The sequence below is a fragment of the Neoarius graeffei genome, chromosome 20 (genome assembly GCF_027579695.1).
Source record: "Neoarius graeffei isolate fNeoGra1 chromosome 20, fNeoGra1.pri, whole genome shotgun sequence".
In the NCBI taxonomy this organism is placed as follows: domain Eukaryota; kingdom Metazoa; phylum Chordata; class Actinopteri; order Siluriformes; family Ariidae; genus Neoarius; species Neoarius graeffei.
The window spans coordinates 66,055,071-66,164,983 of record NC_083588.1 but is presented as its reverse complement, the minus strand read 5'-3'; the positions used below and the strand labels follow the sequence as shown (position 1 = coordinate 66,164,983).

At 44.1% G+C, this 109,913-nt stretch overlaps 2 protein-coding genes across 4 annotated transcripts; both read left to right on the top strand.

Moving 5' to 3' along the window:
- Positions 1 to 15,959: 15,959 nt before the first annotated feature.
- On the top strand, positions 15,960 to 89,512 carry smg1 (SMG1 nonsense mediated mRNA decay associated PI3K related kinase). Of its 3 annotated transcripts, none has more exons than XM_060902292.1 (62): positions 15,960 to 16,210; positions 18,385 to 18,539; positions 20,640 to 20,792; positions 21,667 to 21,803; positions 21,930 to 21,988; positions 22,974 to 23,187; positions 29,025 to 29,150; positions 29,228 to 29,300; positions 29,387 to 29,484; positions 29,622 to 29,795; positions 38,390 to 38,611; positions 38,719 to 38,820; positions 38,912 to 39,181; positions 39,407 to 39,537; positions 39,741 to 39,902; positions 39,986 to 40,104; positions 42,036 to 42,123; positions 42,214 to 42,315; positions 42,566 to 42,709; positions 44,712 to 44,911; positions 45,325 to 45,521; positions 48,429 to 48,590; positions 48,676 to 48,830; positions 49,064 to 49,209; positions 49,722 to 49,923; positions 50,006 to 50,115; positions 54,285 to 54,429; positions 55,646 to 55,805; positions 55,884 to 56,004; positions 56,102 to 56,347; positions 56,712 to 56,978; positions 57,411 to 57,555; positions 57,663 to 57,801; positions 58,567 to 58,788; positions 58,870 to 59,050; positions 59,804 to 59,965; positions 61,937 to 62,157; positions 62,288 to 62,442; positions 62,819 to 63,041; positions 63,168 to 63,414; positions 63,516 to 63,745; positions 64,209 to 64,457; positions 64,647 to 64,785; positions 64,868 to 64,977; positions 65,078 to 65,296; positions 66,717 to 66,910; positions 67,208 to 67,380; positions 67,514 to 67,793; positions 72,988 to 73,260; positions 73,517 to 73,751; positions 73,872 to 74,098; positions 83,234 to 83,390; positions 83,491 to 83,680; positions 83,809 to 84,281; positions 84,553 to 84,690; positions 84,789 to 85,121; positions 85,252 to 85,479; positions 85,691 to 85,902; positions 86,363 to 86,463; positions 86,664 to 86,840; positions 87,968 to 88,074; positions 88,177 to 89,512. In XM_060902292.1, the coding sequence occupies exons 1-62, from the start codon at positions 16,134 to 16,136 to the stop codon at positions 88,252 to 88,254; spliced, it is 10,935 nt and encodes a 3,644-aa protein (XP_060758275.1). In that variant the 5' UTR covers positions 15,960 to 16,133; the 3' UTR covers positions 88,255 to 89,512. The 3 variants fall into 3 exon arrangements, with proteins under 3 accessions (XP_060758275.1, XP_060758274.1, XP_060758273.1); XM_060902291.1 differs by having other exon boundaries at positions 18,382 to 18,539; positions 42,569 to 42,709; XM_060902290.1 differs by having other exon boundaries at positions 18,382 to 18,539.
- Positions 89,513 to 92,262: 2,750 nt separating this feature from the next.
- On the top strand, positions 92,263 to 102,860 carry arl6ip1 (ADP-ribosylation factor-like 6 interacting protein 1). The gene is made up of 6 exons (XM_060902289.1): positions 92,263 to 92,401; positions 93,986 to 94,119; positions 94,863 to 94,982; positions 98,799 to 98,916; positions 99,609 to 99,693; positions 102,133 to 102,860. The coding sequence occupies exons 1-6, from the start codon at positions 92,366 to 92,368 to the stop codon at positions 102,249 to 102,251; spliced, it is 612 nt and encodes a 203-aa protein (XP_060758272.1). The 5' UTR covers positions 92,263 to 92,365; the 3' UTR covers positions 102,252 to 102,860.
- The last annotated feature ends 7,053 nt before the right edge of the window (positions 102,861 to 109,913 follow it).

Sequence of the window (109,913 nt, the reverse complement as noted above, 5' to 3'; positions counted from 1 at the left end):
AGAGAGAAACGAAAGATAAGATGAGGGAGAGAGAGACAGAGAGAGAGAGATAATAATAATAATAATAATAATACATCTGTTTTGTATAGCGCTTTTCATGGTACTCAAAGACGCTTTACAGGAAGTTCAAACATACACACACATACACACACACACACACAGATACAGACAACAAATAAATAGTAGACAAAGAAAGAAAAATAAATAAATAAAAAATATAATAAAAAATAAATAACTAAAAATAAAAAGTCCACCAAGTAGGGGTCAGGATGTAATTCCCATGGTGTAGCAGCCACAGTCCCACCAAAAGGCACACGAGACAAGTCCCACATCTCCAGCACCGCCGCCGTGATGCCGTCAGCAACATTGCTCGAACACCACGCCATGGATCCACACAGCGAGCAGAGAAGCTCCGCCACGCAGAGCGCTGGTGTGTCCCAAACCGCCTGCATAGCTGCCACGACACCACCGAGCAACATCGCTCGGAACATCACACCAAGCGTTAAAGCGCAGAGTGCTTGACAACCATAAAGTAAAATGAGCAACGAGCTCACTGCAGTCCATAGCTGGGAGCGCAGGCATGACCCACGGCGAACCAAGGCCTGGAGGGAACCAACGCTCAAAACTAGGTCCGGAGCTACACCACAACCGGTGGAGAAAACACTCAAACAAACATCAAACTACACAAACACACAGAAAAAAAATAGAAAAAGAAATAAAATAAAACAACAAAAAAACCCAAAAAAGCTCCGGTGAGAAGCGGCAGCCAGAACGCGCACGACGTACTCTCAACCAGAAATGGATGAGAGAGATGAGACAGAGAGATTAATATTTTCTGACATTACAAAAAATTTGGGGTTATTTCATGTTGACTGAACGCAAATACATTTTTGTAAAAAAACAAACAAAAAAAGATTGCACAGTTTTGACACTTGGGTCCTCAGTCAGTGACTCATGACTTTTGTTCTTCATTTATTGATCTGATATCTGATCTCGTCTGACTGAAACTCCACCGAATACAAACACGTCCTGTTTTTGTATCCAGACAGAAAAACAACAGATTCCTGCTTATTAAAGATATTCATTCATTTATAAATTTCTCCATCTTCAGGAAGTTTAACCACAGGAAACTCTGGGTGCGATGTGGGAGCTCCGCTTGGCTGGAAACGCCTTCCAAAAACATGAATGTTAACATTAGGATTACGGAGCTTAATGAAGGTTTGGGCGTGTGTTTACAGAAAGGAGTTTAGTAACACTGAGTCCCAGGAGCCTCATAACACCAGTAAAAAAAAAAAAAAACAAAGCAAAAAAACCCCAAAGAGGCAAATTATAGACTTTTTCACTGATCAGCTCCACTGGGGGTAAAAGGGGGCTGTGGCAGGCTGGGTGTGGTTCAGTGGGAGGGTGTAACTTTGGTGATGAGGGGTTAGATGTAATGTTGGAGTTTCTTCCAATACCCTGTTTGTTTTCTCTTCCTCTATTTCATCCAGTCCCCCATCCTATCTACCTCCAGGATTAGCAACATCTGTTCCTCCTGAGTCCAAAAATATCCAATATCCAATCCCACTCTGAGCTCTTTTTGTTAGATCATCTTTCGGAGACAGTCGAGGTTACTAAGTCACAAGCTCAGTGTTCCGATGAGTTTTCTTTCTGACTTGATCACACTGATCTCATTCAGCACAGAAATGGAGACTTGCTTCTGGTGTGGTCATGTGAAGCCAGATAGCAGGTTGAAGATTAAAGAAAAGTGGTTCAGGAAGAATTGGGCAAAATTCTGGATTCAGGAACGAAACAGGTGGCCGGAACAGCGTCATCGTACTTGTATCTAAACCTGATAGAGATATATGTTTCTGCATGGATTACTGCAGGTTGAATGCTGTTTTTGGAGGGGTTTTTTTTTTATGTGTGTGTGTGTGTGTGTGTGTGTGTGTGTGTGTGTGTGTGTGTGTGTGTGTGTGTCCAAAGCCACATATTTATAAGCTCCTGGATAAGCTGGGTGTTGCCTGCTTATATTCAGCACTAGATTTAACCAAGGAGTCTTGGCAGATTCCCCTGAACCAAAGTCCAAATTTGCGCCAATTTGCATTCAGGCTTTTCAGAGCACTGCACACACGTCATCATTTCAAGGTTCAGGTTCTGTGCAGATGATATAACCATTTAAAGTAATAACTGGCTGCAGTATATGGAGCTTGGAGCTTGTATAAGCCATCTTGAAGTCCTTGAAGTTAGTGTGTGTGTGTGTGTGTGTGTGTGTGTGTGGGTGGGTGGGTGGGTGTGTGGGTGGGTGTAGACCTTAGATGAACTGGCACCCAATAGAGTCTGTATTCCTGCCTCACACTCAGTGTTCCTGGGACAGAGTCCAGATCCACTGTGATCCTGACCAGGATAAAGTGCTTACTGAAGAGAAATTATAAGACCAGCAGTATCTGCAACCGGGTCCATTTGAAATGCTTTGTACTCCAAAGCTCCAAAAGTCTTAGGAAAGATGGCAATGAGTTGTTCCTCCTCCAGTCCTCCATCCCACATGCCATTGTGCTGCTGTCAGTTTTATCTGGAGCCATGCAGAGTCCCAAAGCTATTAAAGGCTATGGATCTGTCCTTATCTCTCTGAGGAGCCATGAGTGACACAGTGAGAGACAGGACGCTCAGATATGAGTCACTCTGCAGCCACTTACAGCCTGGTTCTGTTCTCAGACAGGCCTGATGCTGCTGCTGCTGCTCTCTAAAATAAACCCCACAATAATTACATTCCAGGAGGCCACACTGCCTGAGAGTGGTCAGGAGGATGCTGAGAGGATATAGGTGACCATCAGGAGATGCCAAAGCGTTCTGCACACACTGTCACTGTTTTAAATGATGTATAATTATTGGTAAATTAGTAAATTATAGCAACATTTAAGCAAGAGTCTAAATAAATAACTAAATTAGAGTTAACTAGTATCTAGTGTTAGCTATTATCTAGCATTATCTAGTGGTATAGACTCCAGATCCACTGTGACACTGACCAGGATAGTTTGCTCGTACTGTATCTAGTGTTTGGTAGAATCTAGATTTAGCTGGTACCTTGAGTTAGCTAGTATCTGGAGTTAGCTGGTATTTAGAGTTAGTTAGTATCTAGTACTAACTAGTCTTCTTCTTCTAGCCGCTCCTGTTAGGAGTCGCCACAGCAGATCTGTTCTGCATATTTGATTTGGCATAAGTTTTACACCGGATGCCCTTCCTGATGCAACCTTCCCCAGTCTATCCGGGCTTGGGACTGGCACTAAGTATGCACTGGCCTGTGCAACTCCAGTAGCTGGGTATTTTACTGAACCGCATGTCTTTGGACTGTGTGGGAAACCTGAGCACCCTGAGGAAACCCACACAGGCACGGGGAGAACATGCAAACTCCACACAGAAAGGCCCCTATTGCCTGTGAGATTTGAATCCGGAACCTTCTTGCTGTGAGGCGACAGTGATAGCCACTACACCACCGTAATGCCCATCTACCATTAACTAGTATCTCGAGTTAATTAATACCTAGTCTTATATGTAGTGTTATCTAGCATCTAGAGTTGGCTAGTATGTTGATATAGCTAGTATCCGGAATTAGTTAGTATCTAGTGTTTACTAATATCTAGAGTTAATTAATATCTAGTCTTATATCTAGTGTTATCTAGTCTCTGGAGTTAGCTGGTACCTTGAGTTAGCTAGTATATAGAGATAGCTAATATCTTGTTTTAGCTGGTATTAGAGTTAGTAACTGGAGTTAGTTAGGATCTTGTCTTAACTAGCATCTAGAGTTAGCTAGTAGCTGGAATTAGTTAATATCTAGAGTTAGCTGGTATCTGGAATAAGTTAGTATCTAGTGTTAACTAGTTTCTAGAGTTCGCTGGTATTTAGTGTTAGCTGGTGTTGAATATCTTTTTCATTGAATATCTTTTATTGTGTCATAAACTTTTCCCTCATCCAAGATAATGAAGTGAATTCTCATCTCATCTCGTTATCTGTAGCCGCTTTATCCTGTTCTACAGGGTCGCAGGCGAGCTGGAGCCTATCCCAGCTGACTACGGGCGAAAGGCAGGGTACACCCTGGACAAGTCACCAGGTCATCACAGGGCTGACACATAGACACAGACAACCATTCACACTCACATTCACACCTACGGTCAATTTAGAGTCACCAGTTAACCTAACCTGCATGTCTTTGGACTGTGGGGGAAACCGGAGCACCCGGAGGAAACCCACGCGGACACGGGGAGAACATGCAAACTCCGCACAGAAAGGCCCTCGCCGGCCATGGGGCTCGAACCCGGACCTTCTTGCTGTGAGGCGACAGCGCTAACCACTACACCACTGTGCCGCCCATGAAGTGAATTATTGCACATAAAATAATATAATTTGATGAGGGATGAATCAGAGTGTTCAGAAGCAGCCCTGAATAAATTCTCCCATTTGCAATGGCTTCTAGAAAGAGTAGTAATTATATATTCATTAAAGCAAACACACAAAATGGACCAGATGTGTTATTTTGCTCCTGGAATAGACCCAATCCTCTGCAGACTTTTTTATGTCTGATGTGCGCATGTGTTTTTACTGCCATAAACCTTCAGACTTTTAATTCCTGCTCTTTTACACAAACATCACACGTTGGGGTGAAACTCGGGTCATGTGGAATATTTTAGGATTTTTTCTGTCAGTATCTTTCTCTTGTAAATTACTGAAATTATTGTATTTTATTAATTATGTACTTTTACACATTATACATTATACTTTTACACATTAATAATTTTTATATCTATACACTATGAATGGGGGAGCATAAGTAACACCCCCCACCACTCACCATCCCCCCAGCCCCAGGAGAAAGACTTTGACACTTCAATAGTCATCTGCTTTAAATCTTATAAATGACCGTAAATCACACCGTGTTCTGGGTGTAGTTTGAGGCAGATTCATCTCATCTCATTATCTCAAGCCGCTTTATCCTTCTACAGGGTCGCAGGCGAGCTGGAGCCTATCCCAGCTGACTATGGGCGAAAGGCAGGGTACACCCTGGACAAGTCGCCAGGTCATCACAGGGCTGACACATAGACACAGACAACCATTCACACTCACATTCACACCTACGCTCAATTTAGAGTCACCAGTTAACCTAACCTGCATGTCTTTGGACTGTGGGGGAAACCGGAGCACCCGGAGGAAACCCACGCGGACACGGGGAGAACATGCAAACTCCGCACAGAAAGGCCCTCGCCGGCCATGGGGCTCGAACCCGGACCTTCTTGCTGTGAGGCGACAGCGCTAACCACTACACCACTGTGCCGCCCATGAAGTGAATTATTGCACATAAAATAATATAATTTGATGAGGGATGAATCAGAGTGTTCAGAAGCAGCCCTGAATAAATTCTCCCATTTGCAATGGCTTCTAGAAAGAGTAGTAATTATATATTCATTAAAGCAAACACACAAAATGGACCAGATGTGTTATTTTGCTCCTGGAATAGACCCAATCCTCTGCAGACTTTTTTATGTCTGATGTGCGCATGTGTTTTTACTGCCATAAACCTTCAGACTTTTAATTCCTGCTCTTTTACACAAACATCACACGTTGGGGTGAAACTCGGGTCATGTGGAATATTTTAGGATTTTTTCTGTCAGTATCTTTCTCTTGTAAATTACTGAAATTATTGTATTTTATTAATTATGTACTTTTACACATTATACATTACACTTTTACACATTAATAATTTTTATATCTATACACTATGAATGGGGGAGCATAAGTAACACCCCCCACCACTCACCATCCCCCCAGCCCCAGGAGAAAGACTTTGACACTTCAATAGTCATCTGCTTTAAATCTTATAAATGACCGTAAATCACACCGTGTTCTGGGTGTAGTTTGAGGCAGATTTATTGATTTATTGTTTTTGGGCGAGACAGACTTCTGCTACTTCAGTTTAATTAAATTAGTGCAAAAGTAAAGAAGTGAACATCTGAAATCAAACATGTTCTCGGGTAACAGATGGACACTGTGGACGTTTTTATCTGTTCCTTTAAAACTGTATCCAAGTTGAGAAAAATGAACTCGTGACATGTGACTTGGTTTGCTGTAAATAATCTTGAGGCAGTTATTGATTGGGAAAAGCTCTCTGAGAGCCGACATGCCACAGCGGTCATGTTTGAGATGTTTAAGTGTGCCTCTGTAGAGAAAAAACATCACCATGATCATTTACAGCTCCATTGGTTCTGCATGATTCTGAATTCCGAGTTAGCGCTGACCTCCCAGGTGTATCATACACAGTGATGCGTGTAAGTTCCAGCTCTTATGTGCTGTGACACTTGATTGATCCAGGAAGTGGATGTAGCACCGAGGCGTTCCTGAAGCTCATCGAAGAGCTGCACATTGGGTCAATGAGGAGGAACTTTCCAGAACTTCGAGAGACTGATTCCAGCTAAACTGGGCTTGATGAAGGTCCAGCTGTACCATGATGTACCAGTGATACTCAGTATAACCCCACCTCATCGGCTTAGAGGGATTTAAACTCACAACCCTCTGGGGTTTTTTTAAACAAATTTGACAGAAAAACTAAATTTTTGTCTTTCTGATCTTGGGTGATGCTCATAGTGAAGGTTTCTGCAAAGAGATGTATAGAAGGAGTCTCCAATGTCAGTGTTTTGTAACTATAAATGGATAAAAAATACACATTGTTGTTTAATGAATGACTCATCATAATAGACAGTTGCTGTGGTGTAAGAGGAATAAAAAACTCAGGGATGTGCTGCTGTTGGTGGTAACAGTATCTCAGCTTCTTCTCACCAACTTGTGGTTGATTATTTTACTATAACAGCACCACACAATGTTTATTACATCAATGAAAGTGTAAAGATCACAAACAGAGTTGACATTTCTGGTGAGGTTTGGTTGTTGCAGGTATAATTAAACGGAACATTCACTTTTCCACCAGGAAGCTCGCTCCTCTCGGTCACATTCACTGCTCTTCATCGCGCACACTGTTTACAGTGTAGATAGATAGATAGATAGATAGATAGATAGATAGATAGATAGATAGATACATACATACATACATACATACATACATACATACATACATACATACATACATACATACATACATACATAGGTAATCCCAGAGGGAAATTCAAGGTATCCAGTAACATTTCCACATTGCACAAGATCAATACAAAAACTAAATAGCGTTATATGTATAAAAAACTAAAATACAAAAAACAAAATACCAAAAGAAATAAAACATTACCAATAAGAGCAAGTAATAGAATATACAGCTCTCAGTGCGGGAGGTAGTGAGGTCGTGCAGTTGGCAGTAACCAGTCACAGTGCAAATACTTTGTGGCCAGTTTCATACATGTGCAGTGTGTTTAGTGGTATATGGGAGATAAAACGTATCGTATATTACATGACAGGCATAGTTAAAGTATATATCAGTACATATAGTATATGTTATAGTGTAATACTATACGATATATAATATTAAGTTAGTATATCAATATTAAGTTTCAGTATGTATAATATATAAGTAGGTACATAACATTATATAATAATAAAGTATATAATAAGGTAAAGTACAACATACCAGCTTATCTACAAATATCTGTTTCATAATAATAATAATAAACTTTATTTGCCAGGTATGTGAACACACACAAGGAATTTGACTCCGGTTTCACTTAGCTCTCTTTGTGCAAACAAATAAAAAGTGTAGAAAAAAAACCAAAAAGCTATGTACATGTAGAAGGGTAAATACATGTATAGACAGCATAGTGCAAGGATGACTTAGTAAATATAAATATGCATATACAGTGCGCACAGAATGACGGTATGAGTGTGCAGATATTTCACAGTTGATGTTGCTGATATTTGAGTCCGGTTTTAGCTGTTCATCACAGAGACCGCCTGAGGGGAAAAACTGTTCTTGTGTCTGGTTGTTTTTGCGTACAGTGATCTGTAGCGTCTCCCAGAGGGGAGAAGTTTAAACAGTTTGTGACCAGGGTGTGATGGGTCTGCAGAGATGTTACCTGCCCATTTCCTGACTCTGGACAAGTACAGGTCTTGGATGGAGGGCAGACTGACACCAATAATTTTCTCTGCAGACCTTATTGTCCGTTGCAGTCTGTTCTTGTCCTGTTTGGTGACCGATCCAAACCAAACAGTGATGGAAGAGCAGAGAACAGACTGAATGATGGCAGAGTAGAATTGTGTCAGCAGCTCCTTAGACAGGTTGAGCTTCCTGAGCTGGCACAGAAAGTACAACCTCTGCTGGGCCTTTTTGATGATGGTGACTGTGTTGGTCTCCCACTTCAGGTCCCGGGAGATTGTGGAACCCAGAAACCTGAAGGTTTCAACAGCAGTAACAGTGTTGTTGGTGATGGTGATGGGCAGCAGGGTGGGGGGGCTCCTCCTAAAGTCCACTGTCATCTCCACAGTTTTGAGCGTGTTCAGCTCCAGATTGTTCTGACCGCACCACCAGACCAGCCGTTCAACCTCCCGTCTGTATGCAGACTCGTCACCGTCTCGGATGAGACCGATGATGGTGGTGATGATGATGATGATGATGATGATGGTGGTGATTTATATCTGTATATACCCATCTATGCATATAATGTACATCTATGTAAGCAGCAGAGAAGTGCAATGGACATGAAAAGAGCAGTGTAACTAGTCCTGACTACAGCAGAGTCACAGAGTCTTATTTTTGCTGAGCTGGGAGGAGTTGAACAGTCTAATGGCCCGAGGGACAAAAGACTTTCTGAATCCGTCCGTGGTGCAGGCCAGGGACAACAGTCTGCCACTGAACGAGCTCCTCTGCCTGATGATGGCACCGTGCAGAGGGTGGTGAACGTTGTCCATGATTGAGAGCAGTTTGCTCAGGGCCCTTCGCTCTGCCACTGATGTAAGGGACTCCAACTCAGTTCCCAGCACAGAGCCAGCTTTCCTCACCAGCCTGTCAAGCCGTCCAGCATCTCTCTTCTTAATGCTGCCTCCCCAACACACTACAGCACAGAAGAGGATGCTGGCTACCACAGACTGGTAGAACATCAGCAGCAGGCCGATCCTGAAGGACCCAAGCCTCCTCAGGCAGTAGAGTCTGCTCCGACTCTTCCTGTAGAGGGTGTCAGTGTTCACTGTCCAGTCCAGCTTGTCATCCAGATGTACACCCAGGTATTTGTAGGTCCTGACCATCTCCACATCGACCCCCTCAATAGAGATCGGCTGCAGAGTCGGCCTGGACCTTCTAAAGTCCACAAGCATTTCTTTTGTTTTGCCAGTATTCAGCTGCAGGTGGTTGGATTTACACCACAACACAAAGTCCTGTATCAGGCTCCTGTACTCCTCCTCCTGTCTATCATGAACACATCCCACAATCGCAGTATCATCTGAGAACTTCTGCATGTGGCAAGACTCCGAGTTGTATTTGAAGTCTGATGTGTAGAGAGTGAACAGAACTGGAGAGAGCACAGTCCCCTGTGGTGCTCCTGTGCTGCTTATCACCGTGTCAGAAATGCCATCCCTGATCCTGACATGTTGTGGTGTCCCAGTGAGGTAGTCTGTGATCCAGGAGACCAGATGTGTGTCCACCTCCATCTCCTGCAGCTTATCTCTCAGTAGAAGGGGATGGATGGTGTTAAAGGCACTGAAGAAGTAAAAAAACATGATCCTCACTGCGCCGCTCCCCTTGTCCAGATGAGAGTGAGTCCTGTGCAGAAGATAGAGGATGGCGTCATCCACTCCCACCTTCTCCCAGTATGCGAACTGCAGTGGGTCCTCAGCATGGTGGGCCTGGGGTCTGAGGAAGTTCAGCAGCAGTCGCTCCATGGTCTTCATCACGTGTGATGTCAAGGCGACCGGCCTATAGTCATTCAGTTCCTTTGGATGTGTTTTCTTAGGAACTGGAATGAGGCATGACGTCTTCCACGTGACAGGAACTCTCCAGAGGCAAAGGCTCAGGTTAAAGACGTGTTGGAGGGGCTCCCCCAGTTGGGCAGCGCAGGCCTTCAGCATCCTGGGACATACTTTGTCTGGGCCTGCTGCCTTCCTGGGTGGAGTCTCCTCAGCTATCTCCTGACTTGGTCTGCAGTGAAGATGGGGGGACTAGGGGAGTGGATATGGATGTGTAGTGTTGTTGCCTAGCAACAGGATGTGGAAATCAGACAAATAGCAGAATAAAGGATGCTGAGGAGATCACCATGCGGGATGCGTCCTGTTTGTCAGTGAAGAGATGGCTGTGAATTGGACCTGCAGAGCTCACCTCGTGCCCCGAGGAGAAGAAACTGACAGGAAGTGAAGATCTTCTCCTGGTCCGTGTGCAGACTGGGGTTTAGTGCATGCTACCATCTTGTGGCAGCAGATAGCCAACAGAATTGTGAACAGTGAGCTTGGAGAGATTAATATCAGTGTAAATGTGTAAATAAATAAATAAGATACTGTAGATCTCAGACACAAACTCAATCATTATCATTTATATTCAATATATGATGAGTGAGGGATTAAATATGCTGTAGCTTCATGAAGTTTCGGAGAGAAACTCTGCAGAAATTGTCCATTTGCTTCATAAAATCAGTTGCTAAATTATTGGCACCCTTTTGTAGACAATCATTACTTGATTTAATTATTAAAGTTTAGAATTCTCTCATTTTGAGTTGGACCTGAAGCCAATTAACCACAATGATGATGATGGTGATGCTGATGATAATGATGGTGGTGAAGATGATGGTGATGATGATGATGATGATGGTGGTGATGATGATAATGATGATGGTGATGATGGTGGTGATGATGATAATGATGATGGTGATGATGGTGGTGATGCTGATGATAATGATGGTGGTGAAGATGATGGTGATGATGAAGATGATGGTGGTGATGATGATAATGATGGTGGTGAAGATGATGGTGATGATGATGATGATGATGGTGGTGATGATGGTGGTGATGATGATAATGATGATGGTGATGATGGTGGTGATGCTGATGATAATGATGGTGGTGAAGATGATGATGATGATGATGAAGATGATGGTGGTGATGATGGTGGTGATGATGATGATGATAATGATGGTGGTGAAGATGATGGTGATGATGATGATGATGGTGGTGATGATGGTGGTGATGATGATGATGATGATGATGATGATGATGATGATGATGATGATGATAATGGTGATGATGAAGATGGTGGTGATGATGATGATGGTGGTGATGATGATGATGGTGATGATGATGATGATGGTGGTTATTGTGTGTAAGTTTTGTGTAAGTGTTTTTATTCTTTTCTTCTTTTAGAAAACCTCAAACTAAAAACATGAAACCAACAAAATCCACAAAGAACGATGATTTCATTCTGATCTCTGATGCCATGTCCTTGAAACTTTACTCTGCTGGAACAGACAGATCGGCCTTCGGCATTTCTAGCATGGAATGAGAAGGACATAAAGTGAAATCTGACAAACTACAAGAGGAAAGGAAAAAAATATACATTTTGATAAATTATTTCAAACTGGCTGAACATTATTCATTTTGGGATTTGATCTCATTATAATACAGGATCGAATAAAGACCTTCAGTTTGAGATGCAGAATATTTTTCACCTGAAAAATGTCACTCACAGCCCTCAAACCTTCAGGATATAGATCACAGAGATGAACCAGACCAGGACGGGATGGATGATATGTTGGAAATTTAGCTTAACATTTCCATTAAATTTAATATTTAAAAATATTTTTTGAATTAAAGTGCTTAGTGTTTTCTTTTATTTGGTTTCATTTCCTCCTTCTTGTTCTTCTTCCTCAGGGATCTTGTGCAAGAACTTGAAGGCACTCATCTCTGGACCTGAAGAAGTGAAAGAAAATAAATAAAAAATTATATGTATATTGGAAGACTGAATGAATGAATCAATGAAAAGAAAAAATAAAATAATTGATATTTTGTTGTTTGTACCCAAACAAGTGTTTCTACACTTCAAAAACACTTTAAAAAGTTTTTAGACATTTTCGCTATTATCTGTACTAACACACATTTCCATGTTTTCTCTTAAATTTATTCATTCAGTAACCTTTAAATCTCATCTCATTATCTGTAGCCGCTTTATCCTGTTCTACAGGGTTGCAGGCGAGCTGGAGCCTATCCCAGCTGACTACGGGCGAAAGGCGGGGTTCACCCTGGACAAGTCGCCAGGTCATCACAGGGCTGACACATAGACACAGACAACCATTCACACTCACATTCACACCTACGCTCAATTTAGAGTCACCAGTTAACCTAACCTGCATGTCTTTGGACTGTGGGGGAAACCGGAGCACCCGGAGGAAACCCACGCGGACACGGGGAGAACATGCAAACTCCGCACAGAAAGGCCCTCGCCGGCCATGGGGCTCGAACCCGGACCTTCTTGCTGAACCAGAGCAGGACCAGCGCTAACCACTACACCACCGTGCCGCCGCACAATAATCTTCTACTGCTTCTTATTATTATTACAAGCTATTCAACTAGGAAAGTTGAAAAAATAGTCAGTGTTAAACTGTAAGATAATACAATTGTCAATTAATTGTTAATTAAAAAATAACATTTTGTTTAAGTAACACAAAGTCAGAGATCAGGAAATTCCCCGGATGTAACCCTCCTCGTCTCCCTGGCAGTTGACACAATTCCAGTTGGTAATTTTGAAAACCAACACAGACAACAAAGCAGGTAAAGAGGCAACTCAGACTGAGACTTTTATTATAACTGATTATTAGCTGAAAACAAATTATAAAAATAAACAGAGTTCCGTTCTGTAAAAATCCTACAGTCCCCGGCCACTTTATTATGAACACCCACCCACCTGCAGCTGCTGTCTGCGGTTCACTAATCAGCCTTGATGCATCAAATCCCACAGATACAAATCAAGAGCTTCAGTTAATGTTCACAATGTTCAGACATCAGAACGGGAAAAACTGTGATCTCACAGTGTGACTTTCTCTCACTGTGGTATGGGTGTTGGTTTGATCCAGATGGACTGGTTTGAGTATTTCAGAAGCTGCTGATCTCCTGGGGTTTTCACACACAACAGTCTCTAGAGCAGGGGTCGGCAACCTTTTTGCCATGTAGTGCCAATTAGAAATTTTCTTGTTAGTTAGTGTGCCATTCAAATAGGTGTTGTTAACTATGTGTAATTAGACACCACACATTTTAGACGGATATGGATATTTAATGCATTGAGCAAATGTAAAACACCATTGCACTTGTTTTATGCCATTAACCTCACACACAAGGTTTAAGAACACCCCCCCCCCCCCCCCCCCCCCCACACACACACACACACACACACTGGATAACAACATTGCAAGCAGCTTATACAAATTCACAAAGTAACATCCAAAATCTTTCAGTAGGTAACAGGCCCAAGTTATTCACAATAAAGACGTAGCAGCCTAATGGAAATGGAACTGATGAATAATAAAACTGCAGAAAAAAAATTAAATAATGAGTGTCAGAGAACATTGACAAGTCGCCTACGTAAAGTGGCTTAACAATAAACTGCAAATTTGAAGTAGCCTTGTTACAAAATAAATGCTTTGCCTATCAGTCAGTGTGATCCCTGGCCCTGCTTCCCCTTACTTAGCTCTGAGATGTGGAGATGGTGATTGGTCACTTTGAGTTGGACGCATGCTTCCGAATGGCCCGTTGTCAGACGACTTCAGGAGGGGCAAAGTACATTCTTCATGTGCGAAAATATCTGTTCACACAGATATGTTGATCCGAACACTGACAATAAAGCCAGTGCGATATTGCGAAGTTGAACTTTTCGGGTAAAGATGCCCAGCAGGGTTCATTGGCTTTAAACAGCAGAGCTCCTCTCTCACAGTCACACCACAATATCTTGCCATCACTGCCAAACGTGCCACATCATTCACATCTACACTTTCGTCAAGCGCAATGCTAAACACCGCTGCATCTTTTATGCCAGTTGTTTGCTGCACCCTTACGTTTTCTGCCATTTCACCAATTCGTCGCTCAACAGTTCTGGCTGATACGGGCATGTCTTTTATTCTTGATTTTATTGTCTCTTTATTTGGCAGCCCCTCAAAAAGACTATCTGAGCCGGAGAGAAAGGCCTCCTTAATGCATTCACCGTCTGTGAATGGCTTTCCATGTTTAGCTGTGCAGTTATATAGCTAGCTTCAGTGGCATTGTTTTTAGCTGAGGTAAAGACTGTTAAAGTGCGGGCTTGCTTCCCATATCCGCACACTGCGCGTGAGAGTGATTCGTCCCTATCTGCCTGATCTTTGAAAGTCTTTTCGTGCTTTGCCTCAAAATGACGTTTAACACTGGATGTTCGACACACAACACTTTCAAAACACAACGTGCACACAGCACAGTCCCTCTGAGAAATGAACCCATATTCTTTGGTCCAGGGCCGTGCAAAGACCTTTGGAGGGGCAGGGGTTCAACATTCAAAAAAGGGCACTTGGAACAAATTTTTCACACAAGTTAACTTTATTCAAAACTAAATTTCAATTGCAACTGAACATTCTGTGTGTCTTGATAGAATATGTTGTGGACGTCGTCATTCAGCCTTAAGTTTTCGAAGCTGCTAGAATATGTTATTAACGCCGTCGTCCAAACTAAAGTTTCCGAATCTGCCACGTTAATGAAATGGATGGAGCAAACGGTTTAAATATAGCCTCGGCGGCTTCATTAAATGATAAACAACCCTACGCATTTACTGTTGTGTTCTAAGCTGCACAATATTGCATGTTCAGATAAGAAATGAAAGGAGACTTTCAGTGTGACCTCACCATGCCGTTCCTCGCACTGTCTCCCACTGCCAACCGCCTGCATGCGCTTTCTGCACGGAGGCTCACTGAATGGATGACGTCACGGATTGATGACCGCATTTACATAGAAAAACGTTATTTTATAAATCTATAATTTCATATATTATTGTCAAATTGTAGAGAATATTGATGTTGGAGCTAACTTATCTTTTACAAATATTAAAAAAACAACAACAAAACAGTCCCTATGAAAAGGGAACTTTGGACAGCAAACAGAAAAGGGGCAGGGGCTAGAGCACCTGTAGCACCAGTTCATTGCACGTGGGTGCTTTGGTCCACGAGGAGAGGAAAGCCTGAACTGTCGGCTTCTTTGCCATCTTAGCGCAACTGCTGCATCAAGTGGGCCCATCTCGTGAGAAATATGGGGAGGGGCAAGTGTTGCCAGATTGGGTGGTTTTAAGTGCATTTTGGCGAGTTTTGAACATATTTTGAGCTGGAAAACGTCAGCAGTATCTGGCAACACTGGGAGGGGGGCACTATATTGTTGTGTAGTCATGCTAAAAGAGCAGGCTCGCCATGCAACAGCCAATGACAGTTCAAGATGACGTTTGAACATTTTTAATGTGTTGAATAATTAGGTTTGTGTATCATCGTCAGTGTGCCACTGGAAATTCCTCGGCGTGCCAGTTGTGGTACATGTGCCTAGGGTTGCCGACCCCTGCTCTAGAGTTTACACAGAATGGTGTGGAAAATGCTGAGTGAGTGAGCGACAGTTCTGTGGGTGGAAACAAACACCTTGTTGATAAGACAGGGTCAGAGGGAAATGGACAGTGGTGGGTTTCCCAAAAGCATCTTAACTAGGAGAGAGAGCATTCACTGTGTTGCTCGCTCTACCATTTATCTTTGTGCTGCGATGCTTTTAGGAAACTCAGGCCAGATTGGTTTGTGCTGCCAGGAAAGACATAGTAACTCATATAATCACTCTTTACAACCGTGGTGAGCAGAAAAGCATCTCAGCATGCAACAGCAGAAAGAAGAACACACTGGGTTCCACTCCTGCAGCCAAGAACAGGGATCTCTACATGCAGTAGTTTGTGATAAACAGTGAAGAGGTGCACTGACTCGTTCTGACCGCTGGGTGTCACTGCTGCGACGCGGTAAAGCGCTCGCACATGAGCGCAGAAATAGGGGCGGGTCAGGCCGCATTGCTCTCACTTTTCAAAGACGGCGCTGTTTTTGTTTTTTCGCGTTTTAACAGTTTATGACTCGGTATAGATTAAACACTCGAGGTTCGGTCAGATTCTGTGGACGTTTCCCCGTGTTGAAGCGGGTCATGCAGTCCTGGCGAAGGTAATGAGCCGCAAAGCCCTCGGGTCTCGGCTTAGCAGCGCCCATAAACTGCACCGGAACTGGAATGACTGGCAGCCCAGGTTGGTGTCGCTCTGTCAGGGGGGCTCTTTCTATGAAAGCGCGGGGATTGAGCGAGGCCTACTTTTTTAATTTTAGAATTGACAGGAGTGGTTTTTTTTCTTTCTCTTCGGTGAAGTCGATATACTGTCTTACTTTTAATACGAGCTGTTTAAAGTGATCTGAGCGCGCGCGCGCATGTGGTTAAAACGATTGATAATTGTTTCAGTCGCTAAAACATTATCGCGGTATGCAGCGATAGATTTCCCCCTCACAAGGTTAGCTGGTTAGCTTGTCAGCTAGCACCGAGCAAACGATTCAGCAGATGTCATTATCGACATAAATAATATTCATGATATTGTTAACAAGCTGTCCAGAATAATTACTTTTTAATTAACCTTAGAATCTGGATGTACAATAACCCATTATAACCAGAGGAACTGTTTCCTTCCGCGGTTGTGTATAAACCTGATCTGTGGGTGGAGTCCCAAACTGATCTACACTTCCCTACACAAGTGCACTACCTGGGGATTAACAGAAACGGCTCGTGCACTCGATCTAGCGCACTACGCATGTAAAAGTCGAAGTGTTTGAGATTCAGCCGATGTCTGTGTCAATTTTAATGAGACACGGAACGGTTATGTTTAATAAAAGTTGAGTGACATACACACTTATGAGGTAAATTTAGTCAATAAATAGCGAGTTATTAATGTTTAAACTGGTGGCTTAGTGAAATTTGTAAAAAGATTTTAAAAAGTGACTCCGTTTGATGTTTGCTAGCTGGCTAAGGTAATGCTAACGCGTCAGACGGCACCGCGTATTGACGGGTGAAATTAGCTTTTAGCCTGTTAGCTGAGCTAGAATGGATTCTCACCTGCTCAGACACTAAAATGAGTTTAATTAATTGTAAATTTCTACAAATATAGCCTTTGAAGCTGATTTACTTGGTTTCGTGGGGTTTTTTTTTAATTAACATTAAATAAAATATTAGACGCGTTAGTTATGCTAGGTATTTGGGTCGCGCGTGCGAGCTCGGTTAGCTTCAGCTAGCTGTTAGTGTTAGCTGCTGTTAAACTGTGTAGATAACCAGAAATCTAATAAATTAACCGTAATTACTCCTGAGTAAATAATGAATTACATTCAGCTTAAATGTTTCTTTTAAAGTTGGTTTCGAGCGTTAGTAAGTTCGCGCTATAAACACAGTGAGTATGCTAGTTCACTGTTCTTTATGCTAGTAATGTTAGCTAGCTGATTTATTTATGTTCAGATAAGGAGATAAATGAGTGGGTTTGGTTTTTAGAAACAAGGTTTAAGCTGCGAAGATGAGCAGTGTTTTAAAAATAATGTAACGCGGTTAAAATGTAAAGTTTCCTGTCATTAGTTTGAGGTAAGGTTTGATCAGCTCACTGTTTAATTGAGGAGGCTGTTAATGAAGTGAGTGAGGAGGAGGATGAGGAACAGCAGGTGAGGATGGAGGTGAGGAGGAGGATGAGGAACAGGAGGAGGTGAGGATGAGGAGCAGGTGAGGAGTTGAGTTCATTCCGCTGTTCAGGACTCGCTTCAGTTTCGTTTCAGGAGCAGAGATTCAGGGAAAGTCCTGAGTGCAAAAGTTTTCACCCCCTTACAGAACTTTTTCCGAATTTCCCCCCTGTCATTTTTATCTTGTCTTTCTTTTGGTTATTTTATTCACTCTTTATTGCTTTCTTTTATTTAGCTATATGTTCTTTTGTCTTTGAGTAAAATTTCCTTTTGTTCATTCTGTGAGGGTGTTTTTTTGGTCCAGTTTTTTCTACTTTTCAGTAATCTGTTCTATTTTACTTTTTCTCTCAGCTTCAGGTCTCTGTTCTTTTCATCATTTCAGAATTACAGCTTCTCTTCTGGCCGTTAAAGTTCTGATGCTAGAAATACTTCTATTAATGTTTACAGAAAACTCTTCACTGTCTGTTTACGTCCCTGTGAATGAGCTGTTGCTACAGCAGCGATGTGATTTGTAGCGGAGCTGCTGGTATAGAATATTTAATCATCGACACCTAACCGGAACGCAGGACTGAGCAATGAACTGTTAAGCTGCTTGCTGATTGGTTGAAACAATGCAGGACCGGGGTTTTACTGTTCTCGCACGTTACTGAAGTGTGTGTGGTGAGGTGTACTTAAAAGCGCTCCTTGACCCCGGCTGTGCTCGGGTGTGTTTCAGAAGCATCAGCACGTCAGCCAGCCAGGAAGGTGTAAAGTGCAGTGTCTCCAGAGACCACGGTTCAGCAGCTGTTTACGATCCTGCGCACTCCGAGCAGCCGGGAACTCCGCCGCTGCACCATGACTCCTACACCGTTCACAGCTCGCTGGAAGGAGGAGGTGGGTGTGTTTTGTGTATACACACACGTGTGCACGCCTCACTCTCACTCCAACTTGGAGTCAATCAGCTCAAAACGCCTAAGCTGTGAATCTCATCTCTAGCCGCTTTATCCTGTTCTACAGGGTCGCAGGCGAGCTGGAGCCTATCCCAGCTGACTACGGGTGAAAGGCGGGGTTCACCCTGGACAAGTCGCCAGGTCATCACAGGGCTGACACATAGACACAGACAACCATTCACACTCACATTCACACCTACGCTCAATTTAGAGTCACCAGTTAACCTAACCTGCATGTCTTTGGACTGTGGGGGAAACCGGAGCACCCGGAGGAAACCCACGCGGACACGGGGAGAACATGCAAACTCCGCACAGAAAGGCCCTCGCCGGCCCCGGGGCTCAAACCCAGACCTTCTTGCTGTGAGGCGACAGTGCTAACCACTACACCACCGTGCCGCCCAGCTGTGAATCTGTGGATGTTTAAACTAAGGACACAGAGATTTGGGAATTCCAGAACATTCCTGATATCTGATTTTTAATCAGTAACTTATTCATTCAGGGTTTTATGGTGAAAAAAAATCTAAATTAGTTTTAATTCAAGGTTCTCTATTCTCCAAACACCATTAAATACATCATTGAGTAAATCAGTCTCTTAAATAAATCCACCAGTAAAACATTTATATTTGTGTATATATGTTTTTAAATGTTTAATATTTAGCAATAAGTAAATAGGCTAATAATTCAAAAAGCGTTTAAACCGGCTGAAGACTCAATTTTCAGTAAATTGAGTAATTTGATAAGTGTTTTAATAAATTTAATCTGTCCAGACCTTTTATTTAAATGTTTATTGGAGGGCTATAGTGTTTTTAATTCGCCAAAAAAATCTTGCAAAAATAGTTTACTACATGAATTAATGTAATAATTTGTATTTATTGAATGATGCATTTTAAAATTGGTTTTCAGTAAAAATGTTTTATATATTAAAATGGTTTTTCATGAACCATGTTATTTCAACAACGTAATCTTAAATAATCATCTAAAATGATTATAATTGGTCAGTTTTGTTGAGGTTTCATCACTTTTAAACCTTTTGAGACCTTTAAATTTTTCTTATTTCCTTCTGTAGTTCGATTAAACAGGTTCACAATTTTAATGTTATGAAATGAAGACTGTGTGACTGTGCACAGGCGATATTCTGTACGTGTAAATTATTTTCCAGGAGCTCAACTGTGGGTTTTTTTTTTTTCTTCCCCCCATCTGGATCGGCCGTGTTCATGTCCTTCTCTGAGAAAATCAGACCTGCAGGTTTTCTCTGATCTTGGTGCTCATCTGATGTGATTTCATACGCAGGTGTCTCCTAATGATGGGGAGGGGTAAAAAGATATGACTGCTGCAACTTGCCGTATTTAGTCTCTTAGCACAAGCATCAGTGTTGTATCTGATATATTAAACACTTCTTGAATCTTAAAATGGAGAGATGGATGCTTTAGATTAGGCTCTCAGGTGTATACCTGGTCTGGGAGGTAAAACGTCGACTCCATGCTTAAAATAAAATCAAAAAGAAAAGTGAGATCCTGCAGGTGGATTAAAGGAGACATTCTAACAACTGCAGCTACACGTATTAAACATGACAATATTCACACACACCATTATCAGCTTTTACTTTTCTATAAATAACTAGTTCTATCACCAATACGTATGTAAATTTCTAATGACACGCATGACAGCCAACAAACATCCGGGTTTGTAGACAATACAAGCAGCTGAAACCTCGATCCTCAGTGCTGTCCGGATGTGAGAGTTTAACATGTGTGAGGAGACATGGGATTTTTTTATTTTTTTTTAAACTACAGATGTCTTGCTGATGAACTAATCCAGTCCAAACAGGGCTTGTGAGGCTGTAGGTTTTCTGGTTCTGACGCTGATGTACTGTAGCATTATGGTAAGATCTGATTTAGAGTCCGGTGGTTTTTCAGCATGACTGTGTATCCTGTAAGGACAGATCGTGGTAGAAAATGAAACTGAAATTATCAGTGTTTGGAAAGCACCAACATGACTCAAGTTTGTATAGGAGGATTTGATTGTGTGTTTAAATAAATTGCAGGTGCGTATGATGTTGATGGAGGCCACGGTGAAAATACATTTGGTTGGAAGTCGCTGGGGCAAGAGTTGAGGATCAATGATGTGACGGCGGATTTACCCAGTTTTCAGCATGGACACCGTGCTTTAGCTGCAAAGGACATGAGGAAATCACAGGGTGGGTGTGAACACACACACGTGTGGTATGACCTACAGGACAATAGAAACGCACTGTACACAAGACTATAAATAAATGCGTCCAGTGTGCCAAGTTAACACGAATGTCACACACAGGACTGAAATCAGCGATCTCCTGCGTACAGATCTGTGATCCTTCTGTTATCTAAATGGAACAGAATTATAAAATTTTATGAGTACATTTAAAATAGTTTGTGGTATGAATGGAGAATGTGTTTAAATTATACAATAAAACACAACAGGATAGAGCTGTCATGTATAAAATAGGACATTTTATGTTTCTAATTTTAAGGAATTTATTACAAAGTTAGTAAAAATAATAGTCAACAGCAGTGAACTTCTGTAGTGTCCACTGCACTTCAACTTAACTGTGCCTGAGGTAAGGTTAGTGTTTTGCTGATTTTACAAGATTGGATTTTAAAATTTCAGTGATTCCTGCCCATGTTCATGAAGCTCTGCCTCCATCATCGACAGTGGCCTGTAGAGTCTCTGTAAAAATGGCTGACAGGAAGTGCATCCAAACAGCGAATCAGTTTATAGACTTTTGCTCAGGTCGTGGTGTAATCCATTGTTCATGTCCTACATGTTTTCCAGGTCATTTGTACAAGTAAGGAATTAAAGACTATTTACACCTTTTAATTGTTAATTAACCGAGTTATCAAAGTTGAAGAAATTTGAAACTGGGATGAATATTGGAGAAAAGGAACATTGTGGGTTTGTAATGTTACATTAATAAATTAACCGCAGACAACCCAGATAATGTGTACAGAGAGGGTGACAATCCAAGACCTCTTCATTACCTCGTGCTCCGCCATGTAGATCGCTGATGTAACACTGCAAACGTCTCCCCCCAGACCGACCGCAGGCTCATTCTGATGAGTCTCGGCTCGCCAATCTTCTGCGGAGGGTGTCGCGAGAGGACGACCGGGACCGCAGGCTGGCTACCTTGAAACAAATGAGGGACCTTATCGTGCACTCAGAAAACAAGGTGGTAAGTTTTGGCACCCAGCACAAATCTGTCCCCACGAGTGAAATGGTGTTTACTGATTGATCAGTTGAAGAGTTTTGACTCTTCAAAACTCTAATGTTTTTCTTTCTGATCATTTGTTTGTTACAGGTCCTGGTTAAACAGCTGGATACTATTTTGAGCACCCTGAATGACCTTTTGAATGAAAGGTGTGTGTCCGGGGGCGGGGGTTGAGTTCCTCCTTCGGAAGAATATTGAGCAGTTTTTTTTTTTTTTTTTTTAAATATGAAATGTTAATCTGAATCTGTGTGTGTTGTGTTGGTTCACAGTGATGGCTGTGTGTGTTTTGGATTAGTAAACTACTACCTAACGGGACAGCTCAAGCTGAGGGTGCCAATACTTTAATCCTGTGCTGAATACATCATGGAAAACCTTTTGTGAATCTCTGATGCAACATTTTTGTGCCTACAGTGGTGCTGTACCCTATGTAGGGTGTTTTTGTAGTGAAGAGGAAGCTATCTGAGATTTATTTAAACGCTTGGGTGTAAATATTGTTGGTCCTCCTGCTTTTCATAAATTTTATAGGAAACTAAATATCAGATACAAAAGAATTATTGTTAAATAAAATTTAAATTGGAGCATTAAAATTTAAAACCTCACCCTTTTTAGCGTCCATGTTCTGCTCGGTCTGTTTCAGTCCAAGGTTTGCAGAATTGTGAATATTCAAATTTATGTAAATGCACCCCTCAATCAGCTGTCTGGTTCCTACCATAAAGCCTTTTAAAGATAACTTCAAACAAATATCAGATTGTATATTTATTTATTTTAAATGAGCTAATTATTTTAAGTACTTGATTTAGGGCTGAGCGATATGACCACAATCGTGATTTTTCAGATTAGTTTCTACAACTTATTTGTAATCAGTTTGGTAATACTGGAATGTTTGCGAAAATAATGAATTTTTTTTTTTTTTTTAATTCAAGTTAGTTTTTAAATGGAACTCAGAGGGGGGGAAATGTTAATTTTAACAAAATTCTAACATCTAATCCATAATCTCAGTGTGTTTTGATGTGATTTATTGCAATATTGATTGTCATGTCGCTTGGCTCCTATTCGAGTTCAGGATTGTTTGAAATCGTCTTTGCCTATCCGGTTTTAGTTAAATTTTTTTTTTTGTACCCCGTGTCCTTACAGCAGTAAACTCCTCCATGAGCTGCGACAGGAAGCGGCCTGCTGCCTGGGTTTGCTCTGTGCTGCCCTCAGCTACGAAGCAGAGAAAATCTTTAAGTGGATGTTTGTGAAGTTCAGCAGCTGCAGTAAGGACGAGGTGAAGCTGCTCTACCTGGTGGCCGTGTACAAGGCTCTGGAGACGGCAGGGGAGAAGAAGGCGTTCTCGCCCGTCATGCAGGTACGGTGCAGCACAGAGATGCGTCGATAACCGTTACTCACTCACCAGTGTCCTGGTGATACCGAGCGACAGAAGTTTGGTCTGTTTCCTCGTGTGAACAAACAGATGACGGTGATGTTTAATGATGGGCTGTTGATGTTCAGAGAGCATGTATACAGTGTCTTCCTACAGTGCAAGTGATAAAACGTCTTAAACTTACTAACGGCATACAGGAAAAGACAAGGTGAGACAAAATGTCTCCAGATGATGCCCAGAGTATGAAAATGGCAGCTCAGTTTGTTCTTTAGTCATCGGATATCCATGAGTTGTAGACGGGTAATGATTTGGTCCGATTCACGATATTGGGTTCGTTATTTAATTTTCCCCTGATTAGTTTTGGGGAAAAAAATGAAGTGGAAAATTTTATCACCGAAAAAGGTAGCCTTTATTTTTCTATTTATCAACTTGTGTTCCTTTTGTTAAATTAAAAACCTTTTTTCTTAACCAATAGTTTATCCACATTTGGAAAGGTTGGAGTAAAATATAAATATTAACTATTCCCTTAAAAAAAAAGTGTTCTGCTTCTGTTTGCGTCTTTTTTTTTTTTTTTATCAGTCTGTAAAGTGCGCTCAGATTTTTGTTTGTACAGTCAATCACACAACAGCTCTTTCAGATTCTATGGCCGCGTGTGGGTTTTTCCTTTGTGTTCATAGCATTCGAGCCGTGTTACTTCTGTCTACAGTGAAGTCACGTGCATTACCACTTGTATGTTATTGTGCCACCTGCTGTCTAAATGCAATTACAGCTTGGGGGGGGGGGGGGGGGGGACTAATTACACAGCCTGATGAGTCATTTTTTATGATGGATTTAAATTGTCAAATTGATATCGTGCTTCATCGTTGCATTATACATCATTGTGTCTTGGTAATTGACACGAGTTCAAGACCTTAGTTACAGCTGTATAGAAGCACTTCTATGAACTTTTAGCTAATTAACTACTTTTTTTTTTTTTAAACTTAAACCAATGTTATAAACATAATATAATATCCTTAGTGCATGATCATGTGAGTGCATACACATGAAATCTAACAGCCTCTGTTTAAATCAGCAAAATAAACAGGCCTGAATGTATGGATGAGTCCAACATAAAAAATTATATAGAGTGATTCCACGCTTATGGGTACTGAAATGGGGACATGAACTTATTTTTAAAAATTCACCTAAAACCATTTCTTTTTTTACCATCAGGTCACAAAACATGTAATCTTTAATGAATGATATGTTAAAAGATAACTTTAATTTTCTGAGATGTAATAAAAACATATTTATATGCCAAAGTCAAGCCTCTGAGTTCCAAAATGATGTCTGTTACATTACTTCTGTTACGATTGTCCATCTCGCGTCTGTTACAAATTAATTACAATCTAGCTCTATACCATGTTAATCTTATTGAAAGAATGTGTATGTTTATTCTACTACACATGTTTATTAATTATATTTGCTAAAACATCACCTTCCTATGTTTCAAAAAGTAATTCTACATTGTTAAAATTGAGAATATATATGTCCACAACACTTCTGTTACGTTCTGACTTTGGCATATAAATGTTTTTATTACATCTCAGAAAATTAAAGTTATCTTTTTTTTTTTTTTTTTTTTTTTTAAAAGATATTTTTTTGGGCCTTTTGCACCTCCATTGGATAGGACAGCGCAGAGACAGGAAACGAGCGGGAGAGAGAGAGACGGGAAGGGATCGGGAAATGACCTCGGGCCGGAATCGAACCCGGGTCGCCCGCATTCACGGCATGGCGCCCTAACCACCCGAGCCACGACGCCCCCAAAGTTATCTTTTAACATATCATTCATTAAAGATTACATGTTTTGTGACCTGATGGTAAAAAAATAAATGGTTTTAGGTGAATTTTTAAAAATAAGTTCATGTCCCCATTTCAGTACCCATAAGCGTGGAATCACTCATATATATATATATATATATATATATATATATATATATATATATATATATATATATATATATATATATATATATATCACACACACACACAGAGTGGGGCAAAAAAGTATTTAGTCAGTCACCAATTGTGCAAGTTCTCCCACTTAAAAAGATGAGCGAGGCCTGTAATTTTCATCATAGGTACACTTCAACTATGAGAGACAGAATGAGGAAAAAAAATCCAGAAAATCACAGTCTGATTTTTAAAAATTTATTTGTAAATTATGGTGGAAAATAAGTATTTGGTCAATAACAAAAGCTCATCTCAATACTTTGTTATATACCCTTTGTTGGCAATGACAGAGGTCAAACGTTTTCTGTAAGTCTTCACAAGGTTTTCACACACTGTTGCTGGTATTTTGGCCCATTCCTCCATGCAGATCTCCTCTAGAGCAGTGATGTTTTGGGGCTGTCGCTGGGCAACACGGACTTTCAACTCCCTCCAAAGATTTTCTATGGGGTTGAGATCTGGAGACTGGCTAGGCCACTCCAGGACCTTGAAATGCTTCTTACGAAGCCACTCCTTCGTTGCCCGGGCAGCGTGTTTGGGATCATTGTCATGCTGAAAGACCCAGCCATGTTTCATCTTCAATGCCCTTGCTGATGGAAGGAGGTTTTCACTCAAAATCTCACGATACATGGCCCCATTCATTCTTTCCTTTACACGGATCAGTCGTCCTGGTCCCTTTGCAGAAAAACAGCCCCAAAGCATGATGTTTCCACCCCCCTTCTTTGGATGCAACTCAGCATTCTTTCTCCTCCAAACACGACAAGTTGAGTTTTTACCAAAAAGGTTCTATTTTGGTTTCATCTGACCATATGACATTCTCCCAATCCTCTTCTGGATCATCCAAATGCTCTCTAGCAAACTTCAGACGGGCCTGGACATGTACTGGCTTAAGCAGGGGGACACGTCTGGCACTGCAGGATTTGAGTCCCTGGCAGCGTAGTGTGTTACTGATGGTAGCCTTTGTTACTTTGGTCCCAGCTCTCTGCAGGTCATTCACTAGGTCCCCCCGTGTGCTTCTGGGATTTTTGCTCACCGTGCTTGTGATCATTTTGACCCCACGGGGTGAGATCTTGCGTGGAGCCCCAGATCGAGGGAGATTATCAGTGGTCTTGTATGTCTTCCATTTTCTAATAATTGCTCCCACAGTTGATTTCTTCACACCAAGCTGCTTACCTATTGCAGATTCAGTCTTCCCAGCCTGGTGCAGGTCTACAATTTTGTTTCTGGTGTCCTTTGACAGCTCTTTGGTCTTGGCCATAGTGGAGTTTGGAGTGTGACTGTTTGAGGTTGTGGACAGGTGTCTTTTATACTGATAACGAGTTCAAACAGGTGCCATTAATACAGGTAACGAGTGGAGGACAGAGGAGCCTCTTAAAGAAGTTGTTACAGGTCTGTGAGAGCCAGAAATCTTGCTTGTTTGTAGGCGACCAAATACTTATTTTACCGAGGAATTTACCAATTAATTCATTAAAAATCCTACAATGTGATTTCCTGGATTCTTTCCCCCCATTCTGTCTCTCATAGTTGAAGTGTACCTATGATGAAAATTACAGGCCTCTCTCATCTTTTTAAGTGGGAGAACTTGCACAATTGGTGGCTGACTAAATACTTTTTTGCCCCACTCTGTGTGTGTGTGTGTGTATAAAATGTATTTTGAGGCGTCATGAAAGCATCACAGTAGAAGCTGTTGAGAACAGTGGGACAGTTTTAATGTACAGTTTGACTCGCCCTCAAGTGTTCACTGATTGATTTTAATGCTGGTTCCTGATTGAGTATCCTTGAGGAGCTAAAACCGTGTATTCACACTCGGTCCGAGTTTAAAAACAACAAAAACCAAAACTGTAGCTTGATCAACAGTATGATGTGTGTGTTTAAGCTAAAAAGAACAATGATTTTAATTGAGGATGGCTTTAATGCAGTGTTTTCCCCAGAAAAAAATTAAAGCCCTAAATTCTGGCATGATAATACACAGACAATTGAGTGCCAATGGTGTGAAAGCAAGCACCAATGGCGCAACGTGAAACTGGGGGGGGGGGCATGCTCCCCCCGGAAAATTTTTTGAAAATCTATGCTCTCAGGTGCATTTTCAGGGTCTGAGAGGTTTTAGATCCATGATTATAGGATAGATTTTACCAGTGTTTCACTGATTTCTGACCTAAATAGTATTAATGTAAACACATTTGAAATTTCACCTTAAAGTTCAACATGCAAGTTAAACTGTTTTGTTATAGATTACTGAGGTCTATGATAGATTGAAAATATACAAGGATCCCTTAATTATCTCTGATCAAGTAGCGTTGTAACAAAAATGTGCCTGAAAATATGACCAGTGGTTTGCTCCGTCTTATGCAATCCAATGAAGAGAATCGATCATCATGACCTCCTGTTGATCACAAAGGGATCTGAACCTAAGACCTGCCACCTTAAAATAAGTTGCTGTATTACTATAACTGTAATGATTTAGAATGTTTCTGATGCAATTACTGTAATATATGTAGAACTAAGATGCACTGAAAAGAAAAGTAAGGCAACTGCATATTATAAAGTTTAAATTTTGGCACTTTATTAAATGGACTAGATTAAGATTAAAACATTTAAAGGAAAAGAGAACTTAATTCATACATTTAAGTTTGCAGAAAGATTATGTATTTATAAAAATATTCATGAAGGGAATTTGTTTAAGTGTCAAATGCAGCATAATTGTGAATAATAATGATGAGCGTATTTGGCAGTGTGATGTCACTGTGAGCCTTTAACAAAAGAATAATCCGGAGCCTTCTTTTGTTAAATGGATCCCAGTGACATCACACTGCCAAAAATGCTTATGATCATTATTTGAAATTATGCTATATTTGACACAGTTGGACAACTTCACTTGGTGAGAGTGTTTATAAGTACATAATCTTTCTGCAAACCCAAACTAATGAATTAAGTTTTTACTCCTTTAAAGCAGATTAATTCTCCTTGGCTTTTGCTTGGCCCGATGTTGGGGAACCCTCTCATAGTCCATCTCGCGGTCATCCATGCTGATGTGGATTAATTTGTCCAGCGAGTCTCCTAGCTTATTAAAATCAGTCGGCTTTGTCCGTCTGGTGGGGGACATCGGCAGCCAATGAGATCGCTTATAATGAATCGGAAAATTCCGGGATGTCTGACGTTTTCTTTCTATGCTTTTATTGGACGGTTTGAACACGTGATCTTGACATAGCCAACAGATTAGTTTGTTTACATCATACCACGCGGACGTTGACGGAATCAACACAAACATTGGGGGGGGAGGCCGCTTGTTTCACACAAATATCAATCAGTATGTAAATGGTCTGTTATTTGCTCTCCTGTGTATCTAGTTACTTGTGGGTAGGAAATTTAACGTATCGGTATAAATCGAAGCGTATCGGATTTTAACTAAAGCGACTAAGCGTATCAGCAGGCAGAGCAGGCATATCGGGCCCGACACGCTAAAACGCTTTGGGGAAAACCATGTAATGTGATTTTACCTGGTATTTACAGTCGCACATGTTTCTGCTAATTCCCCACTTGTAATTATTGAAGGGTCCAGGAATTTTCAGCTCTTAAAATGGTCCCACTGGTCAAAACAAGACGGAGAGCCAGTGTAATGAAGATGAGGATTAGGATTAATCATTCCACAAGTAGAATAGTGTTGTGAGACTGGTCAACAGCATCTCTGGGATCTGTACTGATGTTAAATTAAATATTAAGCCCCTTGTCTGAGTAGCAGGCTGTTTGGAACCCGACTCCGCTTGGTGTGTCGTTTGCACAGTGGTGTTCTGCTATGAGGGTTCCCCCCACCCCCCTTCTTTTCCCTGTTGCAGTTGGTGATGAGCAGTCTCCAGTCCATTCTGGAGAACCTGGACACCCCGGAGCTCCTGTGTCAGAGTGTGAAGTGCATCTTGCTGGTGGCTCGCTGCTACCCGCACATCTTCAGTACCAACTTCAGAGTAAGCAGCACTCGTTCAAACACCTCTCCATGTCTCAGCTCGGTGACTAGACTAATGATTGACTTTGTTCTCCTCAGGACACGGTGGACATCCTGGTGGGGTGGCACATCGATCACACGCAGAAACAGTCTCTCACTCTGCAGGTGTCGGGTAAGAAGTGTGTGAGAGAGAGGGAGAGAAAGGGTTTCGTGCTTTTCTTTATTAAGATGTGTATCATAAACCGTGTGTGTCGACAGGCTGGTTACAGAGTCTGGAACAGTTTTGGGTGGCAGATTTGGCCTTTTCTACCACATTGTTGGGTCAGTTTCTGGAAGACATGGAAGCATACGCAGAGGTAACGGGTTTAGTTTACGTCACTGCTTTTCAAACGTTATTTTATCTGAATTTTGTACAATATTTTTGTTGCTATGGCAATACGGGAGACATTAGCAAACAACGTTGCATCTTTCTTCCGGTTCTGCCTGTCGTCAGGATCTGAGCCACGTGGTGTCGGGAGAAGCGGTAGATGAGGATGTCCCCCCACCCGCCGTGTCTCTGCCGAAACTGGCGGCTCTGCTGCGTGTCTTCAGCACGGTGGTGCGCAGCATCGGGGAGCGCTTTAACCCCATCCGAGGCCCGCCTATCACAGAGGCATACGTCACTGATGTGAGTATCATGCGTGTACGCAGCACCTGATTTCACTGTTCCTTTTCACAATTTAAAAACCTACTTCAAAGGAAACATGACTTTGAAGTTGCTGAATGAGTGTTTACACCGTGGTATGGAAATTCAGGTTACACGCATGAGTCGGCTAATTTTTCCAGCTGTATTTGCAATTTAAAAAAAGTGCAAACAGATTAATATTGGAACAAAAGCATAACATTTTCTGACCCTTTTGTGGACAGTAAGGACTTTTTGTTAGTGCAACAACATTTTTGAGCTGTTAAAGTGCATATCCTGGACCTATTTATTTATAATATGAAAGTATGTCCCTTTACACACTCATCCAGAAGGGTAATTTTGCACAAGGTCATTTGTCTACAGCAGAAAAAAATAAAAAAATTTGTCTGGAAAAATCCCAAGGGAGTCTGGAGCCGGATTCATGACGTCACCTGCGGAAGCGCCAGCAGGCTGCGTGAGCTTGCACGGTTTCAGTGCACAGCCTGTGTAGACCAAGTTTAGCAGCGAGCGATTTTGCATTGAAATATGGAATTGTCACCTGAACGCAATGTTACTTCACCTTTGGATGAAGAATATAATGTTGCTACACCCTCCTACGATACATCTGTTAACCATTTTAATAATTACGCGATAATGTTGAAGAAATTTGCAGAAAACCACCAGGTCGTTTTCTCATAAACCAGCGCTGACGTAGGATTCAGAGGGAGGTGTCCCGCACACGACGTCTCAAAAATCAATGCCGGGAAATCCAAATGCCAGGTTTTTTCAGAGGTGGACCTATTCACCTTAAATGGCTTGATTTCAACTGAATTTTTCTGGTATTGCGCAAAATGTGACAGATATTTAACCAAAGTTGAATATAAATTAGAATTACATTGATCTTGCTCCTGAATTTACCTGTGATATGCCCTTTTAAAGCCACCATTAAAAGAGAAGCCAAGAAGAGAAATGACGTATACACCATGGGAGAAACAAGAAAGAGATTATGGAGATTATATTGGATTTATGATCAGTAATGTAGATAAATGAAGACATGAGCTTTATTTGTCTTCAGTCACTTTGTTCATGTTTGGTTGGGGATTTTTTTTTTTTTTGGGCTGGCTTCCTCACTTGCAATCTGTGCAGAGTTTCCCAAAAGCATCATGGCACAGAGATCATCGTTAAATGGTAGAGCGAGCAGCAAAGTGAACACTTTCTCTCCAAGTTAAGATGCCCTTAGCATTAAGAGGCTTTTGGGAAACCCACCACTGATTGGTCAGGACATAAAGGCAGTATTTTCCTGCAGCACTTCTTGAGGTTTCTTTTGGGATCAAAACATGGCGTGTTTTTTTTTTTTTTTTTTTTTTTTTTTTTTTTAAATTGGGAAACTAAGCATTATGCGGTATTTTCTTGTATGCTGTTTTCAAACATGTCTATTGGTTACGCATTTAAGTATAAAGAATTATTCGCTAAAGAGGGGGCGTGGCTTGGCCGCTATGGAGTAGGCTGTGTTTGACGCGAGCTCCCGTTAAGCCTCTATTTTAAGCGAAAAAAGTAAAGTGTAATCCATCTCATGCTACAGTAAACTGTTTCTAAACTCAATCGGACAGTGTAACAAATCCACGGTGACATCCAGATGGAAACGAGGTTGAATAAATTCAAGTTCACCGGACCCTCCAACACGAGGCCTAACACCTCCGGGGACCAGAGTACTGCCAAGATCCCAGCTAAAGTAACTCCGCCCTCACCTGCCTCGGGAAAGATGAACGTTGAAGGCTCGAAGTCAGAAATCCTTCTCTCTCTGAAAGCGGACATTTCAACGGTGTTGAAGTCAGAACTGAAAAATGCCCTCGCTGATGATTTTGAAATCCTCAAGAATGAGCTGAAGGCGGTGAAAACGGAGATAATAAACACCGCGGCGCTGAAGTACGAGATCGACCAGGCCAGAGTTAGCATCAAAGAGGTGGAGGGGGGCTATCAGCATGGTCGGATGAAGTGGTTACTTTACAAGAAACTGAGTGAGATGAAGACAAATTGCAGAACTGAAAGCAAAGTGTGAGGAAGGGCGGTTGAGGAGATGCAACATAAGAATCATTGGTGTACCCGAGACACCCGACTCCAGCACTACAACCGCTGTATCAAAGCTGCTAACTGAGGTGCTACAGTTGGATAAAGAGCCGCTGATCGATCGATCCCACCGGGGCCAAAGAAGCCGGGCGGAAAACCTCGAGTCATCGTTGCTAGGCTGCATTACTACCAGGATCGTGTCCAGATACTGCGACATGCTCGCACCCGGGGTCCGCTCCGTTTCAACAGGAAACCAATTACCATCTTCCCGGACTACACAGCAGCGGTGGCTAAAGCGCGGGCAGCATTTACAGAGGTGAGGAAGCTACTTTGTGACCAAGAGGGAGTCCGGTACGGGATTCTGTTTCCAGCGTGATTCTGAGTCATGTTCAGAGGCGAGGAAGGGGAGTTTACTGACCCGGACAAAGCTATGACTTGTGTCAAGAAAAATATCATCCCACCCGCGGAGGCTGGAGAATGTCCATGAGACTGAATTTCTCGACTGAATATGTATGCCTCTGTTGACCTACGGGTACGTTGAGCATGTGTACCACAGTGCCAGATGTCATCAGGTACAAATTTATAACAGTGTTTGCATTTTCTGCATACTGTTCCGCTTTCTTATTGGTAACGCTGACCAGCTTGAACTGTGTGCTCATAGGCCGACATATTATTTCATGCTCAGCTTAGTGTTACTACTAGGTTCTGATTTGATGTTCTTACTTGTATATCATAGTTAAAATTAAAGACATGCTATCTCAGTTCCTGATTACTATTATGGGTCAATCTGGTCGGCCGTAGTTGGTTATCTGTTGACATTACACTTAATGGCATGCAATGTTAATTAAGGAAGTACACCACATGATTAGCCTAATACATCCTCTCCCAAGAATCATAATCCAAGTTTACTATGCATAGCTAAAAAATGTACTACTTTTTCTTATTTTCTTTGTTTGAGGCTCGACGGGAGCCTGAGCGCTGAGCTTCATAGTTCTCCCAACCATAAGCACTTAATGTGTGGATTTATTTCTGAGGGTTGTTGTCATCACCTTGTACGTGTGGGTGATAGGGGGTGGGTAACTACTGGACCGGTGTACGAACTGAATCTACTCTACCAGACTTTTATTTTTGTTTGTGTGTTTTTGTGTCCTTGGGTTTCATATATGGTGCTCATTTCTCTGTGTACACTAGATGGCCAATATAAATAACACCAGAGGTTATGATGGTTGCCCTGCTAATTTCATAAGTTGGAATGTTAAATCACTTAATCATCCAGTGAAATTTAAAAAGCTATTCTCACACCTAAAACAGTTCAGAGTAGATATTGCATTCTTACAAGAGACCCACATATGTTCTTGTGATAGTTCTCGTTGTGTTAGGGGATGGGCTGCTCAGGTGCATCAGTCCAATTTCTGCTCAAAGGCTCGGGGTGTTGCAGTTATGATAAGTAGAGGTGTACAGTTCACGGCATCTCATGTGCAGGCTGACTCTGCAGGGCGATCTGTGATTGTGGTAGGAAAATTATATTCGCTCCCAGTTATTTTAGCGTGTGTTTATGCCCCGAACTGGGATGATCCTACATTCTTCATGAATTCCCCCCACTCACCAGATATGACTTCACATCATCTTGTACTTGGTGGTGATATGAATTGTGCACTTTCTCCTCTCTTAGATAGGAGTGTTTCTAGGAGGGCATCCCTATCAAAGTCAGCAAAATCTATTCAGCTCTTTCTGAAGACCTACGGTGTAGCGGATGTGTGGCGGTTTCGCAACCCCACCTCCAGAGCATACTCTTACTACTCCCCGGTTCACAAGACGTATTCACGTATCGATTACTTTTTCCTGGATAAAAGAATTCTGCATCACACAAAAGAATGTGACTACGGGGCTATGGTCATCTCGGATCATGGTCCCTTAATCATGAAAATGTACATTCCTGACACAGTCATCATAGCGTCCATGGCGGTTTAACCCCTTGCTTCTGTCAGAAGATGAGTTTACTAAGTTCATATCATCTGAAATCAAAATGTTTCTTGACATCAATAAAACCCCAGGGATGTCGTAATTTACTGTATGGGAGTCGCTAAAGGCATATTTAAGGGGCCAAATTATTTCATACTGTGCAAATAAAAATAGGACTAGCACTGAGCGTACTAAAAAATGAACAGATGAGATATTAGAATTACAGGCTGCATAGCCATTCCCCATCAGCAGACATACTCAAACGCTCGTCATTACAGACAGAGTTTGATCTCCTGTCCACCAGACAGGCTGAGTATCTGATTTCCAAATCAAGACATGGTGATTATGAGCTTGGGGAAAAGTCCGGCCGAGCACTCGCTCACCAGCTGCGCCAAAGAACTGCTAATCAAACCATCCCTGTAGTTAATGATGAATGTGGTATAAAATGCACTGACCATGAGAATCAGTTCCTGTTTCAAGAAACTTTACCAATTATTGTAATACTTCAGATGTGCCCACCAATCCCTCTGTCCCAGAGGACTTTTTTTAAATCCCTGAAAATGCCTTCTGTAAGTGTAGAACTCTCGGCTGAACCGGAAAGGGATTTCTCAGTTAAGGAGATGGTGTCAGCAATCGGTGCCATGCAAAGTGGCAAATCTCCTGGACCAGACGGTTTCCCAACTGAATTTTTCAAAAAGTTTTCCGACCAGTTATCTCCTCTGTTATTGTCAGTGTTTGAAGAATCCTTAGTCACCAATTCCTTGCCCCAAACTATGCGTCAAGCAGTCATCTCTTTATTGCTTAAAAAGGATAAAAATCCCTTCAATTGTAGCTCATACCACCCTGTCTCGCTGCTGAATACAGACACAAAGATTCTTGCCAAAATTTTGGTGTGTTGTCTTGAAAACATTGTCCCCTCTATTTCATCCGACCAGACAGGATTTATAAAAAAAAATCGCTATTCATTTTTTTTATATCGGGCGTTTATTTAATATCCTTTATTGCCCCACTCTGCCCGATCCTGGGAATATTGAGGTGATGCTCTCACTCGATGCTGAAAAAGCGTTTGATTGGGTGGAGTGGGACTAGCTCTTCAAGACTGTGGAAGCGTTTAATTTCGGCCCTAAATTCATCTCCTGGATTAGAATCCTATATGCACTATGGCTGCAGTTCGCACCAATAATTTATCCACCTATTTTGAGCTGAAGCGGGGTACGAGACAGGGGTGTCCTCTGCCACCACTTTTGTTTGCTGTTGCACTTGAGCCACTTGCATTAGCCCTGAGGCAGTGCTCCACCATCAAGGGGACACACTGGGCAGGTTTGGAGCATAAAGTCTCACTCTGTGCCGATAACATGTTATTTATATCGGACCCCCTCTCAAGCCTTCCTGAATTATCGACTTTACTCACAAAGTTCGGAAGATTATCTGGCTATAAAGTCAACTTTGAGAAAAGCGAACTTATGCCTATCTCTTCTGTAGATAGATCATACTTTGGGATGACCCCTCTTAAATTTAGTCCTAACAAAATAAAATATTTAGGTATTTGTGTCGCACGTAATCTCTCCGCTCTCTATAAGGCTAATTATCATCCCCTCTTAAGTAATCTTAAACAAGACCTGGAGCGTTGGGACCCTCTCCCTCTCTCCTTAGGGGGGAGGATTAATACGATTATAAGATGAACGTTCTCCCTAAGTTTTTATATTTATTTCAATGTCTCCTGATTTTTCTAACAAAATCTTTTTTCGCCAATTTAAACAGTCAGATTTCATCATTTATTTGGCATAAAAAGCAGCCCAGGATTAATAAGAATATATTACAGAGGCCTCGCACGATGGGTGGTATGGCACTTCCAAATGTTATGTATTCCCACTGGGCTGCCAATATAAGAGCTTTGCTGTATTGGTTGAGAGATGATGGCTTGGATGTTAATAGTACTGAATGGACGGGGTTGGAGAGAGCATCCATCGGGTCTTCCTCCCCAGCAGCTCTATTATGTTCCAAATTACCTTTGGAACAGCCGATCTCAGCCTTCACTGCTAATCCAGTTGTTATCCATTCAATTAAAACCTGGAACCAGTTTAGAAGGACCTTTTTAATCTTACTCATCTTTCACTTGTTACACCATTGATGATGAATCATATGTTTGTTCCGTCAGTGATGGATGAGTTTTTAATGTCTGGACAGGAAGTGGAATAGGTACACTATCTGACCTCTACATTGAAAATAAGTTTGCCTCTTTTGTACAGTTACAACAGAAATATGGTCTTCACAAATCTCACTTCTTCTACAGGTATTTGCAGCTTAGAGGTTTTGTGGCTTCCAACGCCGACTGTTTCCCACTGAGCCCTCCTGAATCTCTGCTTGAAACCATTTTAAAATGTAAAGTTGACATGAAAAAAATAATAGGCAGAATTTATACATTACTCAATACACATAACATGAACAGTCTGGATAGCCTTAGGATAAAGTGGGAATCTGACCTAGATGAAACGATTTCAGAGGAAATATGGCAAATTATTCTTCCTCTATATGCCTCAGACGCACGGTGGTTCAATTCAAGGTAGTCCACCGTCTTCGTTGGACGAAAGGGAGATTGTCTAGGATTAAGACTGATATCGACCCTACATGTGATTGGTGCAGACGGGCTCCTACCACATTACTGCACATGTTTTGGTCGTGCCCTATGCTATACAGTTTTTGGCATTCTATCTTTGAGGCATTCTCTGGAATATGTGGGAAAACTGTGCACCCATCTCTGATTTCACTATTTGGTGTGGCCCCAGTGGGTGCCTCTTTTTCTGGGAACCACCTAGGCATGATGGCCTTCTGCTCTTTGTTGGTCAGGAGACTTCATCTCATCTCATTATCTGTAGCCGCTTTATCCTGTTCTACAAGGTCGCAGGCGAGCTGGATCCTATCCCAGCTGACTACGGGCGAAAGGCGGGGTACACCCTGGACAAGTCGCCAGGTCATCACAGGGCCGGCACATAGACACAGACAACCATTCACACTCACATTCACACCTACGCTCAATTTAGAGTCACCAGTTAACCTAACCTGCATGTCTTTGGACTGTGGGGGAAACCGGAGCACCCGGAGGAAACCCACGCGGACACGGGGAGAACATGCAAACTCCGCACAGAAAGGCCCTCGCCGGCCACGGGGCTCGAACCCGGACCTTCTTGCTGTGAGGCGACAGCGCTAACCACTACACCACCGTGCCGCCGCCAGGAGACTTATCCTGTTCAAATGGAAAGATGCTTTCCCCCCAACATATGGCCAGTGGATTAGGGAGGTCATGAGTCATGTTAATTTAGAAAAAATTAGATATACTGTAAGAGGGACCACCAGGAAATTCTGTCATTTGGCAGCCATTTATTTCCTTTGTTGAAGGCACGGCAGCTGTTAACATAGCTATGTAACCCAAATGTATACTTGTGCTTTTTTTTTTTTTTTCCCCCCCCTCCTTCCACTCTCTCTGTTATGGGGGTTTTTTTTTTTGTTTTTTTTAAATTTACCTAGTTTGTGTATGTGTCAATGTATTGAAATTTGCTTGAGGTCCAGTACATGTGGGTGAGGGGCATTGGGAGGTTTGTTTGTATGGGCAGGAACTAGATTTGATTCTCATGTCTGAATTGTATTTTCTTTGTTATATTTGAAAAATAAAAAAGACCTTGATCAGAATTATTCGCTAAAGATGAAGTGAATATCGGTAAATAACAGCGATGAAGTCGAGATTAATATTCACTGAGCCTGAGGAGGATAACTTTAATATAAATACATAAATGTTATTTACCAGCTGGGAGGTCCATATCGTGAAATACCGTGACCGAGGTCTTGAAAGTACTGACCGAGGCCCTGGTGTTTCACCATACGGACCGACCTTAAGTTGGTAAATGATGTTTTTTTTTTTTTCTTTACCAAATTCTAACGGAAAACGAGAGCGCCTGAAAGGGAAAACCGAGCCGCCATTTTGAATCCTCTTTCACGGCTGTGTTATTTGTTGTGAACAAGCGAGTCGCCAGAGGTCCATAACTGGGGTCCGTATCGTAGGATACGGACCCGCTCACCAGCCAATCAGAGCGCAGGATTTGGACCGCAAAAAAAAAATGTATTTAAAAACTTTTTTTTTCAAACCTTAAAAGCAGGATGCAAATGTAATGAAAGACTTGTGCCATGCGTGCAGATTTGTCACTTATCTATGTCGAGTCACATAAAATACTTTTGTTTTGAAATTGATAAAATAAATCCCAGTTTAGTTTTAGACCAAACTTCGAAGCATCTTTAGTGCTTTTAGGAACAGCATTTTCTTTTATTTGTAATTCTTCCTCACTTATGGTGGCAAAGCGATTGGCTGCTCAAGGTGATATCAAGAAACTCGAATTATTTTTTGATAATCGGCACGCGTGATTATAGAAAATCATCTGCATATTTTGTACTAACGATATTTATTCAGATTTGGTGGCCTTGCACTGATCCTGTATCAGTATTTAAGTACACTCCAAGTTTGAAGGTTGTCATCTGTTCTTCTGTTTTGTTTTGTTTTGTTTTTTCTCTCTCTCTGTCAGGTGTTGAACCGTGTGTTGGCGTGCGTCACTATGGCTAAGCAGGTTTTTTTCTCGGAGGCCGTGCTGACAGCAGGGAACGAGTGTGTGTGTGTCCTGCTGACCAGCATGGATTCGAGCAGCCAGCTAACCGGCGCGGTCATCTCCTACGGCCTGGACCAGCTGGAGAGCTGCCAGTCGTGTAGTGCCGAGTACAGCATGGGTGTCCTGAACCTTCTCACACTGGTGACTCTTCAAACTGTTTACTTTCTAACAGCAGCCTGTTAGCATGGCTTTATGATATGAAGTCCTAGAGCTGTGTGTGTGATTTTATCAACCTTTTGTGTGTGCAGATTGTTGAGCAGATAAACACCAAGCTGCCTGCTACCTTTGTAGAAAAGCTGCTGGCTCCAAACTCCCAGCTCCTGGAGCTGCGTTTCCACAGAGAGCGAGAGGTACAGCACCGATCATCAGTGTTAATAACTGCGATGTTTATTTTCATGTCTGATTTTGTTCTGAGTTGTGGGTGGGGTTTTTGGGTGACAGGTGATGGTGGCAGCACACAGCGTGTACCAGGCGGTGCTGAGCCTGAAGAACATCCCCATCCTGGAGGCAGCGTATAAACTGGTTCTGGGGGAAATGGGCTGCGCTGTAAACAGCCTGCTGGTGCCGCTGGGGCTTCCGCCGGCGTGTCCGAACATCCAGCATACAGCGTTCAGCCAGCTGCAGCTCCGCCCCGACCGAGCGGAGTTCATCCTCATTTTCAACCTCAGCACGCTCACCACCATCGGCAACACCAAGAACTCTCTGATCGGGGTGTGTTGGTCTGTCTTACAGTTTACACCACAGTGCTGCTGAATGCTTGAGTGTGATTGGGCAGAAGGTGTTGATTAATTGTCTATAATAGCAGTTCTGACAGTAATGTAGCTGCAAGTTACAGGTTAATTGATAATCGCCGTTTGTTCGTTCTAATAGGTTATTGTTTCTATAGAAACGGCAGAGTCACAGGGACAGACCTGGATGATTGTGTGTGTGTTACAGATGTGGGCTCTCTCTCCCACCGTGTTTGCGCTCCTCAGCCAGAATTTGGTGTTGGTTCACAATGAGCTGGCTGTGCACTACCCTGCAGTCCAGTACTCTGTCCTTTACACACTCTACTCACACTGCACCAGGTACACGCACCACCATAAACGCGCACATATAATAAAATCAATCCTAGAAAAGACGCCATGTCTCTTTTATATACAGTATGTAAAAATCCAGTTCTTACCAGGATCAGATTAAATTTGAGTGCCGTTTGTGAGTCAATGAATTTGTTTTTTGTATGTTCTAAGTTTGCTTGCTCTTTCTTTCCTTTCCTTCCACTCTGAGACAGACATGACCACTTCATCTCCAGCAGCCTCAGCTCCTCCAGCCCCTCGCTCTTCGATGGGGCGGTCATCAGCACAGTTACCACGGCAACCAAGAAGCATTTCAGCACGCTTCTCAGTCTATTAGGGATGCTGCTGAGTAAGGAGCACCTAAACCCTGAGGCCAGGTATCACACCTCTCTCTCTCTCTCTGTCTGTCTGTCTGTCTGATTTTTCCTTGGCTCTAAGAGCAGTTATTTCTTGTTTTCAGGAAGTTGCTTCTCACCTGGTCACTGGAAGTCTGTCTAATGATGAAGAAATCTGAGACGTACTCCCCCCTTTTCTCATTACCCTCCTTTCACAGATTCTGTAAGGGACTTCTTGCAAACGGTGAGTGAAAATATTTGTGCAGTTCATGACTGCACAAACCCCTTCCTAACTTCAGTCCATTTTAGAAGAAAACTTATAGCTGCCTACAAATACCAACGACGTGAAAACGAAGATATTAGCTGGATCTTTATCATGTTGAGGTGTCGGGCTAGTACAGTTGAGGGAAAAACAATTTGGTGAAGTTGGTGACCAGCATTTTGGTCGTTGGTTAGGTTTAATAAGTAATTTGTTGAGGGGACAAACGGTTTCATTTCCCAGGAGCGCAAGTAATCGCTTGTTTATCTGCACATCACTCAAGCTGGGAAAAATGTCCAAAGTAAAGAGAGAATTGTGCAGATTGGCAGTGCTCAAAGTAGGATCACAACCCACAATGATTTTATATTTATTACTGCCTTATTGAATATTATATTACATTAAGATATGAACTCATCTGAGTAAATGTTTGGTTTAACCAAACCTCAATAACAAAAAAAAAAAAAATCAAAGTAGTGATGTATTCTGGTGGTGTCGTGGAAACTCTCCCGAGCCAAAATGATTGCAAGTGAAAGAGGTTGCAGAAAAGTTTAGACTTTTATTAAATTGATTTATAAAAGCAGAGTTCGGTCTGCAGAGTGAGCCCACTCAAAATCACGAAGTTCTCATTTTATGCAGCTTTCAGAATAGGTGTCGACAAATAATCTCATTGGTTAACATGCTGAAAAGCCCGAAGGGGGATTATATCATGGTGATGTCAGTCTGTCCATCCCAGGAAGGGCGCCCACCTTCTGAAATCAACTCCTCTCAATTTTTGGAGGAAGTTCACAAAGCTTTGACAGGATTCTTTGTCGGTAATACGCATACTGCGGTTTCTCTTTCAGTTCAGTCACATTCTGTCAGGGTTATGCTATAGTTGCCAGCGGGGGATATTGTGCTCTCTGAGCACTCTTGTTCTATTGGGTAGTACTGTACATCTCGAGCTTCTCATATTTTGTATCAACTGAGCCAAATTTCAGTATGAATGGTCAATTCAGGAAGAATCAAAACATGTATGATAAGAAGTGATACGTCGTGAACAACATGGCATTCAGAGCGTACAATACATGATTCAGAATGACTGGGGTCAAATCAGGTTAAAGATTGATACAGGCTGCAGGTGCAAATGAGCACAACACTCGACAGGGTACAAACATGGCCTTGGCCAGTCTACCACAACGTAGGGTAAAAAAAAAAAAATGATGCACGTTGCAGCTGTAGAACTTCTTGTAACAATACCTGATTCAGAATAACTTGTATTACATTATCATGCAAAACACTCCAGAAAGAACCGTTGCTTAATTCAACATGGCCTTGACTCACTCATTACAACACTGCAGGTGCTGGAGTTAGAATAATACACTTTTTGAATAGGCCTGTGATTTAGCAGAAAACGCCTTTTGGTATAAACAATCTCAATGTCTGTATTGTATTTTACTGTAATTATGATCATTCATAAATCAATTTGTTACTATTAATACAATTAACTTCATTTACTCTTCACTGAGAATCAACCTGACTGGCTTTAAATCAGTATATAATCAGCATAAGATGAAATGTGTGGGTGGGTTTTTTTTTTCTTTTTTTTCTCCCCCAATACAAATCAAACTAGTCGTCATAAACCAAATTATTGCTTGTACGATGCCATCAAGGTGTGTGTGCATGTTTACATTTAGGATATAAAGTCACCACAGTACTAGTGGTGGTAAAGTTCAGGAATAAAAAAAAAAACAAAGCCTCCAATGAACTGGCTAGTTATTTAACTGTGTACAATCCTATTTTTCCTATTTGAACAGGATTATTAAATTCTCTATTGATGAGTTCTGAGGTATTGATTTTACAGGTAGATTAGTAGTCGTGTATTTTTGGATGGGTATTTTCACTTGGAGATGAATAACAGCACTGTGTTTTTGCTGCAGCGTTGAATGAAGACCCCACCGTGTGTCTCCAGACCTGCAGCAGTCTACAGGTTCTGTCTTCGTCCCTCCCCGTGGAGCTTCTGCAGAGGTCAGAACATGCACTTGTACAAAATTAGTGTGAGAGACCTGAAAATGTGGTGTAAGGACTGAGCACGTGTGTGTGTGTGTGCGTGCGCAGATGTGTGGACGTGTGCCGGGTGCAGCTGGTTCACTCGACTGTAAGAGTCAGACAGGCCTTTGGGAAACTGCTGAGATCCGTCCCACTGCACGTGGCACTGAGGTGAGGCCAGACGTGCACACGCACGCCTCCGTTAGCAAAGGCCGGACTGCGTGTCTGAGCTAATGTATGTCTAAATCATCTCACACTTCACACGTCATATTTTAGGTATTCAGCCTCCGCTGCAGTACAGCTGAGACACTGGAAGGTTTTTCAGACCCTCACGTCCCCTTTGAGTTAAAGTGATTGGGTTTTGTGGACTAATCTCAGGTGGTCCTCAGATCTAACTTGTTTATTTTTGGGCATTTCCCAGCAGTAACCGCAGCTCCTCAGAGATTCACGAGATTTCTCTCGCCATCCGCCGGCACATGAGCAAAGCGCCAAGCAACACCTTCCACCCACAGGACTTCTCTGATCTCATCAGCTTCATCCTGTATGGAACAGTCCACCGTGGGGGGTTAGTTGGATCACATCACTTTCAGTTCACCTACTTTGATGTACATAATGATCTTTATGCTAAATTGGACTAATTTGTGTAAAAGTTTATCATAATGATGTGTGTTGGGATCTTGGAGTCACGTGAGATGTGGATGAGGTCTCAGGAGTTGTTTTTTATTATTATTATTATTATTATTATTATTATTAAAATATCATTCTTGATTTACATGTTATTTTAATAAAAATGGCATAAATCAGCATGTAGTTGAGCAGCTATTTAAAGGACCCATGGCATGGTGGTTTGTTGATGCTTTAAACGGGCTCGTGGAGGTTTCCGGATGTTATATCCGCAGCCTTTCTCGAAATGAACCCTCGGCATGTAGATATAGCCTCCTGGGAGAAAGCCCCATTTCAGCGCTTTTCCCAGTGCGTCGTTTTGCTAATGAGAAGCAGGAGGCGGGGAAGGGTAGAGGGTGGGGGCGGGTCTTATCATTAATATTTATGACATGTAAACGTGTTACCTCTGATTGGCTAACAGCACTGTGACGCTACCTCCAGTGGGTCAGAACAAGCGGATGTGGGTGTCTTACTACAGCGAGAGAAGGAACAAACCGCGAAGGGAAAAATACCGCGCGCTGACGTCATTAAGGTGCGACGCGAGGAAATAAAATAAATTCAACAAATGTTTGGGTTTTTACTGAACAAACAAACAAACAAATAAAATGAACGAGTGACTTAAAAAAAAGAATGTGGGTGTCTTTGTAAAAGCTGTTTTGATTGGCTATTATAACAGAGCATGCTGCATGCTTTTTGGTTTTGTAGCGCAGAGTACCTGGCTAACTGCAGGAAGCGGTTAGCTGCACAGCTAATGTAGCCATTGCAAGGCTAACGTGGCACCGATTTTAAAACACGGCAAAACGACTTAACAGTTATACACTTGTTTGGTGTTTGTGGCTGATGCGGCAGGGATGCTTGGTACGGACCCAGGCTTCAGTGACAGTTGATGTGCAAAACCTGCCCTGTACTGTCCCAAGTTGTGGAAACATTCATCAGGAAAATGCTTCCGACAAACATACACCGTCTTAGGTAGACTCGACGGCGTATTATTGGAGTAAATAAAATTAAGCCACTGCGTCTTCAGGGGCTCTCCCGTCGGCAGTAAAAAGAGACTCCTTTCTGTGTTGTCACATCCATGTACAGCGCAACTTCCATGTTTGGTGGCAACTTTTGAGCTGGGCGGGCAATCCATACAGTGGGTGGGAATCCAGAGGGGGGCGTGGGGATCATCTCCCTTGCTGACATGGGCAAGGGAAGAGTTTATCAACACGCCGTTTTGACACGCCATTCTCAAATGTTGGGCATAGTTTGGTTTACACATTATGAAATTTCTAGCCACTGGGGTGACTTAAGAAGGTCAGAGGAACTCATTTTAACGTTAAACCTCAGAAAGTGAAAATTTCATGCCATGGGACCTTTAAAGTAAAGTCAGCCTTGTACAAACATGCTTGTAGTTTGTAGCTGGAAAAAACTGTAAAACACCTGATTTGTGCTATAATTTTACAATGTGTCCATAATCTCAATAACATCAGTGATGTACTCATCAGTAGCTCTACTGCAGCAGCAGCGCCATTTGTAGGTTGGCTTTGGTTAAAATCCAAATTTGGTGAAACTGCTGCAGCGAAAAGATTTATAGATTTAATCCTCTCCTCCCCACCACCTGTCTTGGTGCATAAGTGACTATGGCTGGTGTAAAACCAGTCCCGTAACAAAGATTCGGTTTTAAAAGACTTTATAAGTAGCAGTGAGGTTGAAATGGATGGGGATTAAGGAACAGCTGCAACTATAAACGGGTAAAAAATGCACATCTTTCATGAATAAAATATTGTAATCATTGCAAAATTGCTGGAGTACCAGAGGATTAAAACGCATGTGGATGTGTTGTTTTAGGGGAAAAACAGCACTTTTGAGTGGATTATTACTTGCAGGTTATGGTACAGATTTCTTTACTGTGTGCGTGTCAGGAAGGAGCCGTGGTTAGAGAGGTTGTACCACAGCTGTCAGCGGTTAGAGAAGCGCGAGTGTGCCGTGGTGCCGCGCTCTTTGCTGAAGACAGAGGCGGTGCTGTGGCAGTGGGCCGTGTGGGAAGCAGCTCAATTCACTGTCCTCTCCAAACTGCGCACTCCTTTGGGACGAGCTCAGGACACATTCCAAACCATCGAAGGTCAGCACATGAAAACATGCGCACACGCAATGGCTTTAAAGCTCGTTGTTGCCCCCCCCCAATCTCATCATCTCTAGCCGCTTTATCCTGTTCCACAGGGTCGCAGGCAAGCTGGAGTCTATCCCAGCTGATTTCTACCTTTTTTTTTTTTTTTTTTTGAATTGACCTTTTTTAAATTATATTTAAAAGAAACACTTCATTTGTTACTGAAACCTTTTTGTTTTAGGGTTGAGCAGTAACTTCCTACAGTTATCCCTCTGTCATTTCACCCTTTCCCTCTTCTGGGGGTGGGGTTTTTTTTTTCCCCTCTTTTTTTGGTGCTGTGTACTCGAGTAAAATGTGTTCGAGTCTCCTGGAGGAACTATTGTCTCCTGGTTAATACCTGCCTTTATCCTTATTCACTGTGTGTGTAGGGATGATCCGCAGTCTGGCGGCTCACAGTCTGAACAGTGAACAGGAGCTGAGTCAGTGGAGTGGAGGAGAGAGTGATGAAGGTCACCACACCAACCAGCTCCGCCTTTCTCTGCTGCTGCAGTTCCTTGAGAACCTTGAGAAGCTCATGTACAATGCTTATGAAGGCTGCGCCAACGCCCTCACTGCCCCGCCCAAGGTAACCCTGACATCTGACCGTTTCACTCATCCGTGTGTGCATTGACACCACTTTCCTGCTGGAACACCCCTCCCCCCTCGTTTGTACTGGGTAGTAAAACGCACTGCAACATGGATGGCTGTCTCGGGGGAAACTGTGAAACCCGGAGGGAAAAAAGATGATTACCTGCTTAAATTGAAGGCAGTTGGATTTGACCGTGATCCTTACATTCTTCCAAAGAACCAGTGATGCACTAAATATCACTAAAGTCTGTACCAAACTTGTAAAGATATCTGGCTAAGTGTTTAAACTTGTCTTATTAAGAACACCGGGTTTGTCTTGGCTGCCTAACCCGATCTCACCATTCCCCCCCCCAATTTGATTATTATGAATAATATTCTCCATGTATAAATGAAAGTGAAATATTTGAGTATAATTTTTGAGGTATGATTTTTACCCCAAGAAATACAATATGAGACATAATGGTGACTGCAAATCCATGTTTCACTGCCTGGGTTCTAGTTGTTTCTGTGAATTGCAGTGATTTTTTTGATTTGTCTTTTTCTGTAGCTTTCGGCAGTTGATTCAAAATATAGCTCCAATTTCCTGTTGCATCTGTTTGTACAGTCAGTTACAGGTTTTTTTCTAGAAAAATTTAGTATGAGGGCGCTCACCATGGCGAGGGAGCGAAGCGGGGGGGGGGGGGATGGTGCCGGTTGTCCCCCCCCATCCCCCCGCCGTGCAAAGCCTTTGAAAAATGCTCCAATGGGACATTCTGAGGCTGTCTGAGAGGGAAATTGTAACAAATTGTCTGTCAGCATTGAAAAAGAAAGAAGTAATCTTCTTCTGCCCCGGACAGTCTTTGGCTTTCTTCCGCTTCGTGCCGCAGGATGACATCTTTAAATGCCCAAGTGTCAACAAAAACAATTCGCAAACTATTTCTGTCAAAAGCTCCCGCGCCGGTGGGTGAAAGGTCATTCAGGGCCCGTTTACACGAGGACGCTGTCGGGTAAAAACGACTAAATATTTTATCAGAAGTGCCTTTTGTTTACACGAGGACGGCGTTTCCGAGGCTGAAAAACGGATAAAATTGAAAACGCCTTCCAGAGTGGATAAGTTAAAAACGGCCCCCGTTGCATATCCGTCTAAACTACCCAATACGCGAAACTCGGCTCGGATCTGCTCACGTCGGGTACGCGTTTATGTCATACATATGTCATATACTGCACATGCCAGCCCGGGAAGTAAGAAAGTAAGTAAAAAAAAGTAAGAGCATGTCTGATTACATCCATCCAACGGACCTTCAAGCTGCTCTGTGTTTTAATGCAGTAGATGTGTTTTCCTGCTCACCCGCCCAGCTGGAGCTCCTCAGTTTGGTGTCGCCAAGTTACACACACGCCGCCTATTCAAGCCGCTCGTGAAACCATAAACCCGAGACTGAAAACACAACTAGCAGCCGAACTGGTTTATTTTGCTGAGATGGACACTGCCTTTTCTCTTCTTCACCGAAACAAGAGTGAGTGTTACTTAATAAAGGCAGATTAAAAGAGTTTTGGTTTGCTCCTGCTCCTCCCTCGAGCACTACAGTACCTCAGCTGGACCGGTGTTCTGTAAAGTTATCCGAGCAAGTTCTCATACAGACCGTTTTATTATTCAAAACAAGTCATTACAAATTATTTGACTCGGCCAAAGACTCGACCAATACGCACAAAACATAAAAATCGGCAAATGCGTGAAATTCTCACCAATTTTCTATCAGCCCAGCTGATTGGTGGGACAAAACTACTGTTGAATTTTCCTACCCTCCTGGATTTCGCGCATGCGTAGTAGGCTTGGTAGGATAACTTGACAGAACAGCGGTGCAGATGTGCAGATCAGACAAGACAGAAGACGTTGCGCATGCGTGCAGACATAGCGGAGACATTTATGCGTCACCGTATAGACGCAGATTTCCTCCTTGAAAACGGTCTTGTACACGCGGAAAAAAGTGAAAACGAAAACGGACTTTTGCGTTTTTGTTTTATACCGTCCCCGTGTAAAGTGGGCCTCAGTCTCGAGAAATCTCGCTCTACAAGTCAGCTGACCTTGTATGTAATCCATGTCAAATCTCGCGAGAGCAGCCGTGACAAGTAAACAACTAAACAACATGGTGCCTCAGTCTGGAAAACGCCAATTCGGATTGTTTTTGCACCGTCTGGCGGTGTATCTACTATGATTGGAATATTTTTGGAGCAATTATAACATATTTGATGATCAGACACATTGTCACATAGTGTTGCTGGGATGTTTTCACGGAGTCGGTAAGGGGGCGCACGCCGAGAGTAAGAGGGCGCAGCGCCCCTGTTCCCCCGTTTAGACGAAAGCCTGAGTTACATCGCAGCTCTTTCCCATTTTAGATGCGTGTTTGAGCTGAACACTAACACTGCCAGTCATCTTTGTGCTACTTAGTGGGCATAACTGCATTGGCTTCTGCATACGCTTACATCAAATGCATACCCTCAGTTTGTAATTATTACCAGGAGCAGCAATAATTATTGGTCATGTGCTAAAGATATTCTTGCATTAATTACCTAATTATTTTGCACTAATTCCTGTACACGATCCTGTACTGGTTTAATTGCGTGAATTTTTGACCATTACTTTTTGATGCATCGTGTATTAGAACCAATAATAAAGACTAATTAGTATTGGGTGTATAATTGATTAATTTTATATTTATGTATTTTTTGTTTGTATGGTTCACAATCTAAAGTTATTTAACTGATTTTCTTAATGTCAGTTAAGATGTTCTATTCAATAATTAATTTAAAATGTTAAATTATTTGTAGAGTATTTGTCTTTATAAAAATAGTGAACCATCAGTTGTTGAATCTTGGATATGATTGGTTGAGAAATTTCAAAGGTGCTGAACCCTCTTCTGTTCTCCAGGGCATTAGAACCTTTTTCTACACCAACCGTCAGACCTGTCAGGATTGGCTGACGAGGATCCGTCTGGCTCTGATGAGGGTGGGGCTCATGTCTGGCCAGCCAGCGGTCACTGTTCGCCACGGCTTCGACCTGCTCACGGAGATCAAGAACAGCAGTGCACAGGTTTAACGGATTTTATTTACTTAAACCAACCCTGAAACTCAGATTGAGTTTGTTTGTTGTATCATGGTCTTCACTGTTCCTGCAGGGCCCCGAGATGGAGGTTCCCATCACCATGCTGGTGGAGGCTCTGTGTGAGCTGCGTTGTCCTGAAGCCATCCAGGGTTTGGCAGCGTGGAGTTTGGCCCACATGGGGAAGAGCGTGGCGTGGGTGGGCTCTGTCGCTCTGCAGGCCGAGGGGAAGTGAGTAACGCTCAAATATTCATGGTTCAGAGATTAGTCCATCCCTCCCTCCCTCCCTTTTTTTTAGATTGGGAATCATCAAAATGTGCAGTAATGAATTGGGTCATCTTCCACTTTGAAAGTCCAAATTTGGACTTGTTAATTTTATAAAATATTACGCATTAGTGATATTTGAATGAATAGATGGCTAACGTCGGATGCTTGCAGTAAATCTGTATCTTGGTGTGTCGTAGGTTTGAGAAAGCGGCTCTGGAATATCAGGAGCAGCTGTGTGCCGTCACGGGGGTCGACTGTTCCATCAAGGGCTTCGACAGGTCCTTACTGAAGCTCACCAACTCGCCCATAAGCAACAGCTCCAGCCCAAAACATACAGGAAACGGTAAGGAAATGTTCGCGTGTGTAAAAGTCCTGCTGTAATACAGACTCTGATTTTCCAGAGGCTGGAGCAGTCCTGTATCCCATAATTCCACATGATGACGTCATTGCTCATGAGTTGTATTAAGAGTCCTTGTTGTTTTTCACTTTGATTTTCTTACCCATGTAAACATTTGGCTGAATCCCAAATGACTTCCTGTTCACTGTGTACGATCACTTCGCAGAGTCCAGGCATGTAACCATGTGCACAGTGCTGGATAAAACATTACTTGGGGATCAGAAGACGTGCCACTTCTTGTGTGATGTAGCTTTAGCTGATCAGATTTGCACACAATTATTTGAATTTACTCAAATATTGGCACCCGTGGATTCATTTGAGTTCTCCTGTGTGACGTATGAACAGTCTTAAAAAGTTAAATGAGGGAATTAAAATTATTTTTTTTTTTTTGAAGATTCAGATTAAATTGACCATCTGTTTACATTTACCATTGTCCTTTTGGATCACTCTCTCTGTAGGAGACAAGAAGACGGTGCTGTTGAAGTCCAGCGAGTGTTCCGCTGAGGTCCTGAACTTCCTGGCCAATAAGGCATGCGAGTGTTACGTGGCTCTGAGCGACTGGGCATCGGTGCAGGAGTGGCAAGCCAGCATGATGGCGCTAAAAAAGAACAGCAACAACTCTGCCACGGTCAACCTCAAGACCGACTTCAACTACATCAAGTGAGCAGCACTCAAATGTTCAGTGTTGTGTACAAGGCTTATACGGGACTTTCTTGAGATTCTGATCTGTGTGTGTGCGCAGAGCTCTGAGCAGGTTTGAGGATGGGGATTTCCCAGAGTGCCGTGCACAGCTGGAGCTGCTTCCTGGAGAGGATTACGGCCTCCTCAACTCCCACACGAAGGACAAACTAGGTACTGATACTGATCTGGTGTCTAAACTCTGCTTCTGGAAATCCTCAGCATTTACCGTCCCCTAAAACTTTCAGTTTAATATACGAAATGCTTAACTGTTGGTTTTGTTTTCCCATTACAGCACCTCCCCAGGTGTTGTTAGTTTTATACCATAGCGGCCAGCCAATAATCACAATTCATCATTTACAGTGGTGCTTGAAAGTTTGTGAACCCTTTAGAATTGTCTATATTTCTGCATAAATATGACCTAAAACATCATCAGATTTTCACACAAGTCCTAAAAGTAGATAAAGAGAACCCAGTTAAACAAATGAGACAAAAATATTATACTTGGTCATTTATTTATTGAGGAAAATAATCCAATATTACATATCTGTGAGTGGCAAAAGTATGTGAACCTCTAGGATTAGCAGTTAATTTGAAGGTGAAATTAGAGTCAGATGTTTTCAATCAATGGGATGACAATCAGGTGTGAGTGGGCACCCTGTTTTATTTAAAGAACAGGGATCTATCAAAGTCTGATCTTCACAACACGTTTGTGGAAGTGTATCATGGCACGAACAAAGGAGATTTCTGAGGACCTCAGAAAAAGCGTTGTTGATGCTCATCAGGCTGGAAAAGGTTACAAAACCATCTCTAAAGAGTTTGGACTCCACCAATCCACAGTTAGACAGATTGTGTACAAATGGAGGAAATTCAAGACCATTGTTACCCTCCCCAGGAGTGGTCGACCAACAAAGATCACTCCAAGAGCAAGGCGTGTAATAGTCAGCAAGGTCACAAAGGACCCCAGGGTAACTTCTAAGCAACTGAAGGCCTCTCTCACATTGGCTAATGTTCATGAGTCCACCATCAGGAGAACACTGAACAACAATGGTGTGCATGGCAGGGTTGCAAGGAGAAAGCCACTGCTCTCCAAAAAGAACATTGCTGCTCGTCTGCAGTTTGCTAAAGATCATGTGGACAAGCCAGAAGGCTATTGGAAAAATATTTAGTGGACTGATGAGACCAAAATAGAACTTCTTGGTTTAAATGAGAAGCGTTATGCTGGAATGCAGTGTTTTCCCTTTCTCCAAACATAAGAACCTTATCCCATCTGTGAAACATGGTGGTGGTAGTATCATGGTTTGGGCCTGTTTTGCTGCATCTGGGCCAGGACAGCTTGCCGTCATTGATGGAACAATGAATTCTGAATTATACCAGCGAATTCTAAAGGAAAATGTCAGGACATCTATCCATGAACTGAATCTCAAGAGAAGGTGGGTCATGCAGCAAGACAACGACCCTAAGCACTAGGGATCGACCGATTGTTTGTGTTTTTTTTTTTTTTTTCAGGGCCGATACCAATTATTATGGAATTGGAATGCCGATAACCAATATGTGCAACCGATAAATGTAAACATTATAATTCACATGAAATTAAACATAGCGCACACTGACACAGACCTTCATATCCATGAAATGTATGTTTAATTGTAAAATTGAACATGAAATTTTGTGCAGGGAGATGCCAGCAGCATTTGTACAAAGTCAAACATTTAGTTAGAATAAAATGAGAAATAAAAAAATAAATCACTCCCTACTATATTACAGCTCACCATTTTCAGTGGAAAATAAATGAAAATGCACTCTGGATTCTTTTACACTAAGAACCAAGTAAGACTTACCAACTTCAAGTAGTTTTTAAATAACAAATCAAGTGTAGGGAGCTGCCTGCAGCATTTTTTTTAAAAAGTAAAATCAAACATAAAGTAGGCTATCAGGGTTGGATCTTAAGGTTTTTCTGCACTAGCCAGCCGGGCTAGCGGCTTGCAAATTGCACTAGCCCGCTATTTTAAGCCCAATTCCTGTGACAATTGAAAGAATTTTAAATACTAAACAATGAACAAGTTGAAACAACAGAAGCTCCCAATTCAGTGTAACAAAACCAGTACTTTATTCAATCCATTATGGTTCTCATATGTGACTTTGTGTTTCAAACCATAATTGTCACTTTGAAGTATAAAAGAGGTAGTCATTGCTTACAGTTAAGTAGACTAGTACCTCTATGCTCATAATATACTGACAATTTATAGGTAATAAAATAACTAAAATTTAACAGCCACAATTTTTAAAAATTCTGTTCCATTCCTGCAAATTAATGAAATTACAAGTGAGCAAACATTGTGAATGCACTCTTCAAAATACAAAATGATAAACTACTGATAATACATTGCTTTAAATTGTATGTTATGGCATTAATGCCTTGCCATACAAGCACAATGTGACATGTATTTCAATTCTAAAAACTGACTGATTTGGAGTCATCTTGAATTTTCATACTCACAAGGTTATGCTTCATTCACTCAGAATCACTGGCCATATGGATAGGCCACTTAAAAACTATGCTGTCTTGCAAATTCAGTGCAAATCTCCTCTTACTCGCATCTCAAAACTTTTCAAACATGGCTGACATCAGCCCCCACTGCCCTGCCACCTACTCTTACAGAATATTAAATGTGCTGAATGGTGGTGCCACCTTGTGGTAGGTCTGGCAAATTAGGCACTCATCATGGTACACAGTTACAACCTGTGTCAATGAACTGTGACAGTAATGTTCAGCAACAATGCATTACACCATGTACAATAAATAGAATGAGCTAAAAGATTTTGTATCAGATTTTGCGTGATTCAAGATGGCCACACCCATGTCAAGTTATTGCACTAGCCAACACGGGCTAGTAGCAGAGATTTTGCACTAGCCCGTGGCTATCTGCACTAGCCACGGGCTAGCGGGCTAGTGTTAAGATCTAACCCTGGCTATCACTCCCTATTATGTAACAACTTGACAAGTAACCATCTACATTCTAATGCTTTTAATGCCCAAGCCTAATATTCCCAATTTAGGAGGATTATATTGTAGTGAAGGAAGCATTACATGTAGTTTCAGCGAGACTAGTTGGTTGTAGGCTAATTCAGGTGCTTCCTTCCGTAAGCTAAGTTTGCCTGGCTACACAGATGCAAATGGACAATTTTAACGAGTAGTAGATGAAGAATGTAAACATATAATGATGTGCTTTTGCAACTTGTGTGTTTGTGACTTATTGCGGCAAAAGCAGCGTGTCCTTACCTTGAAGTGGGATCTGCTTCTGCGTGAGTGCCCATACGGCCGCCTTGAAACAGTTCACAGCGTTTAGCTACGCGTGTCAATTGGCTATATCTCTTGTGCCAGACAAATCAGATGTGGTGGGTGGGACCGTGTTCTTGAACTCAGAGAGGTGAGTGCAGGAAAGGACGTGCAGTGACTGTTGCGTTAGGAACGAAATGGCTGCAAAAAGGCATGTTATCGGCATATCGGTGGAAATTATGGCCGATACCGATAACCCTAAAAATGCAGAATATCGGCCCGATATATCGGCCAGGCCGATTATCGGTCGACCCCTACTAAGTACACAAGTCATTCTACCAAAGAATGGTTAAAGAAGAATAAAGTTAATGTTTTGGAATGGCCAAGTCAAAGTCCTGACCTTAATCCAATGGAAATGTTGTGGAAGGACCTGAAGCGAGCAGTTCATGTGAGGAAACCCACCAGCATCCCAGAGTTGAAGCTGTTCTGTACGGAGGAACGGGCTAAAATTCCTCCAAGCCGGTGTGCAGGACTGATCAACAGTTACCACAAACGTTTAGTTGCAGTTATTGCTGCACAAGGGGGTCACACCAGATACTGAAAGCAAAGGGTCACATACTTTTGCCACTCACAGATGTGCAATATTGGATCATTTTCCTCAATAAATAAATGACCAAGTATAATATTTTTGTCTCATTTGTTTAACTGGGTTCTCTTTATCTACTTTTAGGACTTGTGTGAAAATCTGATGATGTTTTAGGTCATATTTATGCAGAAATATAGAAAATTCTAAAGGGTTCACAAACTTTCAAGCACCACTGTAGAAAAGAACAACGTACATCTGTGTTATTGTGGCACATCCTCGAAGCATGTTAGTCCTGAAGATGTTGGAAAACTTCACTGACTGTTAGAAAGGGCTGACACTGAAGACTCCTTCTAAATTGTATTAAAATCAAAAGTTTTGGAAGTGTTCAGTAAGGAGTAACTGATGGACTAAGATTGGCCAGCACGATAACTGCATAATAAAATCAAGTTGTTTAGACTTTACATGTCTTGTGTACAGACCTGAAGCGGCTCCTTCCTGCTGTACTCAGTCCTGATCCATCAGAGCTGCAGAAGGCCATCGAGGTCCAGCTGCTGAGGAGCGCTGTAGGAGCCATCTCATCAGCTAATAACGAACAGGACCAGAAAGTACTACCTTTATCAGAGTGAGTTCCATTTACGCACCTGTGGTATTGGAGTTTAGGTAGCTGCACAGTACCTGCTGCTTTTTAATGCTGTCAGGAAACACAAGTACAATTTGTAGTAACCGCTGGCCATCTAAGGCTACGTTCACACTGCAGGCTGAAGTGACTCAAATCCGATCTTTTCGCCCATATGTGACCTGTATCCGATCTTTTATTGACAATATGAACAACACAGATCCGATTTTTTCAAATCCGACCCAGGCCGTTTGGATATGTGGTCCTAATTCCGATTCCTATCCGCTCTTTTCATATGCGACTTCAGTCTGAACCGCCAGGTCGCATTCATCCGACTTGCACGTCATCAACAAGCCACAAACGTCACTATTCTGCGCTGAAGTAGGCGGCGGGTCTCTCAAAAAAAGTTACAACAACATGGCGCATAATCACGGGCGCAGATAGAGGGGGGGACGGGGGGGATTCGTCCCACCCAGATTTAAATTCACTTCGTTCAGTCCCCCCCCCCCCACTTATAGGGAGGAAAAAACGTCTATGCTGTCTTTCTTTGCATAAGGCAAACCTCACGGAAAAATCAAAAGACTAATTACCATTCGGTTTATTGAGGTGCACAGCAGTGTATACATAGTTGCAACAACTCACATAAAACAAAACAAAAAGACTGATATTCGGTTGGTTGAGCTGCGCAGACTGCACAGGTTGCGAGCTCGAGCTTGGTTGCTATGGTAACCCACAAGAAGTTTGACAGGCATATCGGGGTTGGGGTTGGTTTGCTGGCAGCTTTGTCCCCCCCAGTTCAAAAAACGTATCTGCGCCCCTGCGCATGACATCAATGCGAGGGACGCTTCGGGCTGTGAAGGTTCTGAATCTTCTCAATGGAAGGACGCAGAGGTTAGGGAGCTGATTTCCATTTGGGGGGATGCAGCTATTCAAGCTAGATTGGATGGGTCATACCGCAACCGGGCGGTTTTACTTCCGTAAACACTGGCCATGCTCACTGCGTGTGACGTCGTCGTATCCTGCAATGCGCATGCGGAACACTTTTAGGTCGCTTTTTGTTCATACTGAGGATCACATACAAGTTGCATATATTTGTTAATGTGAACGACCTCACAAAAAAATCGGAATTGAGCATTAAGCCTTGCAGTGTGAACGTAGCGTTTAGAACCCTTGAGGAACCTTGAATATCACTGTCTAAATGTCTTCTCGTGACCCTCGTCAGCACTCTGGTGAAGTACTTGAAGCAGACAGGCCGGATCACTCTGGGACCTCTGCGTCTGTCCACGCTCACCCTGTGCGACTCACTGCCCACACTCGGAGCCCTGCAGCTCCACTGCGCCAGCTCTTTGGAGACTTCCCTGTGCAGTCAGCACCCCTCTGAGGTCAGGCATGGCTTCAGCGCTGTTAATTTTCCAGTGGATCCTGCAAAGTGTTGGTAATGATGTCGTTTCTGTCTTTAGGAATGTCTGATCCCGCTGTACAGCGAAGCCTTGAGCACGTGTAAGCAGCAGGACGTTCAGCCGTGGCTCCACGCGCTCAGATACAGCACGTTTCAGAGGCAGCTCTTCCTAAAGCTCAGAGGTGGGGTTGTATTGCGATGCCCAGATCTGTGGTCTTCATTTTAATTTCTTGGTATAATCATGGTTTATATCATTTTGTTATTGATTGATTGTCGTAGGCTCGTCTGGTCCTGTGGACTCTCACCTGGTGGAGCTGTGTTTGACGACGGTGAAGTTTGCTCGTAAGCAGGGGAACATCGCTCTGGCCACGCGCCTCCTTGCTCAGTGCAGCAAACCGTCTGCTGACGACCCAGAGACTGCGGACCTGGTACAGAGCTTCAGGCACCTGTCCCTAGAGGGCGCTGTGGCTGAGAAATGGGGACCTGAGCTGAAGATCGAGAGAGCTAAAGTACTGTTCACTGCAGGTGAGTCCACCTGTGTTAGTCTGAGCACTTTTTTCCTTTCTTTTTTTTGGCTCCTTCTAATGTTATGGCAACAGGGATGTTTGATGGACGACACTCAAACTTAGTCCTTGTTGAGATGTTTATAGAAGGAGTCTTTAGTATCAGAGGTAAAGCTGTAACTTGAGATTTTTCTCTGCCCCCCCCCAAAAAAAAGAGAAACCCACAAAAGGAAGTCTGGTGAGAGAACACGAATGTCTTTGTGCGTGTAATGTACAATATTTTGGATGTTTTTATTCCTAACACTGACGGTTCAGTTTATCTGGAGTTGTATAGTAAGTCTGTGGTATTTTCTACAAACGCTCGAAACCCCACCTTCTACCCCCAGGTCAGTCTGTGGCTGCTATGGAGATGTTGAGCTTGTGTGCGTTGTCCTACTGCCGCTCGGGGAAGTGCGAGCGCGCTGCCTGCCGCTCCATCCTCACGCTGTGCAAGTGGCTGTTGGCTGATTGGAAGGACCTGACGCCTCAGCTCAAACAGGTGGTGAAGAGGAACAACAGCGGACCGCCTTCAGCCCTCAGCAAGAACATCGCCGCCCTGCTGGAGCTGCCTGTGGAGGAGCAGGGTGTACTGCGCATCACCACAGAGACCACAGGTATCTGCTGCTTTCATGTAACATGCGCTGACACGTTATTACATTATGCTGTTAATTTATGTTGTATTAACATCTGAAATGTTAAATTATATCAATGCTACATTAGGTTGTTGCATTACGCAATGGCACATAATTACACCTTGTGACATGATGCAGTGTAACGAAACTTTTTCTGGTCTTCGCTGTCGAGTCACAGTCCGTATGGAAGCTGTTCGCTCAAATTGAGTCCTGTGCTGACTCCGCTCCTTCTGCTACATATCTGCATCCTGTGACCCTTCAGTCCAAAGTGTCTAATATTAGATGTGCAGATGATGAATTTCCAGAATTCACCCTAGCAGTGCCACAATCCCAGTTCTTTTGTTTCCTCAAGCTAGTGCAGGTGGACCTGATCACTCATCTAGTGTGGTGGTGTTGTGTTGCTCTTCTTGTCAGTGAGCGTAGGAGTCGGGGAAGCAGACTTTGTCCTGGGCCAGCTCTACCAGCTCTCTGCAAGCCAGGCGCCTGAAGTGGCCAAATCCTGGGCTGCTTTAGCGAGCTGGGCTTACAGATGGGGCCGCAAAGTCGTCGACAACGCAAGGTGTGTGTCTGAGAGATTCCTAGAGAGGATGGGTTTATAATGATCTACCTCTCCTGGTCAGTGGTGTAATGCGTCCTGTTTTTTTTTTTTTTTTTTTTTTTCTTTAGTCAAGGAGAAGGGGTTCCTCTGCTGCCGGGAGAGAAGAAGGAGATTGAGGAGTTACTGCCATCTGGCACCAGTGACGAGGACAAGGAAACCATTTTCAGCATCCTGGGCCAGGCCATGTGTCGACCAGCTGGAATTCAGGTGGGGACATGCAGGATGTGATGGAGCTGAAGCTAAAAAGCTTGACACTTCTGTACTTAAAGATGTTAATCTCTCCAGCTGTGTTTTGTTGAATTCTTAAGATTTTGAGTGCAGTTTGTTGTGGATGTGAGCGATATGGATGAACATCATTAAAATCAGGAAAACTTGAACTTTCTGCTTGGCGGGGGGGGGATCCTTTAACATGACCAGTGTTCCTCATGTCTCTGAAATCCTCTTTCTAAATATGTCTCTGGAGGAAAACGGCTTGTTTGAAACGGCTTAACTGATTTTTGTTTTTATATTCCTATTTATTTATTCATGTTTCTGAAAGTGGTTTGGTTGGTACTGACTGTTTTGATTTCCTGAAAACAAGTAATTTATTCCTGAGTAGGTTTCTGTAGTAAATTCAGAACTTCTGGGCATAAAATTGAGTGTTTATAGGATAGCTGGTTGGGTTCTTCTGATTTTAGCTAAAGAGAGAAAATGATGAATTGAAGCTGAGAGTTTAAAAGCTGAGCAAAATTTTGAAGATCACAATTTTCAGGATTGAACAGTTTCTTTTAACAGGGCTGTTTTGCAGGAGGGAAAGATGCACAACGCACAGCTACTTGTTTACACAGGAGTTGAATTAAATTTGCATATTGCAACCTGATTGGCTTTTATTTTATATTGCAATAACACTCCTGTCTTGTGTTCCACAGTAAGATGTTTTTGAGGATTGCAGTGATCATTTTTTAAAAACATATTTTATGTCTCCATCCCCAGGATGAGGACATGGCTCTGCAGAATGAAGATGACGACGAGGACGATATGGTGGATGTGATCTGGAGGCAGTTGTTGAGCTCGTGCCCGTGGCTGGCGGAGGTGGAGGATGGTGTGACTGAGGGGCTGATCCGGGTGTGGAGGCGGGTGGTGGACCGAATCTTCAGCCTCTACCGCATCTCCTGCAGGGCTTATTTCACCTTCCTCAAACTCAATGCAGGACAGGTGAGTCATTCATCTTCATCCTTGTTTGGAATAAAACTACACCTTCCTGAGGCGCGGCTCAGACCGACTCCTCTCCTGCAGACACCCATCGACGAGGACGACCCCAAACTTCTGCTGAACCCTCAGAGCAGTAAACAGAGCAGCGATGATGTCATCGTAATGGCCACGCTGCGTCTGCTGCGTCTGCTCGTGAAGCACGCTGGAGAGCTGAGGGAGGGGCTGGAGCTTGGCCTGGCATCCACGCCCACTGCGCCCTGGAGAGGTGAGAACCGTGGAACGTGAGAAATAAACCTGTGTGTGTGCTGCTGTTATAGGATGCTAATCAACAAGGTAGTTTAATGAAGCTGGTTACCTTTAACAGCACGTCCTGAAATTTATTCTACTTATACCACAGCAATTTATCCGTGACGACAGTTCTTAACTTATTAATGAACAAGTCCTACTTTTTAAACATTTTTAGTTACGTTTAACGTTGCGGAATGTTTGAGAGTCGTGTTAATTCCTGTTCGAGCTTACACAGCAGACTCCTTCCATAAATGTTCATGTCCATACAGATCAACAATTACACACTCTGCATTTATTTGGTTATACGGCATGCATGTCCCTGTGAATGAGCTGTTTCTGGAGTAACAATAAAGTGTCAGTGAGCGCGTTCATTATAAATAAACCTGTCATGTGCAGCTGCACTGCTGTTACAGAGAATTAATCAACATCTCCTGACCAGTCAGAGTCCAGAGCTCAGTAGCATCGTGGGGTAAAGTGCAGATTAAAGAGATCTTTTCAAACCTGTCAGCTTTTAAGGATTGCGTTCTGTATTCAAGCAAATTTGTCACACGTTTCTAGAAGGTTCTTTTATAAAGAGAATCCTTTTTGGGGTGTGTCTGAAATATTCACTAAAACTAAGATTTTCTTACTTTTGCTGTTTAAAAATGGTTTTACTTGTATCTGATTTTTCCTGTTTTATTGCTGTGAAGAAAGAGCCATGTGGTGTGTGGGTTTTTTTTTTTTTTTAAAGGCATCATCCCGCAGCTGTTCTCCAGACTGAACCACCCCGAGGCCTACATCCGCCAGAGTATCTGCAGCCTGCTGTGCCGCGTAGCCCAGGACTCGCCACACCTCATCCTCTACCCTGCTATCGTTGGCTCCATCTCACTCGGGGGAGAGGCTCAGACAGCTGGTGCGCGCGCGCACACACACACACACACACACGCGCACTACATTTGTACAGGTTTATTTTGCGAGTAAGAAATGCTAGTTTTAAACTTGAGAATCCCGCCTCTTAGCTTCATCCTGTCCTGATACATCAGCGGAGATGCTACAAAACTAAACTCTTTAGCTAAAAAGCAAGGGTCTGTATCAAGGCCAAGTTGCTCCAACTAACTTTTATGTAATAGGCAGGGATAAGAATTTTCCGCCGATCGGCAGATTTCTGACTTTTTCAGACCAAAATGATCGTTTTTGAGATGGATGTAAATCTGTTGAGAATTGAGAATTTTTTTTTTTTTTGGGGGGGGGTATCGTTAACGATCCGTGGTCACCTTATAACGTGTTGATTCTTGGTGGGCTCCGGGTTAACACGCACTAGTCTTTCGACATGTCGTAATTAACATTCACTTTTGTGACAATGTTCGACTTATTTGTGGTAGAATTTTCAGGAAATCCCATCACGTGCAGTGTATAAACACAAGTGTGCATGCTCTCCACGCATGGCTTGCAGTCGCCGTTCACCGACCGTGCACGCTGTTTGACGATCCGCATTGGTAACATCGGAAAGACCCATGTATTCAGGCAGGATATTTTAGCATATCGACAATGGCAAAAGTCCTAGATAAGAAAGAAGAGGATCGAGTGAGGGAGATTTGATAAAGGTGCAGGAATAAAGAACTGTTTTCGATGGGTTTGGTTAGAAAGAACACTGAATGTCGAGCAGACTGTCACAACGAAGCTCAGTGATCACATACGGAAAATAGACGTCCCAGGAAAAGTACTTTGCTCGTTGTGTTCTGACATGATAAACTCTGCTAGTAGAGGGGCGAGGACTATCGAACTTCACATACACACCAAAAAACACAACGGTAGGTTGAAAATTTATATATAATTTTTTTTTTTTTAAATAAAGTAGCATGTTGGGGAGAATCATAGTATCATATCTATATTTCTGATATAATTTTAAGTATGGTAGCATGTATAACTCTCCCACTTATTGCTCATTTCATAGGGGGAATTGCTGGCCTGTGCCGCGCGGGAGCGTCTGCCCACATTTTTTAGGCTGAGATGAACTTATAGTTTTTGATTTTAAAAAAAATTTCCAATATGTAATGCCCATTGTACATGCCTGTTCTTTAATTCAAAATCACCATCTCGATCTTCAGATTGGCCGTATGGTATCTGTATTACATTACACAACATCCTGTCCAGATAAAACCTCGTTAGTCCACACAACAGTTGAAAGGGAAGTGATGAGTGATGTTGAATGTTGCCTGCTTAATATGCAAGAGCTCCTGCTACCATGATAACATCAGAAGAAAGCTGAAGAGATTTATATGATAGAACTTCTTTCTGGTTTGCACTTCAGTTTAAAGGATTAGAGTATTCAAAGACATGAATAGCAAAAATGCAGAAATACTGTAGAGCTCGTTTATATTAAAAGGTGCATTGATTGATTTAAAAAAAATCAATGTAAATTGATTTTTGATAATGTAAATTGTAAAATGTAAATCAATGTAAATTGATAAAAACAAGTCTCTTGTACCATATTAATTGTTTTTACCTGGTAGTCCACCAAAAAGGGGAATTTATTTCCAAGTAAATTGCAACTCTTTGCTGATAAAATTAATGGTTTTGGGGTTAAAAAAAAAAAAGCCAAAAATCATTAGCTTCTGCCCCTGGGCCCCACTTGGTGCCTGTGGCCCCTAAACCCCCGGCTTTTTTCAGACTTTTTTCATTCTCATCCCTGAATAGGTTTTTTTTTTTGAAGGGGGTGCCAATAATTCTCTGCCAATAAACTGGGATTTTTTTTTTCCTCTCCTCCTCCAACCCCCCCCCCCCCCCCCCCCCCCCCCCCTTTTAGTATGGTAGTATGGTAAGTCAGCAAATGTTTGTAATATTTTGTAGGCCTGATTTGTTTGTTTGTGTGTGGGGGGGGCAGGTACAAAGCTGCCCTCAGCTCTGCCCACTCTGTTGGGGAACATGCCGGGCGAGGCTCTGTGTGTGGGGGAGAGCGAGGGTGGTAGTCCCCCTGCGTCTCAGGAGAGTGGCCGAGGAGACGAGCTGGGACTTTGTTCCATCGAGGACCAGGCCATGATGCAGGACTGCTACAGCAAGATCGTGGACACGCTGTCTGCAGCTAACCCCACCATGGTCCAGCAGGTACGGCGCCGACTCTCACACTGCCCTGGAGAAATTTAAGTTACGCTGTTGATGCTTACATCAGTGTGGGTGGGGCTAACCTTGAGTGAACATTGTGTAAGGGGGCCGTTGTGTGTGTGTGTGTGTGTAGGTGCAAATGCTGGTTGGGGAGCTGCGCAGGGTCACTGTGCTGTGGGATGAGTTGTGGTTGGGTGTCCTGCAGCAGCAGCACATGCACGTCCTGCGCAGGATCCAGCAGCTCGAGGACGAAGTCAAGAGAGTCCAAAACAACAACACGCTGCGCAAGTAAGGGCTCTGATCACACCGTGTTACCCAAGCCATCACATAATATTTTACTCATAGGTGTTAAAATTAATAAAATGTAATTGTCCCCCTGAGCTTTCAAGTGCATGCTGATGTAAGTATAAATTTTAATGAGTTGTTCACTGATAATTTTTCTGTAAACAAACTTTTCTAAAAAATATTATAAAATTATTTTGAAGTCCAGTCCACATCAACAGGGAGTTATGCCAGTCCAGTAGATGGCGATATGTCATAACCGGTTAACTCAAGAATAACATTTAGAGAAAGGGAGAGTTGAGGTGCAAAAAAAATGTCTCTAAAAAAGGATGATGAACATAACTGTGTGGAGGTGATGTTCCTCTGACTCGTGATGTTTCAGGGAGGAGAAGGTGGCCATCATGAGGGAGAAACACTCAGCCCTGATGCGGCCCGTAGTCTTTGCTCTGGATCACGTGCGCAGCATCACTGCTGCTGCTGCGGAGACACCTCACGAGACATGGTTCCAGGAGACGTATGGAGACGCCATTCACAACGCTCTGGAACGACTGAGGAACCCGCAGAACCCGGCCAACCCTGCCAACAGCTGGGTTCCGTTCAAACAGGTCAGACCCCCCCCCCCAATTGTTTCTGGTCTTCGTGTTTATTTCTTCCTTTTTGTCTGACAATGTTTAGATTTATATGCTAGAAAAAGAAAACTGTGTTCTCTGCTCCTCCTTGTCCTGTACCAGATCATGTTGAGTCTGCAGCAGCGAGCTCAGAAGCGAGCGAGTTATCTCCTGCGTTTGGAAGAGATCAGTCCTCGTCTGGGCTCCATGACACACACTGAGATGGCTCTTCCCGGAGAGGTGTCTGCCACCGACGCCGTCACCATCCACAATGTCGGCAGCACCATCACCATCCTGCCCACCAAGACCAAGCCCAAAAAACTCTACTTCCTTGGTTCTGATGGCAAAAACTACCCGTACCTCTTTAAAGGTCAGGAGAGATCTTGTACTGTGCGCGTGCGTTCTCTCTCTCTCTCTCTCTCTCTCTCTCTCTATTGCATCTGTCTTTTAAACTGCATCTCTCTCTCACAGGTTTGGAGGATTTGCATTTAGATGAGAGGATCATGCAGTTCTTGTCCATAGTTAACACAATGTTTACTAAAGTAAACCAGCAGGAGTCTCCACGTTTCCATGCCCGTCACTACTCTGTCACGCCCCTCGGTACTCGCTCAGGTCTCATCCAGTGGGTGGACGGAGCCACGCCTCTGTTCGGCCTCTACAAACGCTGGCAGCAGCGCGAGGCTGTGCTCCAGGCTCAGAAGGTCAGTCCCTCTGGCTCCTGTAGCGTTACTGTCCTCCAACACGTTTCCTTTTATACTCCAGACTGTATCAGGGTGCGTCGTCAACCTGAAACGGTGTAATGATTAATTTAACGTAAAAAGGATTTGTGGCAATGAAGTAAAACGATGGATTTGTGTGTTTGAGCTGTTTTACTAATCTGCTGAGCTTCTTTAACACACAGAAACAGTCAGGTATCACACGCCTATATTTTTTTCTAAACCGCCCTTCTGTTTTGGGTTAATTAGGTTTATTAACAAATTATTAAATGTACTTCTGTAGACAAATATGGAGCAGGTTTTTTTGTTTTTTGTTTTTTCCTAAACTGTAGTAATACTACAGTATCGATGAATGAATTATTTTCAGAGCTTAAGGTTTTTTTTGTTTTTTTTGTTTTTTTCCCCTCCCCCAAAAAATGATTGTCTGATCATTTTTTTGGAACTTTAGGCTCAGGACTCGTTCCAGCAGCCACAGAACCTGCCCATGGTTCCGCGCCCCAGCGAGCTGTACTACAGTAAGATTGGACCGGCTCTGAAAGCAGTGGGACTCAGCCTGGACGTGTCGCGCCGTGATTGGCCTCTCAGCGTCATGAGGGATGTGCTACGGGAGCTGATGGAGGCCACGCCCCCTAACCTGCTGGCGAAAGAGCTGTGGTGCTCGTGTACCACGCCCAGCGAGTGGTGGAGGGTCACTCAGGTGAGCATTAACTCCTTAACTCTTATTTTTCATTCTTTTACTTTTTCCTTTGTTCATGTATTCCTCTTGCGCTTTGTTCTGTCTCTTATTTTAATTTTTTTTTCTATTTTTTTCTTTTATTTCTTTTCCTCTTTCTTTTTTCCTCTGTCTGTCGGTCTCCTTTCTTTTTTCGGTCCCTCTGCCCTGCAGTCGTATGCCAGGTCCACTGCTGTGATGTCAATGGTGGGTTACATCATCGGTTTAGGAGACCGTCACTTGGACAACGTGCTGATCGACATGACGACCGGTGAAGTGGTGCATATTGACTACAACGTCTGCTTTGAGAAAGGTTAGTCGCTCACCTGCGCAGGTTATGTTCTGACTCCTGTGGCATTTTTGCCGGACTCATGATGGACTCTGTGTGATAATAGGGAAAAGTCTGAGGGTTCCAGAGAAGGTTCCTTTCCGTATGACGCACAACATTGAGACGGCGTTAGGAGTGACGGGGGTGGAAGGAATCTTCAGGCTCTCCTGTGAACAGGTGAGAGGACGACCTGTTTCACTAGTGTTCTCCAAGATTCGTTTCTATCTGTTCCTGCTCAAATTATCCCTCACTGTCGGTTCCTCCTCGTGTACCTCAGGTGATTCAGATGATGCGTCGGGGTAGAGAGACCCTCCTGACCCTGCTGGAGGCGTTTGTGTATGACCCTCTGGTGGATTGGACGGCGGGCGGAGAGGTGGGCTTTGCCGGGGCAGTGTACGGAGGAGGAGGACAGCAGGCCGAGAACAAGCAGAGCAAGAGGGAGATGGAGAGGGACATCACGCGCAGCCTGTTCTCCTCACGTGTAGCTGAGATCAAGGTGAGATGGAGCTGCTGTCCAAAATGGTGTTTCCGTGGCAACGTGCAAAATGGCTGCACCTGAGGTGTACTGTACACTACATACTTAGGTGGGGGGGTCAAATCTAGAACCATTAAAGGTCATAGGCAACGGTTTTAATTTTATACACATTTGAAACTTTGTTAAACCCTCTGTAATTTTCTTCTGGTCCCAAGAAGTATTGTTAAGTAATAATTAAAATAAGTTAACGTGGATCACGGCGAATTTCTGTTCGGCTATTTTCATGACCACTCAGTGCATGACGTCATTTAAGACAAACAAACTGCTTGAGTGCAGACGTGCGTTCGGGAATTTCCAAAGAAACCCCATGCCTTATTGTTGTGCAGTGAACTGTAACAACGGGACCGGTTCAGGAAGAAGCTTTTACCTTTTACCGAGAGAGGGGAAGAGGCGGAGCGAGTGGGTTGGCTTTTTCCGTAAAGGATAAGAGGCGGAGCGAGTGGGTTGGCGTTTTCCAGAAGAGGCGGAGAGAGCGGGTTGTGCGCGTGAAACAAAATCAAGCAGTCAAAGAAGAAACGGAGCAGCAACACTCAAGCAAAAAGGAGAAGATTGGAGGTAAACATTTTTACTTTTGCTTGTAATTGACAAGTCAAGAATCCTGAGGGATCCTGTACAATCGCTGTGGAAATGAGACAAAGGGATATTTCCTCACTTAGAGTCGGCTATAAATAGTATAATGCCGCGGATGGCAGGCTAATGTGGCCCACCGGCGCGCTGTCCAGTAATAGTTCCCTATATCCACTAGGGAGGCGGTTTAATTATTCTTCAAAAGGGCTCTTGTTTAGTATTACGACGAAAGTAGGAATTTATCGTAACTACCAGGATAAATCGTTTGGGCGCGAGTCTTGTTGAGGTCCGGGGTCACCGCGATCAGAGTCGGCCGAGTCGCTGTCCGATTCCGAGGCCGCGCGGTCAAACCAGTGAGCCACATTCACCGATTGCTTCGCAACGGCCATAGGGTCATACAGATACGGTTTCACCTCTCAGTATTCAATTTGGAGAGTTCCTACTTCAAAATCGCTTTCAGACATTTTACACAACCTCTCACGACCAAAGTCCGTACACGTGTGCTCGGTTCGCAGGTAAACACAGAGCTGCTCCTGGTCTGTTTGGCTTAAATGACATCACAGCGACGGTCCTCTGGCGGTGAAAGTGCACATAAGTGAGATGTAAACAAACCTTCGGAAATTGGGCAAAACAGTATATTTTAACCGTTTTATTCAATTTTAGGGTGCAAATTAGACACCAGGAAGATTGAATTCGCTTTTTGGGTCGTTCTTCTAGATAAAGTTGATCTTCTACGTTTCACCTCCAACCGTTGCCAATGGCCTTTAAGTATTCTGTCTCGCAGTGTAGAACCCTCCATCAATTTGTTTTGCAGGTGAACTGGTTCAAGAACCGTGACGAGATGCAGACGGTGCTGCCGCAGGTGGAGATGGCCGTGGAGGAGTACCTGAGTCTGCAGGAGCAGCTCGCCCAGGTGGATAAGGCGCAGAGCAAGCTGCTGGAGGAGATGGAGTTCCTGGAGGGAGCAGACAGCAGAGTGGACCACCCCATTCACACGCTGGAGCACAGGTCCGCACCACTGCTAGACACTCAACACCTACCATGCACTGCAGGCAAATTAACCGGATTCTGATTGGCCAGAAGGAGCTGAATTAATTTCCATCCTTGTTTCTATAGTCACAGATGATTCACAGAGACTAGTACAGTGTCAGTAAAGTAACAGCTGGCAATTTGCTATAATGTAAGAGGAAGATGATGCTTCAGGGACATGCTGTTATAGGAAAATCAACTTCAGGGTGGTCAGCTCTGCTTAATCATGTAGAAATGTGCAGGTACATGACACTCATGTCCTCTGTGATGTGTTAGATATTCGGAGCACACGCAGCTGCAGTCAAGGCAGAGGACTGTACAGGATGCCATCCAGAGCAAGCTGTCAGATCTGGACCAGTGGATCTCTCAGTACCAGGCGGCGTTTGGGAGTCTGGAGGCCACACAGCTCGCCAGCCTGCTGCAGGAGATCAGCAGCCCCATAGACCTCGGTACCCGCTCCTGTAGTTCTGCAGCTCTCTCCATGATGCATTTCAAGTTGAGGTCTGTGATGAAGCTGCAAGTTGGTGAGATGTTATTTAATAGTGTTTGGGGTTTTGTTTGTTTTCCTTCCCCTGCGTGCAGGTCCACCCAGCTACGTCCCCGCTACAGCGTTTCTGCAGAACGCAGGTCAGGCTCATCTGATCAGCCAGTGTGAGGCTCTGGAGGCGGAGGTGAACGCTCTCCTGCAGCAGCGCCGCTCCATACTGCGTGCCTGCCTCGAGCACCTGCACAGCTATGCCACCGTGGCCCTGCTGTACCCCCGCGCCGTCCTGCACCGCCACAGGGTCTACACCTGGAAGCAGTGGATGGAGGAGCTGGTGTGTGATATGACGGTGGAGCACTGCCAGGCCGTCTATCACCAGTGAGTCGCTTACTACTGAATGACTAAATGCCCTTTTTTTTTGTTTGTGCGTATGTGTCTCTCTCTCACAGATTAATAACGGTGGTAATAACTCATAACGCACTGCTTCTACAATACATGGGGTTTGCACGGATGTGAAATCTCCGCGTTTCCGCGGAAATCCGTGTTTTTCAAATTGCCTTTCCGCGTAAAAAAATCGTTTTCCGCGTTTTCTAAAATTTAAAAATATATATTCGGTAAAGTCTGGCGCGAAACTTTTCCGGATTTTACTAAGCGGAAGTGACGAAAGCTCCTTACAGCAATCTGATCATTATCGCTGTGTGGAGAGGAGTCGCTATTGTACATGCACTGCTACGAGCAGACCTGCCAACCTTTACGCATTTTGCGTAGCAGATACGCATTTAGACATCAAACTACGCTGCTACGATTTAACACTTCAAAATACGCAAAAAGCCATTGATGGCTTTGAGTTCAAAGTAGAGCCCTGCACTCCCGCGGGACCCGACGCAAAGCAGTGCGGCGCGGGGCAAATTTTGAAAGCTCATTTCGGGCGGGAGGGGGAGGTGATAAGCTGCAGTCCCGCTAACTAAAAACGTGTTTAAAATAAAATTTATAAATTATTAATTTATGTCTATCATATATAATTTGTGCTGGATATTTTATTTGGCATTAATAAAAACATTTTAAGATGCCTAAATTTGCGGATGTGGTCTAATCTCGCGTACGTTTCCGATTCCTTTCCACTCTTCCGTGTTTGAGATCTCCGATCGTGGCAGAAGAGCAGAGCTCCTCTAGTGAAGCTCGCAGTGCTTCAGAAGTGCTGCTTTAAAAAGAAAGTGGGAGTGCGAGTGCGCAAAGTGAGAGCTGTCAATCATGAGCGCATGCAGCGCTCAACTTAGAATGTGTCAGCAGAATGTCAGAGTCTAAACAATAAACTTACAATAAACCTAACAATGCCACCTATAAATACACAACATGTAGATCTACATAACGTTATCTGTGCCATCTCACAGCAGTTTGCTTAGCTATTTTTAATCAGGGCAAATAGCCTTATAGCCAAAACTAGTATATGATGCTTTAATTTATGGAGATGCCTTTTGTTTACACGTGATTTCCAAATGAGGGGTATTGCAATTTTATATTAGTCTAAATGAACATCTACACCAAGTTGCAAGCATCAGGGGAAGATTATGGACGCACCAAATTTGGCTTAACGGTCATTTAATGGTGAAATGCCGTTCGCACGGTCAGCCAACTTCGGGTTGTTTCTCTGAATTCCGACAATAAACGAGACCATCCGAACACATCTGCAAACATCGTGGTTTGAACTGTGTTGGTTCAAATCAACTTGGTTCAGACCAAGTTGGTACTACAGCTTTGGGAAACAGTCGTTTTTTGGATGTTAGTTAGTTCAAACTTGCATCGTACCATATTGGTTTAATGCTAACTTGGTTGGTTGTTTGGGAAACGCACCCCTGAACGTGAGCTGTAGATATTTATGCTCAAATCCACTCAAAGTAGGGGGCGGGGCACCATCACGCTGTGTCTTTAAATTATATTAATTTCTTATAGGCCTACTTGTATTTCCTAGAATGTAAATGTGAGGAGTGACCTATAAGCTATGTACAATATTCTTAATATCCACTGTAGATGTTGGTAGGTGTGTTGGGTATCTCTGTAAAGCCTCAGCTGCGCATGGCGCCTGGCAACGCGCACCCTCGCTCCGTGCGCTCGGTGAAGGATCGGTCAGTGGAGAGCTCAGCTAAGCTCAGCATGTTTAATTCCCCAAGCCAATGACAAGAACTTTCGTGAGAAATAACGCGAACGTCTGCATCATGCGGGATTTGGGAGCGGGACAAAATATGGCAGGTGGGAGCGGGACTGAAAATCATCATTCTTTGCGGGAGCGGGACTGAAAATTCTGTCCAGCGCAGACCTCTAGAAAGATCTTTAATATTCCGGTTCAACTGTCTGTGCATTCGCGCACTAGGCAACTCGTCTATGGGTGTAACCGCATTGACCAGCAACCTGTAGAGAAAAGAAGACTTCGACCAATCACAGCGCTAGTTTTAAACTCTTCAAATAGGCCTAGGCTATGAGGCGAAGCGGAGAGCCGAGGAGCCGTCAAAACGAAAGTAACGACATTGATTTTCATCCCTCTCGGTCGATCTTCATACTGTGACTGGTTTTACAAGGGAGGACGGTGCTAAACACCGTTTTGAAGGTAAATGGGCAGGGCAAGGGCATTGTGAATAAAGCAAGGACAACCCACAGTGTTCTGCCTTATCTGAAGGAAATATTTGTTCCAGCTTGTTTTGACATTTGACCCAGGCTTCTCAATCCAAAAAATATTGCATAGCCTAAAGTGAAAATGTAGTAGCTTTACTGACGTTTCCATCCAGTCGACCGATAGACGCGTTAAAATCTTCTGAACTAGGCTACTCGTGCATGTGAGATTCAATGAGCAGCGCACGAAGTGTTTTCACGTAAGTGCATGTAGTGGATGATGTGTGTTTTGTGTATGTGCGTGCCTTGCAGTTAATAATACACATGACGTCAGATGAGGATACTGACAGAGAGAGGTTAGCAAATCTAAAAAGAAGCGAGTCTATGCCCCTCAGAAGTTCCTAACGAAGTATCAAGATCAATGGCCATGCCTCCGCCCCCTAAACTGCCTAATCATGCGTTTTGCACAGTGTGCAATTATGATTTTGACATTAGCCATCAAGGAAATACAGGTAATAATATTGCTAACATAGAAATGCTTGCATTTATATACATAGGCCATTATTTTTTTCCAAATTAGGCCAGGTCAGTGAATATTATAAAGGCTATGTTATTGGATAGGCCAGAGTAGCCTATAATTTATTTTCAGTAAGTTTTTCTGTAAGTGTGGTTATCAGTTTGCATTTACTAAATATTAATATTGAAAAAAATATATTTATATAGGTACTCTGGAATATTCACTTTCGATGTTTAGTGTAGCAAGGAGCAACAGAATCTCTTTTATGGTCAAAACTAAATTTATGAAAAAAGGATTGTGTGTGTGTTTTGCAGACTGCCGGCGTCTGTTTTAAAAGACATAGGCTATAGCCCTTTGGTTTTTCTGTTATCTATACAATATAATGCTAAATGTCAAAAGGGACATAGCATGCTATTTGGGATTCTTTGTTGTTTATAATTCCCAATGTATTTAAGACACAATATGCCAAAGGCAGTACATTTATCCCTTATCTTTAAGTTTAAGGTCTGTATAAAGGACATATTTTTGGGGCACAGTTGCCTTGTGCCAAATGTCTTGGTGAAAGCATTGGAAATATATTCATGCCTTTTCATTAAGAGTTCTTGTTTTCTTCATAGTCTGCTTGTATGTTGAATAACTAGATATGGTGGTGAGTGGGAACTCTGTGCTTAGTAATACATTGTTCACATGCTCCCTCATTACAATCAATACTGATCAGCAAATGTGCCTGACCTCACGCCGTGCTGCGCTGCACCGCCACGATAAGTTGCTACTCAAAATTTTTTTCCAAGGTTGGCAGGTATGTACGAGTATGAATGAAAATGGCGGCGTTGTCTGTGAAGTCCGATGTCACAAAAATAGATTCTGGCATTGAAAATAAGTGGCGTTGGGACTGGTTAGAGCGCAAAGCTCCCGATGGAAGTGTTTTTAGTTTGGTTTTTGAAAAACTCAACAAGAAAGGAATCGCACGTTGCAAATTGTGTTGCTGTGAACTGAACTACGGACGGCGTGGATTTGTGACTCTCAGTGGACACGTGAAAAGCGAAAAACACAGGAGTCGAGTTGAGATTCAGAAGACTAACTATGCATTGCCAGGTAGGCATCAATAATAATAATAATAATGTTTTATCCTACGTATTAAAAACATTACCTTCACTGTTACTTTTTGAATGAAATTTTTAGTTCTCTGAAAATAATGTGATAATTCCAATCTAATTTATCACTAGCACATTTAATATTTACAGATACATTTGAACAATGATTAGGTTTAATCTGAAATTATATTGCAAGTATAAACTTCACAGAAAGTGTGGAATTTTATTTAGCCATTAATTTTTCAGGTGTTAGGTCTGATTGAAGAGAGTAAGTACATGTACTATGAACTGGTGGCAGGGTTTAAATTTTATTGCTAGTTATGTAAGGCCACATAAAATTATATTCTTGTTCCTCATAGTCATTACAGCCCGAACCAAAAAAAATTGACCCACCATAAACACTTTTTTTTTTTACACTGGTAATTTAGCGTCATGCCTCTGAAACCAGAGTCTGCTCCAACCATTCCAATTTTTCGTGTTTTATCCCCCACATAGCAGAAAAATAAAACAAAACAAAATAAAAATAAAATAAGCCCGTCCTACCCATTTTGAGGAAAAATAGTGATGAGAAACAAGAAATTATTTTCATATGGCCTAACATGACATTTGTAGTGGTGGTAGTTTGGTATCAATGGTAACATTTTTCAGACTTAAGGCCAGACACGGCACCCCAAACCTGAAACATGACACTTTTTTCTCATTTTCAAAATTTTTTTGTAAAGTTCTGAAACATGTATCACTAAAGCACCATGAAATTTGACCAAAACATTTTTTAAACTGAAATGTGCTAATTTAGAAATTTTACATTTTATGTGCTTAAAGTGTCACCATTTTAAGTCCTTTTTACAAAAATTTGTGGGGGAGACCCCCCAGACCCCCACCAATGGGAGGGCACACCCTCCCATACCCTCCCCATGACAACTTCGGGGTCGTCTGTTGAGCCTAAAAATTTTCCTCTTTTTTTAAAATTTGTCACTCACATCCCTGGGTTTGTTGTGGGTAGTTTGGTTAACAAACTGCAAACAAAAGTTGTTTCTTTAAAAAAGCTAGCTGTGGAAAGTTTTTACACAAAAAATAAAACCTGAAAGTTATGAAATTAGAAAAAAATTGGCAATTACTAAAGTATAAAGAAGAGCTTGATAAATTATGATAAATATTTAAAATTTTGTAGTGGGGGGGGGGACTATTTTTGTCGACAGTAATTCTGTAAATTTTATGTATAGTTTTAGATTCAGTATGGAGTTTAATAGTTAATGTATTAGTATCGTATATTCTTCAGATCATTTATGCAGAGCTGAAGTTCATCCACTTTTCACTGGTAGTAACAACCCTGACCTTGTTGTACCGCTGCATCCAGTTACGAGATGCAGTTTGCCCCCCAGCCGCCGGCCACCACGTGTCAGTTCCTCTCGAGTGTGGAGATGGCACTGCAGCATCATGCGGCGGAGACTAACACGCGCCTCCTGCGTCAGGTGGAGAGGCTGAAGGCAGAGGGAGCGAGCGTACCTGTGTGTGAGGAGCAGCTGCAAGAGATTGAGCGCTGCATCAAGGTCTTCCTGCACGAGGATGCCGAGCTCGCCTCCTTCAGCCTGGCTGGGATCATCATCTCCGCTCTCTGCACGCTTACCAGGTCTCTCACCTCACACACTCCGACCTAGAGAGTCTGATTAGATGTTATACTTTAACATCAAATGCCAACAATCTCTTTTATTTAAATAGTTGCTTTTTGCTGTATTTTTATTTTAAATCAGTAACAGGGTTCTTTATGGTCAAGTTGCTCTCCAATGCTCGTGGCTGAATTCTAAAAGGCTCTTCCACAGAAGAAGGAAAACCTCCACTTCATGGATTTTGATCCTGGTTTGTTTTTTCCCCCCTCGTTTCTACAGGCGTAACCTGGTGATGGAGGGTGCGGCGGCGAGCGCAGGAGAGCAGCTAGTGGAGCTGACGTCCCGGGATGGAGCCTGGTTTCTGGAGGAGCTTTGCAGCATGAGCGGAAATGTCACGTGTCTAGTGCAGCTGTTGAAAGAGTGCCAGCTGCAGTCCCACGACCTGGACGTCCTCAGCCCTGAGGACACCTCTCACGCAGTCTACCTGGCCAACGGAGTCTACACTTGCCTACAGGTGAGCATCTGACACATGATTTGCAGCTGCACTACGGCCAGAGACGCTGTTGTAGAAGATGAATCAACACTGCCACCTTTTGAATCAATCCAGAATTCAACAGTGCCGTTGCCTTTGCAGGAGCTGAACACCAACTTCCGTCAGATCATCTTCCCCGAGGCCCTGCGCTGCATGCTGAAGGGAGAGAGCACTCTGGAGAGCATGCTGTCTGAGCTGGACTCTCTGATAGAGCAGTGTGCAGACGGCGTGTCCCTGCAGGGCCTGGGGGAGGCGCTGCAGGCTCACCTCCGCAACACCGCCATGGGGCTGGACGAGGATGCGGATGCACATTATCTCGAGGTCACCAGGTGAAGGCAGTGATTTAAAGTGAAGTCGGGTTAGGATGGAGAGGAGGTCTTGTTTAAATCGGTGTTTTTATGAGGGATCTGGTACTGAGCAGTACAATAAACCAGGAATTCACCAATCACCTGTTAGATGGGTGAGGTGAAGGTGGGGCAAAAAACTGAGTGCAGAAGATGAAAGAAAGAAAGCACAACTTGTGAAATTTCCTCTCTGCATTTAACCCATCTGAAGCAGTGAACACACACACGTGAGCAATGGGCAGCCATGCTAACAGCGCCCGGGGAGCAGTTGGGAGTTCGGTGCCTCGCTCAAGGGCACCTCAGCCCGGGGCCGTCCCATATTAACCTAACCGCATGTCTTTGGACTGTGGGGGAAACCGGAGCACCCGGAGGAAACCCACAGGGAGAACATGCAAACTCCACACAGAAAGGCCCTCGCCGGCCGCTGGGTTCAAACCCAGAACCTTCTTGCTGTGAGGCGACCGTGCTAACCACTACGCCACTCTGCCGCCCAGTAATGCAAGACAAAGCATGTAGGAACTTTTTTTGGTCAATTTTTAGGGTATTTAAAGAGATCAAATCCCAACATATTGATGTTTTTCATGGGTTTTGTTTTACCTGCTCGGGCTTGTGACCCTTATCTGAAGCTTAACACCTGAAAAGAAGGCTTTAAGCTCTGCCCACTTCACACAATTTACTTTTTTTTTCTTGATGTATCGATCAATTTGTCGTAATGTATTAAACCTTATGTCATGCTGATTTAGAACAGAAGTAACATATTTGTTTTTCCTTAGAATGAAATTTTATTTTTTCATATTCAGCACCGAGAATGTTAAGTAAGCTGCATTTATGAAATTCCTTCCTGTCCTGAATTAGAAAGCTGTTTCACAGCACATTGTGTTTTCTTGAGTAACATTTAGTTCTATTTCGTTTCTACTGACCGCCAGAGGCGGTGCTTTCAGCACATGGATATCCATCACACGAACGTGCAGGTCGAGTAATAGTAACAACAAAGTCACGTGTGACCTGGGTGACGTCACCCCGTGACCCCGGCATAAAAGACCGGTAAACCCAGGAAGTGACCTCTTACATCTTCTCGCGTTTGCAGGTTGCGAGTTGGATTGAAATTTGGACAAAGCGCTGTGGTAGTTTCGTTACCCGTAGGGTTGGGGCTGTGCTTACGCATCCTCCAAGAAACTGCGCTAAGTCCACCAACTCTTTTCTTCTTGTCGTTATATTCGTATTGATTTATTACTCCGTAAGCTGAGCGCTCTCGCTCGGTGGAGTTAGCTGATTAGCCCTCCGGGGCGGTGTCCTCACCGCTGGAGGCCGGCTTGTTTTCGCTTCAGGTAAGCGGGTTTCATTTATTTAAATTAAAGCGGCGTTCCTCTCGCCGCTGTTTATCAGTTCTGCGGCGCTCGGCGCCTATCCTTGTTAATATTATTAACCACCTTGTTTTCTGTAGCCTCGCCGCCGGCCTGTTCACAGGCCGGCTGTCTTGTGTGTTGTATTCGTATTGATTTATTACTCCGTTAAGCTGAGCGCTCTCGCTCGGTGGAGTTAGCTGATTAGTCCTCCGGGGCAGTGTCCTCACCGCTGGAGGCCGGCTTGTCTTCATTCAGGTAAGCGGTTTCATTCATTTAATTTAAAGCGGTGTTTCTCGCCGCTGTTTATCAGTTCTGTGGCGCCGCACTGCGCCTATCTTTGTTAATATTATTAACCGCCTTATTTTATGTAGCCTTGTCTCCGGCCTGCTCACAGGCCGGCGGTCTTGTGTGTTGTATTCGTATTGTTACTCCGTTAAGCTGAGCGCTCTCGCTCGGTGGAGTTAGCTGATTAGTCCTCCGGGGCGGCGTCCTCACCGCTGGAGGCCGGCTTGTCCTCATTCAGGTAAGCGGTTTTCATTTATTTAATTTAAAGCAGTGTTTCTCGCCGCTGTTATCAGTTCTGTGGCGCACGGCGCCTATCCTTGTTAACATTATCAACCGCTTTGCTTTGTGTAGTCTTGTCTCCGGCCTGCCCACGGGCCGGCTGTCTTGTGTGTTGTATTTGTATTGCGGTTACTCCGTTAAGCTGAGCGCTCTCGCTCGGTGGAGCTAGCTGACTAGCCCTCCGAGGCGTATCCTCGCCGCTGAAGGCCGGCTTGCTTTCGCCCAGGTAAGCGGTTTTCATTCATTTAAATTAAAGCGGTGCTTCTCGCCGCTGTTTATCAGTGCTGTGGCGCACGGTGCCTATCCTTGTTAATATTCCCGACCACGGGTGTGTTCGCCCGGTCGTTTTTCATTACCGCCTGATTGTTTATTTTGGGCTGCTTACTTGGGGTGTTCTCGCCCTATTTTTTAAGTTCCCTTCTGCCAGCCAGGCGTCATGGACCTCTTCTCTCGCTGCGCCAACTGCTGGTCCCCCTCGAACCGGAGGACGGCCACCGCGAGTGCCCCTCATGCCTGGGTATTGATCACCTGCGGCAGGGGCTGACGGACATGGCCTGCGCAGACTGCATGTGCCTGAGCGTGGCTGCGCGGACCGCCAGGCTGGCTCGGCTGGATTCTCCGTCTGACATCCCCCGGGCCTCGGGGGGACAGGACACGGTGTCGGCTGCAGCAGCGGGGCCCAGCAAGCGCCGTGGGCTCCCCCACACGTCTTCGCTTCTAAGGCGAAAAAGAAGCGCTCGGGCGATTTGGCTCAGAAGGTGGAGGTGATGTCCACCGAGCTGGAGGAGATGAAGGCCCTGCTGGCGAATCTTCAGCCTCCGCCACAGGGGGCAGTGTTCCCGCAGCCACCCCTTCTGCCTGGCAGCCCGACTGTTCACCATCACCACCGCTTCTGTCACCGGCCGTTGATACACGCGGCCTGGATGAACTGTCGATCCGGGCTTCGGAGAGCTTTGACTGCGGTGGGTCCGATGGTCACGGCTCCACCTCTCCGGCCGGTTCCCAGGCCACCAGCCATGGCACCGTGGCAGCGTCGGAAGGCGGATGCTCATCCATCCAGCCAACGCTGAGGGCTGCATTGGCCCGTCTGGGGTTGGACACGCCCCGGTGGCCCAGCATCAGAGCGCTTTCTTCAGAGGTCCCACATAGCCTTCCTCGTTGTCTGTTCCGCCCTCGGCCTCATACATCGAGGAGTTACAGAGGTGTTGGGCGGACCCTAGATGCCTTCCCACCTCCCTAGTGACTGCAGGGCCCTGGCGGCAATGCAGGACACCCCTACCTATGGCCTCCTGCAGATGCCCAACATTGAGAAGCGGCTTTCATTCATTTAAATTGAAGCGGTGTTTCTCACCGCTGTTTATCAGTTCTGTGGCGCACAGTGCCTATCCTTGTTAATATTATCAACCGCTTGTTTTGTGTAGCCTTGTCTCCGGCCTGCTCACGGGCCGGCTGTCTTGTGTGTTATATTCGTATTGTTGTTACTCCGTTAAGCTGAGCGCTCTCGCTCGGTGGAGTTAGCTGACTAGCCCTCCGAGGCGTGTCCTCGCTGCTGGAGGCCGGTTTGTTGTCGCTCAGGTAAGCGGTTTTCATTCATTTAAATTAAAGCGGTGTTTCTCACCGCTGTTTATCAGTTCTGTAGCGCACGGCGCCATCCTTGTTAATATTCCCGACCACGGGTGTGTTCGCCCGGTCGTTTATTTTTTATTTCCGCCTGATAGTTTATTTTGGGCTACTTACTTGGAGCGTTCTCGCCCTATTTAAGTTCCCTTCTGCCAGCCAGGTGTCATGGACCCCCAGACGCTGGAGGGGACGAGCGCGGCATCACGGGAGCTGTGTGACGCGGCTCCAGGCCTTTGCCTACTCGTCGCGGGAACTGGGCCGGCTGATGTCGTATCTCACCCTCGGCCGCCAGCAGATATGGCGGGCACAGTCCCCTCTGGCCGAGCCCGACCGGCGTGTGCTGCACTCTCTCCCTGTTGTCCCCGGGGAGCTGTTTGGCGAAGCCACTCAGCAAGCCCTGGATCGGAGTGCCCAGGTCATCTAGGCGTAACAGCAGTTCGCTGGCCCCGCCAGGCCCACCACCATGGCAATGCTGCCCAGTCCTTCAGGGGGCCCACACCGACTCTGTCTCGGCCACGCACCCGCCAGGAGACCAGACGGGTTGATGACTTTCGCCGCCCCACCACCTCCCGGACCCGCGGTGCCGCCCCCTACACCCAGTCCGCTCCTCGTCGCCCCCATGGTGACCGACGGGGGCGCTCTGGACGGCGCTGACATCAGCGCGCCGGCGGTCGGCCGCTTTTCCAGCGAACAGCTCCAAAGCTGGAGAGCGTTGACCCCTGGGTGCTGGTGACCCTCACCGAGGGTTACCGCATCCAGTTCTGCCGCCGTCCACCACGTTTCATGGGGTCAAACACACCACCGTGAGCCATCCGGGGAAGTCCCTCGTCCCCCGGCAGGAAATCGCCACCCTCCTGGAGAAAGGAGCAGTCTCTCCCGTCGACAGGCAGAGACAGCAAGGTGGGTTCTACTCCAGGTATTTTCTGGTCCCGAAGGACGGCGGTATCCGCCCGATCCTCGACCTGAGGTCCCTCAATTCCCACTTGAGGACCATGAGATTCCGCATGCTGCGTACAGTGGATGTCTTACACCACATCCAGGCGGGCGACTGGTTTGTCACCTTCGACCTGAAAGACGCCTACTTCCATGCTCCCATTGTGCCACACCACAGGCAGTTCCTGCGGTTTGCCTTCGAGGGCCAGGCTTTCGAGTTCAATGTTCTGCCCTTTGGGATATCGCTGGCACCCCGTGTGTTCACCGGGTGTGCGGCAGCGGCACTACTTCAGGCAAGGGGTTTGCGTGTCCTGCCTTACCTGGACGACTGGCTCGTCTGTTCACGGTCAGCAGCTCAGGCCCGCACCAACATCGCGACTGTGCTCTCGCATGTCGTAGAGCTGGGGCTCAGGGTGAGTTACAAGGAGAGCTCGCTGGTGCCCAGCCAGGAGACGACTTTCTTGGGCATGCACCTGGATTCAAGGTCGTTGATGGTAACTCCCTCCCAGACCAGGATCCACAACATCCGCCTACTGCTTGGCCGCTTCGGACGGGGTAGGTCACTCGCCCTGAAGACCTTTCAGCGCCTGCTGGGCATGCTTACGGCAGCCTCCTCTCTGGTCCCGCTGGGACTTCTGGACTTACGCCGCTTCAGAGGTGGTTCAACGGTCTCCACCTCCACCCGGTGCTGCACGGGCGCAGCACATCAACGTGCTGGAGCTACGGGCTGTGTTCCTCGGCCTACAGCACTTCCTCCCAGGCCTGACCGGCAGACACGTTCTGGTGCGGACGGACAACGCTACGGTAGTGTACTACATCAACCACCAGGGAGGCACAAAGTCCCTCCAGTGCTTGAAAGTGGCTGGCCAACTTCTGCGGTGGGCCCATCGACATCTCTTGAGCCTGCGTGCCATGTACTTGCCAGGCACTGCCAACAGGGCAGCAGATCTGCTGTCCCGCCAGGACCCCGATCCCGGGGAATGGAGACTCAACCCGGCGGTGGTTCTCGCCATCTGGAAACGTTTTGGCAGGGCAGAGGTGGACCTCTTTGCCTGCCAGGAGTTGACACACTGCCCTCTGTGGTTCAGCCTCCACAGCCCCAGTCCCCTGGGCCAGGATGCGCTGGCGCATGCTTGGCCGAGGCAACTGCTGTATGCCTCCCCCCCCCTCTGCTGCTGATCGTGCCAACCCTACACAGGGTTGCGATGGACCACCACGGGCTGCTGCTTGTCGCCCCCCCCGGTGGCTGGGCCGAGTGTGGTTCCCAAGTTGCTGCAACTTCTGAACGGCGACCCCTGGTGCCTGCCAGTGAGGACTGACCTATCACAGCTGGGAGGGCAGATCTGGCACCCGGATCCAGCCCGTCTGCAGCTCTGGGTATGGCCGCTGAAGGGCCGGACCCCCTGCGAGGTCCTTGTGAGCCGGCAGTGGTCAACACCATTGCAAGCTCTTGGGCACCCCCCACCAATGCCCTCTATGCCAACAGATGGAGGCTTTTCTCCAACTGGTGCTTAACTCGGGGGGAGGAGCCTACATGCTGCCCCCTGCTGACCATTCGACTGTTCCGCCAGCCTCTGCTTTGATAAGGGTCTTACCCCTGCCACCATCAAGGTCTGTGCAGCTGCCATCTCTGCTCAGCATGCCAGAGTTGGGGGAAGGACCGTGGGGTCCCACGCCTTGGTGGCACGTTTCTTGAAGGGTGCTCTCCGGTTGAGACCCCCCCGACGGAGCCGGGTACCCACATGGGACCTTCATTGGTGCTGCAGGCTCTCTGCGACGCACCGTTCTGAGCCCCTGCTCACGGCAGACATTTCATGGCTCTCCCTGAAGACTGCTTTTCTTCTGGCCATTACATCGAGGCGCGTCGGGGAACTACACGCGCTGTCAGTCAGTGGGGAGTGCCTGCAGTGGCACTCCGGCGACAGTGGGGTCACCCTGTGGCCTAACCCCTCTTTCCTCCCGAAGACCCTCTCTGCTACCTTCGTCAACCAGCCCCTTAGCCTTGCGGCGTTCGAGGCGGGCCATGGTGAGAGGTCGGAACTTTTGTGCCCAGTTCGCGCCCTCAGGGTGTACGTGTCGCGTACAGAGGGCTTCCGTAGGAGTGACGCCCTGTTTCTGTGCCACACAGGACCAACGAGGGGTCTGGCACTCTCTAAGCAGAGGCTATCCAAGTGGATAGTCGAGGCCATATTACATGCCTACAGGCACAGTGGCTTCCCGATTCCTCCGGCTGTCAGGGCGCACTCTGCACGAGGCGTGGTGGCCTCATGGGCATCACTGAAGGGCGTGCCCCTTTCAGACATATGCAGCGCAGCCTCCTGGGCTTCCAGCTGCACCTTCACCAGGTTTTACCGTCTTAATGTCGTCCCACATAATCCTGTGGCGACGGCTGTCATTCCAGGCCCGTCGCAGCATCACTGGGTACGGGTAGGCACTCCTCATGACCTGGTTGGTATTAGTCATCCATGTGCTGAAAGCACCGCCTCTGGCGGTCAGTAGAAACGAAATAGAACGAGAGTTATGTATATAACCGCGGTTCTATGAGTTTCGGATGACCGCCAGAGCTTGGCAGTCACTCGGAGTGTACACGAGAAGATTTGCCAAGAGGTCACTTCCTGGGTTTACCGGTCTTTTATGCCGGGGTCACGGGGTGACGTCACCCAGGTCACACGTGACTTTGTTGTTACTATTACTCGACCTGCACGTTCGTGTGATGGATATCCATGTGCTGAAAGCACCGCCTCTGGCGGTCATCCGAAACTCATAGAACCGCGGTTATATACATAACCCTCGTTTTCTACAGTTGTGCTTACAAGTTTACATACCCTGGCAGAATCTGATTCTTTGACCATTTTTCAGAGAATATGAATGATAACACAAACATCTTTTCCACTCATGCTTAGTGGTTGGGTGAAACCGTTTATTGTCAAACAACTGTGTTTTCTCTTTTTAAATCATAATGACAACAGAAACTATCCAAATGACCCTGATCAAAAGTTCACATACCCTGGTGATTTTGGCCTGATAACATGCACAGAAGTTGACACAAATGGGTTTGAATGGCTATTAAAGGTACCGTAACATCCTCAACAGTGATCTGTTTGCTTGTAATCAGTGTGTGTGCATAAAAGCTGAGTGAGTGTCTGGGATCCAGACAGACTCTCGCATCTTTCATCCAGCCACTGACGTTTCTGGATTCTGAGTCATGGGGAAAGCAAAAGAATTGTCAATGGATCTACGGGAAAAGATATTTGAACTGTATAAAACAGGAAAGGGATACAAAAAGATATCCACGGAATTGATAATGCCAGTCAGCAGTGTTCAAACTGTGATTAACAAATGGAAAATCAGGGGCTCTGTTAAAACCAAACCACGGTCAGGTAGACAAACAAAAATTTACACCAAACAGCACAGAGACAAGCCTCAAAACTTCTGGAACAAGGTAATTTGGAGTGATGAGACCAAAATTGAACTTTTTGGCCACAACCATAAACGTTACATTTGGAGAGGTGTCAACAAGGCCTATGATGAAAGGAACACCATTCCGACTGTAAAGCACGGAGGTGGATCGCTGATGTTTTGGGGATGTGTGAGCTACAAAGGCACAGGAAACTTGGTCAGAGTTGAAGGAAAGATGAATGCAGCACGTTATCAGCAAATACTGGAGGCAAATTTGCACTCATCAGCCCGGAAGCTGCGCATGGGGCGTGCTTGGACGTTCCAACATGACAACGATCCAAAACACAAGGCCAAGTCGACCTGTCATTGGCTACAGCAGAACAAAGCGAAGGTTCTGGAGTGGCCATCTCAGTCTCCTGACCTCAGTATCATTGAGCCACTCTGGGGAGATCTCAAGCGTGCAGTTCATGCAAGACAGCCCAGGAACTGGAGGCTTTTTGCCAAGAAGAATGGGCAGCTTTACCATCTGAGAAAATAAAGAGCCTCATCCACAACTACCACAAAAGACTTCAGGCTGTCATTGATGTTAGAGGGGGCAATACACGGTATTAAGAACTGGGGCATGTAAACTTTTTTTGATCAGGGTCATTTGGATGTTTTTTGTTGTCATTATGATTTAAAAATAGAAAACACAGTTGTTTATCAATGAATGGCTTCACCAAACCACTAACCCTGACTGGGGGAAAAAATTTTTGTGTTATCATTCATATTCTCTGAAAAAAGGCCAAGAAAGCAAAAATTCTGCCAGGGTATGTAAACTTATGAGCACAACTATATATACTGTTCTGTGAGATTCTTTCTCTTATGAAAATTTTTTCCCCCTCATTTCACATGAGACTTGGTTGTATTGCCTAATAATAATTTTGTGTGTAATTTTTAGCTTTGTGCTGTTTCTCAATTTTGTGTAATGAGGCAAGAAAGAAAACTCAGTTTTTCAGCACAGCTTTAAACCTTTTATGACGACCTTCAGCGTTGAAAGATGTACATGACACTGTGGTGATGGTGGTGCTGTGCATTTTATTTTTTTAAATTAATTTATTTGGTCTTCAGAGTGAGAATTATTCACCAGGTGGCTTTCAATCTCATCCTGAATCTCCATTCAGTTTATTAAATAATACTGACTCCTTACTGGTTGTACCTTTTTTTTTTTTTTTTTTTTTTAAATATAAAAACCTGGATGTGTGTGTACCTGTTCCAGGGTTCTGCGTGTCCAGTACTCGGAGCTGATACAGCCTCGGAACATGGAGGGCTCCGTACAGGACACGCCTAAAATGAGTGCAGGACAGATGCTGCTGGTGGCCTTCGATGGGATGTTCGCTCAGCTGGAGAGCGCGTTTGGGCTCCTGATAGATAAGGTGACTCTCGCACGCCAACTTCTCAGTGTCTGATTTGGTTTGTGTTAAGAAAAGCATCTTCACTCACGCAGCTGTGTTTGGTCCCAACACGCTCCTGCAGCTGAACTCCATGGATGTTCCTGCTGCTTGGAGGAAGGTGGATGTGATCTGGGAGGCTCGGGCCACGCAGGTGCATTTCTTTGACAACGTACAGACTCGGCAGGTCCTGGAGGAAATCTTCTTCCTCAAGAGGCTCCAAACGATCCGTGACTTCTTCCGACTGTGTGCTTCATTCGCTCAGACGCTGTCGGGTAAAGCATGACTGAACAATATTGTATTGCTGGAAATGGACTGTTTTAATCAGCGAGGATGTTTTTATTGTTGGAGCTGAAAAACAATTCCTAATCAAATAATATAAAGGTGATTTTCTCTTCCTCAGGCACCTGTCCTTCCCCCACTGACGAACCCCCACCATCTAACGGTCCCGTCTCGTTAGTGAAGCCTATGTACCGCGGCTCCACGGTGGTCAGCGAGGACCAGATGATGCGGCCCATCAAAGCTTTCACGGCAGATTTTGTGAGGCAGATGCTGATGGGTTTGCCTACTCAGGCTCTGGGTTTGGCTCTCTGCAGCGCCCTCAGTGCTCTCGGAACAGACCTCATCGCTCAGGTTGAGGCTAAAGATTTCGGGGCCGAAGGGAAGGTATCGCTGGATGACCTGTGTAAGAAGGCGGTGGAGCAGGGCGTCCAAGCAGGACGGATCTCCCAGCTGCTGCTGAACAGGGCCACGGTGCTCGCCAGCTCGTACGACACGGCGTGGAAGAAGCTGGATCTGGTGCGACGTCTGGAGCTCAGCATAGATGCCTGCAAGGTCAGCCTCCAGAGGGCGCAGCTGCACATCGCCATGTTCCAGGTAATGGTTCAGGAGGTTTATAACCACAGTGGCGTCTCCTTGGGCACCTTTGTGGAATTCACCGTCTCTTGTTTGTGGCTCAGTATAGATTAGTGAGTCATGCACGCAGTGACCTTGCATGAGTGGGTGTGGCCTAAAGTCTGAAAGTGGAGTTGTAATAGTATTTGAGTCAAACAAGTAATTATTAACTAGAATGTAATTTTATACATAATGCTAAACTGCTAGCTGAGGGTGTGCGGGGTTTAAGTTGATAAACTGATCTTCCTCTTAGTGGCAGCACGAGGATGTTCTCGGGACTCGCTCTCAGCCCATGACGGTCAGCCCTCCGCCTCGCTCCATCATCCTCAGCAACATGAAGAAGAAGCTGTACAAACTCAGCCAGGACGATGCAGCCATTGCCAGTGTTCAGGTCAGACATCAGTCTCGCACCTCTTCTGTGTGCGTGTTCATTCTGTTGTCTATCAGTAAAGAGAAATTGTGTGTGTGTGTGTGTGTTTGGTCTTGTAGGAGAAACTGGCATCACTCGAGGGTAGCATTGAGCAGAGGTTGAAGTGGGCGGGTGGGGCAAACCCGGCTCTGGCGCCTGTGCTGCAGGACTTTGAGAGCACTATAACTGAGCGGCGTGCCCTAGTGGTGAAGGAGAGTCAGCGTGCCACTCAGGTCACCTTCCTGTGCAGCACCGTACTCAACTTCGAGGGCCTTCGCACACGCACTCCCGAGGCTCTGAGCATGGATGCTGCTCTGTTCGACCTGGTGAAGCGCTGCCAGGCCACGTGCTCCTACGCCGCCCAGTTCAGCACCTCTGTCTCCTCTCTGGAGCTGCAGCTCCTCCACAGGCTGGTGCGTCTTTCTAACATGTTCTAAAGAATGTCTCTTAGGACTTTGTTCTGGATGTTGATTGGTCAGATGGTGTATTACTTTAAATAACTTTTCTGCGGCTCTGAATGTACGCGTGTGCATGCTTCTGTAGAGTCCTGTGATGGAGCTGCCCATTGGCTCCCCCGAGTGGTTGGTGTGCACTCAGAAGCACCTGTCTCAGGAGATGGGAAGTCAGAGGGCGGTGCAGGAGGAACGTGAGCAGCAGCTGGACTCGGTTACTGAAACCCTGCAGCTGCTGGTGGACACCATTAAAGGCATCCTGTCCAATCACAACCGCCTTCTGGCTGATGTCAAGCACCTGCTACGTGCCATGGCCAAGGTGTGTGTGTGTGTGCCATATAAAGCATGTTCTCTGGAAGCCTGAAATCAGGAATTTTCTTTTTTTTTTTTTTTTTACATGAGCATTACTGTTTCTACATTATCATTGTGTTACACTCTTGCTGTGTGTGTGTGTGTGTACACATCTGTTTTGTCGTGTGCGTTCATGCTCTCCAGCTCCTGTCTCCTAAAGCCTGTTTTGCGTTGTTCAGGATGAGGAAAGCGCTCTTGCAGACGGAGAGGAAGTGATGTATGAGGGCAGTGTGCGTCAGTTCCTGTGTGAGTACAAGGCATGGCAGGATAACGTGCAGATCGTGCTGTTCACGGTGGTGCAGGCGACGGGGCAGCCACGCAGCGTGGAGCAGGTGGAGCTGCTGCAGGAGATTCCCTCCACCCTCAAAGAGCTCAAAGGACAGAGCCAGAGGTGACGCGTACACACTCAGTGTTTTACACCATGTTCTCCATATCCATTACAGCTCGGGGGGAGATTAATAATTCAATCCATATTAAGGTCAACGCCATTTGAATTATTAATATGGATTTTAATATTAATCCTGTACTGCCACATGGAACATTAGTGCAACACTGTGTTGCCACTCGTCTTGTATCCACACCAGGGGTGTGTGGGGGGGGTTGTGCTCTTTGCCTGTTTTTCTGGCTCGATTTGTCTTTCTCTCCATCTCCCCCATCTGCCTCTCCTCTACGTTTTTCACTCTCCTATCATTGTCTCTCTCTCAATTCCTCAGTGCTTCCACAGAAGGAGCAACTTCTCGAGTCCTCAAGCCCCAATCTTGTTGAAATTTCATCCATAAATAACCAAAGTGGATATTTTGTGTATTAAAGTGCAGTCCAGTGTTCACAGCTCATGTGTGCATTTCCTGCAGCGTATATAACGGGCTGGTTGGATTTGCATCTCCCCTCGTCACCAACAGAGGAAGTGACTGTGCAAGCCCCACATCAACCGTGCAGACGAGCTTCGCCGCTGGTAGGGGAAAAGATTTTCTGTAATCTTCCCAAGCAAGGAAACTCGCCTCCCTCATTGTACATGTTTTCTGCTCCATTTAAGGATTAGATGTAAATCAGAACAACACATTTCTGATGTCGCATTCCCAAACACGCGTGTGTGTGTGTGTGTGTGTGTGCGTGCGTGCGTGCGTGTGTGTGTGTGCGTGCGTGTCTCTACAGCAGTGCGATGCAGTGGTGTGAAGACACAGCCTGACAGCATGTCTCAGAACACTCGCAAAGCCCTTCCTCGTAACTTGGGGACCCCAGCAGACACCCCACCCAGCACCCTGCTCATCACCAACAAAAGCCTTGTGCCGAGCCCCAAACGCACCGTCAGGGACCCGAAAACCGGGAGAGGTGTGTGCACGCGTGTGTGTGTGTGTGAGAGAGAGAGAGAATGTCCTGTTAGTCCTAAATCCGAAGTGAACAGATTATCATCTCTTTGCTATGGTATATAAATATGACAGTATTGTTAATGTTCAGTCTGTGCGCTTTTAAGGGAACGTCAGAGTCCAATTTAACTTTTAATTGCAGTTTCATTAATGGTTAAATCTTTCAACTTTTTAAAAATGCTTGATGTCAATCTGGTGCCAATTGTAAAAATTCTCCCTGTCTAAAACTCGGATTGATTTTGAATTAATGTGTTTTTTATTTTTCATGTAATTTAATTGTACTGGTTATATTGTCACATCCTTCATTTCATTATTTTATTCTGTATTGTCCATTCCATTACTTTCTTATAGCATAACTCCATATAAAACACCTGAAACAATTCCCCATGACTGCGGACATGCCTGCTGCTTGTCTTAATTTTTGTGGGTTTGAGTCACATCACCTCCTCCATGTTTTGCCTGAAACATTCAGAGCCTTTAAAGCTGCAGGAAAACACCGTGGGGTGGCACGGTGGTGTAGTGGTTAGCACGGTCGCCTCACAGCAAGAAGGTCCGGGTTTGAACCCAGCGGCCAGTGAGGGCCTTTCTGTGTGGAGTTTGCATGTTCTCCCTGTGTCTGCGTGGGTTTCCTCCGGGTGCTCCGGTTTCCCCCACAGTCCAAAGACGTGCAGTTAGGTTGGTGTGGGGCGGCCTTGGGCTGAGGTGCCCTTGAGTGAGGTACCGAACCCCTGACTGCTCCCCGGGCGCTCTGGTGTGGCTGCCCACTGGCGTGTGTGTTCACTGCTTCAGATGGGTTAAATGCAGAGGATGAATTTCACTGTGCTTGAAGTGTGCATGTGACGAATAAAGGTTTCTTTTTCTCTTAAGCACCCGCTGTGAGTGTATGGACCCGAGTCTTGAGCAGTTTTCCTCCAGTTCCCTGTGAACCTGTTTGATTCATTTAAAACACTTTTAAAGGTCAAATCCAGTTGTTGGTTCTTGAATCACAGGATGATCTTTTTGGCCAGATGTGTTAATGCATGTAATAAGATGATTCACCAGCTTGATGTAGTGTATAACCGCCACTCTTCTTTTCTCTCCCTTTTTATTCAGCTGTACAAGAGAGAAACTCGTACGCTGTGAGTGTCTGGAAGAGAGTGAAGGCAAAGCTGGAAGGGCGGGACGTGGACCCGAACCGGAGAATGAGCATCACTGAGCAGGCATTTATCCCTCCTCTATTATTATTATTATTATTATTATCACATTTTTAAACACAAAGCACTCGTTAAACTGTATGTGTCTCTCCATCCATCAACCCACAGGTGGATTACGTCATCAAGGAGGCCACAAACCTGGACAACCTGGCGCAGCTGTATGAAGGCTGGACGGCGTGGGTGTGAATGGGGATTTCCATGTCGGTTCACTTCGGTTCCAGCAAGGGTTAGAAATCCACCAGAATCCACTGGGTCTGGGGCATCGGAGCCACAGAGCTGCATGCGGGCAAAAAAAAACGGGGGTTTGGGGGGGCGTCAAGGCCCTCCCGTGCGCCCACACGGGACCTCCCCCCTCCTGTAGCACAGCAGCAGATCCAGCTAACACCAACGATACGATTCTCGGGTTTGCATCCGTCTCCCCGTAAACGTGCAGGGGGGGGGATACTGAGGACAGGGGAGGGGGGTGAGGAGGAGGAGGATGAGGCTCTTCCAGCTTTAACAACCCCCTCCCCCCACACCAACCCCTGCTTCATCAGCGATAACGCCAAGTCTGTCAGCTAGCGATAACGAAGCTTGTGTTTTAGAGCAGGAGGCTCGTTGAGCGACACGCCTCTGGACTTCACTCGGGAGACGGGGTGGGGGGCCGCACGCTCCTCCCACCATCCTCTGGCCTCTGTTTTTGGATGGCTTTAGCGAGGGTGAGGTTGGGGCAGACGAGGCCGGCGTACACCGGGGCAGGTGCGCGAGGCTTTAAAGGGGGACTCCATTCAAAGCCAGACGGCCGTTGGCAGACCTGCAAGTTCTTTACATCTTTCAAAAATTCTCAGTCAAGACTGCTTTTTTTTCCCCCCTTCCCCCCCCCCCCCCCCCCTCCCTCTTTTTGGTCAGATGTTTATTCCAAAACTTTACACACATCAGCTCTATGGTTTCACGTGCGAGTGGAGATTAAATCAGTTTTTTGGGGAAAATTTAATTCTTATGTTCGTGTTTGGTATGAAGATGTGATGTGCATCAGGCTGGTAAGAGTTTTTCTTTAATCGATTGATAATTAGAAAAGTTTAAGCATTTATTAAAGCCCAAATTCAAATCTGATCATTTCTCTAAAACTCATTTTCAGAAATGCTGCCTTTATTTTTTTTTTTTTTCCTTCTCTTTAGTATACATCTCGATGGTATGTTGTGTATTTGTAGGCATTTGGTGTTTTTCCTCCTGCTCCCTTCTTTACTTGCTGTTTAAATTAGCACCTTTTTTTTTGCCTTGCCTGTGAAAGTGTCATTTACTAATAAATATTCCCCACTTCGCTTGCGTTTTACTGATCTTTAATCTCGTTTTACATTTTTAGTGGGGGGTGTTTCAGTGGATTAGTGCTGTGGTGATGGTAGAAATGTTCTCTTAATGATTTTACTCCTTCGTTTGACAAATAAATCTGGATTTCAACTGTTAAGCTACTTGTTCAGTTATTTGGAATGAAACTAATCAGTTTTATGTTCCAGCCGTTTAAGAGGAAGACATTATTAAAGTAGGTTCTAAATATAAACTTTTTTTTCTTAAATGGACTCGGTGTGTCGGGTTTAATTTGGGTCACCTACACGCATTCAGGAGTTCAGTAATTTGTGATGAGGTGGGTGACATGATTGTTTAGTCAGAACGTTAACGTTGTCTGTGACCAGATGAACACAAGCTCAAGGAACTACACAAAACAAACTAACGTAAAGTGCATATCCTGGACCAATTTTGGGGGCTTTTTTTTTTTTTTTAAATATGAAAGTATGTCCCTTTACACACTCATCCAGAAAGGTAATTTTGCACAAGGCTATCTGTGCAAAAAAATAAAACGCGTCTGGAAAAATCCCAAGGGAGTCTGGAGCCAGATTCGTGACGTCACCGGTGGAAGCGCCAGCAGGCTGCGCGAGCTTGCACGGTTTCAGTGCACAGCCTGTGTAGACCAAGTTTAGCAGCGAGCGATTTTGCATTGAAATATGGAATTGTCACCTGAGCGCAATGTTGCTTCACCTTTAGATGAAGAATATAATGAAATGTCAGAATTATTTCTTACCCTGGCAACAGTCAACTTGTGAATTGCCGATTTTCTTGGTCTTTTTCTCAGCTTCCAGGAGCCTTGCACGAAGTGCTCCCATTTCTCTCGTCTGGTCTTTTGGGAAACAATGAGTACTAATTCCATCAAGATTGGTGTTGCTACACCCTCCTACAATACATCTGTTAACCATTTTTAATAATTGCGTGATCACGAAGAAATTTGCAGAAAACCACCAGGTCGTTTTCTCATAAACAAACCAGCGCTGACGTAGGATTCAGAGGGAGGCGTCCCGCTCGCGACGCCATGAAAATCCATGTTTCCCGGGAAATCCAAATGCCAAGTTTTTTCAGAGGCGGGCCAATTCGCCTCAAATGGCTTGATTTCAACTGAATTTTTCTGGTATTGCACAAAGTAAAAAAAAAAATTGTGCAGAATGTGACAGATATTTGACAAGTTTAATATAAAGTAGGAGAATTACATTGATCTTGCTCCTGAATTTACCTGTGATATGCCCTTTAAATTTCTTGACTAAAACTAGCACACTGCACTGTCAGAAATATGGGTACAGTCAGACTTCATTTCAGCCCTCCAAGGTACAGTCTGCACTAATGTATCCCCTAGTGCTCATTATTGGACTTCAAGTTAATTGTGTGCACCTTTTTTTGGGGGGGGGGGGTGTCAAAAAGGTACATGTTTCCGATCCGTCTATAAATGGTACAAATAAGTACCTTTACAGGCTCCTGCTCCAGTGACGAGCTGCTGCACCCCTCAAGGTCCAATAATGTACTTTGTGTGTACCATGACATCGTGGACTTTTAATTTAACATACAACTTTTATTTTTCCCCAGCTTTTTAGTTGATAGTTTATCAGATGGAAAAATGTTGATCTAATAAGATGCCTTCTGAGGGATTAGTTTTCTATCAAATTGCACATGTGGAATTGGGTGTATTAATTTCAAACTTGCACCTTTTAAGTGTGTCCAAGTGAAATATGCAATATTTTGTTTCTGTATAATGTGGGAAATTCTACATAATTTACAAGTAATTTTTATTTTGCATTATTGTCTCAGAACAAGTGCATATGACAGCTGAAAATACCCAGTTTGGAAACTTTGCTCCTGGTCCAGATTGTCTGTCTGTTTTTGTGTTCTCCACTTTTCAATAATTTTATAGCCATGCCCTCACCTCTTTTTCTCATCCTCATAACTCATCATTAGAGGTTTCTTGTTGAGGGATGGTTGTAACAGCTTTAAGTAGTTGGATGATGGGGAGTACTTAAATATTAATAAAAACAACACCTTTATTTATCACACATACACTTGTAAAATTCCTCTCTGCATTTGAAGCAGTGACTACACACACACACACACACCCAGAGCAGTGGGCAGCCATGCTCCAGCGCCCAGGTGGGGGTTCAGCCTAAAGCTGCCCTATGTTCACCTAACTGCATGTCTTTGAAAGCGGAGCACCTGGAGGAAACCCACACAGACATGGGGAGAACATGTAAACTCCACACCCACAAAGGCCCCTGTTGGCTGTTGGGCTTGAACCCAGAACCTTCTTCCTGTAAGGTGACCTTGCTAACCATTATAATGTTAACTCTACTTAGCATGCTAACTAGTTGAAGAACCATCATGGCTGGAAATGGTGGTGGGCTTAATGAGTGTAAGAAATAAATCCAATCATATTTATCTCCACCCATTTAACCATTAGAGACATTTTACTCATGAAGTAATCTTTTACACCTTTTAAGTTTGTTCAGATATTTAGATTGTTTGATTTGCAAAAACAATGCACAAGTGTCAATCATTTTAGTTCAACTTTATGACGGATTTCTTTCTTCCCGTTACTATTGTCATTTATTTCTTTTTTACCTGTAGGCTATCAAGTGCTATCTCTTCATAAAAATCTCATCTAACCATGAAACAATTTCAGTTTAAAAAAAATCCACTTTCCTCTGCTATGAGACAAATTCAACTTAATACTCAAATTCACATTTCTAAGGGCGTGATTCTCGTTCCACATCAATGACGTAACTTGCTGGTAAACTGCCTCCTCCAATATGGCGGCGTAGTTGACGAGTCTGGCATCTCTGAAGCATCTACTTCCGGCCTCGGTGTGTGACGTAAAGCCGTAGCCGCCGGTTCCAAAAAAAAAAAAAGCCCGTGCGTCAGTAACGGTTGTTAGCTCGAGCACAGCAGCGCGAGCGCTCCGGAGCTGCGTTTGTGAGTCGGAAAGCTCGCGGTACCGCGGAGGATCATGGCGGAGGGCGATAATAAAAGCGCTAGTTTACTGGTGAGTGCTCGCTCCGGTCGGGGCTTTACTTGTTTGTTTATTTTAAGATGGAGATGTTTGGGCTGTTTGAGACAGAGACCCAGGCTGGGCGGGTTGTGGTTGTTGACTGTAGCTGAGCTAACAGCGGCTAGCTTCACGGCGCCTCAGGCTTCGTCGCGTTATTCGTTGTCTAGCTAGCTTAGCTTATTTTACCTCAGTTTCCTGATTTCCGAGTTTGCTCGCTGACCGTAAAATGCGACTCGAGGAGAAATTTCACGAACTAATTAGCATTACCTGTCAAAAAGGGGTCAGGCCTAATATTACCCTTTACATGACGTCACATTCTGAACAGTTTGTCTATCTCGTTGTATTTTTTTTAATATAGATAAATCTCAGATTCGTGTTAAGATATTTAAGAATTTAAGAAGTTATGACGCTAACCCCGTTAGCTAGATGTTGCACTGTCACCTAATGACAGTTTCGGATCTTTTCTGTGAGTCAAATCACCCAGCTCAGTTCATCATTAGGAGTCGGCTCTTTCGGCTCTGACTTCTCCCACTTTTTATCTGTGGCTTAATTTGCTCAATAAAATCTTACCCTACACGCTAATTACTAAAATAACTTCGTACTTTCATATTCTGTTAGCCGGAATGTAAAACAAACGGTTCTCGTCCTTTTATCCCGATGCTCATGTCCATGTTGCATTATGGTGTGTATCATGATGATAAACAGTCAGTTCTGTTTGCAGAGTGCCATTAAACTCTCCAACATCTTTAATGCAGGATAAAGCGGCTAGAGATAATGAGATGAATGAGCGATGACTTTTTTTTTTTGAGTGGAAGGACATGTTAATACTGTTCAGAAACGCGAGTCGACTCACAACGTTCAATCTAAAAGAGCCGACTCAAAGAATCGACTCGTTTGTAAACGGAGCATCAATACGAGCGAGCAAGTGCGCATGCGTAGGGCTCTGTCGCAGGTCAGTGTGAAATATAAGCAGTTATTTACAGACCTGAAATAAGTGACATTAAAAAAAATTTAAGGTGCCTTTTAAATATGCTTTGCTCATAAATAATAGGTATTTTCTTGCATTTAACCCTAATATAGATTTACTGCTGTGGTTTTCAAGCCATTGTCTTTAGCTATTCCCTCATTTTCTGCAGTCAGACTTCCTCCCTCGTCCAGATCATGCCATTTTTATTATTATAATAAGCTTAAAGAAAGTCTGGAATTTTGTAATAACCTCTTGGGAAAGAGGGCTGGAGAGAGTCAGAAGCCTGAAACCATGGCATCTGTTGCTGTATCACTTCCTCTGTTTTTGATAAATAATAGTCTGATTATTTTCTGTTCTAGTCCTTGAGTAGAGCCTTGCACTGTGTGTGTTGCACAGTTTTGGGTGGGGTGGGTATTTTTGTTTTTTCCTGCACCAACATGTGACTCAACTTAACGCTGTATTACCAAGTGGTTTACAAGCACGTGATCATAGGCTGGCGTGTTCATCCAGCAATTCACACATCTTGTTTACACTGGCGTGCTCCTCCTCACACTGACTGGTAGTTTTCAGGCTTCTGCTCCGTGATCTCAGTCATATCATTCGTGTTCCAGGCTCAGGAGACATCTCAGCTGGAGGAACAGCTGCAGGGATGGGGCGAGGTCATCTTAGCTGGGGATAAGTTCCTGCGCTGGGAGAAGCCCTGGTTCCCTGCTGTGTTGGTAGGCAGCACCACCGTGCTCTTCCTGTGAGTACCTCACTGCATCAGACCACACCCTAAAGATCTGATCTACACTGGAGCCCAGAGACTTTCACCTCTCAGTCCGGATTAACCTTAAAATGAAGGAAAATAAGCACTAGTAGATCAACAGAGTTGTGACTACAAAGCAGTGAAGAATTTAGTCTTTTAAAGACCAGGCCTACTCTGACGACTGGGGGATGTGACAGTGTGTTAAATTACATCATAATGCACATTTCTGAGGGATTTATTTATTTATTATAAATGTAACAAAAGCAGACTCCTGATTTAAAGCAGCTATTTGATATTAAGTTTGAACCGAATCATTAAATCTGATCTCGTAGTTCTTTTAATTAATTGATTGGTTGATTTTAAAAGCATGACCTGTGGCACATGTGATCAAGTGTCATGGTGTGGGGTTTCCCCGTCTCTCCTATTACAGGTCATTGAGTTGGAAGATGCTGTCATATAAAATCAAAAAAGCATGGTGTTAATGAACTTGATTTGGAAAAATTAAGTTCACATTATGCAAATTTTCTAATGAATTTAATGAGGTGAAAGCCATAAGACAAAGCATGTATCTTCTAAACTTCTGCAATGCATAATAATAATAATAATTATTATTATTATTTATTATTATTATTATTATTATGGAATATTTAGATTTTTGTGTAATAAGTCATCAAATGACTATGAACGTACAAGGTTTTTAAAAAAAAAAAATCTTTAAATCTTCCTCCCCTCTCTGGCAGACTCGTCTACTACCTGGACCCGTCAGTGCTGACTGGACTGTCCTGCACCGTCATGATTCTGTGTCTGGCTGATTACCTGGTGCCCACCCTCGCCCCACGTATCTTTGGCTCCAACAAATGGTACGTAAGATCTCAGAACACTGTGCTCTTGCATCCTGAAAGCACCTTCACTCTGAGCAGTCAAATATAAAAGTTTACAAGTTGCAACACAGTCATGACAAGTACTTGCTTCTGATTGGTTGGGTAATAGGACATATTTGTCCAAAACACAGCGTTTATCACAATACTATAGGTTTCCAAATAAATCGTCAGTGAAACAGTAGTGCTAGATGTTTTTGTTTTAAGTAAAAATTATTTTTATAAAGGACTGGAGGAAACTTTTTCAAATCAGCTTCTTGGTCTCATCTCATTATCTGTAGCCGCTTTATCCTTCTACAGGGTCGCAGGCGAGCTGGAGCCTATCCCAGCTGACTACGGGCGAAAGGCGGGGTTCACCCTGGACAAGTTGCCAGGTCATCACAGGGCTGACACATAGACACAGACAACCATTCACACTCACATTCACACCTACGCTCAATTTAGAGTCACCAGTTAACCTAACCTGCATGTCTTTGGACTGTGGGGGAAACCGGAGCACCCGGAGGAAACCCACGCGGACACGGGGAGAACATGCAAACTCCGCACAGAAGGGCCCTCGCCGGCCACGGGGCTCGAACCCAGGACCTTCTTGCTGTGAGGCGACAGCGCTAACCACTACGCCACCATGCCGCCCCAGCTTCTTGGTATTGAAAATAATTTTTAAGAAGTTCTAGAACAGCACCACAATATTTTGTAGAAAAGTATCGTCAGGTAATTTATCACGATTTTGCTATGATGTCTCCTCGCCTGGCCCGAGTGCACCTAACCTTTCTGTTACTATCCGATTTCAATGCTCTGAATCCTGTTTATACAGGTCAGAAATATTCAAGCAATTGTACTAACTGCTTAATGACGTGTTCAGGAATTCAACAACTTTCCGAGATGTAACCATAACACACAGACTAACAATGAGGGTTTGTTTTTGTCGTTTTATTAGTTTGTAAGTGAGCTCACTCGCGCTGCAGCGTCTGGATGTCACATTAGCACTTCACACTGTCACTTGGTTCACAGTTACAAACCACAAGATGGTGGATGTTTTTTTTCCATCGTTAGCAGGTTCAGAACAGTCTGCTCAAGCTCTTTATACAGGAGCATTGATGCTTTTTCTTGGCTACTGCACAAGAAAATGCGTGACAAACAAATGTTCGTGGTGCAGCAGAAAAACGTTCATCTTATCTTCTGCAGATCACGAGTTTGAATCTCGACGGTGCAACAGCTATCTGTGATCTGGAGTCGAGAGAGAGGAAATTGGATTGGGGGGGCATGCTCTAACAGTCTCTCTCATGCTCTGCCTTTTTCTCCTCTGTGCATCAATAGCATGGGCCAATCACAGGAGTCTGAAGGCCTCTGCATGCTCTTGCGACAAGGCTTTCGCAGATAGCTTTTCGCAGACAGTTGTAATTTATCGTTGAGCGGGGAGTAATAGGCGTGCGCGATGTTATTCACCGCCACAACACAAGGGGGCGCGAAGTCGTGAAATTGCTAGGAGTAGTTGGTGGGTGTGGTTAGTGGAGTGTTTATCCTCCGGTTACTTATAATGACTAGAACTGGAGTCGTATAGATGTACGTACTTCCTCGATCAACCGCTCTTCGTGCTGCTCCATCTTCGCTCGTGTTTTTAAAAATGGCGGTCGTGAAAACAAACCAAACCGGGAAAGTAGGGAAGCGGAAGTGCGTGTACAGCGGATGTAGAGTGGACCAATCAGAGCCCTCTTGTCTGCGAGGCTTCTGCAGTGGTCACAATTTTTGGGAGGTGTGCGCAGAGCGTCTGCGAAGGTGGGGGGGCTACGCAGACGCCGTCTGCGACGCCATCTGCGAGGACTGGGTTGTCAGCATAAATTGGCCTTGAGAGCTCATGTATGTAGAAGAGGGTTGATGACATTTTTCTCCAAGTGCGGTTGTTCTGAATGCTGCGTGGACGCGGCTCTGAGAAAGTCTATGTTGGCCTGTACTCCTATCGATCGCTCGGTCATGTGATTTAGTAGTGGATGGGAATTGAGGAGCAGACTGTCTACTTTGGTTTGCCCTGCCCTCTCAAACCTGGGACTTTATCAAATCTAAATATTATTGGAGTGTTTGATCTCCAACTCTTTCCCTTCTTATCTTTCTCAGTCATGTGTGAAAGCAGATGTTTTTGACCCAGCGGTCAGACTGCAGTTGCTTGCGTGTGTTAAGCGTCAGACGGCGCGCTGGACCGATTCACCTGGCGCTCATCTGAGTGAGCTTGGCACAGTTCAGAGTTTATTTTAGAGCCTGGCACTGTCCTTGTGTCCCGGCCTGTTGTATATGGTCATGTCCAGAAATAAAACCGTACACACGCTCACTCAGGTTTCAGATGTTCAAGTTGCCTGAGCGTGTCTTACTCCTCTGTGTGGTGATGTGCAAAAATTCCTCCTCCATTCAACACAACCAGTTAACATGAGCTTTATTGTCTGACACACACGAGGTTCTAAAGCTCTTTGTATGTGAGGAATGAAGAGCTTTTCGTTATAACGTGACTGTTCAGAGAGCCAGAGATGGATGATCTGCCTCACTGGCTGATTAAACTGATCTAACGTTAATGTTATTTAAAGACAATGTGAAATGGACTGTTTGCAGTTTATTGCTTGGTGTGATGGATTTTTTCCAGCTGGGACATTTTTGGGTGGGTTGGAGTTTGAGTTGATTGTCTTGTTAAAAGCGAGTGATCAGAGCTGTGCATCTTCGAAGGCATTGTGACTTTTCTTGGAGCGCAAGGCAGTTTGGTTTTCCTCTGAATTTAGACGTTCTAGTGATCCAGCGTCAGTGTGATTTTGTGGGTGTTTTTTTTTTAAGTTCTATTTTTGTCTGCCGTTTGCATTCGTGCTGTACAGAATGAAGATTTGGACGCTGTTCTCAGCCTTTGACACTTTGAACCAATCAGAGACTCTTGTGTTGAAGCATGAAAACTGCAGCAAAAGTTTGTTCCCCCTGTAGTCTCTCTGATAGCAGGAGGTAAAACAGGACTTTTGATACCATGCCAGTTTTTTCTCTTTCCTCATAATATTGATGCTGAAATTTCAGATTTTTTTTGGACTGAGCTTTTAAAATGATTTAATAACTGAAGCACTACTGGGGAGAAAAGATGATGACCATGGTTTCTACAAAACAGATTTTATTTAATTTAACCCCTTCAATTCCCTTGGATGAGTCATGTACGTCATGAAATCTTTTACCACTGTGCCTTATGATGGAAGAACGTTTTGGGCATTGACTGTAATTCATATGCGCCACTGTGAAGTAAAAGTAGTGTGCCATGTAAGGTACATAAAAGGTGTTTATGACTAGTAGCGTGCGTCATAAGGCACAACGGTAAGATTTCATGACGTGCGTGACTCGTCCAAGAGCGTTGAAGGGGTTCATTCAACTTGTATCACTTGTATTACAAAAAAATTAAGTATATAAATATAATTCAAAGAGATGTAAATGATCCTCCGTGTGGGTCTGCAGTGGAAAATCAGGAGCCGTTTTGAGGCGGTGAGAAAGAAGTCATATACTACAGTGTAGATTTGTGTTCTAAATAAACTAGTCTTTTGAACAGATTAGTACAGATGAAGTGAGCACCATAATCTTACAAAGCTAAAAAAAAAAATCTTCCAAGTTATGATTTAAAATCAAGAACAAAAGCTTAACTTCTGGAATTTGGTCCTGCAGCATAAACACCCTGTTAAATCAAGCGTGAAATATGTGATTAAACACTGCTCTTGCATGTTATTTCATTAATTTCTTTTTGCAGTAATTTTTTTTGGGGTCTTTTTTTTTTTTTGTGTGTGTGTGCAGGACCACAGAGCAGCAGCAGCGCTTCCATCAGATCTGTGGGAACCTGGTGAAGACGCAGCGGCGTGTGCTGGGCTGGTGGAAACGCCTGTTTGCCCTCAAGGAGGAGAAACCCAAGATGGTAAACATCAGCGTCTGTCTCACATGTTCACGAGCTTTACTTTCACCTTGACGAGTTTAAAGGCTCGCTGTAGGAGTGAGATGAGCAGCAGAATTCAAAATACAACTAGTGTGAAAACACAAAGTACAGAGTTCACTGTTCTGCAAATGACTTGTGCATCAAAGCCACAGATTTGGCTGAGAAAAATTTTAATAAATAAATGATTCTTGGAAAAGTGTAAGAGTTGGTAAATATGTATATAAAGGGTTGTTGATGTGCTGAGTCCGTTGTTAGGCCGTTAAACAAAAATGACCTCAAATCTTTACTTTTGTTCAAATTGGCGCGTCAGTTGCCACCCATGTTCATGAAGCTCCACCCACAGAATCTACATTGGTCTGTGGAAGGTTTATAAAATAACTGACGTGAATCACTTCTGGACATGCACGAGCTCTGGGCCAGAAATTGGTTTTCTGAATGGTCTTTCTCAGAAACAATGAATTTAATGTATTGTGTACTTGCATATCTTCAAGGATATCTGTGGTACATATAAAAAAGGGGTGTTTTTTTTTTTTTTTTAATTGACTCTTGCACCTTTTTAAGGCACTTGAATATGCTGGTGGATGTCAACTGTGCAACGTCCTCCGCTGCCGTTATCGTTTTTATTTATTTACTTATGCAGTTCTTCATTCTTGAATTGTTTAATTTCCCTGCAGTATTTCCTGACGGTGATCAGCACTCTGGTGGCCGTGGCCTGGATTGGACAGCAGGTCCATAACCTCTTCCTGACTTATCTGATCGGTATGTATGCGGTGTGACAGTGCTCATCTGTGTTGTTCATCTTCACTGTGATGAAGTCTCTCTTCGTTTTTGGTAAATGAGGTGTTTGAGAGTGTTCACAGGGTGTGTCGTGGAGCTTCAGAGGGGTAGGAAATCTCATCTCATTATCTGTAGCCGCTTTATCCTGTTGTACAGGGTCGCAGGCGAGCTGGAGCCTATCCCAGCTGACTACGGGCGAAAGGCGGGGTTCACCCTGGACAAGTCGCCAGGTCATCACAGGGCTGACACATAGACACAGACAACCATTCACACTCACATTCACACCTACGCTCAATTTAGAGTCACCAGTTAACCTAACCTGCATGTCTTTGGACTGTGGGGGAAACCGGAGCACCCGGAGGAAACCCACGCGGACACGGGGAGAACATGCAAACTCCGCACAGAAAGGCCCTCGCCGGCCACGGGGCTCAAACCCGGACCTTCTTGCTGTGAGGCGACAGCGCTAACCACTACACCACCGTGCCGCCCCCGGGGTAGGAGATATGAAAACAAACAGATTGTGATTTTTGTACGATGTTTTTTTGATATGTGATGAGAATAATCCTGCCTATGCCTGCTAGTGAGACAGTACAGCAGCATTTTAAAAATAAACCTTTAAAGATGGTTTTGCTTACTTTTATTTAAGGTCTGCAAATTGGACCATTTAAAAAAAAAAAAAAAAAATCTGTCAATGTGAGGTCGAGTTAGCTTGGAATTGTTATTCAAAAAGAAAACCTTAGTCTTGTAGGAATCAGCGTGTTTTCAAATTGTCTGAAATGACTTGAATATGAAGTGTTAAGTTCTCATATATGTTGTACATGGTTTTAGATTTTAGGTTTTGTAGTCAATGTTTTAATGCCCTGCTGCTTTTATACAACTGAATCTGGTTTAAACGTTTGTCACAAACACTCTGCTCAGTTAATTTTACCCAAACTGGCTCTCGTGGCTCTTACACTTGCTTAACTGAGCTAAATCACAGAGCCGAACGAGTGTTTAAAAGTCTGTGTGAGAGAGATATATCCAGTGGGTTTGTGGTTTCGTAAGTCTGTGTGTGTTGTCACTGAAAGTATGCAGTGTGTGTCAGATAAGAGTGTTGAGTAAAAGAGGTCGTGGTATTTAGGGCAAGAACATGGAGCCGTCATCCCGGTCCAAAAATAATCCCATCATGACCCAGCGTTAAACAGGCCAGAATATCTAAGACCTGTTCGTCTAAAGAGGCCTTTAAAACTCTCATCTCTTCATTTTATTCATTCACTCAATTACAACAGAACCAGAATCTGTTAGAGACCATCAGTACTACTGTATAAATCTGACTTGGGGTGGGACCACGTACGAGCTCAGGATGTGAGGTCACCGAAGCAGCTTTAGACTGATGGTGTACAAGCTGAGGTGGCCATGTCACACATACAGAACTTTTAGTGAAGGGAAAGGTGGAGAGATGTTTCTAGGTTATCTTTTGGTCATGAATATTAAAAATATCAGTTCTACAAATGTATTGAAATAATGTTCATAAGTGATAACTTGCTCAGCTTATTTTGAATGCTGTAAAACTTCAACATGATTTAATCCATAAAATGAGGCAGATCACAGAGAAGGGCTACAGAAGCTCTAACTCGTCATAAAATTCCAGGTTTTAGGAATATGCAAATTGCGAAATCCCTCCCACATCTGCTGATGAGTCATTTTATGACATGGCCCTTGTGTGGTCTGTTTCAGATTTCCTGATATCAGCTCGCGGTGTTTCTTAAATGGGGAGAAAAGAAGAAAATGTTACATTGACGATTCGTATACATTCACTGATCGGGTTTTTTTTTTTTTTTTTGGTAAGCGTTGGGTGTGTGAACGACTCCCACTTGGTTTCTGGTTGGGCTTCCCCCCCATTATGTACAGAAGTTAATATTTAGTGACTGTTTGCTTTTCAAACTTCACTGTTGTACATTTTGATAAGGAAATCCAGTTTTTTCTGTGATGTGGAGAACCTGCTCTAGTTATTTGGAAACTTCCAGAACAGCCTTGTTTGAGTTTATCAGAAAAGTGTTGGATTACTGAGTATCTTAGTTTTTCCAGGGTGTGTGTGAGAGAGAGAAAGGACTCTCGAAGTGGCGCGCTCAATTTTTGCTCAAGGGATTTTTGTGATTTCCACATTGTTACTGTATTCCTGAACAATGAATGCAAGAGTTTCATGAGGATGTTTTCAGTCCTACACAAAAGAATCGGTTTCCCTCTGATTCAGACTCGACACATGTTAACAGGTGCGTCAGAGTCCTGAGCGATGCTCATGCTGTACTGTAATATTTCACCTCTGAGCAGAGTTCCACCTTTCACACAGAGTGGTGATTCGAGTTTGACGGGTAGCTTAAGTCTCCTCCGGGGCGAGACGCTGCGACTCACCTGCTCGTAAATCTGTGTGTGTTTTCACAGTGAACTTCCTCCTGCTGCTCCCAGGCCTGAACCAGCACGGCATCGTCACCAAGTACGCCGGCATGGTCAAGAGGGAGATCAACAAACTGCTCAAGCAGAAGGAGAAGAAGAATGAGTGAAAAGAACAGGATGATAATTGAGTTGGAGTAATGAGAGTTAAATGTGTCCCCGAATAACAAGTTGGAGTACTAAAGTACTTCAGGCAAAGCAAAAAGCTAGATTTAGACTTGAGCACACTGATTTCTCACGTTTCACCCGGAGTATATTGATCACATCCATGTGTTAATGGTAGAAGTGCGTTAAACCCTACGCTGCTTTAAAGCTGGTCCCTTTTTATAAAATGTTAAGGCTAAGCATCCAACTGAGAAACATACATGTTGTGTGTGTGGGGGGGTTGTTTGTTTTTTTGTTTCTGAAAACTGCACTGAAGGCACCACAGGAGAAACCGGAGTGTTGTGAAGCTGTGTGTTGGTGCCCAGAGACCTCACGCCTGAGGGCTGCAGAGTCGTACTGCTGTTTTATTCTCTCTCCTCGCCCGTTCGAGGCTCACCGCTGTAAATAGACCTGTCCTCTTTCCACCTCCCTGTCTGTGTTTGGTCCGTGTAAGTGTGTCGACTTTCCCTCCACCTCATCAGGCTGGAAGCCGTGACTCGTCTGTCTGCATTTCATCCTCTTTCAGTACAGTATCTTAATAAAATGATAAATAAACAACTGCTCTGACACTCCAACTTGTGTGCTTTTGACCCAGTTTTCCTAAACTCTAGGTTCAGGGGATTTCTTAACCATAAACATGTTCTCACTCGGTCAGAACCTCAGCGTGGAGCTGAACGTTGGAGTGTGACCAGGAAGACTGATAATCAAACTGTGTTAAAGGTGCGTTAGTTAAGATTTTCTCAATTTGGTGAGATTGGTGCTCTCGTGGGTTAAAGAATTGGAGTTGAATAGTATTTGAATAATTATTTTTACTCATTGGACCCCGCCTACTCCTATTCCCACCCATGTACACACAGCTCCACCTCAGAACCTGCAGTGGTTCAACTAATTAGCATTAAAAGGACTGTCATGATGAGAGCGCTTTGAAACCCAATTTTTATAACTGTAAACACAATAAGTGCTGTATTTATGATGGCTGTTCTAGCTCCGTGTTCTGGCTTATGGTGTAGGAGGATCTGCTACACTCCTTTCTAATTGGAGAAAAGTATCTACTATCGCCGTTCAAATGGCTTAAAGCTTCATACAGATGGTGTAGACCTCTGCTGAGTTTCCCAAAAGCACCGTAGCACAAAGATCATTGTTAAATGGTAGCGTGAGCAGCACAAAGAAGCACTCTCGCTCTGAGTTAAGATGCTCTTAGAGTTAAGAGGCTTTTGGTAAACCAGCATCACTCATTCTGTGTCCAGCTTCGTCCCATTCCCCAGTGACTTATTTTTTTTTAATCTCTCCGTCTTGAAAAATTTAAAATACTGTTTTTCTTGTCTAATGGTGCGCCCCCCAATAAAAAATAAATAAAAAGCACATAATTTCCTCACACGTGAATTACCTGGCTGTGCTGGGTGCTTACTGATTTGAGAGATGTGAGCAGAGTTAAGGGGTGTGTGTGTGTGTGTGTGTGTAAAAAATGATTCCCAGGAAGCCCATCCAAAACCAGACAAACATTCCAGCACATAACACACTTTTCCACACTGATTTTCTCCACTTTTTAATACACTTGTACTAAACTGTTGTTCTTTATCATGTTCTAGGTGTTGTACCATGTTATTGCTGCTAGTAAGAAGGAATCAAATCCTCTATCGCACCTTTAACTTTTATATTCAAGGTTGGCTCGGTGACGTTCACCAGTTTAGTTTCAGCTAAATCTGGATTTATTTATTTTTGAGTGGTTGAATGCATCATGTGACCTGGGCGTGTCAGTACAGGCGTAGCGAGGTGCAGTCGGTCTCCCAGCGGCGTGCAGCGCTGATCTCTCTCTCTATACATTTCCTCTTTGGCTCTCCAGGACCTGCTGGTTGTCTCTCCTCTCCTGTGGGGCAAATTCATTCATTCAGTTTTCATATGCAAGAGAAGGCGTGGCTTCAACCTCACCACAGCGAGCACTTTTTAAACATGATTTAATGTTCTTGGTATTCTAACACATTGTGATCAGTAAAACAGTCCTAAAGTGTATCTTACTGAATCATTAGCTGTTTTAATACTCAAAATGAGCTCCCAGGGTTCCTCCTGAGCGATCAGTAATGTACGTACATCCATCCATCCTTCTGTCCATTTATTCTTCTATTTACATGTTTTCATCAAATCATTACTCGGGTCCCAAATTGTGTGATTTTTATATCATAAAGGACTAAATTTTAGTTTTTCTGCTCAATCAGAATAGTAAATATTGGATTCTGATTGAGCAGAAGGTGTTGATTAATTCTCCATCACATCAGTTCTGACAATGGGGTAGCTGTAAATGGCATGCAAAAGTTTCAGCATCCCTGGTCAAACTGTTACTGTGAATAGTTAAAAGGACGAAAAGATGAAACTTTTTCAATTTAAGCAAGATTAGTGTAGTTTTTTTTTTTTTTTAATTAAAAAGCACCATGCAAAAATTTGGGCACCCCAAAAGATTTGAGAGAACTCTGATAACTTTACCACCATCTCAGACCTTCATTAACTTGTTCACAATCATTAGGAAAGACCAGGTCACGCACATTTCAAAGCTTTATAAATCCCCAGCTCCTCAAACTTTATCCCAAAAAATCAGCAGCTATGAACTCCCCTCAATAACTGCCTAGCGCACTCTGAAAATAATAATGAATTAATTGATGCAAAGCAGGAAAAGGCTCTAAGACGATTGCAAAGTGTTTTCAAGTTGTCATTTCCAAAGTTTGTAATGTGCAGTAATTTAGAAATGGCAATTAGCAGGAACGGTAGAGGCCAAGTTGAAGGCTGGAAGAACGAATAGAACTGGTAAAGAAATGGACAGATTGCTAGCAAGGCAAATCAAAACCTTCAGGAGGATTTAGCAGACTCTTTGGTGGGGGTTCACTGATCTACTGTGCAGCAACACCTGCACAAAGGTCACCTTCATGGAAGAGTCCATCAGAAAGAACCTTTCCTGTGTCCTCCACACAAAACGTTTGCATTTATCTGATGTTTGCCAAGGAACATCTAAATAATTGATGCATTTTAGAACAAGTCCTGTGGACGTACAAAATCTTTTGGCTGCCATGAGCAGTTGGAGAAATAATGGTGCAGAATTCCATGAAAAGATCATCTCTCCAACCAGGAAGTCCAGGACTGGACTGATCATGCATCAGGTTTGTGTTGCAGCCAGGGGCATGGGGAACATTTCACTGGTGGAGGGAAGAATGAATTCAGTTAAATACCAGCAAAATCTGAAAGCAAACATCATAAAAGGGGGGGGGAGCTGAAGATGAAAAGATGGTGGCTTCTACAACACGATGATCATCTTCTTTTGGCTGCTCCCAATTAGGGGTCACCACAGCAGATCTTTCGTCTCCATTGCTCTCTGTCTTCCACATCCTTCTCTACCACTCTCATGTCCTCTCTCACCACATCCATGTATCTCCTCTTTGGCCTTCCTCGTTTTCATGTGCCTGGCAGCTCCATCCTCAACATTCTCCTTCCCACATGCTCTGCATCTCTTCTCAGGATGTGCCCATACCATCTCAGTCTCATCTCTCTTAGCTTCATTCCCAAGCTCTCCATATGTGCTGTCCCTCTGATGTGCTCGTTCCTTATCCTGTCCAACCTCGTCACTCCCATCGCAAACCTTAACATCCTCAACTCCGCCACCTCCAACTTTGCCTCCTGTCTCTTCGTTAAGGGGACGGTCTCCAATCCATCCATCACAGCTGGTCTCACTACTGTCTTATACATCTTACCTTTCACTTTTGCTGGGACTTTCCGATCACAAATGACTCCCGAAATCCTTCAACTGCTCCACCCTGCCTGCACTCTCTTTCTCACCTCACTATCGCAGCCCCCATTTTCCTGCACAGTTGACCCCAGGTACTTGAATTCACCAACTTTCTTTACGTCTACTCCTTGCATCTTCACTACACTCTCATCCCCATTCTCACTGATGCACATGTATTCTGTTTTGCTCCTGCTCACCTTCAGTCCTCTTCATTCCAATGCATCCCTCCATCTCTCCAAACCCAACTCAACCTCCTTTCTACTTTCACCACATATCACAATATCATCCGCAAACATCATGTTCCATGGTGACTCTTGCCTCACTTCATCTGTCAAGCTATCCATCACTATGGCAAACAAGAAAGGGCTTAAAGCAGATCCTTGATGGAGTCCCACCTTCACCTTGAACCATTCAGTCGTTCCAACTGCACACCTCACTGCTGTTTCACTGTTCTCATACATGTCTTGCACCACTCTAATATACTTCTCATTCACTCCACACTTTCTCATACAATACCATAACTCATCTCTCGGCACTCTATCGTATGCCTTCTCCAGGTCTACAAACACACAATGTAGCTTTCTCTGGCCTTCTCTGTACTTCTCCATTAACATTCTTAAAGCAAAAATTGCATCCGACGTGCTCTTCCTTGGCATAAACCCGTACTGCTGTTCACAGATTGCTACCTCTCTTCTCACTCTCGCCTCCAATACCCTTTCCCATAACTTCATGGTGTGGTTCATCAATTTTATCCCTCTGTAATTACTGCAGCTCTGTACATCTCCCTTATTCTTGTATATTGGGACGAGCACACTGTTTCTCCATTCATTTGGCATTTTCTCATTCTCTAGGATCTTATTAAACAATCTCATTAGGAACTCCACAGTCGTCTCACCCAAACATCTCCAAGCCTCAATTGGGATACCATCTGGTCCGACTGCTTTCCCAGTCTTCATTCTTTTCATGGCTGCCCTCACCTCATCCTTACTAACCAACTCTACTTCCTGATTTGCTGTCTCTAATGAATCTGACCTTTTCTCTCTTGGATTCTCCTCATTTAATAAATCCTCAAAGTACTCTTTCCACCTTCTTAATACACTCTCTTTGTTTGTCAGCACATTTCCATTTTTCATCACTCTTACCTGCTGTACATCCCTCGCTTCCCTGTTTCTCTGCCTAGCTAGTCTGTACAGGTCTTTCTCTCCTTCTTTGGTCTCCAGTCTTTCGTACAACACCTTTCACCTTCGCTATCGCTCTTTTTGCCTTCTGTCTCGTCTCTCTGTATAACCGCCTGCTTTCCTCATCGCTCTGATCGTCCCAATTCTTCTTTGCTAGCCTCTTCTCTTTTATAATTTCCTGCACTTCTTTGTTCCACCACCATGTCTCCTTGTCTTCCTTCCTCCTTCCCCATGACCACCCTAGCACCTTCCTTGCTGCCTCTCTTACTAGTATAACAGTAGTATTCCAATCTTCTGGCAGACTTCCATGACCACTCAATGCTCATCTCATTTCTTCCCTAAACTCCTTCTGATGTTTGTCTGTGAAGATTCTCAATCATCCAGGTCATAGTAAACTGTTGGTGGTAGAAATGGGCAACTGGGCTTCTCATCTCATCTCATCTCATTATCTGTAGCCGCTTTATCCTTCTACAGGGTCGCAGGCAAGCTGGAGCCTATCCCAGCTGACTACGGGTGAAAGGCGGGGTACACCCTGGACAAGTCGCCAGGTCATCACAGGGCTGACACATAGACACAGACAACCATTCACACTCACATTCACACCTACGCTCAATTTAGAGTCACCAGTTAACCTAACCTGCATGTCTTTGGACTGTGGGGGAAACCGGAGCACCCGGAGGAAACCCACGCGGACACGGGGAGAACATGCAAACTCCACACAGAAAGGCCCTCGCCGGCCACGGGGCTCGAACCCAGGACCTTCTTGCTGTGAGGCAACAGCGCTAACCACTACACCACCGTGCCGCCCCGGCAACTGGACTTGCTTGAAGATTCTTGAAAACGTTTCACCTCTCGTCCAAAAGGCTTCCTCAGTTCTGTCTGACTAATAGGGAGTATCAGATATTTATCCTGTTCTGATGTTCAACCTTTTTTAGTTTCCACCACTTAATCATTGGCTCCACTATTTCACGCTTCCTTTTTTCACTTTCAAGCTCATCCTGCACACGACCACTTGATGTTGTCTAGCTACACTCTCCCCGCCATCACTTTACAGTCTCCAATCTCCTTCAGGTTCCCCTTCTGCAGAGTATGTAGTCCACCTGTGTAGATCTTCCTCCACTCTTAAACGTCACCCTGTGCTGCTCTTTCTTCTCGAAGTATGTATTGACTATTGCCAAATTCATCCTCTTTGAAAAATCAACCACCATTTGCCCTTCCACATTTCTCTCTCTTACACCATATCTGCCCATCACGCCCTCATCTCCTCTGTTTCCCTCGCCAACATGTTTGTTGAAATCTGCTCCTATCAGCACGCGCTCCTCCCTTGGTATACAGTGAACCCTTGCTATAACGCGGTTCATCTTTCGCGGCTTCGCTGTTTCGCGGATTTTTTTTTTTACAGTGCATTGTGTTCAGAATCCTGATTGGCTAAGGGACTGTAGTCTAGAAGTGAAAAAAGTTGATATTGGTCTTTCACTTACACCAGTGTCAACCGTTTCCGTGCCTCGTCTCTGTACAGCCTACCAAATTTACGTTTGCAATTTTTTTCCATGCCAAAACCCACAATGTCGACGAAACGTCCTGCACCGACAAAGGCACCTCCAGAGGCGCCCAAAAGGCAGAGGAGGATGCTAACTATCGCAGAAAAAGTTAAACTTTTGGACATGCTGAAGGAAGGTAGAAGCTATGCTGCTGTGGGGCGCCATTACGGAATAAATGAATCTTCGGTTCGTTCCATAAAGAAGGAGGAAAATAAAATAAGGACGACAGCAGCAATAAGTTTTAACAAGGATGCAAAAAGGGTTGTGACTGTCCGCAACAAGACCATCGTAAGGATGGAGTCTGCTTTAGCTTTGTGGATTAAAGACTGCAGGAAAAAGAACATTACGCTGGATACCAACGTTATCCGCACAAAAGCTAAAAAACTTTATGAAACCTTTGCTGACAGCGATGACATTCATGACAGCGAAGAGGAGGAGGATGTGGATCTCGGGCCATCGACGAGTGCTGTTCACGCAGTATCAAGCCCATTTAATGCCAGCAAGGGCTGGTTTGAGAAATTTCAGAAACGTTTTGGACTTAAAAATGTTTCTCTGCACGGAGAGGCTGCCTCTGCGAATACCGCTGGAGCAGAGGCATACGTGAACAACAGATTTAAAGCGATCATTGAGGAAGGGGGATATAAGCCTGAACAAGTTTTTAATATGGATGAGACAGGCTTATTTTGGAAACGAATGCCCTCTCGCACCTTTATCATGCAGGAAGAAGCCAAAGCCCCGGGATTTAAGGCCCAAAAAGATCGTTTGACTCTGGTTATGTGTGGAAATGCTGCAGGTTTTATGATAAAACCAGGCCTTATTTATAGGTCTAAAAATCCTAGAGCCCTGAAAAACAAAAATAAGGATGCGTTGCCCGTTTACTGGATGCACAACGCAAAGGCTTGGATGACAAAAGCGCTCAATCAGGATTGGTTCAAACAGTGTTTCATCCCAGAGGTCAAGTGTTATTTGAGAGGAAAAGGACTAGACTTTAAAGTGCTTCTGCTCGTTGACAACGCTGGAGGTCACGCTGATGATTTGTCGTATGATGGTGTGAAAATCGAATTTCTGCTGCCGAACACTACATCGCTGATTCAGCCCTTGGACCAAGGCATCATCCGTGCTTTCAAGGCTCTCTATACG

Bases quoted from the DNA above. Each gene is read 5' to 3' on its own strand.
- arl6ip1 (XM_060902289.1), top strand. From the start codon at position 92,366: ATGGCGGAGGGCGATAATAAAAGCGCTAGTTTACTG. The intron at 94,120-94,862 runs GTGAGTACCTCA...CCTCTCTGGCAG, and splicing joins AGCACCACCGTGCTCTTCCT to ACTCGTCTACTACCTGGACC. The intron at 94,983-98,798 runs GTACGTAAGATC...GTGTGTGTGCAG, and splicing joins ATCTTTGGCTCCAACAAATG to GACCACAGAGCAGCAGCAGC.
- smg1 (XM_060902290.1), top strand. From the start codon at position 16,134: ATGAGCCGCAAAGCCCTCGGGTCTCGGCTTAGCAGCGCCCATAAACTG. The intron at 66,911-67,207 runs GTCCGCACCACT...GTGATGTGTTAG, and splicing joins ATTCACACGCTGGAGCACAG to ATATTCGGAGCACACGCAGC. The intron at 74,099-83,233 runs GTGAAGGCAGTG...TACCTGTTCCAG, and splicing joins CATTATCTCGAGGTCACCAG to GGTTCTGCGTGTCCAGTACT.